The sequence below is a fragment of the Prosopis cineraria genome, unplaced genomic scaffold (assembly GCF_029017545.1).
Source record: "Prosopis cineraria cultivar Desert tree isolate PC_DT_omini unplaced genomic scaffold, ASM2901754v1 PC7, whole genome shotgun sequence".
Classification (NCBI taxonomy): Eukaryota; Viridiplantae; Streptophyta; class Magnoliopsida; order Fabales; family Fabaceae; genus Prosopis; species Prosopis cineraria.
This window is the reverse complement of record NW_026555338.1, coordinates 24314361-24458539: the sequence shown is the minus strand read 5'-3', so window position 1 is coordinate 24458539 and position 144179 is coordinate 24314361. Positions and strand designations below refer to the sequence as shown.

The window sequence follows — 144179 nt, the reverse complement described above, 5'->3', positions numbered from 1 at the left end:
AAGTAATCAAAGATTTTTACTAAAGTACTAGTGCATTATGTGGTTGCTATAAAGACAGAATCTAAAACATCAAGAAGAAAGTTGACGCACCTGTGTGGGTAATGTAGAATGGAAGCCAGTAGAGAAACGTATATGCAACCAACTTGGCAAAGAAAAGACAAAGAGCAAAAGGAGCAACCCCAGGAATTTTCCATGCCTCTATGAATCCTACAGCTTTCTCCTCCTCAACAACCGTCTCAGGCCTTAACAGTGGCTCTTCAATTTCTTCATCTCCATTTTTCTTGGGTGAATTGCATTCATCTTCCTCTCCATCAGCTCCGACGGACTCAGGTGATACAGGCAATAAAAGAAAAACAACCAAACCAAGGAAACCAATGATAAGTCCTGGTACAACAAAGGACCACCCCCATCCATAGCTTAAAAGAGCAGAAGCAATCAAAGAACCAGAAATGTTCCCAACAGAAGTGTGAGCATTCCATATACCCATAATCAACCCTCTCTTCTTCTTTCCAAACCAGTTACCAACAACCGCAACTACTGACGGCCATCCCGTGGATTGAAACAATCCAGCAAACATTTGAATTACTAAGTAATAATAGAAGCTATGGATGTTTCCCCAGTATCCTACACCAAAAAGCGAAGTAAACAAACAAGTTCCCAACATTCCCACGGTTAGAAAAATCCTCAGATTTAACCTATCTCCTAAGTGGCCAGAAAAATACATCCCAAAAGCATATACTGCAAGGAAAGCAACATCCAATTCACCAAGAAGTGCTGTCCCATCTGGTCCATTAAATGGAGCCCAACCACTTCCAAGAATCCAGGAAAATTTTCTGTTTCCGATCAACTGATTGGTACCATTTGATCTCAATCGATAGAAATTTAAGCCAAAATCTGTTGATTCGGGATCAAGGACACTCTTTACAATACTTGTTGTTTTCCGGGTAGCATGATAGCTTGCATAAGCAAAAAATGTTACTACCAAAACGATGGCTTGGTAGGTCTTGAAAGAAACAGGGCTTCTCTTAATAGACTCTAGGATCCTAATCCCAGGGGGCTTACTGCAACGTCTCTCGGATAACAATTCTGATGCTGGACCCATGTATTAGTCCTTAATTCAGACGCCAGAAAAGGGAAGAAGTTAATGCTTCCCCTTACAGGAAATTTCTGCAAAGATGAGAAGACCAAAAAGAATCATTGTTAAGGAATGTATCACTGAAGAATGAATAGATATGCTCGAGTAAGCTAGTGCCAGTTGTGTAAGCTAAACGAAAAAAAAAATCATTAATTAACACGTATTACATAGTAAACATCAATTTCAACAGTCATCTTAAATGCTCAGAGCAGACACGGCCATTATTGCAACTGTTATTTTCTTTTCCTTTTTGTTTCTGGGGTGCGTGTGGAGAGAGGGGGTTAGGGGAGAGACTAAAATATAATTCATATCACCGTATAAGTCATAATTAATTAATTCGCTGTTTACAAACAGCGTAATAGTTAACTAATTCACTGTTTACTAATAGTGTTATAATTAACTAATTCACTGTTTATGAATAGTATTATAAGAGTTTTTATGATAGTAATTAAAATTACAATTCATGATTTTTGTCAAAAAGAAAAAAAATCCAATGTGTTATACCAAACAAGGATGCATAGGACGAAGTAAATTCCAAGTTCCAAAATCTAACAGGATGTAAGCGAAACAGTATAATCAGCAGAATCTGAGAGCTTGTTGATCCAGCGAAATCATAATTGTCAAGGATTCATGGTCAGAAAATTAGTCCGTTTCCCTAAAAGAAGAGATGGAATTCAACTCCAGATAAGGAAAACAACTTTGGAGAAACCGCACCGAAAAAAGTTGTATGATAAACCTCGGAAGGTAATTTTAAAAACAAAAACTCCTTCAAGGATCGGAACAGTGATTGCCGATATCAGCGTTACAACAAAGCTACCAAGGAAACAACTATTGGAAACCAATTTTCCACAACCAAACTGCAGTGGAAACCATTTATGAGCTATAAAACACACCGAATCAAAATTAAACAGAACCCAGAAGCAAATTCTTGCGAGAAGAAGAATCTCGAAATGCAATGAGAACAGAAAAATGAGTAAGGAACCATACCTCAAGCTATTAGAAGCTCTCACTGTGTCGCTTTTGCTTGCTTCTCCCTCGCAAACTCTATGCTTTCAGTTTTCTGCCAGTTGCTTCCCTTTAGTCTTCGTTCCTTAAAGACACGGAGACGCGACGTGCGACGAAAGCACTTAAAGATAAAGGATAATATTATTTTAATAAGTCAAATGTCAGTCATGCCCCTGACTCCAAAAGAGCCTGCTTCTTCGAATACACGGTTCATCTGATTTACGAGAGTGCCACTAATCCACATGAATTGACGAAAATGTGCTCTTCGGTTCCAAGGAATGAAAATGACTAATTAAGATATAAAAAATATATGAATGTTAATAATAAAACAAAGGAAAAAAATTACTCTGTCTATCCTTATGATTTTTCTTGATTGAAAATTAAGTATTTGTAATTCATTTTATTTCAATTAAGCCTTTATAATTTGATCACTTAGATTTTTTTGTAGTAAAAGTATAGGTAAATTGGGTCATAAAAACTTATTATGATCGAAACATATCTCTAAATTTAAAGAGTATTTATAAATTGCTTACAAAATATTAATAAGATTTTTACATTAATAATAAAATTTAAACTTACAATCTTATAAATTATAGATTAAATCCTTATTGACTAAAACAGTCTTTATTAGTTTTGATCAGTTAAATTTGTTAATCTTTGGAAATTAAAATCCCTAATTTTACCTTTAAAAAATAAAATGTAAGTACTTTTATTTTTTATATTAAATAATTATCTAATTTTATAGTTAATTACATAATTTTTATAACTTAAAATTAATTTATACATAAATAAAAATGCTTGAAAGTAGGGCTTTTATTCTTAAAATTTACAATAATATCCTTTAAAAAATTTCATAAAAATACTAAAATGTAAAACTAAAAATTTTGATTTAACTCCAGATTTTTTCCTGTGACAAGCTCTAGCACTTGGTATTTTTACTTTCTAAGTTTTTTATATTGAAATTTGCTGCTTTTAAGTGGTTTTGTTTTAATTCTTGGTAAACGCGGACTCCACCACATGCATCTCTTCTTGAGTAATTAGCCTGTCTAACTATAAGACGAATGGATAAGAATTTTATAAGTTTTATCAGGAAAAATAAAAAGAATTTATACGAATACATAAATTTTGATTGAATTAATATATCATGAGAAAAATGCACATTAAATTCTCTATCTTTATATAATATTTTAATTTAGTCCTTTAACTTTGTGAAACATGTTTTCAATTTTCTAATACTAATGTCATTTGTCTCAAATAATATTTTTTTGTCAGTTATTATTTCTAAAAAATAAATTTAAAATGTCTACATTTAATAATATTTTCTTAATATTTAAAATATTAATTTTAATATTTTTATCAAAAATCTAATTTTTTAGTATTATAAAATTAAAAAGTCACTTTATAAAATTAAAAGATTAAAATCAAATTTTATTAAATTAATTCATCAAATGCGCACTTTTATCAATATCATATTATATTGTAGGGTCAAATTCTATTTTTGCAAATAAACTATTTTTATAGAAGCATTTAGTGTCCTAAATTTTTTATTGTCACAATATCACCCTTGAAGTAGCAATATCATAGCAATGTTTCTCCTAACATTAAAGGGCAAACGTTGACTGTTAACTTAGTTTACTTGAAAATATGTTTGACTTAAATCATAACAATATTACTCTTAAAGTTATTAAATTGTAACAATATTGTCTCCAGTGTTAAATCCAAGTCAACAAAGCTAACAGTCAATATTTACCCATTTAACAGGGAAGCAACATTAAATTACTACAATTTATTTGAAAAATTGCTGTGATAAAAAATTTAAAATATTAAATATTCTTTATGAGAATAATTTGAGGACAAAAATAGACCTTAACCATATAATATATAACATTATTAAATGGGATGTTGCATCATTTATACTGTAACTCATCTTAAATTATTTACGAAACATGAGAGTCAACTTCAATTGAATAATAGTGATTGTGGGACAATAATGTCTGTGAATAATTGTATATACAATGAGATGATGAGAAGATTGAGATAAGAAAAGGAAGGCAGAAGAAAGGAACAGAACACGGAAGAAGCTTCAAGCCAAGATTGAGACATGAGTTTGGGTGTTTTATTTTTGTTTTTAAAAAATACATATGAAATGTGTATGGAAGTTATTAGATATTTCAATATGTCAAAAATTTAATATGTTGGGTTGTCAAGTGTGAGTACATGAGGCTTGATATGAAAAGAGGCCTCATATCAAATAGTGTTGGGTTAAAAAATGGATGTATAAGTAAAAAAAAGATCTATTAATTTAATATCTCCATGTTTTGGGTTAAGATATAGTGACATGTCCACTTGTAAGTGTGAGTAGATTTGGTTTGATGTAAAAAAAAGTCTCACATCACATAAAGTTATATCAAAAAAGAGATATACAAGTGAAAAAGATGCATGAAATCAATATCTTAAGATTTTAAGTTAAAATGTGATATTATAATCATTTATATGTAAATTTAAGGAGGAATTGTATAATTTAACAAAAGGCAATATTATATTTTTGATAATAGATTTTATTCTGTATAATTATAATTAAAGTGATTATAAATATTTTATTTATTATTATTATTTTATTTTTGATAGATCTTTATTTTATTTTTTGATATATCTTGATAGATTTTTTTATATAAATATATTTCCTATTAAAATTAATAAGATAAGTCACTATTTTTATAAAATGTATTATAATTTATTTTATGTTTGAAATTCTTGAATAATACTTCTTGCATAAATGAATTCCGCATTATATATATATATATATATATATATATATTAAAAATTAAGAGGATAAAAGGAAGAGATCCAAATGTATTGAAGCAAGTCGTCTGTTCAGGTGGAATAATGTTATTGACTTTGGGGTTCATGCTCTATCATCAACAAACGTTCTTGCCCAATCTTCAACTACGTGACATAAATAATTAATGTCAGCATGGAAAGCATTCTCTGTCATCAATTATGAATACTCATCTTATTTATAAATTATTTTTAATATATTTTATTAAAATTAAAAAATTTTAAATTTCATTAACTTTATCATAAAATTTAATAAATTTTCACCTTTATTCTTAATAAATATTCTTAAATCTTATAACTGATATTTTTATTCAAAACATTTAATAAGGGTGAAAATGTAAAGAGAAGCATTGAAAATTGATAAGTTCCCTATAAATAAAATTAATTTTTTCTTCTCTCTCTACCCTATGAATAGAACCAAAGGAATATAAATTAAAAACAAAAAATCTCTTGAAGGGCCAAATAATACTATACTTCCTCCATCCTATTTTACAAGAACTAAAAAAAATAATTTTAATTAATTCTGTCTAAAATTTTAATAATTTTTTAATTTTATGTCTATTAAATATACATGTTTTAAAATAAAATATAATATTAATAACTTTTTAGCATTTAATAGAAGTAAAAAGACAAAGATAGATATAAAAATCATATAAATGCCTTGTAAATAGCACTAGAAGAGTGTGTGTGTGTGTGTGTTAAGGCCAATTTGTTTACAATTAAAAAAATAATTTTAGTTAAGCTTAATTTTCAAGTTTTTGGAAGAATATTAAGCTAATCATAAAAGTTTCATTAAAAAAAATCTATTTTTTAACTTTTTTTATATACTATTCCGAATAAAATAGCTTACTAAAATAATCTTTTTTCCCAACACATCCTTGATATGTTTAGCTTAAACTCCCCTTCATTCCTATCAAACTTCTCATCTTTAGCTTAACTAGAATAATTTATTTTTTAAAAAATTAAACAAAACATTGTAAATGTGAAAAGTGGTTGCTTATTTTGTAAGTCTTCTAATTGATTTGCAACCTTTTTCACTTAATTTTTAAGTATTTTTGACATCTTGTGAATTGCACCCATCAAAATAAATATAATCATCAGACATTTGGATCAATTAGTGAGGAAGTTAATCTTTCTTAATTCAAAATCTCAAATTCAAGTCTTGAATATATGTTAGCAATTAAATTTTCAACTGGACACAAGCTCTTTCAGAAAGTGCTCGTAAGCTGTGCCAATCAGGTTACTATATGAGACTAAAGTATATACTTAATTATTTAATTTTACATAATGTTTCATTTTAATTCTTTAACTTTATTGAGTGTTTTTTAAGTGCTTTAATTCTAACAATATTAGTTTTATCTTAGAAAATTTTTACATTTAACTTTTAAATATTAATAAAATATTATCAAATGTTAATATATTAAGTTTAATTTTTTTAAAATAACAATGATTGATATAAAAAATAATCATTTAAAACTAACAATATTATAGTTAAAGGACAAAAAAGATATTTTATAAAATTAAAAAATTAAATTGAAATGTTACATAAATTAAAGGACAAAAAGTATTCTTTAATCATATATGCATAAAAAATACTGAATGCCAAAGCTCAAACATAAACAAACAAAAAAAAAATTTATATGAATGTAATTGCCAAGGATAGATAAGGGGAGCAAACGAGAGCATTGCTGATACCCAAAATGTAAATCAATAAAAATTATTTCGATTGCTAAAGATTTGGCTGATAGCCTATAAATAAAATATTTTAGAAACATGAGAATTTTAAATATAAAATTTTAAATCTAAAATTCAAATTTCATGAATCCAAATGCTATCTTATTGTTTTTCAATTTAATCATCCCTTCATCCTCACTTAATTAGAAGGCTAAAATGCAAGAGAAAATACAGATGGAAATGGGAGATCGAGCTGAGTGGAAGAACGAACGTAATCACTTTAAATAATCAACAATAATAATTTGTAACAATAATGGTTTATATATGTAAAACCATGTTCATATCTCTTATCTTTCTTATTTTTCTATTGTACTTTCCTGTTCAAATTTTTAATTGAATTATATATAGGTCCTATATATTATACATGAAATTCAAGATGCATCGCATTATTCATTTAATATATTATAGTTTCGTATCAAATTTTTTTTATACACATACACACATGTGTGTAAGTAAGATCATGTGATCCATATACATAGAAAGATATAACTAAGTTAAGCAGACAGTGACAATATTTTTGTCATGGCCAATTTAATAATTTCAGATTATTAATTTATTTTTATTATTATTAGTGCTCTTATGATTGGTGAGCTTAAACATACATTATATAGCATAAAAAAAAAAAAATACAAACCATGTTTTCATCGTTTTAAATTTTCAATGACCGCATGCAACTATTGGCAAATTTTATAAGTCAAAACTCCAAAAGTCCTACAAGTTTTGACTTTTTTTTTAAATTTATAATTGATAATTTTTTTTAATAAAATACTCCATCCAATCAAAAATATAAATATTTTCAGTTAATCGTAGTTCAAATTATAAATGAAGTCACTTAGTTTGCGTAATTTTTTTTATTTTAACCCTTATATTTATTAATTTAGATATTTATGTAAATATATCTCTCACTCATCATAGAGTGTATGAACAATTAAAATTAAAGATAAAAAAATAATATGTATTTTTATAGAAATGAAGAATTTATTGATATGCTGATTTTTTTCAAAAATTATTTATATTTTGGACTAGGGAGAGTAATCAATTTGATATTTACAACTCACTCCACGCACCCCTCATGTCAATGGAGGATTCAAATCATGAATTTCACTCTCACAAGGTTGTGTCATTGTTGTTAGCGTAACTTGTCATTTATAATTTATAGTTAATTTATAGCTGATATGATGTGCATTTGATTTAACTATAACTTGCACATTATTTATAAAAATACATGCATAAATCAATTTATACATTTAACCTTATATAATCAAGGTACGTATTTCTAACTAAATTAATATATACATATCTTTTATATATTATTTTAAATTATAGTTTTTAATATTATTAATATATTAAAATTCAATTGTTTTTATTTAATTAGAAAAAATGTTTTTTTTATAAACCCAACATTACACCTTGAAAGGCTTACCATTGAGATTAAATGTGCCGGTAACTAAATTTTTTTTTTTGAAAAAAGAATAAAATATGTTCTCACATTGTTCACGTAAAAAATGTTTAACAAAATTTTCAATAAAATAAACCGAACTTCAACTTTGTCTCTTAAAGCGGTCAATTATTAAACTATTTGTATCTGGCAAAAAAAAAAAAAAGAAAAGGAAAATTTCAGTGAGGGACCTTAATCAAAGACAATGAAAAAAAAAAAAACCTTTTAAATTTCTAAAATTTTATTGAAGGACCTGTACGGAGTTTCGCTTGAATTTACGATGGAAATGATAAAATTGTCTTTATTTAAATAAATAATATAAATGACTTGTTCGTTCTTATCCTGTATGTTGTTCATTTACTTAAAGAATATTATTCATTTTCTTACTTCACTTGTTTGTAGTGCTATTTTTACTTAATTTCATTCTAAATGTTGGTTTTATGATAAAACGACTCGTTCATTCTCATGTTTTGTTTACTTATGAAATGTCGTTTATTTTTTTACTTCACTTCTTTGTGATCCTGGAATAAAATCAAGTGAAAATATGATTATAAACAAGTAAAATAAAGAAATGAATGACATTCAATATGTGAATAAACAAGTTGTTTATATTGTTCATTTAAATGAGGGTAATTTTTTTATTTCTATCATAAATTCAAATGAAAATCCTTGTAAGTTTTACAGTAAAATTTCAAAAATTTACAGATCATTTTTTTTTTATTATCTCTGATCAATGGTCCGTCGGTAAAGTTTTTCCCCAAAAAAACTTTTTGCAAGGAAAGCAAGACTAAAAAAGGGTGGCCCCCGCGCTCCAACTTGCAGTCGGAGAAGGGCCTTTTGGTCATCCTACTCAGAAATCAAGCAAGGTTTTAGAGGTGGGCTCTGTGTAGTTCCATTGATTAGCAGGGGCAGAATGGTCATTATGTCGGTAGCCTCCATCAAATTGTTCGGATGCCGCGGGCGGAACCATCAGAAAAGAATATTCGAATATTCGAATGGAATTATGCTTTGTGCCTTGAGGGATGCGGATATCCGCTTACCGTACCAGGGCCTACACTCATGGATTTTGTGACCCGCGGATTGTGACGTGGCAGAACTAGTGGGTTGTGTTTGCCGTGTCCCACAAAATGAAACCATGCCTAGACGCCACGTGGATTCGTCATTCCGAAACGAAACTTCCTAAATTTTGATTTGTTTCTTTTAATTAAATAGACGTCGGCCCCATATCGAACAAAGTTTAAATTAAAAAAGGCATTTTTTACTAATTAGTATTTACAGACCCGTGCCACCCCCTCCACTATAAACACTTTTTTTTTTTTTTCGGTTGACAAAATTCCATGTATCAAGTAAGTTCGTTAAATATATTTTTATTATTTTATTTTTTAATATAAAAATATAAATTTTTTAAAAATATGTTTTATTTAATAATTAAATAGTAAAATAATATTAAATAAATAATATTTGGGAATGTAGATATTGAAAAATTATGATTGATAAAATATTATTTTTGTTAAAATATCTTGTATTTTAAGACGTCAAATCTTTTTTTAAAATATCTTATAATTTAGGAAGTATGTCATAATATTTTTTTGGCCAACACAGTATTAGCCTTTTCATTAGAAGTTTTACATTTTATATTAATATTACTCTTCATATAAATTTTATTTTTCATTAAGATGTCATGTTTGCATACTAAAATTACAGTTTATAAAATATGATATTATATGAAGTAAAATCATATTCATATGTTGTGAAATTATCTTTTTCGGTAAAAATATAATATTAACTAAAAATATGTTATAAAATTATCAATATATGGAGGATTGTTTCGATAGCAGATATAAAGCTTATACTGGACGATACTATTTATAAATTATAAGAAGATACATACAATCAAAACTAGAAAATTTACAAAAGGGGCAAAAAGATCATTTAATATAAACATAAATGTTATTGATAATGTAAAATTTTGAAGCATGAAAAATGATAGAGAAACAATTTTAAGGGATCGGATTTAATATACTTCATTTAGTCCTTAATACAAGAAAATAAACTTTAAATAAGACAAAGTTAGAATAATTAATATTTATTTTGATTTTAATTCTTGTTTATTTATTACTGTTTAAATTCCTAAACCTAAATTTACTATGATAGTATGATTATTGATTGCAAAGAAGAAAAATATAAAAGTTGCATTTTTCTAACAATCTCAAGGATATAATTCCTTCATTTAAAAATATAAGATATTTTTTAAAATTAAATTTTTAAAAATATAAGTTATTTTTAGTTTTTCAATGTGTAATTGATAAATATTATTTTTTAAATGTTCTTAATAAATTACCTATCATTTTCCCTTTAAATGAAACATTATATTAAATAAGGAAAAATATAAAAAAATAGTGTTAGTTTAAATATATTCAACTAATTTTTAGGCCGTGTAATTTGGATAAAAATATCTTATATATTTTAATAGAGAGAGTAACTACTATTTTTTAATCAAGGAAAAATTGATTACATTTATCTTAAGTTAAAAACCAGAGAAAATACATAAACTACTAACCTAAATTTGAACTAATTCACATGTACTAAGAAAAGTAGTTAAAAATTACTTAAATAATTAAATTTTTCATAAAATTAAATTAATTTTCTATATTATTCTTATTAACTTTATACTAAAACCATGGTTATTATATTAATCTCTACCATTTTTTTTAACTATCCCTACATCACGCAATTTCCAATATAGGCATATAATTAAAAAAAAAAACCAAAATAACATCTTTTGAAAAAATGTTTTATATATAAAATTGGAGGGAGTATAAATGAGAAGACTTTTAGTTAAGGACCTTGAACTTAAAATTTTCCTGTCCACAACTAAAACGATTTTTTTTAAGACCTGTTTGATATATATGAGGAAATAAGTTTTGCATATAACAAAATTAGTCTTCATTAAAAGAAAAAAAAACAAAGAAATAAAACCGCAACAAGTCATGCATGACGTATCATTTACAATTAATTAACTGGGTTACTTATTTATTAATTATAATAATGTTGGGTAATGTATGGACATAAAAAAAGGGAGAATAACAGCAACGTTCCAAAACATTGAATTAATATCAGTTTAGTCCTTCACAGATGTTTTTTTAAAAATAAGTTAAAAATATCAATTCAAATTATGATAAATTAAAAAATTTCAATTACAAATTAGTGTTTAAATATAAAATATAATTTTTAAATTGTAACAAAAATTTTTATTTATAACCATTTAAACTAATATTATAATTTATTTTATAAAAACTTTTATTGAGAACTTAATTATCATTAATTATTTTTTTAGATCTAACTGCCATTTTTTCTATAAAAAATGTCTTATGTTATAAAAAAAGACGGTGCACATATGTACTAGTGGTCTAGTGGAAGCATGAGGTGTGCTAGTAACAAAGTGGAAATTAGTTTGGGAAGATTTATTAAATATTAAATAATATAGTTCATAATAAAAAATTTTCAGGATTCGTCTCAAGGCCATAGCAGAGCCACACAATATAGAATTAGTGGCCATAATAATATTATCAAATCAGTAAAGACAACAAGAAGAAACCACGTGGGAAAAGCAATTGAGTCTGACTTCTATTAGTTAATTTGTTAGTGCAAATTAATTATAATTTGATTAGTGTAACTGAAGCTACAGACTCTGATTGATAAATCTTTAAGTTAATATAAGTGGTAGAGTTTTTATACATTAAGTAGTTCGATATTGGGAGAATTACTACAAAGTCCCTCATGTTGATTTCAGTCACTCCAAAATCTGATTAAATCCATATATTGCCACTATAAATTCCAAATCCCTTGGATGTAAGTAATTTTTTTGTGAAATTATACAAAAAGTTGATATACAATTTGAATTCTAAACTATAAATTTAGAGGCGATTTAAATTTTAAAATTTTAAAAGATATATTCTGAACTCTAAATAATTAAAATTGAAGCAATTTCGCTTCCACAATTAAATTTCAACAAACATCCATTAATTTTTAAAAAATTGAGACTTAATGTGTGATTTTCATCAAATTATATATTTTAAAAGTTTAGGTTCAAATCGCTTTTGAACCTATAATTCATAGTCCAAATTATATGTTACTCTCTTCGTTTAAAAATATAAAGTATTTTTAATAGAATATCACCTTCAATAAAGTAGTTATCTACTTTTAAATTAACTCTATCTTTTCATATTTATCCATATTAAATACCTTACAATAAATATAAAGTCATTCATCAATAAGGGCATTTTTTAAAAAAAAGCAATAATTACACATCAAAAGATTAAAAATATCTTATATTTTTAAACATCTAATTTCTTAAAAAATATTTTATATTTATGAATGAAGAGAGTAACTCTTATAAAAATATATTTGTTTTGTGTTGTTTTATTTTTAAATATAACTCATCCACTACTAGCAGGTGCTTTGGTGATTGGTGGCAGTGGCTAGGTGCTTTCCATTGGTGGAGGTTGATCCAAACTTGGACAACTATGGATGAGTTATGGCCTTGTTTGGTTATTAAAATGAAGGAAAATGAAAGTGATTAAAAAAATAAATAAAAAAGAGCTAAATTACCTTCCCTTTGTAATAAGCATAATAAATCCCAACACCACATATTATAGATGTGAGAATCACCATATCTTTTAAAAACCTCATAAATCATAGCTTCTAATTAGCATGTTCTCTCATGAACAAGCTTAAACACAATTTCATTGCTCTCAATATTTTAGAAAAAATATTCTTTATTGTCAAAAGAGCTTACTCTTTACACTTAAAAAAAAAAAAACAGGAGGAACTTAACAGTAATTCTTCCTTGGACTTCAAATTGGGAATAAAGTGCAGTTAGAACGGAGTGTACTCTTTGTAAATAGTATATTGAAAAATATAATATTCTCTACAATAATATTAGCAATCGTGGTAATGACATGAAAGCCTTGAAAAACTAGGCAGATGATGAGATGATGGCTAGTCAAAAAACATAAAAAATAGTTGATGATGAATTAGGACTAAAGAATCTCAAACAAATTAAAGATGAGCAGGCTAATAAAATTGCAGATACATGGCATACGTTGTGGACTCTTTTTCCCATAAGCTTTAGTTAGCTTTGCTCGAATTTGATGTTGCTTGTCGTATCAGTCATTCTTTCCTTCAAAAACAGATAAAAAAACAGAAATAATTTAGGTTTTGGTTCCTTCATTTATGTGGATTTGGTTTTGGTACTTATCCTTAGATAGGCACCATGGTGTTTAGTTATTATTTTTTATTTTTTTAAACCACAAATTTATTATAATAATAATAAATAAATATTATAAAATTATTATTATTATATTTAATACAAAATTAAATATTAATATGTTAAATTAAACCTAAATAGCTTAAATAAAAATTTTGGTTTAAATATTGAGAACTGTACTAAAAAATAAAAATGATTTGAATAGTTTACAATAGAATTTGAGTCTAACAAAATGAACTAATTTCTTATACTGTAACAAATCAATGTTTGAATTTTTATTAAGAGAAGTACCTATATTTAATTCTTGATCATGTTTTGAATAATATTACCTCTCATAGATAAATAACTGTACAAAATTAATAAAATAAAAAAATATTTTTAGTTACAATTCTAATTTTTTTTAGAACAATTTTAAACCGTTCATACCAAAATTTATATATGAACTGTTCAAGTCAAACTTTAATGAGTTAAACTATTTAAGTTCAATTTTAACATCTTAATATTTATTTATTTATTAATATTAAAATAATAATTTTATAATATTTACTTATTATTATTATAATGAATTTGTGGTTAAAAAAAAAAACAAACACACTACCAAACGGTAGTGTTTTGGTGCTGAGCACTTGAGTTTGATTTATGTCAACTTTGATAAAAGTTTCATTTTATATTTTTTAGCAAAAGGGTTAGAATTGATATACAGACAGGAGTTATTAGATCGCTTGTTTAAGCTTATTCTTTTGGAGGTGAGAATTTAAAAATTGAGGTATTTTTATGTAAAAGAGTTTTTAAACTCAAGTCATTTAAGTCCTGAAAAAAAAAAGCTTGGCTATCTATTTAAACCTGGTATTTATTTTTTACACCTAACAATGTTTAAATTTAGACTTTATAATAAGTATTTGTACTTTAAAATTAGAATTTACATTATTTATTTTTAATTTTTTAATATTATAGTTTATATTTTGCAGAATTAATATCTAACATTTTATAATGTAAAAATTAATTTTTTTAAAGTAAAAAATTTATAAATAAAATCCTAGTTAATAAAGTCATACTTAATAAATAACTAATTTTAAGGTAACAGGAGCTTTAGGCCTGGGCTCACATGGGCTAAGGACTAAGCCCACTTGTTTACTAGCTTTATAAAAGATTTTATTTCATCAACTTTGATAGAGGTTATTGTAGAGATTTTTTTTTTTAACATAACATTTACTTCCTTTTGTCTCATTTTTTAAGAATTATTATATATGTTATCTTTTAATTTTTATTCCAAATTTCTAATTATATCATTTTTAAAAATAGAGAGGAAATGATAGGTTGCTAAGTTATTTGTTTAATGCTTTCTCAAGTAAGAGCAAAATGAGAAGATTATTCTAACTTTGTATTTCACACCTTATAATAAGGAACACATTTTATAATTTATAAATTTGATAATATGAGTTGAGATATATGAGTTGGTTTAAATAACTTGTTAGTATAGTCAGTTGGGTTAAAAAAATGACCTAAATGAAAATGTATTTTTTTCTTGCCCAGGCCAAATAACTCATGACTTAAACGAATTTATCCCAATGGATTAAGGTTAACTCATTTAACCCATACTAATTTTTAAAAATTAAAAAATTAAAGAATAAGAAATGGAAGGAATTTGGTCACCACAACCCCTCAAGTTAAGTGGATCTAGAATGAATCACAATGGAATGTATTAATCTCATACATTTATGATGTGAGTTTTTGTTTCATATGAAATATTGAATTGTAACTTATCATTGAGGTATATTTTTAAATTGATGAAAAAAATTAAATGAATTAGCAAGCCAATCTATTTAATCCACCAATTCATAAGAATTAAGTTGGGTTGAGTTGTGTTGAACTTTTATAATCCATATAAAATAATTCCAATTCAATACATGTTTTCCTAACTCAAATGGACCAATCCATAGATTCATGTTGATTCATATTTCTAATTCTAATTATTCACGCCTACAAACAATTTACAAATAAAACCATAGGGAATAACTCTGAAATGGTCAAATTTGGTCAACTATATTTTTTCAGGAATTATCACAAGCATCAATCAACACTAATATTCTATATAATATACATGTATAATCTAAAGTATACTATTTATAAGTCATGTATTGTTAATATTAAAAAAAGTTAATAAGTAGCCATAAACAGCTTCCATTTATTAAAGGGTAAAATTGTCTGAAAAATAATTAATGTTTTCTTAAAAAATCTAAAATGAGAGTTATTTTGAATATTATTATCGGTGTATAATAAAAAGGAGGTTGGAGCATATTATAATAAAATCAAATAAAATGAAACGAGGAGAGAAAAAGGATGGGCACCTTTTTAAAGATTATATGGCTAATGAAGTGTGACACAACCCACAATGTGAATTCAATTTAGTGCCATCCACATCATTAACTAGGCTGACAAAGACACCACGCGCTTTCCATGTGAGGGCAAAAGGTTAAATCATCCATATTAATCTTCATATATAATTATCAATATTAATATATTATTATCATTTCATTTAATAAAATCTACAATAATTTTTAGTATAAATAAATAAATTACCTTTTAAATTTTAGGTCGAATAACACTATAAATCCCGAACTCATTTGTTATAATAGCACTATAAATTCCGAACTCATTTGTTATATAAATTATTCCTCAACTTTTAAAAATAGTATAATCTGACCCACTACTATTAATAAAAGTTAACTTTAATTATTAATTAATAAAAAAATGACATAAAAAGTTACATGCACAATTATAGTATATAAAACTCACATCTAGTTTAATATATATACATTTTGTAAAAGTTTATTAAATTTGTAGTTTTATAGATATGTAAGATTTTGTTTAGAAAACTAAAATGTTACCATATATTGCAATTAGTTTTAATTTCTTTGAACTTTTTTTTAATCAACATGAGTATATATTTTTAAACTAAAAAATTAAATTGGACCTAAAATTTAATATATACAGAAATTTTTGACTCTGTAATTTTTTAATCCTTATTTTTGCATCATTTATTATAATTTTTGAATTATTTTATAATTGTTTATATTATTTTTTATCACCTAACAATTAAAATTAACTTTTGTTAATAACAGTAGTCAAATTATACCATTATGAAAAGTTGATGAAATAATTTATCCAATAAATGAGTTTAAAGTTTGTGATGTTATAAGACCTAAAATTTAAGAGATAATTTAAACCATTTATCTTATTTTTTAAATGAATCAATTTTTATATTTATAACTCACGCGCACATATTAATACTGTTTTTTTTTTGGTGTGGTCAGAGAAACACTACTTGAATTAAAAAAAAAAAAAGACTACAATCCACGGTACACAAAGGGCCAAGCCCAAACGCACAAAGCCCTAATAGAGAGAGAGAGAGTTCGAACCTTGACCTCAAACCAGTGGGAAAATGGCTTTATTATTGAGACAATTAAGCATTAACATGAATATTTTTCTATTGAAGCTACCTTAAAATTGCATACACAATTATACTATTTAAAAATTATATCTAGTTTAATATACACATACTCCCTCCATTAAAAAATATAAGATATTTTTTGATGAGTTGGATGTTAAAAAATATAAGGCATTTTTAGTCTTTCAGATGTAATTAGTTTTTTTTTAAAGTGCCCCTACTGATAATAATTTTATATTTATTGTATGATGTTTAATAGGAGTAAACATGAAAAGATAGGATTAGTTTGAAAGTAGGTAATTATTTTATTAGGGGTAGTTAAAAATGCCTTATATTTTTGGAGGGAGTATATAAATTTTCTAAAATTTTATTAAATTTGTAGTTTTATAGATATGTAAGATTTTTTCGAAAAATAAAATGATACTATATATTGTAATAGTATTAATTTTTTAAAACTATTTTTTATCAACATTAATATATATTTTTAAACCAAAAAATAACTAGCACATTTTCATAGGAGTATTTGATAAAGAAAGATATGGTACAAAACATATTTGGCTCCAAAAAAAATATTTTTCTTTATACTTAAAATAAAATGTGCAATTTAATAATATTTAAAAGATTTAAGGGTTCACACAATATTAAAAAAAAAAAACAAAGAAAGAAAGGATTGGAACCGATTGATTAGTTCCTCTCAGTCTCTAGCTCTTGGCCCCTCACACCATACTATCTTGGTAAGCCCACATTTCGACAATTTTTAGTCCCTCAAGGCAAATTTGTTTATCTTCCAAAAATAAACCAAAAATTGTATTTATGATTTTATAATTCTCTTCTATCCTTGTTATAAGACATATCTAACCATCTTGCCAAAAATCATGATTAAGTCATTAATTTTATTTAAAAATAAAATAAATTTTTAATTTTACTCCTATTGAAATGAATTTTTTTTGAATTTGTATTATAGTTCCTCCCATATTAATAAATAATGAGTTTAAAACAAAAATAATATTAAAAAAACATAGTTAATATTCTATTAAGAAGAACTATCAACCTTTTCTAAAAAGTTTCTTGCAATCAAAATCGGAAGGGGTACATTATACATTTCCATGCCTGTATACATATATCCATTTAACTATCTTCCTTTTTTGGTCAAAGGATAACTATCTAATTACTATCAATAAAGGTTGGGGTTTAGTAAAAGAGCTAATCTCTCATAAAGCAATGAACCAAAATTTAAATTTTTGTTAGGAGAGATATTCACATTTAGCATCCACAATAATAGAAGTGTTTTTTTTTTTTGTAAATTTTGACTACTTATATTTGTAATAATATGTGATCTTTTATTTGCAAATATGTGTGTGTGCGTGTGTGTGATAGTGATGACCCTTGAAGGGGAAAATAGCAGTGAAGGCAGATGAACTTTCAGTTGTCATGGGTTCTCACTACTTTTTCCCCCTTATTTGGGGCTCTCTTTATTGTTCTCCCAATATACATAGGGTAAATGTATAAATTTAATTATGTACTATTTTTTTGAAAGCATCTAGTAGCTTAAATTATTAGGTGGTATGAAATAAATTATGAATTTTAAAAAATGAAACATTTAGTAGCCATCATTAATTTTAGTTGACAAATGTTATGTGGGGTCCATAATGACATGTGGCACTCTATAGGCACTCAATGTTAGCATATGTAAAAGTGTAAATTTAGTTTTGAACTATTTTTTGAGGAGTACTGTGTAAACTCTACTATAAAAATAAATCATCAAACACTTTCCTCTCAATTTTAACTAAATACCGTTTATTTTCATACTTATGAGGCTCATAATGTATCAATCTTTTTAATCTTTTGCCTTCATTCTCAATATCAACTCAAAAAAAAAGGGTCAAAGAGTTCTTATCTGAAGATATTTATGAAAATGATGCCAATGAAGTAGAATCTTGATTTTACTACACGTGAGAAAAGCTTGATTCTAGCTTAATTTAGTTATGAATTATTTTTTCTACTTCATTGACATCATTTCATAAATGTCTTCAGATAAGAATTTTTTGAACCTCTTTTTCTTAAGTTGATATTGAGAATGAATGCAAGAAGATTGAAGAGATTGATGCATTGTGAGTCTCATAAGTTTAAAAATAAATAGTGTTTGGTTAAATTGATATGATGGTGTTAGATGGTCTGATTTTTATAATAGAGACTGCCTAATGCTCATCAAAAAATAACTTACTACTAAATTTGTACTTTTACACATGCTCGTGGAGTATCATGTATCATTGTAAGTCTCACATAATGTTCGTCAATTAAAGTTAACAGCGGGCTATTAAATGCTTCATTTTTAAAAGTTCATAATTATTTCACACTATTTAATAGTTTAGGCTACCAAATGCTTATAGAAAAAATAACACATGGCCAAATTTACACTTTTACCCTCTCTCTCTATATATATTTTATCAAGTTGGGTCGAACTTTAATTGGGAATTCGCTCAGTATGATCATTTTGTTATCTATTCACAAAATTTAAATAAGACTATGTTTAAGAGAGAGGTTGAGCATATATACTACTTAATTCCTATGATCGAGTTGATATATAACAACTCTTTAAATTCTTATGCAACCATTTGATTAAGAATCGGTTATTTGTAGATTCCTTTTTTTAATTTTTAAAAATTGGTGAGTCTTGGATCGAGGCCTTCAGTTTCACCACATGAGAATAGGCATATATATATATATATATATAATAAATTATTTATTCTATTAAGATATTGATATATGTTTTAATTTCTCAAACACATTTTATTATAATTTCTCATATTCCAAAAATTTTCTTATTTTACTCAAGTAGGGAGAATTGATGATTATATATGGAATCTGACTTCTTGTTGTTTTGTTAGGAAAAAAAAAAAAAAACTCTACATATGATATGTTAAAAGAACACTTTATTTTAAAACATACTCCCTCTATTAAAAAATATAAAATATTTTTAATCAAATTTTACCTCCCAATTAAGTAGTTACCTACTTTTAAACTAATCATATCTTTTCATATTTATCTCTATTAAACACCCTATAATAAATATAAAGTCATTATTAATAGGGGCACTTTTTAAAAAAAGGCAATGATTACACCTCGAAAGACTAAAATGCTTTACATTTTTAAACATATAACCTCTTAAAAAATATTTTATATTTTTGAACATATGGAGTATTTGATTTGATTTTCTAAGGAAAAAATTGTTTTTGTGAGGAAAATTTTGTGCTTTTTCCATAGATGAATAGCAATTACATGACACCAATTATAGATAACTAGCACAGTCATTATCAATGTGAAAAGAATATAAGATCATTGACGAAGTTAAAATTATATGTTATTCCTGTAATTTTACTTAATTTTAAATTTAACGTGTTCTGTTTTCGGGTAATATAAATTACGTGCTTGATTTTCTTGTATTATTTAATCTCATTTGTGAAAAATTAATTCACAATTCCACATGTTCAAGTTTTCTGCAGGGAATAAGACAAAATTTTCCATATACAAACCACTCATATATGTATCGATCTCATTAAGAAATCAATAATGAAAATGAAACAAAACAAATCTGCGTTCGGCATGTACTCCCATCATTAAAAAATATAAAATTTTTAATCAAATCTCACTCTTAATAAAGTAGTTACCTAATTTCAAACTAGCACTATTTTTTTATATTTATCTCTATTAAATACCCTATAATAAATATAAAGTTATTTATCAATAAGGGTATTTTTGAAAAAAAGACAATTATTACACCTCAAAAGACTAAAAATACCTTACATTTTTAAATATTCAATTCTTCAAAAAATGCCTTACATTTTTGAACGGAGGGAATAAGTCTTATCATTTTAATTATTTTATTATATTCTTAAATTAATAGTATATTAATTAAAAAGTTTAAACTAAAAAAGTTAGGAGTATATATAAATGATCAATTTAAAACCATATGTAGAGATTTCATTTAAGTAAAAAAAAAGGAAAGAAAGAAAAAATCTCTGAGATTTCATATTTGACTTGAGGAAAATATTAGCCAAGTATCATTAAAAAAATTTATATCAGTCAATGAATTCACCTCTAGACCTCTAGTGGCAATTTGGTAGTTGGTGCCAATGATAGTGGGAGGTGGATTTTTTATTTTAAACTTTAGAGACAATTTGGTTATTTTACATAAAAAATTAATATCAGTTAAAAACTTAAAGGATTACAATACAATTTTAAAATTCATTGATTCTTAATTGATATAAATTTTTTTCAATAATTATTAGTTGATATTTTCCCTTTGACTTATTTATTTGAAATTTGAGATGTTTTACGTACCTGTAACAATTAAGTTCGTCATAAGCCATAATACTTGTGAAAAAGAGCTGTGTAACTATTATTGAGTTAGGCTCAATGATACTTAAATCTGACCGAGATAGATAGCAAAAAAAAAAAAAAAAAGACAATTAAGTTCATCATAGCCAAACTTTGAAATCCCTGAGAATCCCTAATAATTCATCCAAAGCCAAAACCAACCACGAAATTCATAATATGAACTACATATATAAAATTTAATTAGCAATATTTTTCTCATCAATAGTAATAATAATAACAATAAAGTTTAAGCAAAAGAATATATATACTTACACTAATGAGAGTTGATTCAGGTTGTTTAACACGTATTCCTTCAACAAGTTTTTATATTCAGGTCATAAGAATGAACAAAATTGTTCTCCAAAAGAGTGTTATATGTTTGTGTATGCATATACGTATGTGTGTAAGTATGTATGTATGTAAATTCTTACCTTTCACAGATCTCGATACATCTTTTGCTTTCTCATGCTTGCTCTCTGATTGAATCAACCTGAAAACTCAAGCTCTTGTGAACAACATAGAGGACTTTAAATAAGAGGCAAGGTTTTGACCTTTGAATCAGTCTGTCTCTCAAGTAATAATAACCAAAAAAGCAAAAATAAACATGAAATTACCAATTTGTCAAGAGAAATATATGCAAATAATGTAAATTAGAAGAGTTATAAAAGTTGTGTATAAAGTATGTATACTATTTTCTTCATGGTTATTAATGATTTGTTTATATAAAAAGGAATGTTTACGTAGGTGTGCATAATTATGTGTATTATCTTGATTCATGATATGTAATTTTATAAGTAAAATTAACTGTTATGCAATAAATATAAATGTTTTATGATTGAGTTGGTAAACCTAAAATAAAACCGAAGGTAGGAAATTAATAAGTGAATTTGATGGGTATAGTAGTCAATTAATGGATAATATAGATTATCGATGACCATAAAGTCCAAGGCCAAGGGGAATTTTGGAATATCCATTAAGAATTATTCTTTGCGTACAGAAGGAGTAAATGCTTGCTAAAACAAATTACCATGCAGACATAAATTACAATGATATTTTAATCAATGACTAAATTTTTGATCCGTGCGATGTATGGAAACATTAATCCATATTGTTTAAGAGAAATAAATAGGAGCAGAGTGAAAGTTAAATTTTATTTATTTTTTAAAATAGGACAAATAAAAATAACTATATATTTTAATTTATTTAGCAACTGATATTAACTATATTTGTTTTATTCCTAGTACAACATAAGAAATTTTTTAGTTATTAGATTATACACAAATACAAATAATAATTTATTTTATTGTCACACAATTTACTTTAGAATATATGAAAAATATGATTAACACTTTATTTTTAAAAATGTAAGGTATTTTTAACCATATTTAATAATATTTTAATAAATAATACATTGAATGAATAGGTGTCATATCTTTGATAAATACTCTCCCTGTCCCAACTGAAGACATTTATATATCAATAAATTTTATTAAATATATTTAATAATTTTTTTTAAAAGAAAAATATAAATTTCCAAGTACATTTTTTATTTAATATATTGAAAAGAAAAATGAATGAAAATTAAATAAAGAGAAAAAAATAATATTAAAATAAACATATTTAATAAAACTTTAATCTTATGAAAGCATTTTATATTTGGAATGCTGAATTTCTTTAAAAAATATCTTATAAATTTGTGCGGAAAGAATACATTATATATAAATACCTTCTCCACCTTTTGGTTAAGATGAGGTGTAATCAATATAATATATCAAACACCAAGAGGGGGTGGCATGATGTGGATGATAATTATATGGGCCCTTTAAATATTATTTTAAAATTTGATTTTTGAAAACGTATATAAAAAATATCATTTGAAAGAGAATAATTTTTTAAATAATGCTCATATTTTTTAAAAAATTAGTCCCATGACTGTCAGTCATGTGAATAAACCTATAGGGGAAAAACAATACTCCCTCCAATTTGTGTCTAGTGATCGATGTTGAGGAATGCGATTTTTAATGGAGTGGAATAGTTTTTTTTTTTATAACCAAAATGACGTGGAATTTAACCAGTTATTGAATTTTTTACATCTTTTATTGGTACACGTAATTTTTTTTTTTGTTGAAACATGACTTATTATTTCGACTACTAGAGGAAGTATCATCGATATATCTATATATGCATATAAAAAATTTATGGCAAGTTATACTGTTTAATTATAAGCCATCAATGATATAAATTTTTTAATGGAAAAATTAATTTTTTATATTTTTAACTTTTAACTCACTTATAATTTGATCTCTCAATTATAATTCGCCACGACTCAGTGTTTCAATTATAACTCACTATGACCCAATCCCTTAATTTTTAATTTACTTATAACTCGATTCTTATTTTTCAATTTTTTAAACAAAGTATCCTTGTGAAATAAGAGGAAAAAAGATACTCATATCTTGCTTTAAAATACTTTCATCTTGCCCTTTAATGTGAGATTTAAACTAACATGAAAAAAGAGAGCTAATAAAAGTTGAAGGATTGAGTCATAGAAGAGTCAAACATTGAGGAATTGAGTTATAAGTGAGTCAAAAGTTGAAGGACTGAGTTACAGTAAGTTATAGTTGAGGGATTGAGTTACAGGTGAGTTAAAAGTTAAAGGATTAAAATATTAATTTTTTTTCTTTTTTAATCTTTTTGGTTTTTCAAATTTTAACCTAATCATAACTTTATCTCTTAATTATAATTTATGATGACTCAGTTTTTAAATTTTTAACTCAATAATGTCCTAATCTTTCTTTCAATTAAAAAAATTGGTCCTTGTCACTCATAACTCATCATAAGTCATCACCCCATCATCCCATGCGGCAAAAAACGTCGCCAATACTGTTAAAAATTGCTGTTGTAGCTTCCACGTTTACAAGCTCAAAATTTATGTCCGGCTACTATCCTCTTCCGTGACCCTTTTGGATAATCAATTAATCATCTCACCAAACTCGTTTCGCAACGTTTACTTTTCTCATTTCGCTTGTGGACCTAACAAACCTAAATTGGATCATGTTTGGAATGTATGATCAAGATGGCCGTGGGGGCACTGCACCTCCGGCCACTTTATGGAGTTCAAGTGGACTATACTTATTTAAATTAGGCTTGTTTGAATCGAATTTAAAATAATTTAATATATAAAAATGTTTATATAGTCGAGTTTGATTTTAACCCATTGAGCTTTTGAGTTTATTTGATATGGCCTGACCACCCAAATTGTTAAATTATATTATATTATGTTTTTTATTATTTATGTAATTTCAATTTTTATTTTAAAGTTTAATATGTTCAATTTTTATCTTATTTTATAAATAATAAAAAAAGAAATTCAGGTATTCATACCAAGCTTGAATTTTTTCAAGTTTATTTGGGTGGCTCGAATAAGCTTGGAATAAAAAAAATTTTAAACTTTCAAGTTCGGCCATAAAATTTATCGAGCTTATTTGAACCAGTTTGTCGGGCTTAACTCAAATTACCGCTTCTGTGTAGTAACAATGCTGGAGGGTACAAAAGCATGCACTACAACATTTTTGTTATCTAGGAATAATTCAAAAATATTATTATAGGCTTGAAAAATGTTGCTTAAAGTTATAGACAACAGTTTTCAAATGTTTTCAACTTGAGTGTTGCCTATTATTTTAGGCAACAGTTTTCTTACCTTTGGCCATAGCGTTTGTAAAACTGTTGTCTAAAACTATGAGAATAGACAACAGTTTTTGGGAGACCTATTACAACACTTTTCAAATGTTGCTTATCACATAAAATAGGCAATATTTAAAAATTGTTGCGAAATAGTTAAATAGTCAAATGTAATATTTCCTTTATGCGAACCCAAAACCTATTGAAAGGAATAGGTGTCTCAAACCATTTTTCTAACTTGACTTTTTGATATTATAATACAAAATATAATATATATATATATACACATGTTAAATTAATTTTTTTTAATTTATTCAAATAATGAATTGAAAAATTAAGAGAATAAATAAATAAATTATAAAAATAAATTAAAAATAATTTTTTATGTTTAGAAAAATAACAAGCAACAGTTTTTAAATGTTGCCTTAAAGAGAAACTATAGGCAACATTTACATTTTTGTTGCCTATTTTGAATAGGAAACATTTTTAAAATATTGTCATAAAAAATCCTTTATAGGCAATAATTTTTGTGTTGCCTATTCAAAAAAATGATTGCAACACTTAAAAACTATTGCTTATTCTATTTTAAGAAACATTCTTTAAACGTTGCCAAAACTATGTTGCTTAAAGCATGAGAACAATAGCAACATATAAAAAATATTGTTAATGCCCATATTAGGCAATATTTTTAAAATTATTGTCAATAAAACTGTTATTTAAAGTAAAAATTGTTGTAGTGGCAGGGGAACCACAGTGGTGGTGGTTGCAGTGTGGTGAGAAAATTTGCGCTGACTGTTAAAGTAGAATTGTTGGCCAATGGAATCAAATGTGACAAGTGATATATGGTGAGTGGACTAACACGTCGAAAAAAAGATGGATGACGTGGATCAACGTTGCCTCCCATTAAGAGGCCAACCAACTACACCAGCTCTCGACCTGTACTCAGTTGAAAGCTTCAAAAAGGATCGAAGCTTCATTGAAATGTTGGTCGAGTTTATTGAAGGCATGGTTGAGTCAACATCCTTTCGGGTGATGGGATTTAAGTAGGAGGATGCTCGCAATGCTAAAGCCATGTTGTGAGGTTTAGTATCTGAAGGTCCAGCAAGGTACTGTCATTGTGGTCAAGTGGTTCCACGATGGATCTTATGGAGTTAGGAGAATTTTGAGAGAAGGTTTTATGGTTGTCCTAATTATTAACCTTTAAATCCAAAACACTTGCCCAAACAATTTTTTTATGCTTTTAAATATAATATATTTGCTTATTTAAATGAATGCTCTCTTCGGTCTATATTATAAAGAGGAGAGATTGATGATTTTTAATATAAGGTACTTGTTGATGTATTAATTATATTTTTTTCAATATTATCTCTATTTAAATGTATTAATTATGAGAGAGAATGGAACGTAAATTTTAAAAAAATTCATTTAAAAATGGATAAAATAAAAAGTTTATTCTTTTTTATGCAAAGTTAATAATTTAATACCTCTTCTTAATTTTGATGAATTAGTTAGAGATATCTTATAATAAAAACATGAGAAAGGCTACTTTAGTAGATAATTTAAATTAAAATTAAATTTAATAGTTAATGACCAAGTAGGTGTGACACATATGATAGTAGTTTGAGCCATTTAAACATTATTTTATGAATTGATGCTTGGGAAAGTATATGAAAAAATATCACTTGAGAGAGAACAATCTCTCAAATTTTTTGAGGAATTAAACTCATTTTTGTCGGTCGCGAGGATAACTTTGTGCAACCCAAAAAGAATATAGTAGCCAATGTCTGACCAAATCTACATGGCATGCATGGCCAAATAAGACCCGTCATGATTTTGATGAACCATAAATGAGAGCGTTAGCAATCCTACACCTCTCAACTAAATAAAACGGCATTTAAATGAGTAATATAGCTTTTGCATGTGCACATTTGACATGGCATTAGCTGTAAACTAAGATCATTACTATGATATAGATAGACCACTTGTGTGTCTATAGGAGAGTTTGCTTTGCTTTTTTCAGTATAAAATCTGTTCACTTGCATCATTATACAACACCAAGTTCTCATCATGGCTTCTTATTCCTTCTTCCTTCTCGTCTTGCTGTTTGCATTTCTCACCCCTCCTGGGTTTGCCAATTTCTTCTATCATAAGCCTCCATTATATAAGCCTCCTATCTACAAACCTCCAATATACAAGCCTCCGATTTATAAATCACCGATTTATAAGCCTCCTGCTTATAAGCCACCGATCTACAAGCCTCCTGTTCATAAGCCTCCAGTCTACAAGCCTCCCACAAAGAAGCTGCCAATCTACAAGCCTCCTATTTACAAGCCACCTGTTTACAAGTCGCCAGTCTACAAGCCCCCTGTTTACAAGCCGCCAGTTTACAAACCGCCTGTTTACAAGCCACCCGTTTACAAGTCGCCAGTCTACAAACCCCCAATTTACAAGCCTCCCGTTAACAAGCCTCCCATAAAGAAGCCGCCAGTTTACAAGCCTCCCATTTATAAGCCGCCAGTCTACAAACCCCCAATTTACAAGCCTCTAGTCTATAAGCCACCAATTTACAAGCCACCAATCTACAAACCTCCAATTTCCAAGCCTCCCATAGAGAATCCGCCAATCTATAAGCCTCCCATAGAGAAGCCACCGGTCTACAAGCCTCCTATTTATAAAATCCCAATTGAAAAACCTCCAATTTACAAGCCACCTTTTTACAAGCCTCCGATAGAGAAACCGCCCATCTATAAGCCTCTTGTTTAAAAGCCTCCCATTTACAAGCCGCTACCCATTTAGTAACCCCAAATTTGGCAGGTCACGCATGCATAAGTTTCTACATCATGCTATTTACAAACCTCTGTTGCCTCATCGGCCATCAATTTACAATCATCCATGTAAAATAATAATATTTGGTCTTCACGATCTCAAGTACAACACAACAATGTCTCAATTATATACTATCTACGTGTATGGTTGGCACCTCGCTGTATCTTTATGCTGCCTACAAAAGTATTGGACGAGTTTATGAACACGAGCATCTCACTATTGCAATATGAGTAAATCAGCAGGAGTACTGAGCGTGAGAGTCACTGTGCTGTACTTTGATTTCTTTTTATATAAAGTATGCTTTCTGCAGATTGAATCTAGCTTTTATCTTTTTTTAAGTTCCATTCTATTGGTATGCTCAAGTTAACTATAACAATCCATCACTAATACTCCCTCTAATCCTTAAATATAAGGCAAATTTTAAGTGCGCGTTTGAGAGAGCTTAGAATTTAATGAAAGAAATGATCATTAATAGAATGGAATGGAATAGAGTGGAACAGAATGATATGAAATTTTTTATTATTTGAGAGTTTTTATGATGTAAAGGAACGAGCTTACTATATAACTATTGTTTAGGAGTTATTATAAAATGAATAGAGTGTAAATAAATTTTTATTATGCTATCTTTCTCATAAATTTTATTATTGATTGAAATGAAAAAGGAGCAAAAAGATCATGTAAATTGAACAGACGTAGAGGCATAACTTGAATAATATATATATATATATATATATATATGAAATATTGCAGTACAACACCATGTCGAATGAAAGCAAACATGCTTGATACAAAAGAAAAACACAGGAGAGTGGAAACGCAATGAGGGATATAGTGAGAGAATCAACACCATGTCGAATGAAAGCAAACATGCTTGATACAAAAGAAAAACACAGGAGAGTGGAAACGCAATGAGGGATATAGTGAGAGAATGAAAATAACATGATATTTTTAACAGGATTAGAGATTAGGGGTAATTTTATAAATAAAATATTTTCTTACAGCCATTCCATCCTTGATCCCCCAGTTTGGAGGATAGAAAAAAAAATTGAATTTTTGGATGGAAAATGATGCCTCTAGATGCTACTCCTTGTCATTGCATTCATCTTTAAAATGAACTCCCGACACAAATCTTACAGCCACTCATTTTATTCTGCCTTAAAGAAACTCCCAAACATAATATAAAAGTTTTGTTTGTCCTTAATATAAGACAAAGTTAGAGTAATTAATATTTTCCTCAAGTTCACCCTTTATTTATTATCATTTAAATTTTTAGACAACAATTTATTATGATATTAATTACAAAGGAGGGCAAAAATTAGAAAATTATATATTTTTAAACAATTTAGTAATGCTACTATTTTTTTGAAGGAAAATTAATTTGTAAATCCTTATAGTTTTGCTTTATTTTGAATTAGGTCCCTATAATTTTTCTGTTTTCAATTAAACTTTTACAATTTGATCAAGGGTTAAAGGGTAAATCTCTCCCTGAAAATATTTCTTGAGGTTAGATATTTATGGCTTTCTATTATCAAATCGAGTCTTATCTTAGGTTTTTTTTTAATAATATGTGGAGCTGGTGCTCTTTAAACCTCACTGCTACAGTAGGGCAGAATGCTGATAATTGAGAAGAACGGTTTGCTGTTATTTGCTGGCTCGTATGGAAATGTCAAATGAGAGAATTTATGAAAAAATCATTGTTGGAAGTCAACGACTTTATATGAAGGCTAAGGCTACTATCTCTAGTTATAGTGATAGTACGGCTATGCTTGAGACAAGTCAATCTTCATGGGGTCTTGAAGAATGAAGGGAAACCCCTTGTACTGCAGGAAGGTTGGATTATGGTTCATGTTGATGGGGCTTATTCTCACATTAGTGATGTGAAGATATTATTAGAGAGATAATCATAAATTTCCATTTGAAACTTTTTTGCTCAAATTCTAGAAGGAGATTCATTAGTTACTAAACTTTGAACTTGTCTTATTAGGCTTTGACAAGCCTAGGATGGGAGACATTAAAAAGTTTTTCTATGAAATAACTTTTTAAAAGCTATTAATCCAATTAAGGATAGAGGCAATTATACTCATGAAAATTAGAACTTAATCCTTGAATGCTATAATATATTATCTCAACATTAGATTGTCGAGCTTGACTATATTAGAAGTGAGAAAATTGTAAAATTTTTTAATGTTTGAGAGTTTTATGATGTAAAAGAACAATATTCTTACTATATAACTATTGTTTAGGAGTATTATAAAATAGATAGAATAAAATGGATTAAAAGATTTTTCTTTCAATCCTTGTGAGTAAATTTAAAGAAAAAGTGTAAATAAATTTTTATTATGCTATCTTTCTCATAAATTTTATTATTGATTGAAATGAAAAAGAAGCAAAAAGATCATGTAAATAGAAGAGATGTGAAAGGATAACTTGAATAGTATCATACATACGTATGTATGCAATAAAGAGACACAAAGGTGAAGGGTTGATATCATAGCATTAAACATTGTTCTGGTTCTAGCAGCTAATAAAAGAGATAAATGAATAAAGAGACGATAGCAACAATCAATGCGAGCAAGCTGGGGTAGAAAAAAGCCAAAAAAACAAAAAAAAAAAACAAAAAGAGCAAGGAAGGGAGCTTCAACGCTATGAATTGAAGTATATTACAGTACAACACCATGCATGTTGAATGAAGGCAAACATGCTTGATCCAAAAGAAAAACACAGGAGAGTGGCAACGCAGTGAGGGCTAAGAGGAAGGGGGATATGGTGAAAGAATGAAAATAATATGATATTTTTAAAATGAGAATAAAATATTTTCTTATAGCCATTCCATCCTTGATTCCCCAATTTGGAGGGATAGAAAAAATTGAATTTTCGGATGGAAAATGATGCCTTTAGATGCTACTCCTTGTGATGCCATTTGTCTTTAAAATGAACTCCTGGCACAAACCTTTTAACCACTCCATTCCATTTCGCCTTAAAAAAACTCTCAAACATAATATAAAAGTTTTATTTGTGTTTAATATATGACAAAGTTAGAGTAACTAATTTTTTTTTTCCAAAGCTTACCCTTTATTTATTATCATTTAAAGTTTTAGACAACAATTTATTATGATATTAATCACAAAGAAGGGCAAAAATTGAAAAATTATATATTTTTTAAACAATCTTGGTGATACTAATATTTTTTAAGGGAAAATTAATTTATGAGTTCTTATAGTTTTGCTCTATTTTGAATCAGGTCCCCATGGTTTATTTATTTTTAATTGAACTCTTACAATTTACTATGCGGTTAAAAGGTAAATTGAGTCTTATCTCTCTCTCTCTTGTAATATGTGGAACCGGTACTCTTTAAACCTCACTGCTAGAGTGGGCAGAATGCTGATAATTGAGAAGAATCGTTTGTTGTTATTTGCTGGCTTATATGGAAATGTCAAATGAGAGAATTTATGAAAACATCGTTATTGGAAGTCAACGACTTTATATGAAGGCTAAGGCTATTGGCTCTAGTTATAGTGATGCACGCTTATGCTTGAGACAAGCCAATCTTCCTCACTCTCACATTAGTGATGTGAGGGTCTTATTAGAGATAATCATAAATTTTTATTTAAAGCTTTTTTGCTAAAATTTTAAAAGGAAATTCATTAGTTACTAAACTTTGAACTTGTCTTATTAGATTTTGATGAGCCTGAAATGGGAGACATTGAAATTTTTTTCTGCGAAGTAACTCTTTGAGAGCTATTAACCCGATTAAGGATAGGGACAATTATACTCATGAAAATTGAAACTTAATCCTTGAATGTCATAATATACTATCTTGGGATTAAATTGTCGAGCTTGGCTATATTAGAAGAGAGAAAAATGTGAAAACTAAGGGTATGTTTGTTTTTTATTTTTAAAAACTGTTTTTTGGTTTTGAAAACAAAAAAAAATTTAAAAACTTGTTTGGATAACTGTTTTTTATTTAATTGTTTTCAAAACTATTTTCATTTTTTATTTTTAAATACAAAAAAAAAGAAACAACTCTAAGTTATTTTTATTTTATTTTTCTTGTTTTAAAAATATACTGCATTTGATTATTAAAAGTTATAGTTATCTTAATTAATTTCTATAATTAATTACAATTATTAATTGCTTATAATAATCACCATTAGTCTATTTTTCAATTGTAAAATTATTTTTTAATTAATATAATCCAATAGATTTTCATTTTATTTTGTTTTGAAGAATAATTTAAAAAACTGTATTACAAAACAGTTTTTGAAAAGAAAAAATGAGAACAAAAACCAAACAGCCTCTAAGAGCCTGTTTGTTTTTTATTTTTAAAAAATATTTTTTGTTTTTAAAAACAGAAAAACTTTAAAACTTATTTGAATACATATTTTTTGTTTAATTGTTTTTAAAATTAATTTTTTTGTTTTTAAAAACATAAAAACGAAAATAACTTCAAGTCGTTTTCATTTCATTTTTTTAAAATATATTATAACTAGTTATTCAAAAATTATAGTTATCTTAATTAATTTTTATTATTAGTCATCACCAATAATTGTTTATAACTATCATTGTCAATTTATTTTTTAATTTTAAAATAGCTTTTTAATTGATACAGCCAAACAGATTTTTATTTTGTTTTGCTTTAAAAAATAATTTTAAAAACTATATTACAAAATAATTTTTAAAAATAAAAAATGATAATAAAAACTAAAAAAGCCCTAAATCACCTTATAAAATGAGCGCTAGCGCTACCTCATGGTCTTGCCGAGGAGCCTAGTTTTCATTTCTTCCTTCCTGTGCTATAAAGTAGCCGTCTTTTGTTTTCTTTGTTTATCCAAAAAAATAAATAAAGAAAGAAAGACTGATGTTATATATGACTTGTAAATAACTTAACATTTCATATATTTAATTATATATTGAAATATTAAATGAATGAATGAATGATTTAATCGATTTTTCCTTTTAGTTAAAAATATCTTTTCTTATTTGTCCAAAAAACTCTTTTTTTCCTTAACAAAAATTGAGGTGGGCCCAACACTATCTCATTGTTATTTATTAAATAGTTAGGCTGCTCCTTTTGCTTCAGTTTTGCATTGATAATGGTTTCCAATAGACTGAGAGTGAAAATAAGTAGGCCCCAATAATAACCTACGGAGTGACTTATTTCAGACTCAACTTAACTTATGTTTTAAATAAATTTAGGTTAAATTTAAATTTTTAATTAGGCCTACTTAATTAAATAAGTTAGGCTTATTTTTTTAAAGCCTAACTCACTTGCCTAACAGGTTAGCCTATTTACACACATATATGATGTAATATATTACAAACATATCAATTTCATCATTTGATTTTTAATCAATCTAGTCTTTTTTTATTTCTAGTTATGTTTTCAATCATAATAGATTTATATATTAATTTTAACATCATTACTTTATTGTTATATTGTATTGTAGTTGGTAAGTCTTTTCAATTATATTATAATTGATAAATCAAGTTATATATATTGTATATTATAATAATTCTAAAGTATATTTAAAATGTTTAAAACTAAAATGCAAGCTTATTTAAAATGTTTACTTTTAAGTAAGGTTTTAAATAAGCTTTCAGTTTATGTTAAGTTTTAAGTAGGCTTAAACTTGAGTTATAAAAAAAACTTTATATAAATTTTAAGTCAGGTTCAGGCTTATTTGATCAAAACTTAATTCGACTTAATTTATTTTCACCTTTAGAGTCAACCCATTTATCTTAGTAAAGAAGGAAACGGAGCGTTTCATTTCTTCAAATTTTCAGATAAAGACCCCTAAAAACGACTATTTTGTACTCGAGTCCCTTCTTTCTCTTGGCTTGAATATCAAAGCTTAAATCAGAGTGGGAGACTAGTCTTCATGGATCTACCAATCTGAACACAGAGTAGACTTGTTCCTCATCCGATAGCATCATGATGCTCGATTTGGGTCCGTTCTCGAATGAGAACTTCGACCCGAAGAAGTGGATCAACTCGGCATGTCAGACTCGGCACCCCCAGGACTCGCTGGATAAGCACATGGTGGATCTGGAGATGAAGCTCCAGATGCTGTCCGAGGAAATTGCTGCATCACTCGAGGAGCAGAGCGCTGCCTCTCTCCTTCGAGTGCCACGCGCCTCCCGCGATGTCGTTCGCCTCAGGGACGATGCCATTTCGCTCCGTTTAGCCGTCTCTGGGATTCTTCAGAAGATCAAGAAGGTATGCATTCCTTCTATTAGCAAAATGATGTCGAGTTGCTGCTTGCTGCTTGATTCATTGGGTTTCTTTTTGAAAGAGTGCTAGGAATTGGAAATCTGAATGTTGTTATTGGAATTCACATTTTTCTTGTTTTCTCTCCACACTTGGCTGAAGAATGGATCATTATGATCTCGGTATTTTCCCCGTGCAAACAAATATTTGATTATACGCTGGGGATACAAGGAGGATACTTGTAGAATTTGAGTTGTTTACGTTGTAATGTTTTAAAGGATGTCTTTTTCTAAGGCTGTGGGCTTTTCCCTCTGGATAGTTCATCGGGATCGGGAAATTATATGTTCACTTCGGTTTTTCTTTCTTATGTAGGCAGAAGGATCATCAGCTGAATCAATAGCTGCCCTTGCTAAAGTGGACATTGTCAAGCAGAGGATGGAAGCAGCTTATGAGACATTGCAGGTAGATATTCATCAATTCTTATGTTTATAAGTGGTAAGTTCGAAGACGTAGCTCAGTGAGATTTTTATGACGAGGGCAACTCTTGCTTTTGCATTTCAATGTCAGGATGCTGCTGGGTTAACTCAATTAAGTTCAACAGTGGAGGATGTATTTGCTAGTGGTGATCTGCCTCGGGCTGCAGAAACCCTGGCTAACATGAGGCATTGCTTGTCTGCTGTTGGGGAGGTACTGACTTTCCCCTTGGGTCTTTGTGATATTCTTTAGGTTTGGTTTGCATTAGATGCCATAGTCTTGTTTTTCACCCTCACGCCTGTATTAGGTTGCTGAATTTGCTAACATACGGAAACAACTTGAAGTCTTGGAAGATAGGCTAGACACCATGGTGAAGCCTCGCCTTACAGATGCTTTAACCAATCGCAAGGTGGTATTTTCTCTACAAATCCTCACTCTTTGTTTCTTTCATCTGCAGTTCATTTTCTCTTAGCTCTTGTTGCTGCTTTTCAGGTTAATGTTGCTCAAGATTTGCGGGCAATTCTCATTCGGATTGGAAGGTTTAAGTCTCTAGAATCACAATACACAAAGGTTCACCTTAAACCAATAACCAAACTTTGGGAAGACTTTGACTCAAGACAACGGGCTAACAAGTCTGCAAATGAGAAGAATGAAAATGAGAGGCTAGCAAGTGGTGGTGAAGTTCATTCAGTTGCACCTTTGATATCATTTTCCAGTTGGTTGCCAAGCTTCTATGATGAGCTATTACTTTATCTTGAACAAGAATGGAAATGGTATTGTTTATATTAGCTTTGAATTTTTGGTTACTGTTACCTACTATGTTTGTTTGCATTTTTAGTTTCATATGCGTGCATAAATTTTCTGTCCTTGACAACTTTTGATATTTTTTTGCTGCACTTGAAAAATGTTCTGCACGTGTATACAATAAAACAAGTGAAATTTTATTAATCAAGGAGAAAAAAAAGTTTTAGGATAGAAAATCTTCCTAGAACAACCTGAATGCAATACCAAGAAAAACAAAGAGATGTATTAGCTCTGGAGATCTGTTCAATTCATTCACATATTTGACAAATTAAGATCTCCTGTAACACCATGCGGTTTGTCGCAAAGGGAGTCTATAAAAGATGTCTATCCCATGAAAACGGGGGATATCTTTTTAAAAACTGTGTCATCATGCTCCTTCTAAATATTTAGAAAAAAATAATGTGCCTTGCTTAGAATGGATAGCATTACTGGTAAATCTTCAATGGATGCTTTATTCCAAAAGCTTAAGTTTTTTGGAGAAGGCTCAATATTGATACTAATGAAATTTCCCTACTTGAGATGTTGAAAAAGAGCTTTTGTTTGAACTGTTGCTTGCAGGTGTACGCTTGCTTTTCCAGAAGATTATAAAAGTCTTGTTCCAAAGTTGCTATGTGAGACGATGACAGCTATAGGTTCCAGTTTCATATCTCATATCAACCTTGCCATTGGTGATGCTGTTCCAGAAACAAAGGCATTGGCTAAAGGTTGTTTTGATCTCTATATTTTATCTATCAGAAAAAAATATGGTAGCTGAGTTTTCACATGTGCTTAAATACTCATATATATATATATATATTGTTTTGATCTGGTGGAAGGATTTTCCTGATGAAAATGCATTCTACATTTTTTATATGACTTTGAGAGGGTTAACTGATGTACATACTCCTTGAGGACGAGAGTCCTTCAAGAAGGAGAGTACTGTTAGGCATGTTAGTATGTTAAAGGATTAGTTAGATCTTGTTATCTCCAAGCGGCTTTTCCAATCTTATTTACAGTACAGTATTCTTGAAGAAGGCTTTTTAAGTTTAGATATCTTGTAATTCATATATATATATATATATTTGATTCTTAGAAAAGATAGCCTCTATCCCTGTTTTTTTTTTTTTTTTGCTTCGGGTCATAACTTCCAGTGTTAATTGTATTGCTTTGTGTTGACTAATGTTTTTGGTATTTTGCCTCATGACTTGTAATAATCTTTGTATCTCTTTGTGATTTAGGTTTATTAGATATTTTATCTGGAGATATGCAAAAGGGTATCAAAATTCAGACAAAGCATCTGGAGGCCTTGATTGAATTACACAATACAACAGGAACCTTTGCAAGGAATATTCAACACTTATTTTCCGATTCTGATCTTCAGGTTTTGATGGATGTATTGAAAGCTGTCTACCTGCCATATGAATCATTCAAACACAGGTAAGAAATTGCAAGTCTGGTTAAATGGTAAATTAGAAATTTTCCTATTAAGGCAACTAGTGGCTTAGCTTATGTATAATGGACCGCCTGGGTTGGAGAGTCTTGACTTCATGTCTCACAATTTCCCTTTCCAATCAGAACTGAATATCTTTAGCCAAGTTCTCTAAAACCTCAAGTAAATCCTTCAATTCTTTCACTGGAATTGTGTCAAAAGATCCCCTCCCTTTCTAATTTCTAATAACCTCTCTCAGACTTCTCTCATATTTCTCTATGATTTTTCCATCAACTCTAGAGAGAACATCCAACCTCTATTTACATAGGAAATATGATAAGACACTCAGGATTGTGGTAAGAAAAAAAAAAAATCTTCTCTTTATCCTAGTAAAGAGGTTCATCCTGCTATCTTTTAGAAAAAAGTATGACTTATAGAGTGAAATTAATCTAAGAATATCTGCTATGTCATCACAAGGTGATTCTTCTTTTATGTTTATTAGAGGACTACTCATTTCTCTAAGAAAGTGTGGTTTCATTATATTTGAGGGGGGAAATTCTCTATTGAAACGGAAAGATTTGTTTTTCTTATGACAAAATTCTTTTATCTTCAAGTCCTATTATTTGGACCTTACTACACTTTGGGTCCATAGATCCAGTTTCTCCAAGTAATGGCCAGCATTTTTTTTCATGGAGTTGCATGATCATTCATTCCCAGTAGACAAGGTAGGTCCCAACATTAGGCCAATCGCCCAGGTTGTTCAAACATTCCATATAGCTGTGTTGAATTGTTAAAACTTGTTGCCAGCATAGTCAATAAAATCATCATTTGGTTAAACGGGTTTCTGTAGGCTTTTTCTACCTGAGTAAATGCCACCATAGTCAATAGAATCATCATCTGGTTAAACAGGTTTCTGTAGGCTTTTTCTACCCGAGTAAAACTTGGATGGCTCACTTTGTAATAGAAACTAGGTGAGGTTAAAGTTACTTTCTTGAATATTGAAGATGAGCTGTGTGAAAATCCCAGGGAGGAACTGTCAGACATCATTTCTAATAAGTCCACTAAACGGAGTCAGGAGTGCAAAATGATGATGCAAATTAAGAATATACCACACAGTCAAGAATTTTGACATTTTTTGCCTTTTCTTTCTCTCTCAATATTTTACAAAGATGGATCCTTTTTCTAATGATGAAAGCTTGATTCTTCATTGTTTTTGATATTTGGATTAATGACTTCCTTGGGAGAAGTCTTGAAACATTTCTAAAAGAGAAAGGAAAAACTAAATGGTTCTTTGTAATCCTTTTAGACTGAACAATGCTTATGTGACCATTAAACAACTAGCACTAAATTAAACTACTTTTTGAATTCAAAATGTGTCATTTGCATTTACCATGAACTATATTACAGTATTATCTAGTGTCAAAGACTGCAAATAATCACATTTTTCAGTTGTTGGACACAAAAAAAAAAAAAAATCAGGTAAAGTTCCTGCACTGGTTTTCCCCTTCCCATTTCCTTTGCTTTCCAGTGTCATGTAAATGTTGGGGGAAATAGAGGAATGAAATGAAAATACATCGATTTTCTCCCATGCAATCATCCCAATGGGAAGCGTAAATAAATTAGTTTCTTACTTTAAGCTGGACCAAGCTACAAAAGGCCTTGATGTTTGTTGTTGTTATAGAACTGAACAGGCAATGATGGTTGCTTCAATGGATTTCCGTTTGACCACCTTCATTTTATCATTTTGTCTGTCTTTGTGATTTGTCTCTTTTTTAACCTTTTATCAATTTTGAGAATTATCCTATAATCTTTCATTACCTCATTGGCATCTTTTACAGGTATGGACAAATGGAGCGTGCCATCCTTTCTTCTGAGACTGCAGGAGTAGATTTAAGAGGAGCTGTTATTCGAGGCGTGGGAGCACAGGGAGTTGAACTCAGTGAAACAGTGCGAAGGATGGAGGAGTCAATTGCCCAAGTTATTGTACTTCTTGAAGCAGCTGTTGAGAGATGCATCAACTTCACTGGGGGTTCTGAGGCAGATGAACTAATTCTTGCTCTTGATGATGTAATGTTACAGTACATCTCTACTCTGCAAGAAACCCTCAGATCACTGAGAACTGTTTGTGGTGTGGATAATATTGGTGATGGTCCTTCTAAGCGGGAGATGGATAAGAAAGATGGAAATCAAAGCACTCGGAGAGTTGATTTGATCTCAAATGAAGAGGAGTGGTCAATTGTCCAAGGGGCCTTGCAAATCCTCACAGTTGCAGATATTTTGACAAGCAGAGCTTCTGTCTTTGAAGCATCTTTGAGAGCTACTCTTGCTAGACTGAGCACAAGTCTTTCACTATCAGTATTTGGTTCAAGTTTAGACCAAAACCAGGTTACAAGTGGCACTGAAGATGGTTTAGGTGGAAGGGCTGCCTTGGATGTGGCATCTCTTCGGCTGGTTGATGTGCCCGAAAAGGCTAAGAAACTCTTTAACCTTTTGAATCAGGTATATGTTAGGTTAGGTTTAGTGTCAGCCTCTGTTTTCTTATTGTTAGAAGTTCTAGTAAGTTGAGAAATAGCAACAAGCAGTAGGGATATATTTTAAATATCGGAAATTGGGAGACATTAAAAACATAATTGTGCTGATTTTCACTTCCATTCTTTTAAGCATCATTCACTCTCTTCTCCCTTCCTCCTGGGTTGTGGTTGAATTTGAGACACAGTCAGGGTTTAACTTCTTGATAGATCTTTACCTTCTTTCTCCCCCAAAAATGGATTACATTTAAGAAAATCAAATTAGCTAGCTTTCCATCTCAGTATTGTTGTGTTAAATGGAAGTGATAAGAAACAACTATTTCCTTCTAACTAGGAATTAAAGAGACAGCTCTTACACACAGACACCCCAACTGGAGATATTCTTTCTGCCATAGGAGTGGAAGGAAAGATATGCAATTGAATTTTTAGTGATAAATTTATAGTGATATATTTTTTAACTGCAAGTTATAGACTGTATTTTATGGGAATAATGTTCAAACTGAATTAACCCTAGTCCTAAAAACGGAATAAAATGCAATTTTACTTTCATTTCTAAATGTGTTGCTATTGAAGACTTTCTCATTCTAAAACATTAATGTTTTAGACAGTATTTCAAAGCATGCCAGGAGTTTTTTACTTTGACAACTGTTTCTCATTCTAAAACATTGTTGTTTCTTTTATGACACTCCCTTAATGTTGACATGATTTCCTGCAGTCTAAAGATCCCCGATTTCATGCACTTCCCCTGGCTTCTCAGAGAGTTGCAGCATTTGCAGATACGGTAAATGAACTTGTATATGATGTCCTCATATCTAAAGTTCGGCAACGGCTTAGTGACGTGTCACGTTTGCCAATATGGTCATCAGTGGAGGAACAAAGTGCTTTTCCTCTTCCTACCTTCAGTGCATATCCACAATCCTATGTGACCAGTGTTGGTGAATATCTCCTTACGTTACCCCAACAGTTGGAGCCACTTGCTGAGGGCATCTCTAACAGTGACACAAGTGAGGAAGCTCAGTTTTTTGCAACTGAATGGATGTTCAAGGTAACTAACTTATTTTTAACCAAAGAAGGGTGATTGACTTATCTGATTAGGGAAGTTTATATCTAAGCCGAATAATTTTTCCATTTTATTATTATCCTTTTTATTTGCTATTGCCTGACTTGAGTGTCATCTCCTTTCTTTTTGTTTTGAATGCTTTGACATGAAGCTATTATATTGAACCCAGCTTCTAATCATAATTCCTGCCAAAATCCACAAGTTTGAACTTGAGCAATGCGGCACTCTCAGCTAATTGAGATTTAGACGACACAAGGAGATGGCGTATTGAAGATTAAATTATTAAAAAAAAGGAATATCGTTGATGTGTAGGAGAAGAGATATAGAAAAGATAGAGGGAAAGAGAAGAAAGAGAGACGAGAGGAATAGAAGTTCGTGAATAATACTTTTCTGAATTAATTCTCAAAACCTAGCCTTAGCTAGATACATTGAGCCCTTTTATATGTAGTTGTAGTACCTACCTATCCCTGCTTATCAACTAACTGTCCCTTGCTTCCTAACTAACTAACTTTATTTAATTACAAATTACACATCAGTTACGTTCTTTACTCAAATTTTTTGTGCTGTATGCATACATGATGTAATAACGATATCCTCTCTAATTTTTTTATGTTGATGTATTTTAGGTTGCAGAGGGTGCAACGGCTCTTTACATAGAGCAGTTGCGTGGGATTCAGTACATTTCTGATCGTGGAGCCCAGCAGCTATCAGTTGACATTGAGTATCTCAGTAATGTGCTTTCTGCTCTATCAATGCCAATACCTCCAGTTCTTGCCACGTTCCAAACCTGTCTTTCTACATCAAGAGATCAGCTAAAAGATCTTTTGAAGACAGATTCAGGCATCCAACTTGATTTGCCAACCGCCAATCTTATATCTAAGATGCGGCGTGTGAATTTAGATTCTTGAATGTTTCTCGTGTGATATGGAGCATCCTCTGCAATACACCTGGGAGAGAGATTAAAACAGGAACAGAAATGAATGGATGTAAAGAGAAAAAGTGACTTCCATACACAAGTACTCTCTCTCTCTCTCTCTCTCTCTCTCTCTCAATTCATGATTTTATTACTGTTGGCAAGCCAGTTTGGCTTGATTTCTCTCATCACACTCCATGCAATTTTGTCCTTCCGCCCTTTTGTCCTGCCCTACCTGCTATTGATTTTGCAGAGAACATTCTTGTACTTCGTCATCACCTATTTGCATTTTCATTTGCAACCAGTGGGCAAAAAGCATAAAATATGACAGAGTAGCCGCAGTATATAAATGTATAGTAGTCAATTTGGGTTTATTACAATGCACCTTATCAGGATTCAGTTGCTCTTCAAAGTGAATTTTATTCCTTCCAGAGAATATATTCGTTTATTCATAAATATTGGATGGCATCATTATGGATGTTAATCTTATTTTGCTTCATGCACCTTAACTGTAGTTCTTGCTGATGAAATTATGTCAGGTGTCTTGAGTAATTGTTTGTGTAGATATGGTGCATTTGGGGATTGGTAGGAAAGAGAAATGTAGTTATATTCTATGTACGCTCCTTATGGATGTATGATGAACACACGATCTCACGAACGTGGTAGATTTTTTTTTTTTTTTTTTTTTTTGATAATTCGCATGCATTAACTTAAATTTGCGAAAAGAGTAGAACTATTCACGACTATAGGAGTTATGCTGTTATATTTTGTATCTATACGTTGATATAAGATGGTTGAAATTTAAAATTTTGAACTTCATCTTTTTTTTTTAAAAAAAAAGTGATAGTCGAATAATTATTTGTAGTCTAGATTTCATGATATAATGTTAAAATATTTTGGATTGTTTGAATTAAATTTGGACAGTTAAGATTTATGATGAGTATCTCATGCCCATTATTTAAAATGGTGAGTATTGAATGCAAACGTTTGAAGGACATGTCAAAGAATTTCAACAAATGATTCCTGTAGGGGTTACATTTTAAATCACTGATAAAAATTTGAAAAAACACTGCAGGGTTAAGAAACTTAATTAAAAATAAATTTTGGTGGAAAATATTCAAAGGGCCCTTTTTTTTTAAAGGGAAACTTAATCTATAAAATTTTTTTAATATTTTTCAATTTTAAATTAGGTCTCCGTAATTTATTATATTTTAATTAGGTCTTATACTTTGATTGGTTAAATGTATTAGTTCCAAAAGTTAAAATTATTAATGAATGATTGATTTGTTTTAAAATAAAAACACTTTTAAATTTTATAGAAAATTCAATACTTTTTAGAAATTTTTTTTTGATTTAATACAATGCTAACATTTTTATTATTTTTTGGTCAAAATTCTATATATTTAAAAATTATTTAGAAAACATAAATTAATTATATAAATTTTGAATTATAAAATTTTGAAATTAATTCTAAAATTATAAAATCTTTTAATAAACATAAGAAGCCCTTAATGTCATTTTTTAAAGGAGAAAATTAAAGGATTTTAACAGCAAGGGACTAACATATTTAATCTATCAAATTATAAGGGTGTGGTTAAAATAAAAATAAATAAGCAAATTATTCTTAAACTTTAAAAGGTTTTAGGATTTATGGCGTTACTTAACTTAAAGTTTAAAACAATTTATTCATTTACCCTTAAAACAAACTAAAGTACAAATACCTAATTTAAAATCATGTAAAACTACAAAGACCAATAGATTAACTTTCCTATTTTAAAAGATGGATTTATTAAAATTCTAACTTTTCATTGCACAAATATATGCTTATTAATTCACTAACAAAACTTGTTGATAATACTTTTTATGTTTTTAATCTTGTTGATGAGCTGGACTTGTTAAATCTATAATTTAACTTGTCATTTCACTAATGCATATTTTTAATTTCTTAGCACAACTTATTGACAATACCTTCTACATAAGCAATTGATGATTTTTTATAATATAAAGTGAATTTGTTAACATCATAACGTAACCTGTCATTTCAGTAATGAATAATTATGAATTCACCAGGAAAACTTATTAACTATATCTTTTATATATCAAATCTTATTGACTTATTAAAATATGAAATGTACTTATTAACGCCTTAACTTGTTAAGTTAAAAAAAAAATATAAGGGCATTTTAATCATTTTCTATCAAAATATATTTTCAATTCTTTGGTCTTGCATTGTATTTTTAAATTCTATGGGTCATAATTTGAAATTAAATCCCTACCTAGATCCTTTACTAAAATTACCCCCACATCAAATGTAGTTGAATAAATTTTGAAAGCAGTCAAACTTTATGAGAATGTGACTTTTTTTTTGTAATGAGACTTGTTATTAATCTTTATCTATAAATAATTTGCTTGAATGTCTTTGAATATGATTCTCTCTTTATTTATATTTATGAAAAAATCACATCCGAAGACCACTCAAAAACAATTATTTATAAATAAGGATCAACATGAAATATTGTTATTAAAATGAAAATGTAACTTTTTTTCTAGAATGGGACTCATTATTCTTTTATCTGTGAATAATTTGCTTGAGTGATTCGTGAATGTAATTCTTCTTTTATTTATTTGTAGTAACATGTCACTTATTTATTTGTTAAGTGTAAAAAAAAATTATGATATTCTAATCTTATTGGGTACAGGTCTAAAAATGAAACTTCACCAATTTGTCTAATTAACCCTTTTTTGTTAAAAAAAAAAAAGAAGAAGATAATGCTTGTTTAGAATAATTAAACGAAACATTCTGATCAACCTTACCAACACTTTTTTGCCTAATCTATCCAACCCTTCTCCATAGAAAAAAGGATTCTACACATACATTATTCACTTGCCCAACACACAGAACATAACACCCTAACCTACAACCAACCCAACACGCACATCTATCTAACCTAGTGTTGTTGAAACCAGATCGGGTCGGATGGTTTGATTGTCACCCGTTGAACAAAATGGTTTGGTTCAACCAGTTAAATCAATCTGGCATTTGACTTGGGTTGACCTGGATTGAACCAGTCAGTTTTGAGAGAATTAGCTTTGACCCAGAAACTGGAGTTAGGTTAACCCGATTCAAAGCCAAAAAAAATTTAAAAAAAAAAGAAATTCAAGTTAAGTTGCTTAGATTCACAATTTCTCTTCTCTAATTACTAATTCTCTCTTTTCTTCTATTCTTTAATCTCTCCTTCATGGCCAAGCTCAATTTCTAACTTCTCCTCCAACCTCTACTTCCAGCTCTAGAGATCCAACCTTTGGTATCGAGATCGAAAGCTTGTGAGTTATGACGTGATGGCATGCCTCCAACTCCATCATTTTCCTTCGAGATCACAAGCTTTTACTAACATGCCTCTACCTCTAGCTCCAACGATCTAAACATCTAGCTTTTGGAGTTGAGATCCCAGCACCATTGACAAATTAATGTTTTATTTATATAATTGCATATAAATATTATTTTTTATTTAATTTTTGTCATCAGTTCGACCACCGGTCTAACCGATTAGACTATGAAAACCATGACCCGTTGCTTTTTTTATTTGATGTCCAATCCGAGTTTCAAAACACTGATTTAACCTAACCCTTACCCATTTTTGGATCGGATAGAATCCATATCTTACGTAAAAGCTCATGTCATTCAACCAAATGGTTCTTGGCAACACTTTTCTTGTTTGACGGGTTAGAGGTGCCAAGAAAAAAAAAAAAAAGACTAACTATTTCTCTAATTACTGTAATTGATATCTTTGCATCCTTATTTTGGGTGTTTCTAAAAAAGATTGTTCACAAGCGAAGCCCTATTTAAGTAACCCTCAAAAACACATTCAAATTATATTTAGAACACACTTTACCAAATCCAACAAATAGTTAAATCCCCAGAATAAATTTTCACTAAATCCTCCAAATAGTTGGAGACATCTGTACACGTTAAATTAAGGCGCGTGGAGGAGAAAGGATCCTTGTGGGCTCTGCCCAAAAATAAGAAGTGCTTGGCGAAGATAACTTGTACAATGTTGCTTTCCAGTGTCCCCCGATGGAGTCGTTCATTTTGCCACATATTGGCCACTAGTGTTCCTAATCTGAATCCTTATCCTTAACCTCATATAATAAATTGAACCTTTATATTCGTATTTGCATTTTTGATGATTCAGAAAGATGAATCATTTCAATTCATTTTAATGTCTGAAATAATTTCTGCAAGCTTTAATTTGCACAATCCAAGGACCCTGTGCTTAAAACAAAAAAAGTATATAAACATGATAAGCAACCTAAATTCTTCCACTTTGCTCTTGGCTGCTGTTTATTTCATTAAGCTTATAAAAAAATTTCCAGTATGAGCTCATCCTTGTAACATTATCAGGCACCGCGTGTCATAAAAAGACATTAGCAAACAATTCGTGGATAGTAATTCTCTGAACTTCTATCAGCATATAATTATCTGCTCCTTTCTATTGCTATTGCAATTTGTGTATCATTTATTGCAACTAATGGAAGTTAACCCCTGTAAAAACGGAATTGCTATTCCAGGGTAAAAAAATTATCATATCTCTCTTTAAAAATTAACATAAAAATAAAAAAAATAAAAAAGTAAAAGTAAAGAAACTCCAGTCAAACAAAGACAGTCACTGCTTCCAAAACTGCTCTATTAAGTTTAATCAATATTTACAATCCAAGAAAAGAGCAAAATAAGCATGTTTATAAAGTATCTAGGACTCTGCCAGTTTCAAAAGAGTACACATTATTTTATCCCAAAATTAAAGAACGAGATTAATTTTCCTTTTACCTTGTTTCTTCCAAAAAGCAGAATGTTCTAAGTTAATTTTCCTGCGCATGTCACCTAGCAGAAACAATCTAATCATCAATAGCGTTTCTGTCAACGAAATTAGACACTATCATCCAGATATAAAACCAGTTACCTCCAGGCACCCAAACATTTACACGTTTGATGTTTGTTCACAAAACTCTGCATCTCAGTACACTGAAATTTTCATGCATATGACAACTTTTCTGCTAGAGTCACCCAGCAAAAACAGTCAGATACCTATAATTGCGCCCCTTTTCATCCTTAACTCAAGGCATTCAGTAGATCAATTCATCAATTTAGATGAGACATTATAGTTATCGTTCAGATTTTGAACAAACAGATCAAAACAATGGCTTATTCATATATTACTTGCATGGTTTTCTGACTTAGGAAGTCAACTGACAATAGATGCAGAAAATTTACCTGTAACAGCTAACGGGTACCTATGGAATGTATATCAATTTCAAATGCAGCCAGAATAGGCAGCATTTATGAACTTCTATGTAATCTATATCACCTTAAAAAGTAAAAACAAGGGCACGGAAGAAAAAGGGAAAAGAAAACAAAAATTTCTATCCTCTATGGTAAAAAGTTCACTTGTTACCTCAGAAAAAGAGAAAACCATCCCTCTCAGCAGCAATGGCAATCATGCATGTAATTCAGCTGACATCTTAAATTTGCCAGATATGATATTAAATTGAAGCATCTCCAGAAAATGCGAGAGCAACAGAGATTACGCAATGTTTCAGAGATATGATAAAAATTTAAATTAAAGCGCAAAACAGATTGTAAGAGTACAACAGTGATTTACCTACCTCAACCCTTTTCTCCATATATAATTTCGATGAAAGGGAGATTGTATTGTCTCAACATAGCTCTGAGATGGGAAAAAAATTCACCCCTGATTATGAGATAACTAGACTCCAAAACCACATATTTATAGAAGTCTTGGGATATTAAGATCTACCTCATTTCAAATTCAAATTCAGATATCTATCAAGAAATTCCATTAATTTGAACTGGACTTCAAGAGCGTTTGTAGCTATGCCTAGCAGGAGAGCGTGACCTGCTCCGATCACGGTACCTGTCTCTGCTTCCATCTCTTCCATTCCTCAACCTAGAATCTGCCTCTCTTCCTCCATCTCGATGAACTCTACCATTCCATTCACGTGACCTTTCACGATCTGAATCTCTTCCTCTATATCTATCTCGCTCCCTATCTCGACCCTGCTCCCTGTCCCTATCTTTATCACGATGCCTATCCGTATCTCTTGAATCTGCATGCCGCCTCCTCTCATACTCCTTCTCCTTCTGCTTCTTCCGATCTTCTAATTCCTTCTCCCGAGCTAATCTTTCTTCCTCCCTTGCCTTCTCCTTAGCATCCTGAAAAATGTTCTCAATCTTGAATCAACATTAAGGGTTTACATCAGTTTTACTGTTTGAATCAATCTGACACAAAAGCTCACCTTATACTCATTTATAAAGTCACGAACCATTCCATAACCAACATGTTGCTTCCCTGTGATATGAGACTGGGTCCTCTCTGCAGCATCATTTGCCACAAGAAAAGAACCACATATCTCACAAAGTGCCATCTTCTTCTCCTGGGCAAGCATCATCACCTTGTCATTTTGAGGTTGTTGAGTTAAGGCTGTCTTCTCAGCATTAAGTGTTTCCACCTGCAGAAAAAACCCAAACAATTTTTTAAAAAAAAAAAAATCATGCCAATCTCTGACCGAAATTTGTTCATATCAGCAAACAAGGCTTCAAAAACTTCGGTGTGATGGGTCGGGGAGAATCAATATACGGATTGCTAAGAAATAAAATATAGAATTTGCATAAACTTCAGCACCTTTCTCATCAGAGCTTCTGCTTCATCAACCTTCCCAGATTCTCCAAGAGACTCAACTTGTTCCAGAAGGTTCTTTATTTTCTCCTCCAGGACAGATAGCTGCTCAGACTTTTCAATTGTCAGTGGAGGCGGTGGTGCAGGTTCCACCTCCTGAGCAAGACGTTCTCGCCCGCGTCTTACTCTTCTATCCAAGTCCATTACCTGAAATTAATACCAGAACTGAGCAAGATTCTTCTGATGTAGGAACTGTTGAGGTAATGCATTTGACCTACCAATTTTTCACAGAACTGAGCAAGTTCAGCTTCAAACTTGGGCACAAATGCATCATGTCTTGGGGATTTCTCAAAGCTGAGGACAACACAATATAAATAAAAATTTAAAATAAATAATATAATCACTAAATCTAAAAGGAACATGCCAATGAATGTGCATTCCTTTGTTGATGAATATTTCAGCGAACACGGGCAAAAAAGATGAGAATAAAATCTCAGGGCGGCAAAATCCAAATATTTTCTATAATGAAACCACCAATGCTCTAGTATGGTACATTTATATTAATAATGGGAACACTTCACAACTTTGCAATGCATAATTTGACAACAGGTTAAGTCAGTGCTAATTCAGTATGTTGTTCATTACAGCACATGAATAAGAGTAAGAACCTCTATGCCAAAAAAGTCTATGTACATCCACAAATACAGCCTAAAATAATTTAAAATGTTACCAGCCAATTCAAGTGACAACAAAAACAACTTATCCATCGATCATAATATAATTTAATTGACCATTTTCATAATACAATGATGCAGTCACAGTATCAAGATTAGCTATGTTCCCAATTATACTTTAAGCAATAACAATAACTCAAGAAATGACAGCAATTGTAGATCAAAATAACATCAATAACTGGCATGTACAATGTGATTACTTTTATCAAAAAATTTAGTAGCATTTTTTTGTGCATGGGAAAAACTCATTCCTTCTAAGATTTCACATCCATTTAAAATAATGTCTTGAGCAACCTAAATTGCACCAAGAACATACAAAGAATAAAACAGAAGACAGACTACATTCAGAGCATGCCACACATGCCACACACAACCTAGCTATCAGAAATGATGTAAGATATACTACACATTAAAAGCACAAAGCACGTACTATCTACAATATTAATGATGAACTCTGGTCAGCCCTGAGGCGGAGTGTATGATGCCATGCTATAAAGATTGCTTCAATACAAATCACAAATTCTATTGTATATCCCATGGTTTTTCTTAAAAAGTCATTAAAAGATGAGTTTAGTACAAAACACATGCTTTAAGTTCAATAATTTCCACTTTCATTGTCAAGGATGATATCCACAACCTGTAAATGCGTTGGGAAACAAGCAGTAAACCGTCACAACTTTTGAAAAACTGACAAGTAACTAAGCATATTCCCAATCAAATACTTCAATTGACAATTCCAAATCACAAACTAGATATGCAGCCCCAAAGATATCAAAGTTCCCAATTCCTCACATTGCAAAAGATAAATAAATGAATGGAGTCCAGGTAAAAAGCCCATCAAATAAGCTAGTTGATTTTAGACCAAAAAAAATTGTAGGCCTTTGTTAGATACATCGTACTTCAAGATCAATTCTATACCATCCCATTTACTAACACCAAGCCGGTATTGTCACCTAACATCTGATCTTATGATTTCAAAAAGGAAAACCCTTCATGAAATATATTAACAAGGTTGTTTAGTCTATTTGAAGAAATGTGGATTGCAAAGACTGATGACCTTTGCATGGGATTGTTCTGACTTGAGAGGAAAGGGAAATAAGGGATGTTCCACTTTTTCATTGCTATGGAGAGGGTTGGAAGGAATGCCAGAATTCCCAAGGTCCAAAAGTAGCCTCTTCGGTTATGATCAGGCTGTACTATTTCAATGGATTGGATGTGCTGTGCTGTTGGTTTTTCTAAGGGTGATATATTGCAAATGCCCTAAGACACGAGACAAATATTCAATACTGCCATTTCTGTTTGTGCTGGGGTCTAATGCAAAAGGAAATATGTTTTATCCTCCTTATTCTTGATCTCTTCCAACCCTTACTTTCCAAGTGTAAGTTATACTATCACCAAACAATATTGGGAAGAGGGAGACATTAAGCTCAAAACATATTAAAAAGATAATAACAAGCAAACAGGATGCGTGAAGTTCCATGATATAACCACATAGAGAAGCTCAATCCAAGACCCAAAAAAGAAAATTGCAAGTAAATAGGATCAAATTTAAACAAGGGAAAAAAATGTACATGAGTAACTGCAGTAAGACTCAAGCAGCTTAACAATTTAAAAATTCGATACTATTCATCCACAAAACACTATATTACATATGAATATAATGAAAATGATTGCACACCTTTCTTTCAATTTTGGGTCATGTATTCTAGGACAAGGACCTGAAGAAAATTAACCAAAAAGAGAGGTTATCAGAACTTGGAAAACCCAAATTATGGCAATCATCATAAAGAAAAATCCTTGCAGCTGCTCAGAAATTCAACAGATAGATGAGGAACCTCCCTCTAAACAATGTTTTTAACTTTGAATTTTAAATAAAACAATCAACCTAAAGTAAGGAAAAGCCTAGCTCCCAAAAGTAAAATTAGAAAAAGAATAATCAATGTTGGACTCATTATTTGTTTCCAAGTCAATTTATTTTGTTTGTAACTGAGCGGAGGACAACAGTAGTAAGGTACAACACACTAGACCTTTCACATTCGGTATAAATTGACCAATCGAACCGGGTCTCCCAAGCAATCAGCCAGAAGAGAATTTAGACACTGAAAGGAAAACAAATCAAACTGAAACGCACCCAGATCACTTCGGGTATTGACGAAAAGATCGTGAGGGCAAAATCGAACCATGTAGAATCCACAGACTTCCTTATCGTCCCAAGAAACTTCCTTGTACCCCTTTTTCTGTTCCTCCGTCAAGTTACGAGCTGAATTCGACAACAAGAACGCGTAAAGAAAAAAAAAAACCCATCAAGTTATAATTAAAAATGATGAATAAAAGGCCAGCTCAAGATCGGGAGTAAATAATGGTTCAGAATAAGGAAGAGATTCAGCATACCGGCGCCCATGAGTTCGTCAAGCAAAGCTCGCTGAGCATCCATGGCTAACCGGGATTTCTCGCGAAGTTGACGGAACAACAATCAGATAGGGCTCCGAGTAGGGTTTTGGATGAGTGAAGAAGGATCACGATTTTTGTGCCTAGGGTTTGGTCACCACCAGATGAAGACAATTAGAACAGGCATGGATCGAACCTGAACAGAAGGAAATAATGAATGGAATAATGTAATAAAAAGAACACAAATAATTTTTACTTAATATCATTTTTATTTCTTTTATTTTATGATAATCTTTATATTCATATTTAAATTATTAATCTTAATAACATTGTGAAAAAATGACAGAAAAATCACCAAATGATAATAAGTTCCCATATAATAATTCTTTTGAAGTTTTTTGAGACCTTGTTGGCAATAATATTTTTTTATGAAGTTAAAGATTTAAGTAATAATTATTTTTTTAATAATAATTACATCGAGATAGCAAATAATAATTTCTACTCTACACATTTTTAATTATTTCAATTTAAGTATTATAAATATTACTAATTATTTTAAATGAAGTAATGATTATTTTTCTTTAATAATAACTAAAACAGAATAAATAATTATAACTTTTTCTTTTTAAATTTTTTATTTAAAAATATTGTAAATATTATTAACTACTTTCATATTTTGTATTTGAACCGGATTTTAAAAAAGATTTTGATAGAATGACATGTGTAACAAAAAAGTAGAGAAATATTCTATATGAATTAAAAAAATATAAGAATCCTTTTTTTTTAATCACAAAATGTAACAATCCTTTAACCCTTATTATTGTGTTATTTCATTTTGAATATATCATTAAAATAAAAAGTGACCACTTTTCCTTTTGCATTTAAAGGGTTATTTCTTTCTTTTTTTGGCCTGAATTTAAAGTGTTATTTCAACATAAACAAGCCATTGAAATCTAGTAATATCTTTTGCAGCATCTATAAATTGCATTGAAAAACTCAAGAATAGGGATTGGGGAGTGAGAGAAAAGGCTTGTGTCAAAAACTCGTTTTATGAGAAGAAAAGAGAGTTGCTAATCCAATCTAAAGGAGACATGTTTCATTCCAATGGTGATAGGAAGAAGGATGTGCCTGGAAAAACAAGCAAGCATAATGCTGTACTTGGTAGCATGAAATTGGGATTAGAGAAATAGAAATTAGATTGAAAAAAATAAACTATTTGGTATAATAAATTTCACTTTTTTAAAAAATCTGATTTTAGTAGAATTGATAAAACTCAATTTCACCTTCATACTCATAAAACTTACTTCCTCCCTCAATTCCTTTGCAAGATATAACCCATACTTTTATATGGACATATCAAACATATTTTGAAATTCAATTTTCACATCACTCCCTCTTCCTCTTTCATTTATACCTTCATGAAAAATTATTGCATGATATCAACGGGGCATAAAATAACTTCTGTAACAATCACCCAATGAAGTTAGAACACATAACACATGTCTATTGATTAAAAAAAAATTAACAAAAAGAAATATGCTAGAAAACCCAAAAAGGGCAATAAAAATGAAAAGATGTCTTGCTTTCACAAGACATATATGAATATCCTAGAAATTAATTTACTAGTCCATTTTGTCATGGAGTGTTAATTTATTAGGAGAATCACATTTAAGAACCACTCAATGAAAATATTCACAAACAATTATCAATACGCGTTGCTAATGGCAAGCGCACGAGTCGTAGCAAATAATATAAGATGAGTAAAGTATCGTTTTTTTTAAAAATTTATTTAAAAACAATAATCAAGTAAAAGACTAAGCAAATTCGATCAAATTGAGCTAAACACAATTAGGAAAAATTTGATCTTGCAAATTAAATTAACACTAGTAAATAAAGAAAAGTAATTGATTCACACACTTCAAACACAAATTAGGACCTAAGATTATTTATCCCCCTTGCATTTCATAACACTAAAATCATCTCCTTTCATAAATGCTTTTAATGAAAATAAGTGTTAATATAAGGTTCTAAAAATATTTGGACAAGCTCTCTCAAGTCATGAACAAGTGTTTAGTTAAATTAATTGCTCAATCTCTTGTTACAATTAATTAAATTCAATTTTAAACACCAGCCCTAATGTAGTTATGTAACGCTAGCAAGTATATCTCTATCTTACGAGCAAAACCATCCATTCAACATGCAAAAATCAAGTTCTTACACAATTTTACCCAAGTTATACACTTAACTTAGCCCTCTCAAGCATTAATTAAGTTAACTCAACATCTAAATGGTGGCTAATCACTTAGAAGCATTAAGGAAAGAGTAAAATAAATACATATATATCATTAATCATAAAAAGAGAGGAGGAACATAGTGTTAATCCATACAAGGGTTTCAAATAATTGTAGAACAAAGGATTTAGCTACTCATAATCATTCACAAGCTACAAATATACAAAATAGGGAAAATCATTCTAAGGTCCCGTGGAAGCAATCAAAATACACTAAAGTCCCATGAATTCATTAAATAGCTACCAGATCCCAAGGAACTTAAGGGTGAATAAGTCTGAAAATGAAATTACTAATTTTTCCTCTACCATTAAAAAGGAAATCTTGCTTGAATGCAGATATCACAAAACACATGGTCAGTGAAATTAAAGATTGATGCATATCCATGATTGTTGATCACGGTAGGGTAATTTTCACTTCCCCATATCTATGATTACTGTCGTTGTCTTCATCTAAGCGAGGTGGGAGTGTTCATCCATGATTGCAATATTTCATTGCACGATAGAAAACAATACAGTGATTGTTGAGCAAGTAAACGATTTCTCATTCGTTAATGATTTCATTATTGTTTAAGGGTAGCATAATGCTTTCTGGGTATGCCTACGATCATTTAATTTGCATAGCTAATGGGTATGGATTCATCTGGTGCGACATTAATACGCTAAAAAATATCTAATACGAACAATTCTACATGTTGTCAATAGTGTATTCTTGTGTTGTCAATATGCTATCGATAGTTGTCGATGCACTGTATTGTGCAGGATGACTTGTAAGAATGCTTATACCACTGAAAAACATGTATTATGTTATGTTTTTTTTTTTCATATAGGGGATATTTTATATATTATTCTCAAGCATGTGATGCAAGCTTCTTTTGTTACAAAATCTCTGTTATACCTCATAAGAATGACTTGTGGTACAGGATGACCTTTATAAGAAGAAGATAGAATTCTTATAGTGGCTATTGAGTCATTGTAACAACGTGAAGGAGCATAAAGCCATGCCCTTATTGGAAAGATCCTAGGAAAGGAAGAAGAGAAAATAGAAGATTATTGATAAAACTTTAGGATATAACTTTATTGATAATCATGTCTTTTTATATAGTTAGCCTATTTCGTATAGTTAACTTAAACAATGTTATTATGAATGGTGATTACAAATTTATAAATGGGGCAAATAGTTTGTTTTATTAATTAAATGTTGACAAGTGGCCAATTGTGATTGACAAGTGGTTTTCACTTTATTGATAAACTATGCATTCGCTATTGACTAGTGCTGACACATTAGGTGCTGTTATTCCCTTTAAAAATCAACAAACTACAAGAACTTGTTGATTACTTGCCGTTGACAATTGACAAGTGGTTATCACTATATTGACAAGCTATGCATTCACTATTGACAAGTGCTGATACTTTAATTGCTGTTATTCCCTTTAAAAATCAACAAGTTACAAGTTGATTATTTGCTGTTGGCAATTGAGAAGTGGTTATCACTATATTAACAAACTATGCATTCACCATTGACAAGTGTTGATACATTAAGTACTATTATTTTCTTTAAAAATCAACTAGTTGTAAGAACCTGTTGACCACTTGCTATTGGCTATTGATTGCAAGTTATCACTATATTGACAAATTATGCATTCGCTATTGGCAAGTGTTAATACATTAAGTGCTGTTATTTCCTTTAAAAATCAACCAGTTACAAGAACCCGTTGACTACTTGCCGTTGGCCATTGATTACAAGTTATTATTATATTGACAAGCTTTGCATTTTTCATTGACAAGTGCTGATACATTAAGTGTAATAATTCCCTTTAAAAATTAACCAATTACAAGAACCGATTGACTACTTGCCATTGGCCATTAATTATAACTTATCACTTCATTGCCAAGCTATGCATTCTTTGTTGACAAGTGCAGATACATTAGGTGCAATAAACAAAAAAATAAATTTCAAATACATAAACAAAAAAGTACACTTGTCTCTGATATTTTCTAGCATGGATTAAGATTTTTGCAAGTCTTGGAGGGATGACCAGTCTCATGGCATCTTGCACAATGATAAATCCTTTTGTTTTGGATTTAAGATTCCCTTCTTTTACGCTTTGGCCTACCCAAAGGTCTTATAGTCATTGGTAGCTTCAATCAGGTTTGGGTTAATAAATTTGTCACCGTCAATGCTTATGGACATGGATAGTCATATATGACTACCGACCTTATGTTGTTGGCATATATCTTTTGTTGAGTGGTAAACTTGTAACATTCATCTACAAAATTATACACATTACCATAAACTAGCTTGATTGCTGCACATGCATGCACACAAGGTATTCCACTCATTTGCCATGCTAAACAAGAGCATGTATGTGCTACTCATTTGATGATATCATTCTTGTCAACTCTTCATACGTTGTCCATTCCTTTATTGTTCTTGTTCTAACACTCCCCCCAACATATTGCATACTTCCTTGGTCATAATTTTAAAAATATTCCTTATATGAAAAAAAATATAATATATGTTCTCCAGAAGAACTTGCCATCTTACAAGTCAACCAACATCACACACAGTGTATTGACAACTATAAACAGCATAATATCAACGCATTTATCCATTATTGACAAGAAGCAATGTTATTTCATAATAGAGATTTTTTAACAAAAGAAGCTTGCATCATATGCTTAAGAATAATATATAAAATGTCCCCTATATGAAAAAAACATAACATAATACATGTTTTTTCGGTGGTATAAGGATTCTTACAAGTCATCCTGCACAATACAGTGCATCGACAACTATCGATAGCATATTGACAATACAAGAATATACTATTGACAACATGTAAAGTTGTTCGTATCAGATATTTTTCAACGTATCAATGTCACACCAGATGAATCCATACCCATTAGCTATGCAAATTAAATGATCGTAGGCATACCCAGAAAGCATTATCCTACCCTTAAACAATAATGAAATCATTAACGCATGAGAAATCGTTTACTCGCTCAATAATCACGGTGTTGTTTTTTGTCGCGTGATGAAATACTGCAGTCGTGGATGAACACTCCCACCTCGCTTAGATGAAGATAACGACAGTAATCATAGATATGGGGAAGTAAAAATTACCCTATCGTGATCAACAATCATGGATATGCATCAATCTTCAGTCTCGCTAATCATGGGTTTTGTGAGATCTGCATTCAAGTAAGATTTCCTTTTTAATGGTAGAAGACAAATTAGTAATTTCATTTTCAAACTTATTCACCCTTAAGTCTCTTGAGATCTGGTAGCTATTTGATGAATTCATGGGACTTTAGTGTATTTTGATTGCTTCCACGTGACCTTAGAATGATTTTCCCTACAAAATAAGTGGACCCATTTCAGAATACAAGATAGGAAAAGAAAGAGGAATAAAAAAATAAAAAAAATAGAACTCCAAATGTCTTCAAAGCTTTAATCTCTTGATTCCAACTCTTCCAATGCCCAAACCCTAGCATAAGCAAGTTCTAAATGTGTCTAAAAGTTTAAATAATGCTTTTTGAGTTGAGCTCTCAGCATATATATATATATATATATATATCCTAGCCAACCAATTTTTGATAAATGAAACGCAGCGTTTTTTTGAAAGCGACAAAAGTCGTGAACGAAAGTCACGACTTTGGGACAACTTTGGCAGTTTTGCATTTTTTTTTGCAACTAATAAAAATTATTCATTTTGTGCTTGATTTCTTCATTCAAAAGCTTTCCAAAACATTCACAAAGCTTCAGAAATGTTTCTAATCAAAACTTCAACCAAAATAACACGAAATTAGGCCAAAAATATCAAATCAAAGTCAAGAATATAAATCTAAAATAAAGTGCAGATTTTTTCTAATTTAGGCAATAAAAACATATACAATTGAGCCAAAATGGATTAGAATATAAGAAAAATGTGATAAAATAACATGAAATTCTAGAGGTTAACAATACGAAATGAATTGTTAAAATGTAAATGTGAATTTTTTTCTCAAAGAAGACTTATTGTTAGTTCTTATTTGTGGATACTTTACTTGAATGGTCGTTAAATGTGATTCTCCCTAATTTATTTACTTATTGATATAACTCCATAATTTATCCTGGCCAACTTGTTAGAAGAAGATTTTTGTTTACTCCTTTGATAAAAACTCATTTGGGAACATTCTTTATTCTCCAATCCCAGCATATGTATTTTGCAGATGCAAGAATACGATCATCCTCTCATTCTTTAATTCTTATGTTACAAAATTAATTTTAAGCAACATAGGACGTGAATCATGTGATACGCTCATCCAGAAGATTCTTATGTTGTAAGGTTATTTCCAACAATTATCAATGATAAATATTAATAATAAAAGTTGTGCATTAATATATTTATTCCAAACAAATTGCCCCTCACAAATTTTATTGTGGCTCTGTTTGTGTAGAAGATTATACTATGCATTTCTTTTTAAGTGAAGGCTGAAAGCTAAGGACCCCTTTAGTTTTTGAAAATGGGCTTGATGGAGAGTAACAGAATAAAACAGAAACAAATAGAAAAAATTGTGACCGGTAATTATTTATGGCATGATATAAAAATATTTTGTTTATATAGTTAGAGATATTCCAGAAGGGATAAAAACACGCACACAAGTAAATGATATGTTAATATATAGAAATGATTGTCATAAAAAAATTATAGAAATGATTTTCTCGAGTGAAGTCGTTGCTGAAGAGATATATTAAAAAAATGTTAAGGCACAAAAATAGTTAGTAACTTTTCCCCCCAAAACTCTGGTCCTTAAATCAGTAATGTATAGATACTCACTAACTTTACAAAAAATGTCAACTTTCTTTCATCTATTAATAGTCTGACATTAAATATAAAGTTCTAATTAAAGATAGAATTTAATGAATTGGAGAAGGTTAGTTTTTTTTTTTAATAAAATCAACAGATGAATACACATGTCATTATTGACTTAAAGAAATTAGTTAGTCTTAAAGAAAAAATTTCTAGACATTTTTATGCCTTTGCTTTAAAAAAAGAAAGGGCAACTAGCTGTGCGGGTTAGCCGATGACAGATTTAAGTTAGACAATGTGAACCGAAAAAGATTCACTTCCAAATGAGTTTCCATTTAACTAGCCAAACTCATTATAGTTTAGCAAGTCCAACCTATTATGGAGAATTTGGATATGGGAGTGATGTAAATCTACTCAATCAATCAATAAGTATATTAATTATAACTATTAGATTTCACTAATATTTAAAAATTATTAATATATATTTCACTTATAAAATCCAAAACAATCATCACAATCAAAACACTTCATGTCCCCTTCTAAAAATTTGAGGCTTGGTGTTTTTTGAATAGCATATAATAAAATTTTAGACAATCATTTCAATTAAACTATAATTGTATCATGTGAATTACTCATTAAGAGAACCAAATTAGATTACCCGGGCTAAGTTAATTTTTAGTGCTCATCACCATTAATGAGATTTAGACCGTCGAGATTAAATATGGAGAATTCAGATTTAAAAATAAATATAATTTCTTAATATTAAAGTCTAGATTTAAAGCTTCTTTTTATTTTTTATTTTTATTTAAATTTATTAAAATAAAAATTGATAAAAATTAGAAAAAATAAATAAATTTGCTTTATAATTGTTTATTACCAATTTGAAAAGTTTAAATTTAATTCGGATAGTCCAAAATTAATATTATATTTTTTTATTATTTTTATAAATTAATTATCCATATTTACACTAAATGATTTATATTTAAAATTTTTAATTTGTAATTTTTTTTGGGAAAAAGAATTGTTTTAGAAAGTAGCAATAAGGAAATCATCTTTATTTTTAACATTTTAATTATCAAAATAAAATAAAAATTTTAAATTATGACCATAAATTAAATGTAGACTGCGGTGATCATCACATGAGATGCTTAACTTTTATAATCCAAGTTGGAGCTACACAAAGGATAGGTCAACATTTGACTTCAACCTAATCCGAAGTTCGGTTTCTTTCATGAAAAGGATTGAGTTAGGCAACCCGTAGTTTGATCTTGTCCAGTGATAATCCAAAGTTTAACAGGATCAAATTTAATTTATAAGATTGGGAGACTAGTCATGTTAGTCCAGCATTCACTTAGTTCTTTTTTCCTTATTTTCTATAAGAGGCAATAATTCATTTCAACCTAATAAACTTAATTAAGATAATAGAAACACCTATAATCATAATAAATTCATAATAATTTTCAACAAGAAGAAAAAAATATTTCAATTACAGTCCAAATAATTTAAATTTATAACTTCAACAAAAAAAACACTCAACAAACTTCAATAACACTACATTACAACAATTTAAAAATAAACTCAACAAATCTTCATGCAATCATCTCCTTAGTATCAATTACATTTAAAGCATTTCTCAAAAATAAATAAATTATAATTATATTAAATAAATTAATAGGATTGAATTGGATTAAGTGGTTCAGATATTCAATCTCTTGTCTAGTCCAACTCGAAAAAATAGTCTGATCTTTTCTGTCTTTTTGATGTTAAAGAACTGGTGTTTATATGAATCGAATTGAACTAGACCATCTTAGATTAAATGAAATTAAATAATATTGGAGAACTTTTGCGCAACCTTAGTTCAAGTTACCGGTTTCAGTATGATTTTCTTTCAGAAAATATTCTTTTCTTCAAGCCTCTCCCAATGTTATTACTTAATTACCCTTTAGCTTTTCTTCCCCGTAATTTCACCAAAAACTTAACCTGAATCGTTTGGATTTATTCCTAAACGACAAAACAGAGAAACGCATAATCGCCAAGTGTCTCATATGCAGACGAATTTCTAATACGTACAAAATTTTAATGACGCAAAAAAAAAAAAAAAACGAATGGTCATATATACAGGAAGTAAGCCAAAGGGTAATAACCACATATTTCTCTTGCTAGCTTCTCTTATCCAAAATCCACAAGTTTGTGACTCTGCTTCAGTTTTTTCTCCTTCTATAGTCATCTTCTTCCTTACAACACACATCATCTTCATCATCATTCCAGGAACCACCATAACGGTATTCCTCTCTCTCTCGTACCCTCTTTTTCTCTCTCCCTTCTGCAAGTGAAAGTACAGATAAAGAATGAATGACACAGTGGATAAGCTTGTGATCTTTCTAGCGAAGAGAGATGGCATAGACAAGCTCGTGAAGACGTTCCAGTATGTCTCCAAGCTTGCAAACTGGCGCATGGAAGCGACGCACCCGGACATGGCCAAGAAGTTCAAGAACTGGGAAGTCTCATCAGGTCTCAGCCGGAAGGCGTTTCGAACCGGCCGGTTTCTCACCGGATTAAACCTTCTCCGGCGAAACCCGGGGTCTAACCTTACTCTCCGGCTGCTAGCCATACCGGCCAATGCCGGTGAGATGATTTACTTCTTCTTCGACCACTTCACATGGCTCGCAAGAATTGGGACGATAAACCCAGACTTGGCCAGAAAGATGAGCTTCATATCAGCGTTTGGAGAAGCAGTAGGGTATGTGTTCTTCATCATAGCTGATTTCTTGCTGATAAAGGAAGGGATTAAGAAAGAGCGAAAGATCAGAAGAATCTTTGAAGAAGAAGAAGATGAAGAGAAAGAAGAGAAAGAGAAGAAAGCAAATGATGAGGTTAAGAAGATTAGGGTTGATAGGGTGATGAGGTTAATGGCGGTGGCTGCAAATATTGCAGATTTCATCATAGCTTTGGCTGATATTGAACCAAATCCATTCTGTAATCATGCTGTGACTCTAGGAATTAGTGGGTTGGTTTCTGCTTGGTCTGGTTGGTATAGAAATTGGCCATCATAGAAACATGCTAGCGATTATTCATATTACCAATCAAAGAGCAATCATTGAATTAATCTGTGATATTCAGTTTCTACTTTTCTCAAAAAGATATACAATATATTATTATGTTGCATATCTTTATTCCATAAACTTGTTTTGTATATTCTAATCTTTAATCTTTATTATAGAGCACCTTTTAAAAAAAATTTTAATCTTTAATACATGTCAGGTTATTTATTATCATTTTTCAATTTTATCCTATTGTAGTTTAATTTTATGGCTTATCATATGCTATATAGATCCCTCTCTCTTCTTATTTCAATAGGAGCAAGGTATGTTTAATGAGTTAACTGTTACTATTTAATTTTAATGAAAATGTGGTATGATTTTTTAATTTTGACCTTCGTTTAATTTACTCTTTTCTTTATCCAATAATTCATCTCATTAATTTCTTTCAGATTATAACTAGATTAGATGAACATGAGAAATGATTTGCACCATTCATGATTTACAATTTGCTGTAAATTTTATGTTTGATAATACATCTAGGACCCTATACATTGCATAATTCCTAAACCACACATTGTTCAGTGAACGGCGTTTAAACAAAAATTAAATATTGCTGGATCGAGAGACATTTTCTTGGTCATGGGGCTTTAAATTCTAAATCTCTTCGCACACTTCATGTGGATAGAAATGGCAATACAAGCCAGCTCGCGAAATGGTGGTACGGGTTAGGATCAACCTTGCTTCTTGGCAAGTTAAGACAATGCCAAGATATGGATCACGTGCAATGGTATATGGATGCAGTAGTGGGGGAGTGAGAAATCCTCATCGTTTATTTAATGAGTGGGAAGAAAGAGGCACATGAAAAAGTTCTCATTTACAAAGTACATAATCACGTTTTATCTTGGCTCTTTCGAACCCCATGATTCCACCATATTGCAATTTTTTATTTTATTTTTATGAAAATAAAAATTATAAAAATAATTTTTTTAGTAAAACTCCTTTGTCATTAATTTTGATTGTTGATATTTAATTTGAACGGTTCAAATTTAATAATAAAATTTTTATAATTTTTTGGTAAGTTAACTATTTAGAATTACTTCTAACGGTTCAGATTTTAAACTTTTAACTTATAATTTTTTTTCAAAAAATATTTTCTTAAAAGTTCTAAGATATTATCTTTATTTTTAATATTTTATTTATTAAAATAATGGTGTGCTTTGCAGATGAGAAGTTTTTTTTATGCACCTCTTTGTTCTTAATCATTGGTTAAAAACTCACAATGAGGATTTCTCACTTTCCAAACATTGCGCCCATACCTCTTCACAGGATACAAATCCCCATAGGAGGGTTGGTTGGGAGGCCAACCCACCAACCCATTTATCCCCTTTCTTTTAATTATTTTTTATGAAATTTTTAAAACTCAATTACAATTTTTATAAATTAAATTTAAATTATTTTCATATTTAAAAAACATATGATTAAGCTAACCTCATAATTTGCCAATATAAGCAGGTAAACAATTATTTTATCAATATACAAATGGTAAATCTATAATAAAATGGGAACACAAATATGAAGTTATGTTTCAAATTTTTTTAATCCTTTTCTGAAATTTTGTGGGTCCTTATCTATAAATTTTAGATCCTTCATTGTAATTTTTGGTGCTTTTATATAATTTTTTTATCAACTAATGGTCAAATTAACTTTTATTAATGACAGAGGTTAGATTATACCTTTCTCAAAAGTTAAGAGAATAATTTGCACAATAAACAAGTTTATAGTAAGTAATTTACTTATTTACCCAAAATACTATTGTGGATTGATCTGAACATGAGTGTTTCCCAATTTAATTGGTTGAGGAGATGGTCCAATCCATTTCTCATAACCTTAGATTAAACTTAATGATGTGTTCGTGTTGATGAGAATTTTGATTTGAACTAAATCCCTCATTTGAATATACAAGAATTTATGAAATCCATTTCTTATTATAATTCTTTTGTAATTTCATATTTCTTTTACACTGGCCATGGCTATTTAAAATTTCAAACATCTTACTTTCTTTGTGCTTTTATTATTGATGCATATATAACTCTCATATTTATTTTTGTTATATCTCATTCTCATCTTTCATCGATTGAAAAATAAAGGTAAACTCACTACTTCTAATTTTTATTTCTATTCAAATCTCAACTCATTTGTTTCTTCATTTTAAAATTTTTATAAAATTACTAGAAAACAAAGGATTTTTATTAATACATGAATTTTAAATATGAGATTTTAAATTTAGAATTCAAATCCAAATCCATCAATCTAAACAGTACCTAAAACTCTTGTATTTAGATTTAAACTTGAAACTAAAACATTACACTCTCATTCTCTCTCCACTAAAAAAGAGAGGTACAAATATAGTTCTGTAAATCATAACCTGTTCGTATGTAGAGAAGCCAAACACATCTCATTCACAGATCTAGATCCTCTCAGAAGCCATCCTCTCAGCGTCCCCTAGCGGCTGAAAATCTTGGCCCTTCAATCCCATATCTAATGTCCCATATCTTGTCATAGTATCTCATGTTAAAATAATTTACTTTTTAAAAATAATTATTTCACAATTTATTTTACCACTTCAGATATATTTTTTTTTTGTACTAATGATTCAAAATGATTTTATTATTTTCAAAACTTGTTTTGAAAAATTGCCCTGTAAATTTTTTTAAATAGGTATTTGTTAAATAAGTCAGGCCAGAATTTAAATAAGTCAGACAGCAGCTAAATCCGTACAAACAATTTGAATAATCCCAAAAGCTTGCGAGGACTTAGAGTTTGGCTTGTTCAAACTTTGGCCTACCTTATTTAACAAATATTTGTTTTACAAAAAATCCGCAGAATAATTTTGGAGAACAAGTTTTTAAAATAAAAAAAATCATTTTGAATCATTAGTATAAAAAATATATCTATGGTGAAATAAATTGTGAAATAATTATTTTTTAAAATTAAATTATAACATGAGATGATATGGCAAGATATGATACATCAGATATAGATTGAAAGGCTAGGATTTTCTACCATTGAGGGACTCTGAGAGGGTGGCTTCTGAGAGGATCCGGATCCCCTCAATCACAGTTTGGTTTAGCATTAAAGTTACTTAGGCAGATGGCAAAGGCTTGAAATGCTGAGAGTGGATAACAGTAATCCAAAATGAACAAATCTTCTCCTATCTCAGCAAATTCCAAGATTACCTTTTCTTTTTCTTTTTCTTGTTCATCAGAAGAAACTGAAACACCATCTGGGACGACGGATCCAAATCGTCATCATCAGCAACAAGCTGGAAATTATCAGATGCCAAAGTACCGTGATGTCTGAAAGGGAGGTACCAGTGTTGGCGTTGTTCATCCCACATGGGATCCTTGCTTTTCAGTTTCAGAGGCTTCATCATCATCATAGAGTTCATCATCATCATCATGATGCAGTTCATTTTTCTTGGACGTTTAATTCTGTGCACTCTGCATTTGTGAACAATGTTGATCTTGTATATGATGGTTCCAACGTTGTATAAGCTGCGTAGAGACAACTTGTTAATATGACAGTGAAGTCAATGGTTGAATTGATGTACTGCTCCAGCTTCATGTTGTGGAGGTTGATTATCATATATTGCGAACTTGTAATACAAGAACTTAGACCTGTCAAAATTTCATCGGGGCAAATTCATTATAAAAAAAAGTCAAAATTATAATGGATATGAATTCAATGAGCGACTAGAGTCCACTCACTTAATGAGTAGTGTCTTAATTATAGCCATAAATTTTATCAATATTTAAAAATTATTAGGACATATTTTCCTCAAAAAATTTAAAACAATCCTTATTATTAAAACACTACTCACATATATCGTCCCTTCCAAAAATTTAATTTGGAATTCTATACTTTCTTAGTATTATGTGATAAAATCTTTTATAATTATTTGATTAAATTGAACAATTGTTTTCATGTGACATAAGAACACTTATTGAATAAGTGTATTTAAGCCACTCATTAGATTCAAACTCAATTATAATAACCCTCTTGAACTCTTCATGTGTAAATAATATGCCCGACATTTAAAAATTACAACTTTACAATGAATCTCCATAAATTATTATGATTATACGAAAAATTTTCTTATTGTTAATTTGTCCATTATTTTAAGGAAAATATAATTTTGGTCCTTGAATTTGTTCTCAATTATTGATTTAGTCTTTAAACTTTTGACTCATAGATAACTCAGTTTTTATTTGACCTGATACAACTCAACTGCTATAATTCATTAACACAATAAACTACAAGTACTAATGAGGGGTGAATTGTAACACCCTCAAATTTACAAACCGATTTTTCACAAATTATTAATTCGATAAATCATTTTTTTTATTAAACCCTTATCATACCCTTATTATGGTAGAAAAATTTCTACCATGGTACATCTAAGATAATATACCACAGGTCTTAAATTATCTCAAAAAGCAATTAGAACCATGAGGGACAGACATGATCCTCATGGCATGATATTTAAATCAGGTCATGAATCAAGAGGGACAAACATAATCCTCTTGGTCATATAAATGCATTTAATAAAAAGGATTAGAATTTACATGTTGTCAAAATAAGGTATGTTCTAGATTGGCACAAGATACATTACATAATATAAAATAAGAGGCAACGTAAAAGATGATGTCTCATACACCAAAGTTACACCTCTGGTGCTTTCTCGGCCGGACTCGCTCCTGTAAAAATATTAACCACGGGGAATGAGACTTAAAAGTCTCAGTAACTAAAAATTAATATGTAATGATGTATGCGAATGTAACTAATCATGCGATTACTAAGTGGGCACACAAAACATTTAACCGAATAATATTTTCAAACAAATCGAACAAATATTTAATTGCATGACTACACCTTATATCCTCCTTTCGCCATGCTCGGACACCAAATCACCTGGCCAAAGGTGAGTTGGACCAAGCGACACACCACTCATTGGGTCCAATGAGGGCTTATTACGTGGTAATAATTAATCGAACAGAAAATTTCATTAACACCATATATTAAAATACCCTGACAAGTCATGCATCATTCAAATATCCAAACAGAAATATATCCGAATAATAATATCTCATCATGATAAACAAAAATAAATTTTTGACCCACTTGGCAATGATTTCAAACAAGTGTGTAACAGTATTTATTTTCAATAATTCATAGTTTTTTCCAAATAACAAAACAACACATAACCATTCACAAACACATCCATCACAACATATTAATAATGATTACCTTGTGTCTTGAATAACAAGTTCCCCTTCACAACTCCTCTTTTACCACTATCTTGTCAACACAATCTACATAGTTATTTCATAATACTATATATTAATTTTACATTAAAATAAATAACTCTAATTTAAAGAGTTAGAAAATCTTAGATCTATAACCGATATTAACACTAATTTAAGATTTATGCCTCATTTAAATTTTTAAATTCTTTTCTAAAATTCTCATACCCTAATAAACTATTTTTAAGCTTCAAATCACTTCTAGTATTACAATTTTATCCTTCTATATTCTAAAAAGTCATCTAAAAATAAATTAAAAATTTAAGAATTATCCTGAAGCCTCAAATTACCTTTTATAATCTCAAAAATATTTATTCATACTTAAATAAATATTTAATAATTAGAGGTTCATCCCTACATCTCAGATTCAACATAAATTCAACCATATAGATCTAGAGTTTAACTCAAAAATTCTTAAACATGAGTTTCAACCTCAAAAAAATATTCTATAATATTTATTATATTTCTAAGAACTTCAACCAATATTTTTAATCCATCATATCATCAGATTAACTATCCTATAGAAAAATCCTAATCAAAATATTTGCTCTATTCTACAAAATAATCATATCACTAGAAAATTAATACTATTTAAAAAATAAATATAAAATTAATTTTATAATTAAATAAATTTTTAAATGCTAATCTAAACAGAAAAGTTGGAGCATACCTGAAGAAAAAAATAATCCCCTCTTGCAAGAAAACGCCGAGCAACATGAGAGGAAGAGAAAAAATAATATAAAAATGGGATTGTGGGTTCCAAAATTATATTAAAAGAACTATAGGTTTGAATTTAATTATTTAGACCTTTGGGTCATTACTTGCAATTTTTACAAATTGCACCTTAGGCCATTAATTGCAATTTTCATAAATTACAAAAATTTTTCTTTTGCTTCTTCCTGCGTCTCCTCGCCTGTGCCTCCTCATTTTATATGTGAGGAGGTGCTTCACCTTCCCACATCTAATCGATGTGGGACTTCTACAGTCCCCCTTTTTTTACTTTCTTTTCTTTTTTTTTAATTCACACACACACATAATTTTTTTTTAATTTTAAATCTTAAAATTACATCTTAACAAATTATTTCTTATATAATTTTAAACCTAAGTTTTTAATTTATAATTAAATGCCTAACCATATTATTATTTTTGAATAACTTCAAATAATATACATTCCTATTATTATCATTTATTTTTATTCTCAATAAAACCTAAATTCCAAAATTTTAATTAATAATTTTTTTAAAAAAATTAGGATGTTACATGAATAGTTCAACTCATGGAAAGAAATAAATTAGCTTATTCTAGGGTTTCAAGTTTAAGTCTTGGGTTATGCCACCATTAGTAATAACTTTCATACTATGATTTTTTGGATTAGTTAATTTGGATGGAATATGGTAATACTCTTAAGTTTTCTAATATATCAAGCAATGCAATTAAGAGAAAGTTTAGGAATCAGCTAATTCAGTTCAAAATATAAGCAATAAAGTACATGTAAAAAAAAGCTCATTTTACCCATTGTATTATTAACCTAGATATTTGTATAAATGTATATCTCTCACCTATCATAGAGCGCATTAATGATTGGGTCTAGGGATACAAAGGGAAAACAATGTACTACTCTGTTTCTGTTTATAAGAAAACTATCACTTTTTTATTTTTTTATATAAACAAAATCACAAATTTTAATAAGCATGTATTATATATTTTTTAAATCACCTCTCATAATTTACATTAAAAAAAAATAATTAATGCATGCTTATGTTGATCAACATAGGGCATTTTAGTTTAATTTTTTTATTTTTAGATATAATTATTATGGTTAGTCAATTTTCTTAAACTGTATGATATAGTTTTTTTCTCTTAAATATAAAAACAGAGGAAGTATATTTTTATGGGATTGAAAACTTTATTAGTATATAGATTTTTCTCAAAAATTGCTTATATTTTGGACTAGAGGGAGTATGTTATATTATTACAAGAATAATATAACATGAAGTTCATTTAATTTGCACATGATGATGCCTTAAAGTTTAAAAGTTATTTACATATAGCTCAAAGTTTGAGGGGATATTTTACACCAAAAAAATAATTATCTTTTTTGTTATTGTATAGTCTACAACATGTATTATGCTTTATAATGAAATAACATAACTCATGGCCGGTAAAAGGTACTATATTTTACAAACTTAAGAATATAGGGGGTTTTCTGAAAATTTAAAAGCCAATGAATTATTTGTAAATTATTGTTCAAAAGTTCAAGAGAAGCTTGCATAATTTAGTTACATTATTATACAAGAAAATGGAAGAAGGCAGGATGAGAATTTAATTTTAAAATGTGAAGGAAAATTTTTGTTTAAATTAGAAGAGAAAACTTGCCTGAGTTTGCCAACATATGTCTTGCTGGTCCAACGAAAGTCATCAGCAACTAAAGATATAACGTAGCTGGTATTTGTTATCCTTTCTTTTCTTTTGGCAGCCAACAACAACTTATCTTTCTTATTCTCTGCTGTGATAATGAGAAAAAAACATAATAAAAAATGAACTCCTAATACTTCATTCAATATAACTTAATAATAAATAAGATGATTCAACACGACTTAATTAGAAGGAGAAAAAAAAAAGATAATTTTGGCTGGGTTTATAAATTTATAACATGCTTGAGACAAAGTATAACTAAGGCTTGCTTATTTTAGAGCCCGTTTGTTTAAAATTAAAAAATAAGTTATTTTTAGATAGTTTAAATATTTTATAAAATGAAATGTATTTTGTATAGATTTTATAAAAAATAGATATTCTTTTATATTTGGTTACAATAATTAAAAAGTAATTATTAGTTAATTGTTTTTAAATTTTATAATGTCTTCTTTGATTTCTGTTTTATAAATATGATTTATTATTATATTATTTTAAAATTTTATGATACATTCCACCTCTTTAAAAAAACTTTCTCTCATCTACCACATAATATTATTTTTTAAAATTACTTCTTAAAGTCACTTTTTAAAATAATTAGAAATATTTTTTTCAGGATTCTATTATTTTCAAAAGGTTGTAATAATTTTAAAAAAATAAATAATTTTTTATAAAACAAGCTAAAACAAATGGGCCTTTAATAATGTAAACAGAAACCTATATTATTGAAAACTAGGTTTATGTTAAGGGTAAGTTTGAAAATATAAAATGAAATATTAGGGACTCAGTTCATTTCCTAGTTATGAGGATGTTGAGCTCTATCAATTATTTCTCCGTAAGCTTAGTTTTTTAGTGAGTTAAGTTATTAAAATTGATTCACTTTATCTGGGAAGTGTTGGGCTTGTTTAATTTTCTATTTTTTAAAAATCATTTTAAAAGAAATAAAAAATTCGTTTAGGTAAGTCTTTTATATTTAGATGTTTTGAAAATTATTCCCATGTTTTTAAAAAACAAAAAAATTAAATCATCTTAAAAGTATTTTTTTAAAAAACATTTAAAACACGATATATTTGAATATTGTAAATTACTTTTAATTATGGCCACCATTTATCATAAATCATTACTATTAATCACTGGCGACAACCGTATCGATTGTTTTTTAATTCTAATGTTATTTTTAAATGAACATAATCAAACATATTTTTATTTTATTTTGTTTTGAAAAAATTTTTTTTGAAAATTGGTTTGCAAAATACTCCCTTCATTTTTATATACTATAAGAGAAACTATTTCTTATTGTTTTGTTTTTATTTATAAGAAAAATTAAATATCTCAATAAACATTTAGTGTATTTTTCTAAATTACCCTCATAAACTCATAATTTTCATTCATGAAAAACAATTAATACATCCTTATTTTGATTAAATATAAGGACATTTTAGTATATATTTTTTATTGCTAAATATAAGTATTATTGTTGACCAATTTTCTTAAACTATGTGTATAATTATTTTCTCTTATATATAAAACCAAAGGAAGTAGTATTTGAAAAGAAAAATTGAGAATGCACACGGAATGGATGTTACTTACAAGGCTGTGGACCCGAGTACAAGAAATAAATAGAAGCTTCTCTGTTCCTTTTGATACAACACTGGATTGGAGAACCTCGAGGCCCTGGCTGGTCACAGGCATAAATAAAGAGATGATCATGAGGATGAAGAATTCAGGCTATGCTTGGAACATAGAAAATGGATTTGAGATAAGAAAAGAGTATCTTTATTGTGTTTGGCGGATGATAATAAGTGATTTCCGTAGAAAGAGATCTTCCCATGTTCATCAGAAATTGTTTTTGCATTTGTCAATCACCTTATAATTTAGTGGTATGAAAGCTTCCTTGTGAGTGCATGGTAGGTCGTGGATTCGATTCCATGTGTAACTTTAGACCACTAGCATCTATCCTTTTATTTTTTTATTTTTTAAAATTAGAGTTCTACCAAAAAGAAAAAGAAAAGTGCTCATTCCCATTCCCATTTCTTATTTCTATTTTGTACTATAGAGTATAATGACATTGTACAATTTATATAATTGATCTTACCTAATAGGATAAATCATTGTTGTTATTATTAAAATATATTAAAGAGTTATATAAGATTAGGACAAGTCCTATCAAATTGGCTTAAGTTATTTTGATAAAAAAACAAGCCTAATATAAATCAAAGTTATTGACATAGGGGGGAAAAAAGAAGAAAAGGAAAAGAAATAAAGGAAGGAGAGGAAAAAACTAAAATAGAAAAAAATGAAGATTTTGGCTTCTAAGAATAAAAAGAAGTACAACCCCCGGTTAAAAGAAGAAGACAAAAATAAATGAATGAAAGATGGAAAAAAAAAGTAGGAGGAGAAATGATAGAACATATTAAAAAGTCTCTCATTCATCAAAGAATGAACTACACACACACATATAAAGGTATATAAGATTATTAAGGCAAATCTTATCAAATTGGCTTAAGCTATTTTAATAGAAAGACAAACCTAATATATAGTTAATTCTAGAAAAAGTTTAGTCATAAGATGAAAAGAGTTAACTTAGAATTACTTGCTTCAGTGAGATAGGAAATGTGAGTCTTCCAGATTGTTCAGGACTCTTTAACAATCTCCTTTGTGATTATTGCTCTCCAAGATCTACCAACCGAAGAACATGACAGAATCACACTTGAAGGCCAACATGTCTCAGTCTCTTCCACTCTCCTAATAAATTAATATGTCCAAAAGCAATTCGTGTGGAAGATTCTCCCATCTTCCTCCTTGTTCATCATCATCAACACCAAATATGCTATTTCTCAATGATATGGTTGCTCAACATAAATTATAATTTATGTTTCACCAACATAACCATATACAAGCCTGCACTACACCAGAAACACAACTGAAACATGATATCTTTCTTAGACTAGCTAAGACGAAATATAAAAACAACCAATCAATAGATATATTGTAACAGGTGGAATATGTTCTACTCATCAGTAGTCACATGAATGTTTTCCGTATGTATGTGGAATTGGAAAAATACTCTAAAAAACGACTTTTCCAAATTAAGCTTCTCTCTAGACTTTTTTAGTATTGATAGCCTAGCCTGTTCAGATGATTACATATGTATAAAGGATGTCTATTTTATATATGTATCTAAAGAGGGTTAAGATTATTTTACCTGGAGAGAACCTTAAATTTTCTGTTTATGTACATAACTTACTCAAAAGTGGACAAAGCAACACATATTTGAGTTTAAGGGACAGCAGCTAGGCTCAATCATATAAGAAAGTGAAAAATAGTTTGTATTTCATTTTCAAACACATTATTGGTTTTGCTTTCTCAGACTTAAATACAAAAACAGCCAATCAATGGATAGTATTCCTTATGTATGTGGAATTGGAAAAATACACTAAAATATGACTTTTCCAAATTAAGCTTCTCTCGAGGCCTTTTTAGTATTAATAGCCTGGCCGATTTGGATAAACATATAAAAGAGATCGATTTTATGTATATATCTAAATAGGGTTAAGATTATTTTACCTGGAGAAACCTTAAATTTGCTATTTGTGTTCATAACTGACTCAAAAGTGGACAAAGCAACATATATAAGAAACTAAGAAAGTGAAGAATAGTTTGTATTTCAGTATTTTCAAACAATACATCATTAGTTGTGCTTTCTTCTCAAGCTGAGGAATGTGAGAATGTGAAAAAGTAACTAGTAATTTGCAGTTTGCAACTAATCTACACACACACACACACACACACACACACACACACACACACACACAGAGGTAGAGAATATATGGTCGATCTCATTGCTCTGAAAACAAAACCAACACCATGATCTCCAAATTATAAGAATTTAATGGAATTGAAATGTAAATTGAATATTTATGTAAGATAATTAAATGAACCGACCTGCAGAACTGAAGCGAATTAAGAGAGATGGATCATACCAAAAACCTAGAAAAAAAGCTGGCCATGGTCAACTTAGAGATCACTATGTACGTGACAAACATTAAAAAATAATGAACAGATCAAATTAATTAATCTTATCTCTTTTTCACAATCTTTGGTTTAGGAAATCTGTCTCGTTGATAGAATCAGAACTGTGAATTTTGCTATCCTAGGGGTTTGTTATTTCTTCATTTTTGTTACCTAGCCTTTAGGAATCATTTCTTCTTGTTAGTTACTATTTTCTGCATTTGAATATATAATTTATCGAGATAATAAAATTTTTTATCCTTCAAATTTATCTCAATAATAATTTGGTCCTTAAAGTTTTTTTTTATCAATAAAATCCTTAAAGTTTTATAATCATATACAAATATGAATTGTCAATGGTTATGAAATTTTAGAGGATTTCATTTATAAATATTAAATTTCAAAAACCAAATTGATAATTAAGATACATTTAAAGGACTAAAAAAATTATTATTTCAATAATTTGAATGCTAAAAGTTTGCTTGGGACAAAATATTTGCCAAATGCTAACAGTTTAATATTTAATTATAATTTCAATACTTTAAATGTTAATTTTTAATAATTTTATGCCATAATTTGTCATATATATTCCGTTTGTGTGGAATTTCAATATCGATCCAAATCAAAGGGCTTTACATATATATATATATATATATATATTTTAATTTTACTTATAAAGATTTATTTTAATGTCAAATATTTTTTGATGAATTTAAATGTCAAATATTAAGTGCCCGTTTATTTTAAATAAAAAATTATTTTGTTTTTAAATAATTTATAAATTTTATAAAAAAAATAAAATTTATTTTAGAGTAAATTAGCCCAATGGCCATGAAAAATATATTAATATAAAATTATGGAAGAAGTTTTTGAAAATTCTAAAATGTGATCCATTTACAATCAACTAGGGTGCAATTTTTCCTTTTTATTTCCAAAATAAATAAGAAAAACTTGTATAACATAATAGCAAAACTTTCATAACTAAATGATTATAATTGTAACCCATTTATAATCACATATCGTTTTAATATTTGAATATTTCATCGTTAGTTTAATGGACATAATATATTTTAACTTTAAAAATGAGAATGAGATTTCAAATTTTAAAAGAAAGGATGTTTTTGACATTTCAATTTAACTTAAATATTAATCCAATTACATTGCAAAATATTTAAAATAATAAGCTGTTATCTTTATTTGGTTCTATTAAATGAGCTATATATGCAAAAGTCTCATTATTTTATAAATATTTTATAAAAAAATACATTATTTTATATTTAGTTATAATAATTAAAAATAATATATTATTTTGTTATTTTACATTTTTTATAATATTAGTATATATTTACATTTTTATGACATCCTCTTCCATCTACTATATAAGATTATGTTAGCCCCGTTAAAATAATCAAAAATCTTTTCATTTGTAAATTTTGATTATTTTCAAAAATTTAAATAAATATCATAAAATTTTACAAAATAGATTTTTTCCCAAAAAAAGTAATTTCTTATGAAGAAAAACTTAAATAAACGGGCTCTGGAAATGTGCTTGGTTAGAGTGTTTCAGAGGGAGGGGAATCACTCATTTCCTTTTGTTAATTTTTATTAATATTTATTTAAGTATAGATAATATTAAAAATATCTAAAAATTAATTTAAAATGAAGAGCATGGATTATTTCATGCTAAAATGAAGGGTTAGGATGAGCTCTCCACGTGATGAGCCGGCTGAACCATTCATCCACACCATCCTCATCAAAATTCAAAACGACAGCAAATGGGCTATCAAACGATTTATATATATCCTCAGAACTAAGGAACTCTTGAAGATGCTTAATAATTCTGCAAATAATCACAAACCACATTATTTTCCCATTCATCTCTAATTCGGTCTGAGACTCTGCATCGATCCAACAACACAACCATCTCCAGAAATGATCCACTTGTGGAACCAGAACTTCACAATGTTCTTCAGTCTTCACAACTCATCCCACAAACCTCCAAGCTTTTCCCATAAGACCGAATCATAGATTTTAACAATGGGCTTATTATTATTAGTTTGTAATTTGCTAGGGCTTTTGCCCCGGTTCTTACCAAAAAAATTAATAAATAAATCAAACAAGTGGTTGAATGTTGGAATTATGTACTTAGTTGTAAGGAGTAGTCTGATTTTTATCTTCAGTTATTTTGAATGAGATAATTTTTACTCCTTGTGCTTACCAAAATGGATTCCTTTTTATATTATATAATTATAATGAGGATCATAAAAAAAGGGTCTTATTTTATTAGCATAAGAATTAAAATAATAATGATCAGATTGAAAGAGGGGCATTGGGAAATTGGGTCAAAGTTTAATCTAAGAATTCTCCACCTCTTATTGACTTTTACTTTTTTTTTTGTCAAACTAAATCACCTATATACTAACCATGAACATTTTTGGTGATTATGAAATCAGATCTTTCTCTGTTCTTAATAGAAATAGTTGCGGGCAGAACTACTTTCAATTAAATCTAACAATATTCAAATTTAATTAAGTTAGATAATCATGTATGAAAAATACTTGTGAACCAAATGCAAGAGATAATGTTATGCTTTTTTTCTCCTCGTAAAAGGTAAATGTTTTAAGAAGAAAATAGAATTACAACACAATAAGACATACTCCTAAGACAAACTAGCTAAAAACTCATTGCCCCCAAGAAGATAGTCTAAAAGTATGAAAATACTTAGTTATATGAGTTTTTTTTTTTTTCAATGTTTGGGTGTTTTAACCCTAACTCAAATAAGGCTGATTCAAATTGATGCCAACCCATATGAATTTCTGACTTTAGTTAACAGCAACATCAACAAATGCATTTGAACATATTTTAAAGGATAAATACATAAAAAAAATTAAAAATTAATGAATTAAATTAACATTAAAAAAATAACCAAATTTAAAATAACTGAATGTTCAGAAAAAAAACTAAATGTGAATTCTTTATATTAGATGAGAATTAAAAAAATAGACACTTGTTTTTTTTATTTATAAACTATCAATTTTTTTTTGGCCGAATCAAAGTTTACATTATGCATTCAAAGCATTTAAACAAATCAGAATATTGTCCCTTCGGGTACATCCCATAACAAATCAGAATATGACATAGTATAAAACAGAAAAAAAAATCAGAATATCACATCACAATCACAATATCTAATAATAGTAAATCATAATCATAATATATATAAGGCCGATAAAGTGAATCATATTCTTTTGACTAAGATCAAGTGAATCATTTATTTAATCACCTACTCCCACCTTTTTTAAAATATAAGCAAGACTTTCATGTGTTTTTTATTCCTTTTTGAGAAAATCTTTTATAAGTAGGGTGCAGCATGTTATCTATATTTTATTTAATAAAAACATGATATTTAAATAGTATTAAATATAAATTAATTTTAACATTAATCAGTGATAATAGAGAAAAGAAAGACATGCAATTAAATAAGCATTCTATTATAAAAATAAAATCATTAAAATAATAATACATAAAATTTTATTTAATTGAATCGGTATAATTTTATTAGATTGGGTATGGATGACATGGGGCACCAGGTCCATATAAGAATTTTTCTTTTTTATAAGCTAGAGAAAAATTGTTTTAAAAAAAATTCATGACATATTTCTTTAATTATCTATATCTATTATTAAATGATATGATCATTAATTAGCAGAGCATTTTAGTTCAAATTTTAAAATTTTAAACATAATTATTAAAATTAAATAAATTTTTTAAATTGTATGAAGTATTTAAAATTTTCTTATGTATGAAAACAAAGAGAGTACTCTCTTCGTTCAAAAATATAAGGTATTTTTAACCAAATCTCACCTTTAGTAAAGTAGTTACTTACTTTCAAACTAACCCTATCTTTTCATATTTACTCCTACTAAACACTCTATAATAAATATAAAGTCACTATTGATAGGGATACTTTTGAAAAAAAGCAAAGCAATGATTATATCTCAAAAGATTAAAAATGTCTTACATTTTTTAACATCTAACTCCTAAAAAGATACCTTGCATTTTTGAACAGAAGGAGTATATATCAAGTTGACTAACATACCAAAAATATTACTTTCTTTGGTTTTTATCATAAATCAGTATGACTAATCTAAAAGAACTTAAAAAAATTTAGTTATACTACTAAAATTGTTTAAAGGTTTCTTTGATTTCTTTTTTCATCGCAAATTAATCTCATAAATTTCAAAAAAACATTATTTATCATCTTATTAAAAATTGAGAATAGGATATATTTAAAATAAAATAATTAATAATACACACTCCTTCTGTTAAAAAATATAAGGTATTTTTGTGTTTCGAGATGCATTCATTGCTTTTTTTTTTTTTCCTTAAAAGTGTCTCTATTGATAAATAATTTTATATTTATTGTAGGGTGTTTAATAGATGTAAATATAAAAATATAAAGTTAGTTTAAAAATAAGTAATTATTTTATTAAAAGATAAAATTTAATTAAAAATATCTTATATTTTTTTAAGGATGGTGTATAAGGAAATAAAACAATTAATAATATATAAATTCTTATAAAATGACTTATACTTAGGACGATCAAATTCTTCTAGAAAGCCACTTGATCGCTTATGAAGACCCAGAGCGCTCGTTAGGCCGGACGCAATTAAAAATTGTTCAATACGAAAAAATTGTTCGTAATATCATCCAATGTATGTTTAGTCGGTTCGAGTGTTTGACCCGCAGTAGCAGCTAGTCATTTTCCTTCCTTATTTTTCTTTCGCTATTCCGTTTTTGTTCCTTTTATTCGAAGAATCCGCTGAACTTCACCCCCCCAGTCTTCTATCGTTTCCATAAATCTAGACTGATTAGCGGCAGACACATACGAAGATAATTAGTAATTCTCGTGATCTTGTAGTGTTTAAGATTTGGCTTCTTCTGTATTTTTCTTTGCCGTTTCTTAGCATCAAACAGACGCGTATTGTGTGGTTCTTAGTTGGTTTTTTTTTTTTGCAGTTTTTTTTTATTGTGGTGTTTTTGTGAGATCGGATGGACGAAAGGAAGCAATCGCGTTACGTGAAGCTCTCTAAAGATCAGGCGCCTCTTCAGGATATCCAGCCCGGCGAACTTAATCAGCCAATTGAGGTTCCTCAGGTTTGACTTATTTTGACTTGGTTTGAACTCAATTGCTGTGGAAATCTGCCCTAGATCCGTTTTGTTTTTGGTACCTTATGATGGTGCTATAGGTTTTGATTTGGGTATTAATATTGAAGAATTCGATTTCACGCCTTTCTGCGAATTGAATCAGTTGTCATTTAAATGAATTTTAGGATTATATCTGATGCCCATTTGTGTGTATTTTTTATGAGAACTCGTTGAAGAGTTTCTGGGTGCATTCTGAGGCTAATTTTTTAAGGAAGAAAAGCATCACAGAGTGATTGTACGGTGTAGTTAACAATTCTAGAGTTGTGGGTGGTATGGAAACAGCAATGTGGGTAATGAATTTAAGCTACCGTGTATGGAATATTTTGCATTCCTCTCATATGCAGAAGCCACTTGATCCTGCGGCCCGGATCAAGCAATGACTAACCAATCCCCACTACCTTCTGATGAAGTTTATTTTGTTAATAATATCAAGATTTAAGGGTAGCATTTACCGCATTGGACACTGCTTGTTCTAAGGCTATATTAAGGTGGAGAAATGAAGTTACAAGAAAGTTGACAATGCTTCTGCGTTATTGTAATTGACTTGGCCATATTTGTATGTGTTTAGAACCGCAAGTTTTCGGATATCGTTGTTTTTTAACTTTATAATGGGAAACCTTGCATATTATAGAATTGTCAAGACAACCCTGGAAATCTTTTTACACACCGTTAAAACTATTAGCTCTAATAGTTGGAAATGGTAATGCCTTTCTTGTCTAAGAAGGACGCTTCTTCAAACCATTGCTGCTGTAAAAGACAAATGAAGAAAAGTCAGACTGAAAAAGAAAGCTTGGATATGATAATGTGTCTTTACTATGTAATTCTGTTTTTGTGTATAACATTCTTAGGTTTATGGTATCATGACTCTTCCATCAGTGATCTCCAACCTGAATTTATCTCATTGGCACTAGGAGAAAGGCAGAAATCAACGCATTAAGTTAATTTCTATGAGATTGTTTGAAAGTTTGGTGTTGCAAAGATCTGGGAATGTAGAGTGATACAAATTTTGCTCTTATTTTCTGCCTTCAGTTGGTATTGATTAATGATTGGGATATAACCTTTTCCACTGGTTTAGTCCCTCGGCCTAGGGGTTTGAAACAGATGGCTATTATCTTGAAACATGATGCATTGATGGTGGTTACAGCGTACAAGATACAATTAACAATAGGAAAATAACAATGATTGTTCATATTATACGTGCTCACACAAATAAGATATTTTATACTCGTTCAAAATAAAGTTCAAGGGATAGTTTCATATGTGAGACAATGTAATATTAAACCTTCAGATAAATGGTGCATGTTCTTAATGTGAGCTGGGTAACAAATATATGATAATTTTTTCTTTCTCCCAACTTTTCAGTTGGCTGTTCGCAAATGCAGTGAATGTGGACAGGAGCTACCTGAAAGCTACTCACCTCCTGCAGATGAACCTTGGACAACTGGGATCTTTGGATGTGCTGAAGATAGGGGAAGTTGTAAGTTACTTAATTGTTGATCAATCTCTCATGACATCAATCGGTAGTTGAGACTAATGGTCATTGTCTCAATTATATAACATTTAAGACTGGTTAGGCCTTTAGGGCGAGCCCTTTCAACACTAAAAAATAAATAGGGCTGGGCTAGTAAAATGATATGTCGTTTGAACGTACCTTTTTGGGTCTCATGGCTTACTAGGGTTGTGTTAGGCTAGGTCCATAGGTCCAAACTTTTTCCTTTTTTTTTTTTTTCAAATTACAAGAAAGGTGCTCTAACGGGACAACAAGAGCATAAAGTTGGAGTAGCAGAGATGAGAATGTTACGATGGATGTGCGGACATACACGTAAAGATAAAATTCGAAATGAGCACGTACGCGAAAAAGTGAGGGTGGCACCTATTGAGTAAAAAATGGTAGAAAATCGGTTGAGAGGGTTTGGGCATGTACAAAGAAGACCAAGGGAGGCACCGGTGAGAAGAGTGGAACATATAACTTTGTGTCCGATTAAGAGAGGTAGAGGAAGGCCTAAGAGAACACTTTTGGAAGTTATTGAACGCGATCTGTTAATTAATAATATTCTTAAAAGCTTGATAAATGATAGAGCACAATGGCGTCTTGCAATCCATGTAGCCGACCCCACCTAGTGGGATAAAGGCTAGTTGTTGTTTGTTTTGTTTGTTTGTTTACAAGAAAGGTGTTGAACAGTGTTGTAAAAGGTGCTCGCCTTAGCGCCTAAGGCGCCTGGGCGAGGCGCTGAACTTGGCCATCGCCTCTCAAGTGAAGAGAGGCGATGGGTTTCATTAGGCGCTCGCCTTTGAGCGCCTTGTGTGCCTCGCATATCCTAAAGGTGCGCGACTGATAGTGCTTGGAAGCAGTGAAGATGAGAAGATTAGAAGAGAAGACAAAGACGGAAGATTTCAGAAGAGAAGACGATAAAGGAAGATGAAGGAGTGAAGAATGTTGACTGGGTGTGAAAGAACCGAAAAGAAGAGTAGAAGTTGGTTCTTGTTCGGCTGTCGGTGTCGACTGGGTATGCAAGAATTAGAGACGAGAACTCGTTTGCACTCCACCGACTGGGTACGACCGTATCGTGCGAGTATGCTAGCTGGCCATAAGTTCAGCATCGTGGACTGAATATCATCCATTAAAATATGATTTTTTTTTGACCAAAATCCATTAAAATATGATAAAAAAATATAGTAAATAATTATAAAAAATTTAACAAATCCTATCCTATCTTGTGAGAGAAACGTATAACATATAATAAATTCGGGAAGATTTGAATTTTAAATAAAAGATAATGAAAAATATTATATATAGAAAAAGATTTTAATTAATTATAAGAAATTATCTTGGATTTAAATTTTAAATATGATTGAGACAATTATAAAAGATTTAACAAATCCTATCCTATCTTGTGGGAGAAACGTATAACATATAATAAATTAGGGAAGATTTGAATTTTAAATAAAAGATAATGAAAAATATTATATATAGAAAAATATTTTAATTAATTATAAGAAATTATCTTTGATTTAAATTTTAAATATGATTGAGAAAATTTTGCTATCTGAAGGAAAATTTTTAGGAAAGTTTAAGACTTTAAAATCCCTCCCAATGTATAGTTTTTAAGATATAAAAAGAAAACCTATTACTGTTATTTGGTATTGGCATCAGTGTGTCTCGAGGCTTAGAGCAAGTGAGCAATATCTCCAAGGATCACGTCTTGCACGTCTTGCACATCTTGCACTCTAACAATCAGGTTCTAAGTTTCAAACATCATATTATTTTCTGTTTTTCTTATTTGATTTGTTTGATTTTAGGCCTTTAGCACTACAACACACAGAACAATTATTCAAAAAACAAACCTTTAATTTTTCATTCTCTTTTTTGGTTTTTCCTGGTATTTTCCCCAGTTTTTAGTGCTTCCATGGCTGAAAGTAGTGGTCAAGGTCAAAACAAGCAACAAGAACAGAATAAGAGAAAAGACCCTGGATGGAAATATAATTTCTTGAGTGACCCAAATGACACCAATACTGTAACTTGTTCCTTTTGTAACAAATCTACAAAAGGAGGGATTCATAGAGCTAAGTTGCATCAAGTTGGAGGTAATAGGAATGCTGCTAAATGTTTGAAGTGTCCTGATAATGTGAGGAAGGAGTTGCAAGATTACATGGACAAAAAAAAGGTAGAAAAAGAGACATATGATAATCCAATTATAAATGTTGTGGATATAAGTATGCATGGTGAAGAGGAGGAGGAGGAGGAGGAGTTGTATGGAAAGAAAGGAAAAAATGTTATGCTTACATCAAAGAAGCCTAGACAAAAAGGTCCCATGGATTCTTTTATGAGGAAACCAGAGCAAGTTATTCAATTACGAAAATAAGGAAAGTTGCGAGATGGAAATATAATTGATAAATTTGATAAGGAGAGAAGAGCTATGGTTTGTCAATACATTGGTCGATTTTTCTACCAAGCTGGCATTCCATTTAATGTTGCTAACATGGATTCCTTTAAAATTATGATTGAAGCTATTGGACAATATAGTCCAAATCTAAAACCCCCAAGTTACTATGAGTTGAGGGTGCCCATTTTGAAGAAAGAAGTTGAACTTACAAATGATATGGTGAAAAATCATAGAGATATGTGGAAAAGAAAAGGCTGTTCCATTATCCTTGATGGGTGGACTAGCCGAACAAATAGAAGCTTGATAAATTTTTTAGTGAATTGCCCAGCTGGCACAATGTTTATAAAATCTGTTGATGCATCCTTATATGTTAAAACAGTAAAAAGATTGTTCAATTTGATTGATGATTTTGTTGACCATGTTGGGGAAGAGAATATTGTTCAAATAGTGACGGATAATGGGTCTAACTTTAAAGCTGCTGGTAAATTATTAGAAATGAAAAGGTTGAATCTTTTTTGGACACCATGTGCAGCACATTGTGTAGATCTTATATTAGAAGACATTGGAAAAATTTTTAGGGTATCAAAGACTTTGGCAAGAGCAATCAATTTGATAGGGTATATATATAACCACGTAGGACTTCTAAATATGATGAGAGAGTTCACTAAGCAAAAGGAGTTGGTGAGGCTTGGCAAAACTAGATTCTGCACTTCATATCTTACTCTTAAAAGCATTCATCAACAGAAAACTGCATTGAGGACTATGTTTACTTCAGAGAAGTGGGAATCAAGTAAGTGGTCAAGAGAACTTAAAGGAAAGCGTGTGGTTGAAAGTGTGCTTATGCCTTCTTTTTGGAATACCGTTTCTTATATATTAAAAGTTATGGGACCTCTTGTTCGAGTGCTAAGACTTGTAGATAATGAAAAAAAACCAGCCATGGGTTATATATATGAAGCAATGGATAGAGCCAAGGAGGCAATTCAAAAGGCATTTGATAATAATGAAGATAAGTATAGAGAGATTTTTCATATTATTGATGAAAGGTGGAATTGCCAATTTCATCAACCTCTACATGCTGCAGCTCATCTCCTAAATCCAGAATATTATTATGACAATCCAGAAATAGAGTTTGATGAAGAAATCACTAGGGGCCTAATATCTTGCATAGGGAGACTTGTGAAAGACCCAACCGCCCAAGAGAAGATCATGAATGAATTGACAATATATAAAAGAGCAGAGGGACTTTTTGGGGTTGATTTGGCCATTAGAACAAGGAAAACAAGAGCTCTAGGTAGATTATAATCACACATTAGTTATTTAATAGTCCTAGTTTTACTAATTTAGTTAAATAATTATGTATTATTTTTATGACTGTAGCGGAATGGTGGGCTTCTTATGGAAGCTCTAGCCCTAATTTACAACATTTGGCAATCAGAATACTAAGCCTTACTTGTAGTGCATCAGGCTGTGAACGTAATTGGAGTGTGTTTGAGCAGGTTAAATTTAAATATTTCAATTTTTTAAAATAGGTCAATGCTATGTTTTATCATATCTTCACTTCATATTAAGATAATTAATTATTATATATGATTTTTCCACTTAGATTCATACAAAAAAGTGGAACAAGCTTGCTCAAGATAGACTCAATGATTTGGTCTTTGTGAAATACAATCAAGCACTGAAAAATAGATATGATAGGCAAGATGTAGATCCCATTTCCTTGGCGGATATTGATGAAAGTAATGAATGGCTACTTGGTAGTATGATGGGTGTCGATGAGGACGCAGCAGATGAGCGTGTTTTTGGTGATGATGAGAATGAAGAGTTAACATGGGGGCTGTTGCATCAGCAGCAGGTGTTGGAGAACCAATTAAACAAACAAGAAGCCAAAGCCAAGCTAAAGGAAAAAAAGCTAGCTCATCTAGAGCTAAAGGAAAACAACCGATTACCAACATTGAGGAACTTGCAAATTTTGATTCAGATGAGTTAGAGGAAGACGATGAATGATATAAATCCAACAATGAAGAAGGAGAAAGTCCTGAGCTTGCCGCATCTGAATCTGATTCAGATTTCTAGTTTGATTTTTTTATAGGCCTCAATATTGTTTTTTCATATTTTAAAGACATTTTATGCACTTGATTGATTATTGGAATAGTTTATATTATTTTGTTGTAGTTTTGTAGAAGTTTTTGATTGAAGTAGATTTATATTTATCACTTTATCTATGGTTTGTTGTCTATAATCTATGTATTATGCATTTTATCTGTAGTGGCGCCTTGCTTCACTCAGGCGTGTGCCTTTGTAGCGCTTTGCGCCTAAGGCGTTTTACCAGCTTTGCGCCTTGAGTGCTTCTTTCGCCTTTAACAACACTGGTGTTGAAGTTGGAGAACAAAATTTGGGCAAGAATTGAATTTTTTGTTGTGAAAAACTCAGCCTCATATGTGTCTACGTGTGTGTGTGTGTGTGTCAAATTTCTCAAATAACAAGTTGACATAATAATATTTATCAAATGATAGGCTATTGATTCTTCTCTCATTTTGCGATGAAAGAAAATCACTACACTGGATTTGTCCACATACACCCACACTTAGGGCCAGTTAGAGTTGGGCCTATGTGGCCTGGGCTAGCTGACAGCTGTAATCAATAACTTGAAGCATGCCAGTATTATTAATATTATGGTTTGTTTTGTTAGTGAGATTAAGCATTTAGGAAGAATTGAACATGTTTTAGACTTTAGGTAGTTGCATGTTATCAACTAGATGTCTAGATCACATTGACCAGGCACTGAAATCTGTGTTGCTTAAAATAATATATGAAATATGTCTTGAGATTTGACCATTTTATTGCGATTCTCTTCAATATACTTCATTTACTAAATGTTGTTAAGATTTTTGCTTCAGTTATGCGTGGCTCTAGTACTGTGATAGAAGATGGGATTTATTGTTTCTGGACATTGTGATCCTTCATTTCAGGCTTAACAGGACTGTTTTGTCCTTGTGTATTATTTGGGCGAAATGTAGAAAGCTTGAGGGAAGACACTCCTTGGAACAAGCCATGCATTTGTCATGCTATATTTGTTGAAGGTGGCATGGCTCTAGCAGCAGCGACTGCAATTTTTCATGGTATTGAACCTGGGACAGCATTTCTGATTGGTGAGGGTTTACTTTTTACTTGGTGGATGTGTGGAATTTACACCGGTCTAGTTCGGCAATCCCTACAGAAGAAGTATCACCTAAAGGTACATGTTTAATTTCTCTTTCACATTCACTTTGTTTTGTTATCATTTAAAAAATGGGGTGCAAAATACCAAATGTCACCATCTACTAGAGGGATGCATCAGCATGTAACGTAGAAATTTTGCATACTAAAAAGCATGCCCTTCTGTCGGTGTCTGTTCTGTTCTGTTAGCCTTCCTTCTTAATTGAGGTAACTGTTGCGATGAAAAGCCGAAGTCCATAAGACTGGGAGTGGTAAATGCATATCTTAGAAAGAGAATAAACGCAAGCTTCAAAGCATTAAAAAAAAAAAAAGAGGGGGAAGAAAAACAGAATATTGATTAATGACAAGTCTGTTGGTGTGCTAAACATTAAACAAAAGAAATGCATTTGTTACATGGTTGATGATTCTACCATTAGTGTTAATCTTACATTACATGGTTGCATACTTGCTGGGGACTTGTAATGCTGCATGACAAAGTCTTGCTTCAGCCATTTTTAAATAAATCATGCAATTTTTATTTCAAAGTGATGAAATTTCTGTGAAAGTTCAAGTATGTATTCGTAGTGATGGGCAAATAACAAATTTTGATGGTAGGGGTTATCACTCCCTGTAATTTTCCTAGCACAATGATATCCCTCATAGTTGATTTTTTTTGTTTTGAAAATAAGCTTGGATATACTATTAATTTGATAATCCCTGGAAGACGTGGTTAGAGAGAATCAATTATTGGGAACAGTCAGTTAGGTAAGATAGCAATGGGAATCCTCAATCCTATCTTTTATGGTGAAGTTTTTGTCATGTGAATGGTTTCATTATTCATTTTTTATGCATAAGTCTGTAAATCCAAGATGATTTAGATAATATTCTTTTGGAATTTGTCAATTTGCCAATCTTCAAATATTCAGTGTTTCCTCTTTCTTTTAGTACAAACATACAGAGGAATCATAGGGTTGGTTTGGTATTTTTGACTGAAAAAGATTCAGTTTTGGGAGAAAGACAATAAAGTTCCAAAACATGAAATCTATGACAGTTAAGTACTCAACAAATATTTTAAAAGCAAGTTACAAATATTAATTCAAACAGTTGTAAATGGGAATTTTAACTGTAAACTCAGAGTTATATTTAAAATTTAAATGTTTTATTATTGCAACTAATTTTTCATAAAATTTTTTCTGAGACTTAACTATTATAAATTTTGAGTTTTGGGATTTTAATGTCATTCTCCCTTTTTTTTTTACTCCATGAAAAATGATATTTATCATATCATTGTAATCATTATTTAATTTAGAGGTACAAATATCATTTTTTATTTATTTTCTTATCCATTTTATTTCATCTTGTTTGCCCACATATATGCTGTCATGGTTACAGAACTCGCCATGCGACCCATGTTGTGTACACTGCTGCTTGCATTGGTGTGCCTTGTGTCAGGAGCACAGGGAGATGAGGGGACGGCTTGCCGACAGTGTTGCCATGCCGATGACGGTCGTGAATCCGCCTCCGGTTCAACAGATGAGCTCCACAGATGATGGCAAGGAAAATTCAGAATCAACTTCTGCTAACAAAAACAATGAGCATACTCATTTGGAAATGCAGCCTCTTTAGTTTAGGACATACCATTGTTTATACTCTAAAGAATAGCATGCTTGTTTGAAATTTTACACTGTAGAGAGAAACCCCCTCGCCCAGTTTTACTTGTTGCTCTGGACGTGTTGATTACTTGCACAAAAATCTTCTTCTGACAGGTAATGTTTCCTTCTTATCTGCCCGATTGAGCTGTTGATCCAGACTTTTCTATATTTATTTATTGGTGAATTTTTTTGAGTGCCATCAAGGCATTGATGTATTTTTTAGTCTGCACCATTAGGTTGAAATGGTGAGAGTTGAATGCAAAATTTAATTAAAAAAAAGCTTTGTAGGACCTATTATGTTTATTATTTATGAATGATTATATTTCATTACTAATTTTCATTCAGTACTTAAATAACATTTTTTTTATGGGTTAAAGATCATTTTTTCCTCTAACTTTTTTTTTGGAGTGCTGGCCATTTTATATTGAAGGGTGAGGCAATCTCATTCTCTCTCTTAAACAATTTTTTTCAAGACCAAAATTGCTTTTTCATTAAAGAGTTGTTATTTTCTTCTTTATTTTATTGATGTGGAATACTTGTGGAGTTTGCAAATGATGATAGTAAAGCGTTTTAACTCATTTTATCATCATTTTGTTGTTAAAATTCGGTTCGATTCTTGCTATTATTACTTTCAGTTCTTTAGGCCTTTAGATGGTCAAAACGGGTAAGAGTATTTTGTTGTTATTATTTGTATGTCTTACAACTATTTTATATTGGTGATAATGAAAAAGATAATGGGTTTATGGTGGAAATATGATTTTTCTTTTGCTAAAATTGTTAGGAGCTCTTAACAAATGTTAGGGTAAAGAACGGTTTTTAATCCTTTTTTTTTTTTTGTTTAATTTATAAGACATGGCTAGTCTCCCCCCCCCCCCCAAAGTTATAATTTATAAGTTTAAAAGTCACAATTTTTTCTTTGTAATGTCGTGAGAGATCTTTTTTTTGTGGATACATCGTGGGAGATATTTTAACAAGTGTAATGTATCCTTATTTGATCCTACCAAGATCCATAACATTTCAAACTTTTTCTATCGAAAATAACATTTAAAACTTTCATTAATACAATACTAGTAGCATTTATTGTGTGATGGTATTAAAGTTAAACATCTAATTAAAATTAAATATAACATCATTTTTTTCAGTGTTAAATGTATTTTAATAAAATATAAAGCATTTATACAATCTTTAACTTTTAATAATAAATTTTAGGAAATTTATGATTTTTTTTTTTAAAATATCTGACCGAACGCCAAGTCGTTTCCTTCACCTTTCAGTATTACAATAGTGCTCCCCCGGAGACTCACTGGAACAGAACTAGTGTGGATGAGGAATGGAAAACTAAAACCTCTCTGCTATGGCGCTTAAAACCCTCTTCACTGTCCTACCTTCTCTCTCTGTCTCTATCGCACACCACTTCTTACCCTTCAACTCTAAATTGTCCCAATTGGATGCGAAGCCTTCCCTTATGATCTGCGAATTCTCCAAGTTACAAACACAGGCTTCTCGGAAACCGCCATTATCAGATGTGCATTTCACAGAATATGAACAGGTGGAACCTGAAGGTACCGGCGCAGCCGCTCCCACACCCGGTGAGAGGCACCTTGAACAGCAGAAGTCCGTTGAGGCTCTGAAGCTAGTCCTCAAAGAGAACAAGAAGGAGAGGAAGAAGCAAAAGAAAGAGAAGCTTGTGATGAAAGCTTCTTTGGCCGTTGCTTGTTGTTATGGGTGTGGAGCTCCGTTGCAAACTTCGGAGATTGATGCCCCTGGTTATGTGGATTTGAAGACTTATGAATTGGTATTTTAATCTATTATTATAATTATTTTATTGTTTCAGCGAGTGTATTAAACGTAGCTCTCGAAATTGAATTCTGGTTAGGTTGGGTTGGGATAGTTTCAGCCTTTCGGGACATACGCCCTCCCGTTTTCGGATGTGACTTCTTTTTGGATGTAATTTCAGATTTTCACTTGGACCTAAATCACGTTCTTGAAATGCCTGCCTTTTTCAATGCGTTCTGAAGTAGATAAAGTTAATATTATATTTTGACGGGTGTTTAATTGTAGTTTTACTTTACAGCAGATTAATGAATCTTAAATTCTTCTATGGTAAAACCCAGATTTAGTCCATTTTGGAGCTGAACTTAAAAAATCAATTTGAATGTTGAAGTCTGTCTTTATTGGTTCGATGCGGTGACTGAAGTTGAACTTGTCAATTTCCCGTTTGATGGATGTTTGTGTGGCTGATTGATAGTGGTCGGGCTTGAATTCTATAGGATTTAATATATATTTGAAACGAGTAATTATTAATCGGATCATGATTGACATTTTTTAGGTTTTGGCACAAAAGCACATCGAAGTGGGAATGAGGCAGAGAAAGAAAAGAAATGCAATGAAGTATTTATTCAACAGTAGTTTCTTGAAAATAATGATATAATACTTGTTTGGTTGCTTTTGCTAAACTGGGTTTTCTTTCCCAAGCCTCGGTTTTTCTCAACGCAAGTAGAAGTTTGGTTTGGCAAAACTGGATTCTCTAAATGGGGCTTTCCCTACATCATTTTCTTTAACAGAGAGCCAAACATGCACACAGTCTTTGAAGTTGTTGCATTCACTTTTCTCATTCATTTCAGTCATAACCTTTTGGTTTGCGGTGCACTTTTGCGTGGCCACTGTATAAGTGGTAAGAGATGCAAAATGAATTGTAACTTGGAATGATTTTCATAATCCGAAGTTTTGCATTTATACTTTTGATGTACGTGCAAAAGAAAGATGTCTAGAATGAAGTTGACTTGTAGTTGTAGGGCCTGCATAAAGTTTATTACTTGCCAAGTGCTTGTTAATTATGCAGAAGAAGAAACATCACCAGCTTAAAACCATTCTATGTGGGCGATGCCGACTTTTGTCTCATGGGAAGATGGTAACTGCTGTTGGTGGACATGGAGGATACTCTGGTGGTAAACAATTTATTACAGCTGAAGAGCTTCGAGAAAAATTGTCTCATTTACGCCATGAGAAAGCTTTAATTGTGAAATTGGTAAATCTAACTTTTTCTTTTTGTGGATTAAAATAATTTTCTTTAGAGATGCTTAGTATATGTAAAATATAATAACATGGTTCTTGTATTGAGTACTATTATGTAGTTCTGCAGTCAGTTTGTCAATATAATTGTTACTTCATAATTTAATCTTTTTGCTAAGATTATAAAATTTTCAATTGATTTAGGGATTGATTCATGTTACGTAACTGATGATTAAGTTCTATGGTGTTGTTCTCGTGCTAGATAGTTTACTTGGAAAATTTTGTATCATACGACATCAATTGTTTTGCAAAATCTGAGATATTTTTTTCTATCCAATTAATGATGATGGCTGAAAGTGATGAAGCTTCATGATCTAATTTGTTGAAGTAATTACTTCTAGGTTGATATTGTTGACTTCAATGGCAGCTTTTTGTCTCGTGTACGTGATCTTGCTGGTGCCAATCCAATAATACTGGTGGTGACTAAGGTAACTATATCATGTGCATGTAGCTGATTTTGTTTATACAAACATATAGATCTTTAAATGTAACCATATATCTTTTTTGTAGATCGATCTCCTTCCAAGAGATACTGATCTTAATTGTGTTGGGGATTGGGTTGTAGAAGCTGTTACTAAAAAAAGGCTAAAGTAAGTTTCATTTGATGATTAATATTCTCCATAATAAATTATAAACTTAGAATTAATTCATTTGTGTTCCTTTTTTTGATTGTAATATCATTACATGAATTCAATTGAAAATGTTATTATGTATTATTACTTTAAATAAATCCCACTTTCATAATACGAGGAGCTAATTGGAAGACTTTAACTTCTCATGCCTCACACTGATATTCTTTGCAGTGTTCTTAGTGTTCATCTCACCAGTTCTAAATCATTAGTTGGGATAACTGGAGTGGTGTCCGAAATCCAGAAAGAAAAGAAGGTACTTTTCACCTGGTCTTTTTCAATTGTAGCTTAGTCTTTTCCAACTAATCACATTTCTTAGACAAATTGAGAGGTTCTTTCAGAAAATCTGATGAGATGCATCCATTCAATTTTATATTGAAGACGGCATGGCTTATGTGTTTTGAAAAATGTTAGGTCTTTATTCTGTAATATGAATTGCCAAATGTTATGTTATTTGTGGTAACTGTGTCACAATTTTCATTGTAATTTGAAATGCTTTTATTTATTGGTCATTTCATGTGTCATGTAAGGCATGATGCCTCCTTTTAGTTACTTTGGATAGCCTGAAGTGTAAAATTGATATGCTGGCTCTTGAAATTTTCTTGCTTGATGAAGAAACGGGGGTGTATTTTTTTTGGTTAAAATCTCATTATTGATGGATGAATGTTTTGAATTCCTTATTACCATGAATTTCCAATCCATACAGAAGTGATATATTCCAAAATCCCAACGTTCATATATGGTATTATTCTTATCCAATATCCCATCATTTATATTCTTCTTAAAGATGGGAACTGTTAACTTTGACTTTTTCTTATTTTTTCCTCTAATAAAGTTCCATTTATTTAATTTGTTCAGGGACGAGATGTGTACATTCTGGTAAGCCTCTGAATTGGAAGCTTCGCATGCTTAAGAAGATTGTGATTGAAGCATGACACGATGTTCCTATGTCTATCCTCTTGTTGAACTTTCAATGGAATTTGTTTTTCCTCTGAAAATACAAAATCATGTATATGTGATTCAAAAATAGATCTTATGACTCATCTGGTCGAACCTTTTTTCCTCCCCTATAGATTTAACTAATAATTATTTGGGGTTAGTAATATTAAAGTGTTCCTTTACTGGTTTCTGATCAATATGTATATTTGAAACTTCTTATAAAGTTAGTTTGATCACGCCTTAAGATTTTGATAACAACCTTTCCTGCACACTGATAACATTTGCATAACTGTATGAGTTCATAGTTTTTAGTTTGCATTCAGTATATTATCCGTACTATGTGCTTGCATATCTGTATAAACTTGTGCTTGTTGGATTGTGGACTCCACTGTGCAAAATATGCAGCAATTGAACCTTACCTTAAAATGCTGAATTTAAGGAGATAAGCTTAGCAGAAATATTTGAAAGCGCCACACTAGCATGATTATGTTTAACTGTGATTTATCATAAAAACATTATATTATCCTGGGATAATATTTTGAGGTCCTTTTTTGGCATATTGAACTGACTTCACTGAAGCTTTTATTTATTTATTTCTTTATCTTTTCACACTTCCTTATAGGGGTCAGCTAATGTTGGGAAATCTGCATTCATTAATGCTTTACTGAGTAAGTCAGTTATACTTCTACGCATCATAAGCACTAGCATTAAACTTATTCATTATCTAATAATTTGGTTTAGTATAGTATGATTTAAAATTTTCTCTGAACAAAATGATGTTTGATCATGCTGATTTTTTCCCAGTTGTTTTATCCTTGTAAATTTAGATGCTTGTTTTGTTGCATAAGCCCATCTTATTGAATAAGTAATTTCTCGTCATTTGCATTGTGGTCAAACATTCACATTCCTCTGGAATACTGAGCCAATCAGCCGTAGTCTTGTCCAAGTGGTTACCTATAGGTCACGAACCTTGTATATCAGATAAACATTGTATATCACGAACCTATAGGTTATAAACCTTGTATATTAGATAAACAAGTGTAGGATTGTGTTATAAGTACAGTAGGCTTTCATCAATACATCATTTTGTGCGGTTCAAGTGAGTTTTGGTTGAATTTAGTGCCGAGACATATCAATGTTATATGTACATGTATAGTTTAATAATTCTACCTCAAATTATTTTTATTTACCACATCATTTTTAGAATTTCAAATTCTCATGTATCTCCATTGTGACATGTTATTTCTGATGTCAGAAATAATGGCAATAAAAGATCCAGTTGCTGCAGCTGCTCAGAAGTACAAACCAATACAATCTGCTGTTCCTGGAACTACCTTGGGCCCAATTAAAATTAATGCCTTTCTGGGAGAGGGGGTACGCCATTCATTTTAATTTTGTATTTTGTATGTTACATGATTGTTTAATATTTTAATTTTTCAATGCATGCAGAACCTATATGACACTCCAGGAGTTCATCTCCACCATAGGCAAACTGCAGTTGTTCATTCTGAAGATCTTTCCTGTCTTGCTCCTCAAAGTCGATTGAGGGGTCTATCTTTCCCTGTATCAGTATGTTTGTGTCACAATTGTTCAAGACATAGACATTATGTCAATAGCATTTTCCATTGCCAACTTTGCTCCTCATTGTTATTGCCAGAATACTCAGGTATTTGAAGATAACGTAGCAGCAGATCATTCCAAATCGAATGGCTTAAATGGATTCTCAATATTTTGGGGAGGGCTGGTCAGAATTGATGTCTTGAAGGTTTTTTACTATGCACTTCTATTTGTTTTGGGGTGTCATAGGGAATCTTATTAATGATTTACTGGGTTTTTTCTTGTTAATTTCCTCCGTCTTGTTATTTTCAGGTTCTGCCAGAAACACGTTTGACATTTTATGGGCCCAAGGGCCTACAGATTCATATTGTACCCTCAGAGAATGCAGATGATTTTTACCAGGTATTGTCACATGTACTTGTTGAAAAGTAATTGTTGCTTAAATCTGCCCTTCTGGTCTAGTTTACCAAATATTTTTTTTGGTTATACTTTTCTTGAAATTGCAAAATGTGAGTAGTCAAGTTGAGCCTATGTTTACAGTTCTAGCAATCGATGGATAAATCAAGCTTCTTCAGTTTTCTTTTCAAATAACAATTTAGTTAGAACATAGTTCCTGAATAAAAGATGCATATGCATACTACTTGATACTTGTTATCGTAGTTACAATGTTGAAGGTTCTTTTTGGTATTAAATGTGAGGTAGCGATTGCATGTTATTAAACATTATTTTCGCCACATTGTTGCTTATGGTGGAATTTCTATCTGGTTATGTTAATGCAGAGCTGCATGAAAATCTATAGATTCACAAATATCCTCATGCTTTGCTGCATGCTATTCGGCTTTGCTGTGTTACAACTTTTTTGTGCTGCTATTACGTGCAAGATTTCTTTTCCCCTTGTGAACATGAAATTTTGGTTTTGTGCTGCTTTCACATTTTGATGATAGTTCTGAAGTTCCAACCCAAATTTTATGAGGGTTTTGCTTTACCTTCTTAGAAAGAAGTTGGAAATCTGCTGACCCCACCAACCGGGGGAGTAAAGGCCGAGAACTGGGGAGGACTTGAATCAGAACGTAATTTGCAAATAAATTTTGAAGATGTGGAAAGGTATCACCCTATCACTTACTCACCAAGTTAGGCTGTTTGGTTTGTAAAATAGAATGGGCAAGAGAGTAGAATCTTTAAAAAAAAATAAAATAAGAAAGTAATTTTGTAGATAAGAAATATGCCTTTCATGCCCTTGAATAAAAATGTGTGATAAAAAAGATATAGGGAAAATACAACAACAGGTCCCCGTATTTTGATTATGTTTGTGTTTAGTGCTTGTAGCTTAATTTTGTTGTTTCCAGTTTCTTTATTTTGATCAATTTACAACAGTCTCTATAATTTTAAAAATACACATGAAGGCCATGAGTCAGCACTGACGGAGTTGATTTTGTTGTAACCTTGCTAATCTATTTGTTTACATGTTAAAAATATACTCATGACATGGAAATAAATTGGCCAGGTATGGTTAAAAATAGAAGGTAAATGGGGAAAAAAGCTTTCTTTTATGTTTGGCTTAAACAGAATGTGAAAGACGAAGGCGAGCTTAAGTACATGTCAGCAAAAGAGTTAACACTTAAATACATGTTATCAAAATTAATTTTGTCGATGCCTGTTCATGGTCTTTATGTACATTTTTAAAATTGTAGGGAGTAACGTTACAAATGAATCAAACTAAAAGGGTGGGAACTACAAAATAAAATTATAGGAATTATAAACAAAACACATTTGAAGTACAGGGACCAATTGTATTTTTCCAAATATATAATGTCAAAGATATAATAGACTCCCCCCCCCCCGGCCCACTTTTGCGCAGTAGAAAGGCAACTTATTTCGCATGTTCTAACCAACCGGAGTATATTTGGGCAGTAGAATCTCATTTAGCTCAGCCAAAATTGCTGGTGTGTGTGTGTGTGTGTGTGTGAATAAATAGATATAAAAATGTAAAATTTCTAAAATTTCTATTATTCTTTGGGAGCAGGCCAGCTTGTGATATAGCAATATCAGGTCTGGGATGGTTTACTGTTGAACCAGTTGGTAGGTCACACAGAATCTCAGAACCAACATCTGGGGAATTGAATTTGGCAGTTCATGTACCGAAGCCTGTTGAGATTTTTGTGAGAACACCTTTACCAGTTGGCAAATTTGGATCAGAGTGGTATCAGTATCGAGAATTAACAGAAAAGGAAGAGGAAACCAGGCCAAAATGGTACTTTTGAATACGCTGTGTCTGCTGTATTTATAATGCCCGTTTTATCAATTATTATTTAATTTAATTGTAATTAATTTTTTTGTTGTATAATGGTGAGATGATCCCAAATAAAAAATTAATTTACCGTGTGATAATGGTGAGGGGTGCGCGCAGTCTTTTTACCAAGGAAATATCTTTGCAAAAGGATAAAAGGAAGAGGAGGAAAAATTATATTTTATATATGTACACAAATTTTTTTTTTTTAAAATGTAGTTTGGTTTGATTCTTATTTGTAGTTGGCCCTTGATAGTAGCATAAGTTGGTATTTTTTTTTCGGTTTTTTTTGGGGGGGGGATTTTATTTATATCCAGCTGGGAACTTGGCCATGCCTGATTTTTTTATTTTAATTTTATTCCATTTTTATTTTATCTGTTTTTTTTTTCGGTGAAACCCAATAAACCACGCCTGGAAATTGATAAAAGGATAATTACGGCTACACATGAAATGCCACTTTTGATCATTTTTTTTTGTTTTGTGGCAAAAGCCTAAAGGTTGAAAAAGAAACAAGAGGGTAATTAACTCGAGTTCCTAGAATTGAATCTAAGGTCATAACTCATAAAGGATAAATATTTAGGGATGGTTTCGTAACAAGATGTTGTTGGTTATCAAGTATAGAGAAATTACATGCAAGCCAATCCGTGCAAGTGACCATTGAAAAACATCCCGATCTTGCATGAGCAATTTCCTAATATAGTCAGCAACATCAAAAGCCAGGTGAAACCGACTTTGAATGCTTTGAATGTTATCTATGGCTTTCATTGAATTAGAAAACAATGTTCTTGAAGCCAAGAGGAAAGGTTTAGGTCCTGTTTGGTTATTAAAAATAAAAAAAATAAAATAAATTGAAAAAATTAATATAAGAATAAATTAAATTATTTTTTTATGGTAAATATGATAAAATTCATTAATATATATTACAAACGTGAGAATTATCACATCTTTTAAAAATTTTATGAATTATAATTTTTAATTTTATAAACTGAATTACCTCTCTTATTTATGAATGTAATTCATCACATTTTTTGATTATATTATTTTTATTTTTATTTTTTTGATCCATTTTGTTCATTTCTAGTAATTAAATAAAATTTTAATCCTTCCTTGATGCTCATCATTTTTTCATAGTGGAAGGAAAGTAATCCACCTCTGCCATGAATCCACCTCTCCTATTGCCATGGAATGAGCCTGCTACAAGTAATTACCATTTTCATATCGAATGAGTCTGCTGCAAGCTGCTTCACCATCTTAATTAAATGATCCACCGACGTCAAGTTTAACCCAACATATACCTGGAAATCTCCAATTTTTTTTTATCCGTAGTTCTATCAATTCTATCTTTGAAACCTTCAAGGTTGATATCTTCACTCACGACCTAAGTTACCAAGAATGCTATATCTTTTTTTTTTTTTTTTTATGGTGCTTCGTGCCAAAAACTTTGCTACATCTATTCTTCCACAACATCCTGCAAGTTTGTGCAAAAATTCTCTCCCAAGGAAGCCTTCTTGTTGCTCTATTGCCCACTCTTGTTTTCCCCTCCCACATCCAGTCCTGCAAAGACAAAGCAAAACTTAGGAATTATTGATGTTTTACCTAACGTAGACCCTTTTAAACATATTATTTCATGATTGAAACAGAGCAGGGAAGAGTGCTTAAAACTGTAATTAGAAAATTCTTTTAAACATTCCATAGCAAACGACAACAATTTGAGGAGGACACGATCGATTCTTACTTTCTTGCGAAATAGAAGTAATTCTAGAGCACTTAATTTCACTAGTTATTTTTTTTTAATGGAACTGGTTCAGTTTCATGAAGTAAAACATTATCTAAATTTCACCTAAAGCTTATTATCAATGATTTTTTGTTTGTGATTATCTAAATTTTAATTTGTTTGTGATTATCTTATTAGGAGTGAAATTGTTACGAAAAATATTTAGGACACCGGGTGTTCCTTGGAGAGTAGTTTAGGGGCAAAAATACACCTTAATTCTTTTAATTTTAAATATTAAAATTTAATAATTACTAACTTGAAATAACACAAACAAACAGCCTTGACATACTATCCTTTTGATGAAAATTCTTACTAGAAAATCATCATTATCAATAGAAATTTTAATATTTGATAATCTTAAATAAGATTGTCTCTAGTAAAAAGAAATTGTTACATGATTAAAAAAATATAAATTTCAGACAACTCATTATTCTGTTTGAAATACCTATTTTTCATACAGCAACAAGTAAATTAATCCGCACATACAGTTACGTTAACGTCTAATCATTGTTACAGTTACATTACAATTTTGTCTTAAAAAATTCAAAATGAGAAACCAATCCATACTTACTGTGTTAGTTAACGGTAGTTAATTGCACGAAATAGAAACCACCCCTCAGGAAAAAGGACACGTCGCTTGGCAGTTGCGGCTAGTTTTGTTTGAAATTCCAGAATTCAAAACCATATATATGTTGAAAACTGCTTCCTTATTCATCGACTAATCAATTAATGAACAAGTGAATGAACGTTATCATCGTTGTTCCTTCATCACTGTAGTCAAAGAACAAGGCTTTTTCTGAGACTTGAATTGAATTCCAACAATAACAAGAACAACAAAAACCATGGCTTTCTCATCTCGTTTTCAAGAATCTCTTACCAGAACTGCACTTCGAGCCTACCTTGCTGAGTTCATCTCCACTTTCTTCTATGTCTTCACCGTCATTGGCTCCGGCATGTCTTCCAGTGAGTTTTTGTTTCTTTTCTTTCTTGTCTCGTCTTGATTTCACGTGATACTTCAGATTTTGCTCCTGTGTGTGACTCTGTCGTGATATAAGCATCTTACTTAAAGTTATTTTATATAGATGACTGCCACACAAAAAATGCAGATTCCTTAATATGATAGAAAAAATTCTCTGGAAAACCAGCCGTGAAGAGTATATTCTTGCATTATTATATATGGTGTCATTTTTGGTGTTTTGACTTTAGAATTTTAAATCATCCAAAGAATATATAAATCTCTTAGTTTCTTTCTTTCTGGTGAATAATAATAAATCTCTTGTTCCTATTAGCTAGATCTTGTATACATAGTAATATAAATGTTGCATTATATGTTGAAGAAAAGTAGCGCAGAAGAGTTTGTGTGGGATATTTAGTTCTTTTTTTGGTCTTTTCAACTACTTTCTGTTTTAATTTATTCTCATATGTTTCTAGATTAAAACTGTATATTATTTACCATTATTTATTAACTAACTGTGGCATATCATGATCCGTGCATTTATGTTCCTAATAAGAAAAAAATTAAGTAAAATGATAGATGAAGTAATTATTCTTTCTTTGAGGCTATTTATCATTTAAAACGTTCAGATTACTTTAAATATTGCATGCTATGATCATCTTCTTCAAGTGATAGGTGAAATAATTGGTTGGACCGATCCCACCAATTTACATAGTCAAGTAATTAAGAGTGAGAAAAATTAATCAAGAGAACTCAAAAATCAAGTTGATGACTTTTGACTAATGACAAACTCATCAAATCTTATAGTGATTTGGTCATCAACATATATATGAATCACTCACTGACCTGATAATATATATAAGTGTGTGTGTGTGTGTGTTATATATTTATTGTATGTCTAATGATGATGCATTCAGGGAAGTTGAAGGGTGAAGCAACAATGGAGGCAGCGAGTCTGGTGGTTGCAGCCATAGCCAATAGCTTGGCTTTATCTTCAGTACTGTTTATGGCTTGGGACGTTTCAGGAGGACATGTGAACCCTGCAGTGACCTTTGCAAGGGTTGTTGGAGGCCATATGAACGTATCAACAGCTCTCTTCTATTGGATTTCTCAGATGATTGCTTCTGTCATGGCCTGCCTTCTCCTCAAGATCACTCTTGTTGGAATGGTATTGTATTGTATTGATACACAGAAAAGTATTTTCTAAAAAAATCCTTTATTAATTTTTTTTTATCAAACAAACATTGTTGTATTGGTCTTGCTTTTATTCTCTTCCCAGTTGAGAATGTTACTTATATGTGCATAGAGTATATAACACTGGTTTTCTCTCTCTTGATTTTGCTTGAATCATGCACATAAGTTTTCTTTTTATTTAAAATTTAGACAAGATTTTCCAAAAAAGTAATTTTTCCAGTTTTTACTTTCCTTTTAAATTGCACATTTTTTTTAGGGTAGGTTTGTATTATATTAGTAAAATTCAATGAGACCTTGTATAAATCATCTTATAATTTAGGGCTGGCGTATGTGATTTTTTAAAATAAAAGGGCATGTCTGTGTGTGTTTAGAAATTCATTGAAAACAAAATGAAGGTTGGTATGAATCAGAATAAAATTCCGGGACAATTTATATATATATATATATATATATCATTTGAAAAGCAGATAATGTTTAAGTTTAATTTCAATAAATGTAAGGGTGATTTACCTAATTTAATATTGTTTGAGGAAAAAGATTCGTGCAATCTCTAGGAATAGAGAAGTTCATGTAATTTCAGTTAAGAATTTAAGATTGAGGAAAAGTCTCTGTAATTTATTTTTTATTTTAGTTTAATTATACATTAAGTTCATGTAAATTCAGTTAAGAATTTAAGATTGAGGAAAAGTCTCTGTAATTTATTTTTTATTTTAATTATATATAACTTTCCTTTATTTTTACAACATGTCTGGTTTAATTTGTACAGCACGTCCCAACATACGCAATAGCACCACAAATGACAGGTTTTGGGGCATCCATAGTGGAAGGAGTTCTTACATTTGCATTAGTCTACACTGTGTATGCTGCTAGGGACCCTAGGCGTAGTGGTCAACTGGGGTCAACAGGTGCCCTAGCCATCGGCATGATGGCCGGAGCTGATGTCCTAGCTGCCGGTCCCTTCTCCGGTGGGTCGATGAATCCAGCTTGCGCCTTTGGGTCGGCCGTCATAGCCGGCACCTTCAAGAACCAAGCAGTGTATTGGGTTGGACCATTAATTGGTGCTGCTGTTGCTGCTCTTGTTTATGACAGTGTAGGGTATCCTTCTCAGAATGCTGATTCATTTGTAGAAGCAGATAGGGTGTGAATTAAGCTGTTAAAGTAATGAAGTTTAATGTAGAAGACATATTTATATTATTTGTAGTGATATTATTATTAATTAGTTGCTAGAGTTTATATTTGCAAGTGTGCATGGGTGGTTGATGAACACTGTTGTTTAAGACTTGTATGAGTTCTTATATATTTGGTTAGTACAAAGTTTCACAATTTTCATGAAGCTGATAGCCATAAATAATTATCACTTCAATCTTGTATGAAAATTAAAGATTCAGAACAAAATAGTTGAAAAGCTTCATTCTCAGTCAACAACTCAGGCGTGCGTGTAAGAAGTAGCATCAGCCTTTCAATCTTTTCAAGGATTTGATGACTTGCTGTTATTATGTTGCATCAAGGTTGCAAAGTTTTTACTACATTCATGTTTTGATCTGACTTGAGTTATTTGAGAATATATATTCTAGATAATATTAAGACTCAATTATTTTTTTGTTCTTTTCAATAAGAATTCTATTGCGAATTTAGTATTAGACATGCGAATTTTCCTCGGGTGAAGATAGATAACAACCTCATTTTTGTGTTGAAGAAAATCAACGAGCTACCACTAGCATGAACCATTTCATATCAAGCAGAGTTGAATTCTCAATTTGAGACTAATGTGAAACTATATATCATTAATTAAGCAAATATGCTGGCATATATAATTTAAGAAGTCGCAATAATACAGTTCAACCTTCAATCTTTCCCTTCAGGCTATGGTGATCAGATTGGAAAATCAGGGATAACTGATAAGTGACAACCATATCATTCCCAAATGTACCAAATACACAGAGCTCCAATCTCAGGATTCATGACTTGAGCTTTATGCATAATTGACCTCACAAATACATATCAAGTAAATTAGACAGCAACGAACAAACTCACCACAATTTTTTTGTTAAAACATACAAAAGAAAATACAGAATGCTCTCTAAGAATGGATTAGACCAAATGCTAAGCAGTTTCACTTCTGTCAAGCTCTTCAAAGGAGAAAAATTCAAGCAATGTGCAAATTCTGAACAGCCAGCTAGATTTAGAATTTCCAATGAGTATAGAGCAAATAAGCGATTGGGAATACTAATAAGATTGATGCAATTCTCAAATTCAAGAACTTGAGCTTTGAAAGTTCGGCAATAGATGGATCCAATTCCAATAATCCAGTACAACCTTCAAGGTCAAGTCTCTCAAGATTTGGAACTCCTCCAAAATCTGGCGTCTTGATCAAAGTTTTGGAGCCACAAAGATTCATTTTTCTTAACTTAAGGCATCTGTCATTGAGCAAAATTTTGATAGTGGAAATAATTAGTTATGAATATATAGGTGATGGTATATGATCTATATCAAGCATGCATGATTTGAATATTGAAGAAATAAAAGAACTTTAACATCACCATTTTGCCCTTCCACACTTCTGTGACGTTGCTATCAGGCATAATCAATTGAACAAGTGTATCAGACTGAAAACTCGATGGCAAAGAAGTGAATGGATATTGATGCCATGAAACATGTTGTAACTTGCTCGAAAGATTATCGAGGGTTCCAGAAAAATGCACATTACGAAATATGAGCAATCTGAGGTTGATCATCTGTGATAAAGCTTCGATCCTCAATGTAACCCCTTTTGGCTCTTCCAAATCCAAGACTATAGCTTCAACATTTTTTATCACCTATAGGATTAAATGCATTTATGAACGGAAAAAAATGAAATGTTAGATTATTCTCTAACTTTTCAAATTGTAACATGCTTTACTAAAAAGGGGTAACAAAAAACTTACCATGTTTCTTTCTTTCTCCATAACATATTTGATATCATTGAAAAGGTACAACCGACGGCGTTTTTCTGGCTGATTTGGACATTCTTGTCTAACAATTTCTCGCCCATTGCTTGTGACATTCCATGCATTTGTATTCCTTGATTTGCAATTGTAATAAGTGATTTTTGAATAAGAAGTTTGATTCCTATATCGGCAGGAAACCAGAATCATGTAAAATTTCCTTCACACAATTAACATTCTTTCCTGCAAAAAAACATGCTATGTCCAAAAAGATTTCCTTACTCCTATGATCAAGTTCATCAAAACTTTTTCTAAGGACTATTATGATCTCATGGGGAGGAATAATTTCTTCTCTATCCAAGAAACTTCTCCATTCTGCCACGCTTTTTCCAAAAAAGAATGAACCCAATATTTCAATTGCTAGTGGAAGCCCATTAGCATATTTCAATACCTTGTCTATCATCTCTTGAAAATCATTAACAGGATAATCCTTTGGAAAAGCTATAGAACGGAATATTATAGAACCTTCCTTCTTAGACAACAATTTAGGTCTATAAATTTTCTCAACTCCAGACATTTCAAGGACTTGTACATCTCTTGTTGTTATTATGATTCTACTCCCTCTGCCAAAACAAATAGATTTTGCAATCAAGTTCAATTCCTCAATATCTTGCACATGATCTACACCATCAAGAACTATGAGAACCTTGTGTTTTCTTAATCTTTTCAAGAACTCTTCGCCTTGAGGATACATAAGACAAAAATCTGCTGTCTCCAAGTTTCTATGAATGAGTTCTTGCAAAGATAAGTCACCATGCTTCAAACGTCTACTCACATTAGGAAGGAAACAAAAAGAATCAAAAAAGTGAAGGATCTTAAGATATAGAACTAAAGCAATGGATGACTTCCCTGATCCGCCCATACCACAAATGCCTATACCTTGAACTTCATCGTCTGAGCTCAAATCCAAAATCTGTTCTACTTCTTCCACTCGAGATTTCATCCCAACAATCTGAAAAAGCCATAAAATAGTTTATCTATTTTTGACTTGACTTCTTTGACAATCTTCGGAATAACTTGTGATCTTGATCTGCAAAAAAGATGAACCAAAAACACCCAATCATCAAATTTTTTCCCTCCTAGGCATGATAAAAAAAAAATTATCTTTGTTAACATTGGTTGTAGTTGTATTACAGTAATATATCTTGAACATCGATCTAAACTCAACTTACAATCCAGTGTGTGTGTGTGTGTGTGTGTGTGTACACACAGAAAAATAAATTATTTGTCATAAAAGAGAAGGATATACATCACACATATGTCATTGTTTGCGTGAAATGAAAGTGGCACCTCAACATGTATGGGGCATGCTAGAGAAGTGAGTCCTTAATCTAAGTAATGCGGATCTCAAGATCCTTTACCTCAATTATTGGATTATTGAGACCAAGTTCTTCACCGGGAAACCAAATTGTATTAGAGAAACTAGGGTGAGTAAAAAGCCATGTTAACAGAAAAATTATGTGATCTGATGGCTAGAGCTAAACCTTGGTTAGGCTAAGGAATCTATGTTATAGTAGTACAGGTATTTTGGATGCCCCTTTCTACCCATCTTCCCCCATTTTATAAGAGGGAGATTAGCTATGCCCATTTTGAATTTGTAATCGTTTATGCCATCGCATGAGGAGGTTATTCCCTTTTACTAGTTTGCATGATGCTTTGCTAAAATTGAGAACGTGGGCTCGTGACTTCTCTTTTAAGTTAACGGAGGCAGCACATTGTTTTACTTAAGCTTCGCTGCTCCATGCTACCCATTCGGCTTTAGCATTCTGGACTCATGTACTTGCTCCACCTTGCAAGGCTAATATCCGTATCAGGTCCAATCATAATTTTAGACCAAACAATTTCTCGAGTGTGTGGTAACTCTTCATTGACTAAGGGTTGCATGTAAAGCTGGTAATTCGAGCTAGCTCGAATTACTCAAAAAAAGTTAGAGTCAAGCTTGGTTATATGAACCTTTTAAAGAGGATAGGATGCTTTAAGCCTGATTCGAATAATACGGCCCAAATTGAGCTTAACAGTTGATTTTTTTTGACTCTATAAGTATGTTAAGTTTGTAATTTTGGCTAAGCTCGACAGGCCAGCCTGGATCCTTCCAAAAAAAGTTAAGGTCGGGCTTGGTTATATGAGCTTTTTTAAGAGGGTAAGATATTTAAGTCCCATCCAAATAAGTGGTCCGAATTGAGCCCGACTCAAAATAAGCTTGGTCTACCTGAATTATCAACTCTAGTTGCATGCTCTAAACCTCTTTCATTGAATGCCATCCGGTCGTTCTTAGCTCATCAATGGTTAAAAACGTGTGCACATTTTTAGAGAATTACACCACATTCAAATATCTGTACAGGTCTGACTCTTCGCTTACTTCCTCTTTGGTCTAAATTTGGTCCATTCACTCATGATTATTTCACTGTTTCCTCTTACTTTGAAGATTTATTGAACTTCTATCATCAAACTAAAACTTGTAATGGCATCCTAAAGTCTTGCAGCTTTTAAGGTAAGGTTTCTCGACTTCATCTTGATGGCTGTAGGTCAATCATATAGAACTGGTCATGAAACTTGTTCTCCATTTTAATCCAACTCATGATGGAGTTCTTAAGAAGTCTTGCATGCTAAATGAATGCTCTTCCCATTAGTGAGTTGGGAAAGACTCTTAACTTCATATTGTCCATGCGGCCTAGCTTCCACATTGGAATGTGAACCTGGGCTATGTGCTCTAAGGTAGATAAACCTTCACCTTTAGAGAACAATGTAAACTCTGGGACACAAAAACCATAGGGAACAAATATTCTCAATTGATGTACTCTAAATAGGGACGGCTACAATCAGGTCCATAAAACTCTTGAACCACTTCTCTAATGGGATCGACATGTATGGATAGTGATTTTATGAGTGGGAATACTTCCTCCCTCTCATCTCTTGATCGTGATGGAGTCGACTCATGTTTACGCCTGCTACACTATATTCAAGACTCTAAGATCCAGCATCATGCTTCTCGTTATTAGTATTTGATTGAGTTTGTTGCATGGTTTTGACAATAGGGTCTCACCAAGTAGCCAGAAAAGATTTTTAGCATGAATTGGGAGAGCAGCACCTTTATGCAATGGACATACCAGAGGAGTGAGTCATCAATCAAGATGTTATGGATCCTAATATCCTTTACCTCAATTCTCTCGGATTATCAAGACTAAACCAACGAGTGAGGCTTAATTGACTGAGAAATTGAGTTGCATTAAAAGAACTAAGGCGAGAGAATAAAGCTATATTAACCTAAAGTGTAAAAAATATAATGGCTAGGGGCTAAACCTAGGTCAGGCTAAGGAATCTATGTTAGAATAATGCAGGTATTTTAGGAGTAAGTTAGTTGTCTTGAGTTTTTAGTTTGGTTGGTTGCTCCTTTTTACTATTTCACAATTTCACAATATGCCCTGCTAAATTGGAATGTGGGCTTGTAGTTTCCTTGAAAGTTACAGAGGCAACACATCATTTTACTTAAGCGTCGTTGATCCATGCTGCCTATCAGGCCTTAGCATTTTGGACTCATGTATCTACTCTAACTTGTAAGTCCAATATCTGTCTCAGGCCCAATCATAATTTTAGGCCGAACAATCATATACAAGAAGAAGCTTTATCCAGTAGGTGAGATCAATTATATAAATTGTATGATACCATTGTACTTTATCATCAACCAAGCTTTTAGAAATACTTTTAACTAAGAGGTCTCGTTCAACAATTTTCTTAAGTGTTTTTTTGAGTCTTCTTCTACCATTTTTTATAAGACTTAAGGATATCCATTCCACTTTCCTTACCAATGCTCTCATGGCCTTCTTATGCATGTCCAAATCATTGAAATGATTTTCTTTTCTCCTCAATAGATGCTGCATCTCTTTTTCTTGCATATACTTATTCAAATTTTTCCTTTTTATGTATGCCACATATTTATCTGAGCATTTTCATTTCTGCTATTCTAACTTTATACTTTTATTATCATTTTAAAGTCTAACATTCATTACTATGATTTTATAGCAATTTAATAAAACTTCTCTTTCAGTTATTAGGTACATTTTAATTACAAATAACTCATTTAGCCTCTCTCTAAATAATCCATCAAATTTGTATCCCATGTGCAATATTTCTTCAATTTTTCTATCATGTTGAATAATATATTTTAAATATCTAAACTTTTCATATAAAAGACAAATTCTAATTATAAACTAAAAACAGTGATAGAATTACAAATAATAAAGAGATATAAAATCTACTCTACCTAACCATGAGTGTTCAAATTTCCCAACGGAGGACAGTAATACTACGCTCTATTTGGAGCAAAGGCTAGAAACCAAACGCAGGCGTGAATAAGAATTAAAATTAAAAATACTTTTTCTCGTTAAGAGTGAATACATAGTTCCACACACACACACAACATATGCATAAAATAAGTCAAATGGATCCCTCTTAAAATTTTGTTTATCCAAGTTTCTTTATTCTCTAGCTTCACAACTAATACAAGTCTCGCCTGAATTTACTAAAATTATATGTACCTTCCCTTTAAAACCAGATGTAAAATAAAATATTAAATAATATATAGGAACCTCTATAAAATGTTATTTAAAAATATATGTTTCTGCCTCTCTATAATTTTCAAAGCATAGAACTTGCATCGAAAATAAAAGGAATGTATGTGTAATTTTAGATAAAACTAGGGTAGATCTGTGTAATTTACTTTTATTTTAAATGAAAAATTTCTGCAAATTTTGAAATGGAATTTGTATAATAATTAAATAAAATTATGGGAACTCAATATATTCACATTTTTTTCTTAATGACAACTATGCCGCGACAAGCGGCAAAGGAGAGAGCCTTATGAAAAATTCAATGGGCTTATCATAGCTTTACTATTAGAGATATAGTTTGTACTGGGGATCATTTTTTCTTTTAAAAAAGGAAACGTCTCATATTTGGGAGCAATAATTCTTGAATTCAAATTATCTAAAAGTAAGAGATAAGGTATTGTAATTCAAAATAATCATATAATTCAATAAAAATCAAAGTAGGCGTGATTTCCAGTACGTGGTACTAATTAATCAAACTGATGCTTTTTAATTCAGAAGGATATCAATGGCTGCTGAAACAAAAATATGTGCAGTAGTTTCCCCCATTGAAAACATGTATAAGTGAAAAAAATCAAGAGTAAAGTAAGATTAAGTTCAAATCTTTCTTACCTTAATTATGTAAAATATTATAAAGCAAAAAATTTAAAAAATAGAATTACTTACTCATCCTGTAGATCCCAGCCGGAAAGATTGGTCACTTTTTGCATAGCTTCCTCGAATAAATTTCCCGGGAAGCTCTCTTGCATGTGTTGAGCAAAGGATTTTGAATCTACATCGTAAAAAACTGGAATTATCCTATCTGCATTATTGCTGCGTCCACAGAGATCGGCCGGTTGTTTCATATGTTGCCACCATCTTTTTATCAGCTTGTCCAGGTCTTCATCGTACCTTTCTACTCGGTCAGGCATGAATCCAGATCCATTCAAATATGTCCATTTTGGCTTCCTTAAGAAAGAGTGGACCAACAACCTGCGACAGCTCCTCTAAACACCAAGATGAAGAAAAACATAGCTTTGGAGAGGACCAAGATCAAAATCCAGGATTCTCTCATTTGCTCGGAGAAGCTTGTCCGGAAAAGCCATATCTGGTATTTCATGACTCTTGTCATCTCCCTTGATTCTCAAACCTTGTGCTCTAAGAGCATCAGAAAGGCTTGGATGAATCTACGTGTATCGTCGCCGCCTCGATAGCTGATATACACATGGATCGGTTTTAGAAATGATCTGCTCTCGAAATCCTCCATGGCAGGAATTGAATTGAAATTGATAAATGGAATCACAGTTGCTTAATATTGATGGGGCTTTGGTTCCACTGTGGTATTCCTCTTATATAATGATATGCGGCGTCTCCAGTCATCTCAATTATTTTTAACTGTTCCTTTTTTAAATGGCCAAGTCTTTCTGTGGAATCTGCCCAGAGTTTTTGTTTTTTTTTTTTTTTTTTTTAAATATTGGATCACTGAAGCTCCCCACAGCGTTCTCAAGTAAAAAAGTTGCGACTTTTGTATGTTTATGTATAGTTGGGAATCATCTTCAGTCGCCATCACGGTGTGGTGGTGCTCCTTATCATCTGAACCAGATAATTTAATCTAGATATTTTCAAATTTTAAATTTTAAATTTATTTTATAGTTATTAATTACAATAAAATGTTTTAATAAATTTATTTATTACCGACTAAAAATTTTAGATTTAACTTAACTTATTCAAATTAAATCTAAACTTGTAAAAACCTGTGATGAGCGCCTTGTGAAATCTTTTTATTTTTATTAAAATAAAAATTTCTAAAATTTTATAAATCTGTTTATTACTGATCTAGGCAGTACCTATTTCACTATGTAGATTTAAACTTCTAACTTATAATTTTTTAAAAAAATTGAGAAGTGCTAATAAGGATATTATATTTATTTTTAGTATTTTATTTACCAAAATAAAAATTTAAAAAATATAAAAATTTGATATTAAATCTGAATCATTCAGAGTAAATCTAGCAATCTGAATACCTCAAATTGATAATGAGCAGATTTATTAAAGCTTTCTGAATTTTTTTTATTTTATAAATATAAAATAAAAGATAAAATAAAAAAAATTAAATCCAAACAGTTCATATTTGATAAAAACTTGATAATCATAGCCATGATTAGCACGTAATGTGTTCATCGCTATTATTTGTTTTTTATGATGAGCATCCAGATGTGATGATGAGAACAAGGCATCACCATCCTTTAACACTTACCATGCGAGAATTTCTCAAATGTTTGATGTTTCTAATTAAGAAAAATGATGATAATTTTTTTAAAATATATAAATAATAATTTGATTTTTTAAAATGTTATAATTCCCTCGAAATTTTTAGAAACTTTTGTCATTAATTATTTTATATAAATTATCAAATTATCCTCATTAAAAATAAATGATTCACAACTTTTCTTTTTATATCTATAACTTTTTTCTTAAATTCGCAACAATGCAACAGTAAATCACAATTACGTTATTAAATTCTTTATTTGTTGTTGCATTATTGCGAATATAAAAAAAATTAATAATATAAAAAAAGTTGTGAATCATTTATTTTCAACAAGGATATTTGATGATTTATATAAATTCGTTAATAATAGAAAAGTCTCTAGAAACTTCAAGAAAATTATGACATTTTAAAGGATTAAATTATTATTTATATATTTCAGAGGGATTTTATTTTCATGTTTCCTTTTAACTAAATCATGCATTTTAAGGAAAAGTCCATTATTAAATATATTAAATTTGTATTAAAATAGTCTACAATTCCACTTTACCCATATCCTTTTTTTTGACCAAAACTTTACCCATATCAATTTAATGATATAAACATAATAAAACTTTCACTCTTTTTTTAGCAAGTGATTTACGATATCATTCATAGAATGTCTTATAGATAAAAATTGGAAACCATTATTTAATAGATTTTTTTACAGATATAGTTCATATTATTAGATCAAGCCAATCAAATGGTTCAACATTTATTATATTTTATATTATAATTAATTTATTATAATTATTAATGATATATATCCCTTAAAGTTTTAATATATTAATAATAATTTTTTTTATATCAATGTGAATTTATTATATTTTTAAATTTTAAAAAAATTTGACCCATATGTTTTTGGCAGAAGATTTGTTCGGACAAGTGATCCAATTTATCCTATATAATATCACATGAAACCTTGTACCATGACATGAGTGCTGTAGCAACACGTGATGGTGTTGGATGGTGTGTTTTTGTTTATCTTTAATTTGACGGCTCTTTTATTTTTTTTGCATTTGCCTTTTTATTTTTAGCGTTTTCGCACACACACACACGAAATGACCCCTTTGGCTCGACTTTTTTTTTTTTTTTTAAATATAAGATTACGGTAAAAATATTGTGTAAAAAGAGCAAGGTGAGATTATGTTGGAAGACATAATGCTTTACTTGGCTCGACTTTTTCGAGCGCCGCTCCCCCTCGTGTTCTGTGCATGGTATGTTTAAAAAATATAAAATTTTTAAATTAAATTTTATTTTTCAATAAAATAATTACTTACTTTTAAACTAATCCCATCCTTTCATATTTATTTTATTAGACATTTTATAATAAATATAAAGTCATTCATTAATAGAAATATTTTTTAAAAAAATAGTAATTACATCTTAAAAGAATAAAAATGTTTTATATTTTTAAACATCTAATTTCTTAATTTATATTTTTAAATGAAGGTAGTATCTTTTAGTGAATCTGGAAATGGAGGAAGGAGATCAATATAATAAAACTTGAACTTTGAAATGAAAAGACGACAAGTTCCTTGGGATGGAAATTTCTTTGAGCTTTCCCTGAAAGAGAAATGAAGAAGGGCATCTAATTTCTATACAAGTGCGTGCGCCTTGAATATTAACAGTTTTGTTGATTTGTTACTTCATCCATTTAAAAACATAAAATATTTTTTAAGAGGTTAGATGTTAAAAAATATAAAATATTTTTAATTTTTTAAAATATAATTGTTATTTTTTAAAATTTTTATTAAATAAATTACTTTATATTTATTTTAGAGTGAAACACCTTATTAAATAAAAATAAAAATAAAAATATATATTAATTTAAAAATAAATAATTATTTTAATAAAATATAAGATTTAAATAAAAATATTTTATATTTTTAAATGAGAGAAATAGATATATATATATATATATATATATTTGCCTGTTAGGCTATTTTAACAAGAACATTGACATGAAAAGATTGTCATAAGGTGGAAATATTTAGGAGCTTTTCCTGCAAATGATATAAACAAGGGTTTCTAATTTTCACGCAACTTTTGATAATTTTTTTTTTTCGGCCACGCCTTTGATTAGAATTAAATTAGAAGTTCTGTTCATTTCCTAATTATACTTTTTCATCCTCCCTCTCTTTCTTTTGTTTTTTTTTTTTGGGACAATTACATTGAACTTCCACATAAAAAAATTAATTACTGTAAGGTCTATTAACAATCGAACTAAACTACTCCTTTTAGTCTTATTTATAAGGTAGAGAGAGAAGAATTTTTTTAGTCCTATAAAGTTACGTCACTAAATTTTTATCATAAATTTTTTTTTCTACCCTTCACTGAATGATAAAGAGAGAAAATATGTTATTAAAGTGTGTATATTTAATAGGCGCAAAGTTGAGAACTTTTTAAATTTTAAAACAGAGTTAATGATGTTTAAAGTTTTCTTTAATACTAGTAAATATGTTGGAAGTGACTTATAAATAAGACCAGAGTAGTACATTGATAATACAACCAGTTGTTAATACAATTTAATTTGATTATTAATAGACCTTACAATAATTAGTTTCTCTATATGGCCTGATTGTAATTCTTACTTCTTTTTTTAACCACTTCATCTTGTGACTATTAGGTTACTTTTTTTTAAAAAAAAAAAAACTGTTAGGAACTTCAATTTAATAAGCTGCGATTGTGAAGCAGGTAAAAAGTTGACACAGAAAAAGGACCCAGAAACTATGCCCCTTTGATAGTAATTCTTGACGATTTTTTTTTAATAATATAATTCTTTACAATAATTCGGAGAAGCATTAGTGCGGTAAATGAAGATACCATTATACACAAGCAGTTGCCGGTGGTTTTGGTGCATATTTTTATGATTTACCCCGTTTTAGAATCCGAAAAACGTTTGAGCGAAGAGAAAATTAGAGAAAACTAAAGTAATTAAAAATTACTCCTAAAACTTTGAAAGTTGCCTTAGTAACCAATGGTTTTGGTTATTTTTATTTTGATTTTTCTATTTCATTTCATTTTTATTTTTTCTAATAATCAAACGAGAGATATTGTATATCATCATAGATTTACCTCCCATAGTTAATAAGATTTGTACTTGCTAAAGTTAAGATTTGGATTCCCTTCAATGTCCCCACCTTAAAGTATCCCAAGGAGGATTGTTTTAAATCCTCTTCCATAAAATATTAGGAGTAATATGTAGAAAAAAACATAATTATTACTCCTTATAATTTTAACATTTTTTGATATAGGTTTTTATAATTTTTTTTGTTGATCCATGTCTCTTTAGTTTATCTCGTGCGCAACATTGATCCTTCCACTGTTTAATGTCTAAAAAAATAATAATAAAGTGATGCCAACATTGTTAAATACGCTTAGAGTCATTAATTAAGGCCGAGCTTATAATATCAGCCCTTTTAAGTCTGAAAAAATTGAGGGCAGAACCGCTATTTTAATATTTAAAAAGATAAATCGGGCTTAAAAGGACTGACCCTTTTAAACCCAAAAATAAAAAGGCTGGCTCTTTAGAGGTAGGGCCGACCCTATTATGCCCTAATATTTTTTTTAAAAAACATAAATTAATAAACAAAAAGAGGATACCACATCACTCAAGCTTAGCACTCGCTCTCTAATCTAAATAGTAGAAACGCACATTATTATTTGCTTACTTTAAATATTTTTGTATTCTTTAAATACCTTAAAATTATAATTTTGGTTTATTATTTATTGCAAATAATGAGGATGAAGAAGGAAGATATAAAAGCCTAATATATTTGTCATTGATGAGGATCCACAAGGAGAAGGATCAATTCATATTGATATTGATGATGATGAAAATCATCAAAATTTAGCTGATGATGCTACCAATATGTAATTGATGTCGAAGTTGATTTTGGGATGTTATTTTTTTATCAAACTTAAAATTTTTGTTGAAAATTTTAAATTTTTAAATTGAAAAATTTTAAAAATAATTAGGGCCGGCCCTTCAGCCCTGAAAGCCAGGGTCGGACTGTTAAAAATGAAATTTTGAGGTATAATCGAGCTTAAAAGAGTCAACTTGTTTAGGCCTTAGCCATTGAAGGGCTGGCGCTTTAGAGTCGGGCTGCCCTAATTGACACCTCTAAATATCCTGATATATGACTAACATTGTTAATCTTTGTGTTAAGGTGAAATTACCTTTAAACATATTCGAACCTAAAATATGAAATAGAATGGAGAGAGGACAACGCTACTATTATGCCAAATCATAATTACACTCAACACATATTAACCGTGTTAGTTACAGGGCAACATATTAAATACTATTATTAATGTCATCTCATCGTGTTTTTGAGTATATTTTATAATAGAGGGACAAATGATGCATGTGGAATAAATTAGAGAGATTTGAAGCAATTAAAAAATGGTTGTTTTCTTAATATGTAATTTCCTCCCTCGGTATTGTTACAACAACAAAAGATATGAAGAGTTATAAATGGTTAAACACGAAATCTTGTATTTGGATCTATTTAAATGCAGTAAATATTTTTAAGAGAAGTTATCTCAAATTGGATTAGAGTCAATGTCATACATAAATACATACATACATATATATATATATATATATATATATTTGTAACACGCCATAATGATACTCTTAGATATAAAATACTAAAACTAGAATTCTGATCGGAACGGTTCAATGAACATAAAAGAAAGAACAAGAAAAAAATTAATTGCTTATTTCAACACCTTGTTTCATGAATTGATGGGGAAAACCATGATTAAATAAGTTATTCACTTGTATGGTATGTACCAACTAGGGCGATGGACAACTCGTTTCATTGCCAATAACTTCCAGCTTGTACATAACTAAATTTGCTGTGAATCTTCGTTCATGTTAAGCAAAAGCTTTTTCAAAAGAATTACTCTGATTTTGTATATGAGATGGATCTACGTCTTAGAAAATTGGAAAAACATTATATCGCGGTTCATGGATACGTGTAGCAATCTCAATGAATTCTTGAAGGCACCATATAGGAGAAGCATAGTTTTTGGAGAAGACAACAATGGAAATGTTTGATTGCCGAATAGCTTTGAGAAAGTGAGGTGGAAGAAATATGGAATCACGTGGGTCAAGCTTCTTGTTATCCCAAAGGTATTTAAATCATCAATTTCAAGAGCAACCCGAAGCCTCCGAAACTTAGATAGACATTTTTTGGCCTTGATGATGATGATGATGATGATCCACCAATGAAACTCTCCATATCAATAGCCTTTCAAATTTCAATGGATAGAATGGAGCCGCAATTACTCATTGAGCTTTTAAAGATCTTTTAATGGCTCTTCTAATGAAGGAGAACTATAAAAACTAGAACTTGTAATGAAAAGAAGAGACGCTTGTTGTGGCGGAAATTTCTGAGAGCTTGCCCTGAAAGAGACTAATTTCTGCGCAAGTCTGTGTGCGACTTCGATAAGAATTAAATTAAAAATTTTGTTCGTTTCTCATACTTTTTCTTCTTTTGACTGTTAGGTTACTTTTTTTCTTCACCAATATTCTTGATTTGATGACTGTTTGATTACTCTATAATAATTAAGCTGTGATTGCGAAGCAGGTAAAAAGTTGACACAGTAAAAAGACCCAGCAATCATGCCCCTTTGATAATAGTTCTTGACTATTTTTTTTTTCTTTTGAGAATTATTATTAACGTGTCCGATGGTGAATGCTGTCTTTTCCTCTTCAATGTCGGTGTAGACTTGCAGTAGTGAGAAACGAAGAAAATCCATAACTTTTGTTTACTACTTTTTCTTCACAAAGTATAAAAGTAAGAATATTAATAATACATCAAATTGTGGAAAAAGTTGCCAGGAAAAGATTTTCCATATGTTATTATGACAGAAGAGACGCTAAGCTTTATAAATGATTCAAAATTACCTCCCACATGTTTTCATCAAGAATTTACTCATTAGGAGTTGACAAATTCTTCCCGATGCATCATCACGTTTGATTTTCAGCCAGCAGGACGAAGCATCTTCATATGGAAATTAATGATAATGATGAAGAAACTCCATGAGACCATGACTTTTGTTTACTTTCCATTGATTAAGGAAGAAGTTGGCGAAGACAGTAACGGCTTCCCACACGTTAATGACCTTTCTATCAATTTGTTAGCTAGTGCTTGTTGGTTGAAAGATGCTTCTCAGAATGCACTAGCTAGTTTGGCCAATAATGCAACATTTACTTGAAAATATATTATATCAATTTATAATATAATTTTGTGTTAGGACATTGAAGTATGGGTGGACTTGAGATAATATGTCAAGTTTACATCGGATATAGTGGAGCTTAATAAGTAATGTAGAGTTAAGGAGTAAATTTATCCAGCCATAAAGAATTATGCGTGGAGTTACATACTGGTATCCTTAACTTAAGCATGGTACAATTTTACTCATGAACTCTAAAAAACAGTGCAAAAATTTCCAATGTATAATAGAAGCTAAATGTCTCTTAAGTAAGAGATGTGTGTTTCATCTATTGTGTCATGTGTAAATTCCCATTAACATTGTTAATCTTTGGTGTTAAGGTGACATTATGCTACATGAAATAGAACAGAGTGAACAACACTACTAACATGCCAAATCATGATTCCACTCAGCACATATTAACGACGTTAGTCACGTGTCAACATATTTAATATTGTTATTAGTGTCATCTTCTCATCCTTTTGAGCATATTCTAAAATAGAGGAACAAATGATGCATATGGAATAAATTAGGAGAAACTAAAAAAATGGTTATGTTTTCCTAATGATATGTAATTTTCCTCCCTCAGTGTTGTTATAACAACAAAAGATATAGAGTTATAAATACTTAAACACAAAATCTTAACCTTGAGTCTATTTAAATGTAGTAAATATTTTTAAGAGAAGTTATCTCAAATTGGATTAGAGACAATGTTATGTGTTTGTGTGTGTATATATATATTTGTAACACACCATAATGATACTCTTAGATATAAAATACTAAAACTAGAATTCTGATCGGTACGGTTCAATGAACATAAACGAGGAAAAGGGTGAGGAGATAGTGGAGAAAAAATTGGAATATGAGATCGCCTATTATTATTAATATTTTTTTATAGACAATGCTTGACTCCATACTTCAACGACGTTCGATGACTACAAAACTCATTGATTCAGATACATATCGTTTCAACTTTTATTCAACCGCGTGCGTGGCCAATAATTTGGTCTCTCTGTTGATTTATATTCCACGCGTTTCGTGTAATAATGAAGACCAAAGGCATTAAACGCACTAATTACACCGACTTGGCAGTGACATCATTCACATTATGGCTCATTTCACCAATGCAAGCTATCATTATATATATAAAAATAGGGTTAAAGGCTACGAGTAAATATTACATATCTATTTTTAAATTTGTTATAATTCTATATTTTGAGATATCTTTCTAATAATTTCGTGCTTCAGAGTTAGGTTTGGGACTAGATTTGGTTAATTATTATTTTTTAATATATATATAAAGTATGTTATTCAAGTTTGAAGTTAGATGTAGGATGACTTATTAATTTTTAGATATATATAAAAATTATTTTTTACTTATTTGAAATTTAAATCTCATCATATTTGAATTCAAATTAATATCTATATATTAAAATTTCTATCCACTCTAAAAATATGCTGAAATCTAGATTCATATGATCGGGTTTATATATGCAAATATAGTGAAATTCAAATTTAATGAATAAATGTGAATGGATATGGAAATTATAAAATATATAAATCTATTTATTTTAATCAATGTAAATGGATACGGAAATTATATAAATTTGAATTTTTTATAAAATACAAAATATATTATATAATTCTCATCAATTTAAATATAAATATTAATTCTAATCAATTAATATTTTACAAAAATTTTAAATTTTTTATTTATATTATTTATATTTTTTTAGATATTACAATGTAGTATTTTTAAATTTAATTATTTTTAACCAGATTTTCAAAAGTATTTTCAATTTAATTTTTTTGTTTTATTTTTAAACAAGAATTTTTATTTTAAATTATATTTTTTTAAAAAAATTATTTTATTAAGATATATTTTTCATAATTGAATTTATTTATTTTTATTATATATATAAATAGCTTTTTTTTCGTTTATATACTTTTATTTTATGTATGCAATATTATATGATTTTTTTAAAGTCACCAATAATTTTTGGATGTAATTCTATGATTCATATCAAGATAAAAAATATTTTCAGTTAAATTTTAAATATATGTTAAATTATAACTAATTAATTTCACATCATATTAACAGTTTTAGTTATAAACACATTTCTATCAAAATATTTTAATATTATATTTACATTTTGGATGATGGAGAGTGAGGACTTATATAGCTTATATTATATTTTAGGGTTTGTATTATTTTGATTACACTTCAAAGTTTATTATTGCCTTTTAGATATTCAATTAAGGTATTTTATTTTATATATATATATATATATATTAGTATGATTATTTTTTTAATTATTTAAAACATAAAAATTATACGAGCCTTTGAGCTTAGCCCTAAATCCTATCAATAAAGGCCAAACTTAAAAAAATGCTTATTTCAAGAAAAGTTAGTTTATAAGCTTGAGTCCTTAAAAACCAAGCTTATAAGAATTGGACCAACTCATATTAATAGCTTTATGTGCATTTCTTACATGATTTTTTACTTAATAAGTAAGGATTTGTTGTTAGTTTGTAAATAGGTTCGAGCTAAATTTTTAAATATTTATAAATAAACTAGAAGGGTGGTTGCAATATATATCTAAATTTACTTTAAAATATAATTTTAAATATTTACGTTGATGGATTAATATCTTATATTTTGTAATCAAATTTTATCTTATTTAATTTGAAGATGTATTGACTTGAATTTTAAAGATGGATTCAATTGAAAATTTTGAAATTTAAAGTTGCTCATAATAATTATTTATACTAAATATAATTCAAATTTTGAAAGTTATTTCAATTATTTAAATTGATCTCATCTATACAATATTTTAGTGAGACATTGTGAGAAAGTTATTAAATTAAGTAAGCAATAATTATTTTAATATGCAGTCATTTAAATGCCACATGTCATTTTGTGTATATTTTAAATTGTGACACGTGTCCCTTTTCGAGTACTCTAAATTAATGTATTTTTTTTTAGATCTATCTAAGTTCAAAAAAAATATATGGTTGACAATATTTAATATAATTTTAAAGATTTCAAAAAATTCTACCTGAATTTCAAAACTTCAACAAATATAGTTATGAAGATCTATAATCTAGATAAAATTATCAAATTAAAATCAAATTTTTCTACCATTTAAATATTATACTAATTAAAAATAAGTGATGTTGCCTACTATTTTCTTTTTATACTTACGGATTTGATTAAGGATTAAAGAGCAATGTCACTTTTAATGTTAATAAAAATTAACTTTGAATATTAGCTGAACAAGAAATTATTGTAAAAGAGTCAAAAATATAGATAATGACTAAAAAATACACAAAAGGACTAAGAAAATTTTCTTGGTCTCTTTTATATAATTTTGAGGTAATTTTCAGTCAACTAGCAATCAAAGTTATTATTAATTAACTGTAGGGGCAATACTACACTGTTTTTAAAGATTGAAGGAGCACATTGCATAAAAAATAAATTTAAAGTATCATATGCTTTGGGCCTATAGTTCAAGGATAAATTTGTCATTTAACCTTTTAATTAATTTTGTAAAATTCTTGAGTCTTTTTTTGCATGACTGATTTATATAAATGTAAGATTTTATTTTGATATTCTTTCAATAATTTTGTGTTTTGAAAATCAAGTTTGATTGTTAATTTATGAATAAGTTTGAACTCAATTTTGAAGTATTTATATATACAAAACAAAAGGATGATTGTTATTGTAAATCATCTAAAAATGTATTTTTTTATTCATCTTTATCTATATTTAAATCTTTAAAATTAAAATTATTGAGAAATATTGGAATTTGATGAATTTTCATAAAATTCAATATTCTCATAAGGTTAAGATATTGATTTTTTTTCTGATGTAAAGTTTGAAATCTAAAAATACTCATATTTTTCAATTAAATAATGTTATATATATTTGCTTATTAAAAATGGTATTAATTAATTTAATGATATTTTTAATTAACTAATGATTTTATTTAATTAGTAAATATTGAGATTTGAAATTCAAACATGTTATCAAAAGTGCAAAACATATCAACCAATTGAATGTACAAAAAATTATCTCTAAACATATCTTTGGTAAAATAATTCTCCCAAATTAATCTTAAAGTTTGAGGAGTATTTAAAATTTTGGCAATGCTATCATTTGAGTATGATAAGTTAATAATATTGGTCAATATATTCAACCTTTTGGATTGCCAATATAATGTAGTTAATAATAAAAAGACTTTAAGTTCTCAATAGAAAAAGTCTTTAAGTTTACATTTTAAATTTTAAGCTAGATAAATTAAAATTTCAATATATGATGATTAGAAAAGATTATCAATATTATATATTATAATAATTAAAATAATTAAAAAAGTTAGGATACACTGACTTCTCTTTTGATATACTTTAATTAAATATACATTCTTTTTATTTTTTAAACATATGAACCTTTTCTAGAATTAATAGTTTTAAAACAAAAACCTCATTTCTATTTTAAATTTTTATTTTCATTTACCTAATTATTAATTGACTGTTAAGTTGTATATTAGATCAAAATAGTCTATTTAAATATAAATGTTATCTAGCAACCATTAAATATATCTAAAAAAAGTTTAATGCATATATTTTTTTAAACATTTTAATCACATTTTAAACTTTTTAGTTTTGAAAACTTATATATTTAATTATTTTTTTCAAATGTAAATACACAAGTTGTCTAAAATAATATTTTAAACATGTATATACAAAAAGCTTAATGAAATAGGGAAGTAATGCATGATGAGATTAAATTAGTTAGTATAACTTATGCTTATTTTCTTTAAATTTTATTAGTTTGATCACAAAATTTTTAAATTACTTATTTTAAAATTTTCACATTTAATTATTAAAGTTCCCTAACTTGAGGAGGGGAGAGAATATACAAATACATTACAAGGAAAAATTAATACTTTTAGGCTTTTTAATATAATTAAAATTAAAAAATTAACGTATTTTAAAATATTTAATTGAATATTCCTAATGGGTCTAAAAATCAAACTACAGTGTAGGTTTTAAAATCAAAAGGGAGGTTTGTGTAATTTTAGCAAAAATGGAGATTTTACTCTAATTAAAATAAATGGTATTGGCTACTATTTTGTTCTGGCTATATATTATACTAATTAAATAAGGAAGATTGCTTTAATTAGGTGTTGGAACAAAATGATAAAGATTGGAAGAGGAAGGATTGAATAATTAAATAATAAAAAATTATAAGCGGGTTAGCTTGTAGGTTGGCGGGCTCTAGTTAAATGGTGCGAGCCAAAACTAACCAACATCTAATTAAGCTTTAGATTATACAACCCAACCTACTACTCTTTAGCAAGGTTCAACGCATAGGCTTGACTAATATTACTAGCTCTAATGAAATTGAGAAAATACTACAATCTAATGGGAAAAGTCTTAGAGATTACAAACTTATACTTTTACTTGATATATCAAATTTGGATGCAAGTTGAAACAAATTAATAAGAAATAAACTAAATTATGATAGGGTTGTATTGTATGATGAATTGATAAGATTGCTTTAAAGCCTAACTGTTACACTAACTTTTGAGAAAAAAGAAGATTTATGATGATGATCAAGGAGATTTTTTTTTTCTTTTTTCATGTATGGATATGGTGGTGTTGGGAAGACGTATGTTTGGAGGACACTTTTTGCTTCATTAAGATCTAGAGGTAAAATAGTTCTCAATATAGCATTAAGCAGGATAGCCTACTAGGTGGACATACAACTTACTCAAATTTTGTATTCTCTTTCTATAACTAAAGACACTATACGTAGTATGAAATATGGAAGCAGTTTGGCTAAATTATTAGTTCACATATCATTGATCATATGAGATGAGGCTCTAATAGCACACAAGTTTTGTTTTAAAGCTCTTGATAGATACTTAAAGGGTATTTTAAAGTTAAGTAGCCTATTAACTGGTGATCTTTGTTTTGAAGGAAAAGTTGCTATGTTTGGTGGAGGCTTTAGGCCCTCATGTTATTTTAGGTAGGTCAAGAGAAGACATTGTTTTGTAACCATTAACCTTTTATTTTGGGACAATTGTCAACATTTGACACTAATAATAGACATGAGACTTCTAGAAACAAATAATAGAGTATCTATTAGTGCTCTTTAGAATTTTGTTGATTAGATTATGTCAATTGGTAATGAAATTGCTACTGGAGCTAATGAATATTACAAAACACCTAGAAGTATACATTTACTTTGGTTTTCTTCTAGCTACTTATCCATTTGGTCTTGAATTCCCCACAGTATTTCTGCCACAGGTCTGTTGGATATGATCAGTAGGTTGGGTTGGCTACTTCCTAACTTGGAGCCAGCACTCATGTTGCTGCTACCTGTTGTCACTGGCATTACGTGCTCACGATGATCAGCTGCTCCAGTATTAGGTGATAAGTGTTCTGATCCTGCATGTATAGAGATCCCTTCTGGTTCATGAGAACCAATACCTGTTTCATCAGTCCTTTTGTCTTTTCACGTCCTTGCCATCTTTGTTACACAAGTCTCACCGGGCATGTCATAAATTGTTCGTGGTTGAACAACAAATACTAAGCGTGCTAGAGACATTGGGTCTTAATAGATAACGAAAGGGTCCTAAGTTCCCTTACCACAGTTTGCTTAGATATAAAAAGGTAGTAGGCTTTGGTAGAAAAAGTATGTAATTTTATTGAAGTGTTTGAAAAATACAGACTAAAAACTAAGAACTGAAAAGAGCTAGTAAATGTAAATTATGCAAGTCTTGATCAAGTGTTGGCTGAATTTCTCTGTTTTTCTTCTTTCTATTTATAGTGTTTGATAACAGAAGGCTTTTCTGGGAGACTTGGCACGTTCTACTGAAGAATCAGGAATCCCACAAAACTCATGGCACAGTCTCTCCATTTTGAAAAAAAGCTCGTTTCATCGAACTACTCAGGCGTAGATTTTGGCATTACTTAAGATCGTGTCTTCGTGCCAACGGTTTGATATTTGAAGCTGACAGAATTTTGGCATGTTTATGTGTTGTGACTTTTATTGAGCTTTGGGGCTGGCCTCTTTTGTTTATATTGGGCTTGACGTTTCGATTACTTAGCCCAATTAGCCTCGTGACCTATTTAAGTGACGTTTCATATTTAGCCCAAATACTAACATTTCATTTTCCTTTCCTTTTAAATGCAATTAATGCTAGGTGATAAAAAATATTGAAGATATAGTCTTGGATTTGGAAGAACTGAAAGGGATTACATTAAGGATTAGAGCTTTATCATTTATGATCAACCTTAGATTACTCATATTTTGTAATGTGCATTTTTCTGGAACCTTGGATAATCTTTCAAGCAAGTTACAATATGTTTCATGGCATCAATATCCATTCACTTCTTTGCCATCGAGTTTTCGATCCGATACACTCGTTCAATTGATTATGCCCAATAGCAATGTCACATAATTGTGGAAGGTCAAATGGGTGATGTTAATGTTCTTTTATATCTTTAATATTCAAATCATGCATGATTGTTATAGATATATACCTTCACCTATTGATCATATCTAATTATTTCTACTATCGATTTTTCTTTTTCTCAATGGCACAGATGCTCCCTACATTGAGAAAAATGAATCTCTATGGCTCCAAAAATTTGATCAAGTCGCTAGATTTTGAAGAAGTTCAAAATCTCGAAAGACTTGACCTTGAAGGTTGCACTGGACTATTGGAATTGGATCCATCTATTGTCGAACTTTTAAAGCTGAAGTTCTTGAATTTGAGAAATTGCGTCCATCTCATTTGTATTCCCAATCATTTATTTGCTCTAAACTCATTGCAAATTCTAAATGTGGCTTGCTACTCAAAACTTGCACATTGCTTGAATTTTTCTCCTTTGAAGAGCTCAATACAAGTGAAACTGCTTAGCATTTAGTCTAATCCTTTCTCAGAGAACTTTCTGTATTTTCTTTTGTTTGTTTTAGCAGAACAAAAAACTTATCGTGAGCTTGTTCATTGCTGTCTAATTTACTTATGTGCACTTATGAGGTCATTTATGCATAAAGCATAAGTCATGAATCCTGGGAGATTTATATTGAAAGTCTGTGTAAATGCATTTGGTACATTTGGGAATGATATGATTGCTTTTTATCAATTGTCTTTGATTTTCCTATATGATCACCCTAGCCTGAAGGGTTATAAGATTGAAGGTTAAACTGTATTAATGCAACTTCTTAAATTATATATGCCTGCATATTTTCTTAATTAATGATAATTACACATTTATAGGGTGTCTCAAATATAATTAAGAATTCAACTCTACTTGATATGAAATGACTCGTGCTGGTAGCTCATAGATTTTTCTTTTAAAAAAATTAAATTCACACATCGAAGACTTTAGAGTTGCATGTAAATGAGTAATTTGGGACCGCTTGACATTATACATAATAATAAAATCTAAGAAGACATTTATTAATTTGGTTATTACTCTTGACATTATACATTATAATAAAATCTAAGAACCATATGGTTCCAAAGTAGTTTGGGACCGCTTGGGGGAAACCTAAAATGGAGACAGTCAGTAGAAAAAGAAGAAAAATGACAAACGACCCTCAGGATAAGATGTTGGCCTAGGGGAATTAGTGATGACAGAATTAGATGGATCCAAGGTGTGGTCTGGGACCACTTAGGGAAACTATCTGGAAAATTTGACTCTTCGTAAAGTACTCAGCACCCCCTAGATCAGGCAACCCATTCATGAGGACACCAATGTGTTGGGATGTAGGCCCTGATAACCTACCGTTACCACTGTCAACGCTATTAGAAAATAGCCCAGAGCTTCCTTCAAAACCAAAAGCCGCTTAAGGCTTAGGCAGGTTCGTTACACTATCGGGCAATGTGCCGCTTTTGAAATAGAGAGTTGTGAGGCATAAAAAATTCCCAGCTGCCTTAACAAGAACCCAGAAGCGATGTCTTCAACAAAAACGAGCTATACAGAGGTACCTTAAATAGTAAAAAATCAAGGTACAGGATAGCCCGGACATTCAACAGGAGGCTAGCAAGTTTATAAGAAAGTCCACTAAGGATCAGGATAAAGGAAGCGAGGCTAAAAATCAGAAAAAAGGGACCATTCATGTTAGAGAAATACCACTCAACCTTTGCTGCGTGGTCTCGTTAACACTACCCTCTTAATTCCGGTCCACCACTGGCAATACCCAAGACCAACGAGAGCAGAACTCCTTGAGGCCGACACAGACGAGCCTGTATTAATATTGCCCAATAGAGCCAAGAGGAGAGGAAGAGTACAAACCTATAAGCACACATGCACAGAAAGAAAAGATGCGGAGCCTGTCTGCCAAATTACTTTGCAAGCAATGGAAGGAAAACCAAAGTGGGCTGTCTTGGAGAAACCTAGCATGAAGATGACTAGGGTCCTCATTGACAATAGCTCAATGGTGAACATTCTGCCAGCCCACATAATGATCAAGATAGGGCGAGAGGAGCACAACTTAATGTTGACTGAAGTATCAATGGTTTACTGGGATTGCATCTAAGGTCCTAGGTGTACTACCGTTACAGGTTGATGTCAGGACCAAGTTGTCACTAGCAACCTTTTTCGTGATCAGCACTATAACTCAATACCAGGCTCTCCTAGGATGGGATTGGATTCATGCCAATGAATGTGTACCCTCTTCACTACACCAGATGCTCCTTATATGGAAAGGAGAAGAGGTAGAAGTGGTCTGGGCTGAAGACAAGCCATTCACAGTAGCTACTGACTTCGTGGATATGAGGTATTATGATGCTAACGTGGGTTCATTCACATTCCAAAAGGCTCAAGGAATCTTTTCATGTAGGACAACAACAGACGCTATAGTGCCTCTAACCTTACAGAGGCACGAGCCCATAATAGAACTAGTCGATGACTAAAGTAATTGAAGGAAAGGCTATAGCAGCCGCGACCATCTAAAAGTTATGGTTGCATAATCTATAGGAGAAACTTGAAAATTACGAACCTGAGGTCTATAGGACTGAAGTTGTATATGAAAATGAGACTCAAAAGATAGCACAACTACACAAGCTAGTGAAATTTGAAGACATAGCCCTAGAGGTCCAAGATCCACTAGAAGAAGTAAACCTCAGATCCCTAGAGGAGTTGAGGATCACATTCATTAGCTTACTACTAGATAAAGAACAGCAGGATGCCATCAAGCTAACACTGTTGGAATTTAAGGACTACTTTGCGTGGGACTATGATGAAATGCTAGGGTTGGCTAGGCAGTTGGTCAAATATAGGCTTCCTATAAAGCCAAACTATCGACCGCACCAACAGCCCACCCGGAGAATGTCGGTAGAGGTGGAGCTCCGAGTAAAGAAGGAGATCAAATGCCTCCTATAGGTCAGATTCATATGGCCTTGCAGGTATACTCAGTGGCTTTCAAACATAGTCCTAGTAATCAAGAAGAATGAGAAACTGTGAGTTTGTGTAGATTTTTGAAACATAAATATGGCTACACCCAAAGAAGTGTATGCAATGCCTATTGCAGACAGGTTAATAGATTCTGGGGTCGGAAACACTTTATTGTCATTTATGGATTGCTTCTCTAGATACAATCAAATATTTATCACAAAAGAAGACATTTACAAGACTGCTTTCAGGTGTTCAGGCTCCATTGGAACTTTTGAATGGGTAGTTATGCCTTTCGGACTAAAGAATGCCAGTATAACATCCCAAAAATTTTAAGACTCGAATTTATTTAAAATAAAATAAAATAAAATATCTATAATTAAATTAAAATTTAGAATAATTTGATAGAGGTCCATATTTTAAATTTTACTAAGCAAAATTTGGGTTTTATTTTATTTTTAACTATGGAAAAATTACCAAAGTTGACCCCGGCTTTTGTGCTATAATAAAAAATGTTGGGCCTTTTCTTGTAATTTTTTCCAAAGTCTTATATTAGCTTTTTTAAGAGGAAACTAAACACAAGAAATGCAGAAAAAAGAACAAAGAGCACGAGAGAGTGAGAGGAAGAAGAGAGGAGAAAGAGAGGGAGTTAGGCTTGGATCTAGGAGGCTTTACGACCGTTGCGAGCTCGGCTACACAATAGGTAAACTCCCTACTTCAATCCTCTTCCTTCCCTCTTAATTTTTTTAAATTTTTGGAAGAGAAAATTTTTAAATTTTGATCTCAAAGGCTTTATTCTTGTAAGCTTTTATTTCTTTAGATCCTTGGGAGGTTGTTTTCAGTTTCTACATGATGCTCTAATATTTTGAGCGGGTAATTGGATGAAAAATGGAGTTTTTGGGCAAAAGTCAAACCCCAAGAGGTTGGGTTTTGCTCCTCAGTAGTTTAAGTCTATTGATTTAGTTATAATCATGCTATTTGAGCCTAATAAGATTTAAATTAAGGTTTGGTTTTCATTATAAGGGCTAATGGTAAAAGTTGGTGATACTAAGTGAAGGTTTTAATTGATTAAAAATTATATGAATTGAAAATTAGTCTAGTGATGGCTAATAAATGGTTTTGGTGGTTAAGTGATACTATGTGAATGGTTGGTTTAATATATGGACCGTTAGGATGGATTATGACTCATTAACTCAAGTTGTGTGGCATGAGTTATAGTCTTCATTAATGCTATTTGTGATGATAAGTGATGTGAATCACTTATATGTTGTAGAGAATTGTTGGTGGAACTTATTGAGAAGTTAAAGAACAAGCCAAGTCCTATTTTGTATAAGAGGAACCCTTTTGGTCCTTAAGGGTTGAGGTAATAGGAGAATTTATATTTCTTATTACTTTGTTTTAGCTATTTTTGAATAAATATTACTAGCTATCATGTAATATATGTTTTAAAAGATTAAATATGCTTTATAAAGGGTTATGGGGTACTACTTTGATTATAGTGCAAATATGTTTTCTAATTATTTAACAACAATAATTTTATAGAGACGAAATTTGTCTACATGTATTGTAATCATAAGGAATAGAAGTTGCACTTAAGGAAGTGTAACTAAGTAAGGTACCTTAAATAGGCTAAGGAACTGTTTAAAGGAGATTTATAAATGTTATACTACCTTAGAGTGTTGAAGTGGTCAATACTCGGGAAAGGTAGACATGAATAAAAGGCATGATCTTGATGGGAGTTCATCAATAAGAAGGTGTGGACTTTTGATATTCTATGGTACACTGTCAGTACTTAGTGTTGCCTTACGTATTGTGGACTCAGTGCACTAAAGTGGTTAGTGTATTGAGTATTCGACACCTCTCAGTGGGGGAGGGAATCCGACATATGAAGTATGAGGTTGAGTGCCTAGGCCAAGGTAACCCTCACATGGAAAGTAAGTCGAGTTGGCTTTGGGAGGGAGTTAGCTTTGACTGCTCAGGATTCACGTCAAAGGGGCATAGGCAGTTTGGTAGATTAGATCATACCTTAGATTATGTTTTGTGCCTGTGGAGGTACAAGTGGGTATAAGGTTTACCTGTGAGTTAAAGAGTGCCAGGGGGCATTCTGTTGGTCATGAAAGGCCATACCGGCCTATGTCATGCATTCATGCATTTTAAATGGCTAAATTATATACTATGTTGAATTTATTATTCATTTTTTTGATTATGGCTTACTTTGTAATAATCAATGTAGATTTCTCTATTACTGAGACTGTGGTTGTCTCACCCCTTTCTTTTTAATATTTTTAGGTCCAAGCGAAAGAACTAGTGGAGGATGGGGAAAGGAGCAGAGTTAGGGGTTGTTTGTGAATTGTAAAGTACTGCAACCCCTTTCTTTTGAGCAAATCTATTATAATGTATTTAGGATTAGGGTGCCAGTAGGATATGGTTATGTATATGTGTGTGAGTATGTGTGGATTGTATGGCTTGTGTATGAATTTTTGTTTGCTTGTAGACTTGTGGATAGGAAACTTGGCTATGGTGTGATTTTGATGGATTTATTTAGTAGACCAAGTTTTCACTACAAGAAAATATTTATTTTGATATATATGTGATTCCACAAGCAAATGCAAAGTGGTTGCATTGCAAATGGTGTGCTATAGGCAAACATACACCTTAGATAGAAAGAGTGGGTGCGTAGGCCCCACAGAGATCTTTGAGCCAAGTAAAAATGTTTAGCGTGTGTATTCATATGTATATATGATATTTAAAATAGTTTTTGGCCACTCTTGTGTGATTTGTGCATTTTGGGGAGTTTATGGTCCATTTTGGGAAATAGCAATCGGGTGGTCAAATTTTGGTATAAAGGTTTTTTCTATCATTTAAATGTTCTATCAGGTGTTTTTAGTCCTATTTGATGTGTTCAAAGTATTTTCACAAGTTTGTGACCATTAGGATGAGATTTGGACAATTTTGAAAATGACTTTTACCAAAAAAATGTACTTTTGCATCCGGATGTCTAAATCTTAATCCGACCGTTAGATTTCTCTAAAATTTAGGTCACAAGTAAAACCTTTTATAAGCTTCATGTAGACTTTAGAATCACATCAATCAGATATCGAATGGAGAAACGGTGTACTCCGGAATTTGGTCCGGAGAAGCTGTCATGACAACAACATTAATGATGTTGCAACTTACACGAAATTCAATCCGTTTGTTGGATTTTTCCAAAATTTAGTATGCTAATAGTACTATTTAAAAGTGACATGTGAGATTTGGAATCGCTCCAATTAAAGGTCAGATGATGAAATGGTGCACCTCGAAAGTTAGTCCGGAAGTGCTATCATGACAGCTAAAATGCTGTCATGACAGCAAAAATGACTAAACTTTCAACATATCTAATTTTTAATTCGAATGTTGAATCTTTTTGAAATTTTGTACACTTATAGTATCCTTTGAATGTTACGTGTGAGTTTTAAAATTTCTTCGATCGGGGATTGGATGACAGAACAACGCCTCCCGAAAGTTGGCCCGGGAGGGCTATCATGACAGCAATTTAATACTGTCATGATAGCATCTTTTTACCTTGCTTTCGCCTAGCTTGCTTCCTGCGCTGTAGGCAAAACCTATAAATTTTTTTATTTAAAAAAAGGGTTTCAAATGTTTACTTTGCAATCGTATATCTGCTTTGTGATTTAAATGGTTTTTTTCCTAAGTTGGTTTTAAGATTAACTCCTTAACTGCACTTAGTTTATTTGAATTGTGTGATTTTTGGATAACACTGGGGGCAAGTGTTACAGCCGGGGCCACTTATTAGCGGGCTATGAATGCAGTCTTTCACGATATGATAGGAAAACACCTAAAAGTATACATAGATGACATAATGATAAAATCTAAGAAGGCACATGATCATATTAAACATTTACTTTAGACATTACCTCTAAATATGTTATGAAAAATAATGGAAACAAAGTATGTTTTGTATACCTTTTTTATTTCTTCAATTAGTAAGGCATGATATGGCAGTCAAAATTGAAGCAAACAATTATCAACGATTTCATTTCTTATATTGATGTGTATAAATGCATTTTTGATTAGGCTATGAAAAGAGTTAAAGCTTTAGTCTTGGATTTGGAAGAGCCTAAAGACACTATACTGAGGATCGATGCTTTATCACAAATGAGCAATCTTAGATGGCTCATACTTTGTAATGTGAATATTTCTGGAACTCTCAACAATCTTTCAAGAAAGTTATGATATATTTCATGATATCAATATCCTTTCCCTTGTTTTTGCATTCAAGTTTTCAATCTGATACCCTTGTTCAGTTAATTATGCCGGACAGCATCATTGGAGAAGTAATTTGCATGGGAAAATTGGTAATGCTTTTGTTCTTTTTTATTAAAAAAATTTAGGTGAGTTGTTTCAAGATCTCACTAAAAGTAGGTTATGCCTCTAAGGTCAAAAAACACTCGCAGAGATACTTATATATCATCCAACAACAAAATTATCATATTGGTAGCATAATTTGAATCCAAGACCCTGTGGATTATGGGTCAAAACTTTACTAATTGGTCTAACTTTTGTTGGTTTTAATTTGTTCTTTTTTATTATTGTTTCATATTAATAAACCTAGGAATTGAATTAATTAGTCAATTAAATCAATGATTTATATACATTCCTTTAACCTGTTGTTAAATATTTCTAGTTTCACCATTTTATGTAAAATCAAAGCTACATCTTTACTACCACTCTCTTTCTTATAGATGCTTCTTCAGTTGAGAAACATGGATCTCTGTGGCTCCAAAGCTTTGATCAAGATGCCTGATTTTGAAGGAGATCCAAATCTTGAAAGACTCGACCATGAAGGATGTACTGGATTATTGCAGCTTCATTCATCTATTTCTAAGCTTTGAAAGCTCAAATTCTTAAATCTCAGAAATTGCATTAATCTTGTCAGCATTCCCAATCGCTTATTTGATCACAACACTCTGGAAATATTTATTGAATCTGGCCTGCTGTTCAAAACTTACTTCTTGTTTGAATTTTTCTCCTTTGAGGAGTTCCGTGGAAGTCAAAATATTCAGTGTTCAACGTTGTTCTTTTCGATGAAAAAAAAAATAGATATAGTCATTCACAGTAATGATTTGTATTTTATTTATTTATTTATTTATTTATTTTCATTAGAGCATAGAAACTATCTTGAATCTGTCTTTAATTTGTTCTATTATCTATTGGATATGTTTGCATTGTCTGACATTCATAGCCTTTTGGTAATTAATGAACGGTATGATTAGAGGTCTTTTTGTTAGTGTATTCGGAATTCATGGATGATATATATTTTCACAGTTCTCTCTGTTTAACCAGTATTAAATTTTTTTTTAAGACTTATTTGTAATTTTAATACTAATCATAGTAATAGCAGAATTGTTAGTATGAATAAATAAGCGTTTCTTTTAAATCTTTTCCTTTTCGTGACACTTGAGATTTGAAATAATAAATATCCATTGTCGGTGTAACCTAATAGGAAATTTTTGTACTGCACATATAACTTAAATTGGAGCTAGCTCGCCCCTCTAATGCCCTATTCTCTAATGTTTCTTTTAATGCCCTAATTTTTTAATAGTTTTTCAATTTTTTTTCTTTTGATGATTAAATTATACATACAATGAGAAACATTTTGATATCTTACAGTAATAAAACAGTGCAACTTTGCATTTTTATTATTTTCAAAGAATTAATTTAGACTTAGATAAATACAGATAACTTAATTATGAATAATTTAGAATTTATGGTGACTTAGTTTGAATCATAGTTTAATGGTTTGTTTAACATCTCAATATGATTAGTGAGACCTAATTCAATATTAGATAAACATACTCTAATATATTGAGAGGTAATTAGGATATATAACTAAGGAACAACTGTCACTATAAATAAAAGGGAGAATAATTAACTAAATTAGAATAAACCATTGCAATAGGTGAATTTTAATCTCTGGCGCTTATCTAATAGATTTGGTTCATCGTTTTTATCATTGTTATTTATTTGCATTATAATTTGTGAATTATTAGATTCCTTTTTACACTATTGATTTTTATAAAATAACAAGGTTAACGCTTCCTCTTGGGTTGGACTCTGAGAACACTCCAAAAATTATTACTATTTTGATCCCCACACTTGCGAGGCAGGATGATCAACTATTCAGCAATCATTTTCCCAGAAGAGACACAGAAACTATGTAGAAACAAATCTATTTAACTGTACTATTTGATACATAGAAATATTGTATATCAGTAATTAATAAGTTGGTGAAGGAGAACAAAATTTGTCATTCTATCGAATGATACGTGATAAGGAAGTAAAGGAAGCTCTTAAGAAAATGACAAATGGTAGAGCCAACGGACCTGATTGTATATCTATCGAAGCGTGGAAATGTTTAAGTGAAGAAGGGGTGAGATGGTTAACTAAGTTATTTAATGTGATCTTATGGTCCAAGAAAATGTCTGATGAGTGGAGGAGAAGTACATTAATTCCTATTTATAAAAATAAAGGAGATATTCAGAATTGTACTAACTATAGAGGGATTAAACTCATGAGCCACACAATAAAATTGTGGGAGAAAGTAATTGAGCACAGGTTGAGATTGGAGACAAGTATTTTTGAGAATCAGTTTGGTTTTATGCCAGGTAGATCAACTACAGAAGCGATTTATCTACTAAGAGGATTAATGGAAAAGTATTGTTATAAAGATAAAGATTTACACATGGTTTTTATTGATTTGAAAAAAGCTTATGACCGTATACCAAGAGAAGTGCTTTGGAAAGCGTTGGAAAAAAAGGGAGTACGGATTGCTTATATTAAAGCCATACAAGATATGTATGAGGGGGTAAAAACTAGTATAAGAATGCCTAGTGGTCAAACAAAGGATTTTTCTATAAAGATTGGACTACATCAGGGATCATCTCTGAGTCCTTATCTGTTCAACTTGATCCTAAATGTTTTGACGAAACATATTCAAGGAAAAATTCCCAAATGTATGCTCTTCGCGGATGATATAGTTCTTATAGTAGAGACAAGAGAAGAGATTAATTGCAAACTTGAGTTATGGAGGAGGACATTGGAGTCGAAAGGTTTCCGTCTGAGTAGGAGTAAGACGGAATATTTATATTGTAAATTTGGTAAGAGACTATTCGACAATAATTTGGAAGTAAAATTGGGAGATCAAATTATACCTCAAGTGGAATATTTATATTGTAAATTTGGTAAGAGACTATTCAACAATAATTTGGAAGTGAAATTAGGAGATCAAATTATACCTCAAGTGGAAAAGTTTAGATATTTGAGAGCCATTATTCAAAATGATGGCAAAATCAGTGGAGATATTTCACATAGGATTCAAGCTGGGTGGTTTAATTGGAGAAAAGCTAAAGGAGTTATTTGCGACCGTAAGGTGCCTAATAAACTTAAAGGAAAGTTTTATCGCACTGCTATCAGACCGGCAATGTTATATAGTAGTGAATGTTGGGCTCTAACAGGACAGCAAGAGCATAAAGTTGGAGTAGCAGAGATGAGAATGTTACGATGGATGTGTGGACATACACGTAAAGATAAAATTCGAAATGAGCACGTACGCGAAAAAGTGAGGGTAGCACCTATTGAGGAAAAAATGATAGAAAATCGATTAAGATGGTTTGGGCATGTACAAAGAAGACTAAGGGAGGCACCAGTGAGAAAAGTGGAACATATAACTCTGAGTCCGATTAAGAGGGGTAGAGGAAGGCCTAAGAGAACACTCTTGGAAGTTGTTGAACACGATCTCTTAATTAATAATATTCCTAATAGCTTGATAAATGATAGAACACAATGGCGTCTTGTAATCCATGTAGCCAACCAGACCTAGTGGGATAAAAGCTTATTCTTGTTGTTGTTGTTGTTGTTGTTTTTCATACCTCTCATCAATCCTTTCTTTCTCAACTCTCCTTCCATATTTATTGTTATATTAATACCCTATATAATCAACTATGTTATTGTTCAATGTTATAATTAATGAGCATCCTCTCTGTGGGTGCCTATGCAGAAGGCTAATCATAGAGTGTTGCTAGTCAAAAAATAGAAAACAAAAAATTAAAGTTTACTAACATTAACAACTAATAATTCAAAAATGAGATGGAGCCATGGAGGAGTGCTTAAAAAGTTTGAGAAGCATCATATTTACAGGGTTAAACTATTAACCAATGACAAAGCTCTTCAATTATTTTGTAGAAAAGCTTTCAAGTGTGATTTTCTGATGAGAGGTTTATGAGGGGCCAATAAATAGTATCTGTCCGTTTTCAAATATGTTAATGGCCTTCATTAACAATTGTAGAATTGGGGCAAACTTACTCCAATGCTACAAAAAAAAAATACCTAAATACTATACTTTCAAAAATATTTTCTTTCATATTATAAATTTAGAACTTGATTTATTTCAAACTGAATTCCAATTTTTTTTCAAATATTGGACTATAGAACACGGTCTCTAACTCGATATTTACCAAACTGAGCTTATACTTGTGTGTGTATGTGTGTAATATTAAGACTAAATATAGCCTGACAAGCTATATACCTGACACTAGTTTTGGGAGAGGGGTCTCTCCAATTTTTCCCCTCCATTTTTCCTATCCCTACCATTTAAATTATTTTATTAAATAATTTTTTAAATGATAAAATTAATGAATGGTGGGAATGGAGGAAATGGAGGGAAATGGAGGAAAAAATAGTGGAAAGACCCCAAATCCCACTAGTCTCTCATTCTAAGGAATTCTCTTGCCCACTTTTCATCTGCCTTTCTCCCTCTACCCTTCCTTGATCCCCCTCCTCCCATGATATATACATGGGTTTATAATTATAAAACAACATAAATATAAATTTTATAATTATAATTATTTTAATTGCAAATTAATTATGTTATATTATAAAATAAGTAACAAAATAAAATTAAATTATTTTATACCATAATATATAATTTTGTCAATTATAAATGAATATGAATTTATATTTATTATTTTGTATTATTTAAATTATCAATATTTACATGAAAATTAATTTGTATGTTGGTTAATTTTAACTACTTTGTTATCAAGTGTAAATTAGATTAAAAAAATTTATAATTAGAAACCGGTTAAGTATTATTTATATAGACTATGAGCTGGCTTCCCTCCTTCCACTTGTTTGTTTTAGCATTTTTTTCCTTAAATGAAAGAATCACTTATTTTTGGGGGAAAATCTATTTTATGAGTTTTTATTAGGTTTGTTTAAATTTTAAAAATAATCAAAATATAAAAAAAGAAAAAATGTAATTATTTTAAGAAGTTACTTTGACTTTCAAAAAATAATTTGATACAATAGATGAAGCTATTTGTGGATATATTTTTAGTCAAAACTTTTTGTTAACAGTCAAAGTTAACATCAATTAGAAATTCATTATCTTCTCTGTTATATGCTAATATGAAATAGTTGTTAGACCCACACACAGCGACAAAATTCTTTTCTATGTCAGCAAATAATGAAGATGACATGTTTTTGGGAAAAAAAAAATAACATTAAAAAATTGTTTAGGGATGACATTGTCCCACTCCATAGGGTGCCCAACACTGTTAAAAAATGTTCGGAGGGAGAAATAATCTTTAACAGTATAACTCTAAAAGTATATATTAGGATTTAAATTTATGCAATTTTATGTAGTTATTTTATAATTTGTATAATTTTTTAAAGTATATAATTATTATAATTATAATTAATAAAAAAATCTATTATTATGGGATGGCACGACATACCTTGTCAAACTACACCTAGACTTTAATTTTATAGAACTTGGTTTAGTAGAAACCGAATTTTGTATTTCAATATGAAAAAGAAAATTAGAACTCGGTTTGATAAAACCGAGTTTTAAATTTATAGTACATAGAGAAATATTTTAATGACACATTTTCACCACAGTTTGTCAAAAAGCTATGGCAACATATGAGTAAGCAATTTATTCATAATTAAATGCTTAAAGTACTTCATTTATAGCCATAGTTCTAAGACTAACTATCGCCATAAATTATTATGAGAAATATTTTAAAAAATTAAATAATTAATATAATTAATTAGTTAAAGTAAATTATTACTTAATTTTTTATTATGTAAATGTAAATAATTTGAAAAATAACTATAATAAATTCAAATTTGAATTATAATCTTAATTATTTTTTATTAAAAAAGTAATATTTAAGACAAATTAATTTATTTAAAATAAGAAATGCTAAATGAACATAATTTATTAGAATTAGATTACTAATTACTAAATTTTATTTTAATTTATTAAAATTAAATTTTTAATAAATAATTTACTTATTTATGTCTAAATTAAGATACTTTGAATTCAAATTTCAAACAATTTGGATAGTCTTATTAAAGCTAAATGTCTAAATTTCAGACATTTTGAAATGTCCAAAAATGTTTGAAATTTGAACGCATTTAATTTATCTAATCAGAACACCTTCGGCGACAAGCCCCCTCGTGCCTGTCATCAAAGATGTATGAATTTTAGACATACTAATTTGTCTAAAATTTAGAAAAGATTTGACTATAAGCCCCCTTGCGCCTGTCGCCGAAGGTTTGTCTGAATTTCAAGCATATTAAATTTGCCTGAAATTCAGACACACTTTATTCTTTATGCATTTTCCTTCCAGCTCTTTGTCTTCTCTAACGCACTATCAATTGCTTTCATCCCATAGCTCTGCCTCTTCTCCTACACTGCTATTACTTACTATCGTCCCTTAGCTCATTTTTTCTTAGCTCTGCCTCTTCTCTAGTGCTGCCCATGGGTCTCCAGCTGCCACCGCCCCAGTTGCTGTCTTTTCCAAATCATTTCTCCTAGCTCATCTCCAGCTACATTTTCCACAGCTCACCTCTTCGCTACACCAAGGTTTTTTTTAGCAATTTTTTCACTTAATTATTTTTAGCTTTTAATTTTTTTGTTATTTTTTATGTCCTTTTCTTACTATTTTTTCTTTTTAAGTTTATTTGCTGGGATAAATTTTGATTGTTAATAATTATTAATTATCACTTAATTAGCTTTTTTGTTAATTATAGCTCATCTCTTCTTACTTTTTAAGTTTTTCCTTTTTTATTTTTTTCTTCAAAGAATTATACTATTAATTGTTGATTATAGTTGATAACTATTAAAATATCAATTAAAATTTACTTAAATTGATCAAATTGAGGGTTTGATACTTGAGAAATCTCAATTTATAAGTTATTATGCTGTCAATTTTTTTTTAAATTTTTAGGATATTAATTTCTTTATGTTTAGTATAATTAATTTCTTTTTAAGTTTGTTTGTTGAGATAAATTGTGAACCCCATTATCATAAATTATATTATTGATTGTTGATTAGAGTTGATAATTATCAAAACACCAATCATGATTTACTTAAATTGATCAAATTGAGGGTTTAGTGCTTGAAAAATCTCAATTTATAAGTTGTTATGCTGTCAATTTTTTTAAATTTTTATGATATTAATTTCTTTTTAAGTTTGTTTGTTGGGATAAATTTTGAATCCGATTATCATAAATTATACTATTAATTGTTGATTAGAGTTTATAATTATTAAAATGCCAATCAAGATTTGCTTAAATTGATCAAATTGAGGGTTTAGTGTTAGAAAAATCTCAATTTATAAGTTGTTATGCTGTCAATTTTTTTTAAAATTTTTATGATATTAATTTCTTTATGTTTAGTATAATTAATATGAAATTGAATCATTGATATTTGTTAAAATTTGTTGAAATTGGCATTTTAGTAATGTTAAATTGATAGAATTGAAGGATTTAGTGCCTTAAAGATCTGGCTTTTTTAGAATAGGTAATAATGAACTGCATTTGGATAGATGTTTTGCGATCAAGTGATGAATATGAGAGGGGGTAGATCAATTGTTGGAATTTGCAAAGAATAATGTTCTTAATAATAAAGGATTGTTCTATTGTCCTTATATTAAGTGCTTATATGGGTTGCGATAAAGTCCTATGAAGATAAAGATCACCTAATTTGTTTTGGTCTAGTTTTTTTTAGAATTAACAGGATTAGAGTAGAAACTTTCTAGATATTTTGTATTGAAAATGTAAATTTAGTTCATATATGTTCACTAGATATATTTGTGTTGGTATCTGGAGCTGTTGTTTCTTAATTAATTCAGGTTTTGTAAGTAAGTGATGTATATAGATATAAGTGTATGAGTAAAAATATATATATATAGTAATACCTGTGGTAAAAAGTCATTTATGGTGATAGTTATAACTAAAAATGTGGCCATAAATGATCTCTAAACTAATTTTTCACCACAGGTGGGCTCGGACCTATGGCGAAAAAGGAGATCTTTTGCCATAGGTCTGAACCCACTTGTGGCGAAAAATGATACTTTTCTCCTAATTTTGCCACAGGTAATCTCAGACCTATGGCAAAAGATGTGATTTGTCGCCATAGGTTCAAACCCACCTGTGGCGAAAAATAATATTTTTTCATGACTATGTTTTTGCCACAGGTTAGATGGGACCTGTGGCAAAAAATAGTATCTTTCACCACTGTTTCTTTTGACCTGTGGTGAAAAATATCTATTTACTATCACAGAATCTTCTACTACACAACATCTTCCGTTGTCAAAAATGCATTTTAACTGTAGCGAAAAATGATTTTTACACTAGTGTTAGGTAAATATTTCTTTTTTGTAGTACTAGATTAGAGTCAATTTGCCTATAATTGGGCTCATATATATATATATATATATATACATATGTATGTATGTATAATAGGAGAATAACAAGCATACTTCTAAGCTTGACATGATGCATTTTTTTAAAATACTACAATTTTATGTTATCCACATCACTATTAACTTCTAAAAATATTTTTTAGAGAACTAATATCAATACTAACTCTATATTGCTCTTTGCAAGTGCACAGGTCTTAGCAAGTAATATAGAGTGAGTAGAGTATCGTTTCCATAGAGATTTGTATTAAAAATATGGTCAAGCAAAAGACTAGGCAATTCCAATCAAGTTGAGCAAGACATAATAGGATGGATAAAATTGATTTTGATAGTAAGATTCAAACTTGAAAATAAAGAAAAGAAAATGATTCTTAAACTTCAAGCACAAAATGGAACTAAGGATTATTCATTTCCCTTACATCTCATAACACTAAACTTACTTCCTCTTATAAATGCTTTTAATAAAAATAAGTGCTAACCTAGAGTTCTAAAAATACTTGGATAAACTCTCTCAAATCATGAACAAGCATTTAGTTAAATTAATTGTCCAATCTCTTATTACAATTAATAAAATCCAATTTCAAGCTTTAACCCTAATGTGGCTATGCAAGGCTAGCAAGTATATCCTATCTTACTCATAAAACCATCCATTCAACATGAAAATATTAAGTTCTGGTACTATTTTATCTAAGTTCTACACTCAACTTAACCCTTTCAAGTATCAATCAAGTGAATCCAACATTCAAATCATAACCAAATACTTAGAAGCATAAAGAGAAGAGTAAAATAAACACATATATATCATTAATCACAAAAAGAGAGGAGAAAATTAGTGTTAATCCATACAAGGGTTCTAATAATCCTAGAGAAAAGTGTTTAGCTACTCCTAATCATCCAAAAGATACAAATACACAAAATATTTGAACTCATATCAAAATCTAAGAGAGGAATAGAAAAAAAAAAAAAAAGCTCCAAATATCTTCAAAACTCTAATCTCTTGCTCTAAGCTCTTCCAATACCTAAACTCTAGCACATGAATCTCCAAATGGTGGCTCTAAGTTTGAAGAATAGGTCATATATACTCCAAAGCCCTAACTTTGCCATATAAATAAAACGCTTCATTTTTCTATCGAGTCAAAATTTATCCCCTTTGCAGTTGATTTTTTTATCCAAAAGCATCACCAAGGGTCCACTAATGTTTTCCACCAAACTTTAAACCAAAATAATACAAATTAAGCTCAAAAACATCAAATTAAAGCCAAGTATACAAATCCAAAGCAAGATGCACATTTTTTAAATTTAGACAATTTTAAACGTATGCAATTGTGTCAAAATATATTAAAAACCCAGGAAAATGTGCTCAAATGACATGAAATTTTAAAGGTTATCACTCTAAAACTAACAAAAATTGCTTTCTCTTATTTTGGAATATTCTCTTCCATGATCTCAACCATAACTTCCCAAATAATTCACAATTTATAAATTTCAATTTTAAAAACTTTAAAAACCTTAAAAATTTTCAATTATCATAACTTTCTCAATTTATCTAATTAGTGTGATAGATTTTATCATTCTAATAACTACCTCTTAATTCCTATTAGTTTAAATATTTTAAATTTATAGAATTTAGATTTAAATGTAAAATTTTTGAATTATGAATAAGTTCTGTATCCCATATCCCATGATCTCTCTTTTTTAATATCATAACCCTTTTATTTTTTAGTTTCAAAATTTGTGATGTATCATATTTTAAATTTATTTAATTAGTATAACAGATTTTCTCATTCTAATAACTACCCCTTAATTCTTATTAATTTAAATATTTTAAATTTTAAATTTTAAATTTAAATGAAAATTTTTTGAATTAGGAATAACTTTCATATCCCATGATCTTTGTTATTTAATATCATATTCTCTTTATTTTTAGATTTCAAAATTTGTGATGTATTATATTTTACAATTGTTTATGGTAAATTAAATTAATTAATTAGTATAACATATTTTTTATTCTAATAACTACAACTTAAATTTAACTTTCCCATAATTTTTAGGTCCATGTTTTTGCACATTGCTTCCCATGTTAACCTCCATATGTTATTTTAACTTTTCCAACCCTTGATCTCTCAATTTGCAAGATGTGCCCCCTTAATACCTCCCTGAACTATCATGATGATTTCTCCTCCCAACAAAATCCTCCACCTCACTCTACTCCATCCTTGGCCAAGGAAAATACAAGGCATTGTGAGAGCAACTACATGAAGGCAATTGTATGAATGTGAGAGGATTATACACCAACCCTTTAGCTCCTTCACAATACAAGCGACCCCACTAGAAGGTAAACTTATATATGGGATTTGTTATCTTATTGTGAGCTCATTGTTAGAGATATAATCTACACATTATCAACTTGTGAAGGACATAATAAAATTTCTTGATGAAATCATGCATATGTGCAATGAATGATCCTTTTTCTATTTTATAGTGTTCTTTTAAATTTTTTTATATTATTCATTCTATTTGTACATCTCTTCTTTTTCAGTGCGTTGATAAAGAGTACTAAAAATTTATTTGCCTTCATATTTATATATTGTAGGGAGAAGTTCCTCTTATGGTAGAAAGAGGCCTTGGTGCCTATAGATTTCATTTCTTGATCAATAATGCAAGTCTTTTACTATCTCATGTGCATTATGTTGAAAATCATTCTATTGATTTTTGACATCCCTTTGCCATACCTTTCACTTATTCTTTTTCTTCAATTTATATATTCATTATCTATTGAGTCTTCTTTGTCATTTTCTATCTACATGTTTTAACCTGTAATCGTCATCATATTTGGTAGGCCTAAAAATTTCCTTGCAAATTTTCTTTGATCGAAGAGGTTAAACTGTATAACTTCACTTTCTACACCTTATCATATGGAGTTGAGGCTGTCTTATTAATTCTTAAAAATTATTAAACTATGTTTTATCATTTACCACATTAATAATAATTAATTACATATGATTTATACTAAAAATTACTTTCATACATCCCGTGCAATGCACGTGATACTTCCCAGTTTTTACCAATAATGCCTTGGTTGAATTCAAAAAGGTTGCTAACTCTATAATAATAAAGGGGCTCCAAAATTTTTGACGAACTGGACGTAAATTGCATGTAAGGAAACCTTCTTAGACATTGCATGTTTTTTTACCAGGAAGGAGATTAAACAAGTAGAAGGGATTGTAGATACTTGTAAATTTTCTTATAGGATGAGATTCTATCGATTAGTGAAGCACGATACACAATGTCAATTTTGATGGACAAATCACTCATTACCATCATAGCTGAAAAAAATACATGAAATGTTTACCCAAAATAAAAATTACATGAAATGCATGGTCTAATGCATGAGATGGAAGAAAATTTTTTTGGCATAATTTCCCTTCAAAAATTTTATTCAACACGCAATAACTTATAGCGTTGTGTTATAAAAAACATTATAGAGAGTTGATGTTTTTGTTATTCAACTATTTAGTACAATATGAATGTAATGTTACATAGGGCAAACTTAAAACTGCATGATATACCATAGTCTTTTTTTTCAATAGTATACTAATTATTTTGTACTTTTACATTTGAAACATTTTTATTACAGTTCAATATACCATTCTTATTCTTATTGTTAACACGTAGTTTACGAATATTGGTACACATTTCTGGCATTTTCTATTGGGTAGTGCTGATAAGGTTACATCCATGGTGAAAAATGAAATTTTATTTAAGCTTTGCATTTGCTTAATTGTTAATAGATCAAGCATGAAGCAAGCTTACAAGATAAGTTAGCTAGTTTTATTTTAATCTCCTGTGGAACAAAAGAGAAAGTTTATGATCATTTTTTTAAAAATATTCATATCTATTAAATAGACAATTAAGCTCAATTAGTAAACAAGTTTTCTATTTTTTTTTTACCATACAGACATCTAAACCAAAAATGAAGCTTTGTGCTAGTATGTGAGTTGAGTGATTTCAGGGGAAAAAATTTAAAAATATATAAAACATCTTATTGAACTTTTACACAATCAATATAATAATGCAAGGTATGGACAAAAATGTAAGGTCAAGAAGGTGAGGACGGGACGGCCACAAGAGTGTTGGTAGATCCATTGGTTTCATCTTGGGGTAGGGTGCTGATCGATAAATCCACAGACTTGGAAGGTGAGACAAAACGACCAGTCGTTCTCTCTACTTAGTATGTATCACAGGGGTGGGTAACGTTACTCTTGGTTTTCTCATCATCAAAACTTTCAAGGCTCATCAAAAGACAAATTATAGATATTTTAAAGTGAAAACCTTCCTCAGATCTCTTTCAGGGCAAGCTCCCAGAAATTTCCACCTCAACAAGCATCACTTCTTTCCATTTCAAGGTTCTAGTTTTATTGCTCTCCTTTAGTCACTGAGTCACTAAAAGATCTTTATAAGCTTAGTGAGCTACTAGTAAAGCTCCATTCTATACATTGAAAAGCTGTTGACACATGGAGAGTTTCATTAGTGGATCATCATCGTCTTTGTCATCAAGGCCAAACCGTGTTTATCTAAGTTTCAGAGGAGATGACACAACTTGCCGATTCACAGATAGGCTTTGGGCTGCTCTCGAAAGTGATGATTTGAACACCTTTTGGGATGACAAGAAGCTTGACCCATGTGACTCCATCTTTCTATTTCCACCTCACTTTCTCAAAGCTATTCAGCAATCAAACATTTCCATTGTTGTCTTCTCCAAAAATTATGCTTCTTCTATATGGTGCCTTGAAGAACTCTCTATGAGATAGCTGCACGTATCCATGAACCGCAACATACTCTTTTCCCAATTTTCTATGATGTAGATCCGTCTGACGTACAGAATCAGAATAATTCTTTTGAAAAAGCATTTGCTGAACATGAACAAAGATTCACAACAAATTTAAGCGATGTACACAGTTGGAGGTTAGCAATGAAACGAGTTGCCCATCTCCCTGGTTGGTACACGCCATGCGAGTGAGTAATGTATTTAGTCATGAATTTTTCTATCAGTTTGTAAAATAGGGTGTTGAAATTAAGCAATTAATTTCGTTTTTTTTTTCCTTCAGCCCATGGCCACAAACTACTGATGACATTGTTATAGAAGTGAAGAAAAAATTGCGAGCATTAGTTCATGTTGATGTTACTGACCTAGTGGGGATGCAATCTCGAGCCAAAGAAGTAGTAAAGCTTCTAGAATTGGGTGTGAATGATGCAGTTCGAGACAACTCTTGCCAGAGTTGTGTATGATAGGATCTCTACCAATTTTGATGCTTCTCATTTCGCATACAAAGGAAATGAATTTTGCATGAGCACTAGGCTACTACAAGGCGAGAATATTCTCCTAGTTCTTGATGATATTGAAATTTACAATCTAGAACGACTAATTCAGACTATAGATGATAACTTGCTAGGCAAAGGGAGTAGAATCATCATAACAACGAGAGATGAAGGAGTCCTGCAAGGTTTTAAGATGCATGATATTTATAGGGTTAAATAATTGACTAAGGATGAATCTTTTCAATTACTCAATAGAAAAACTTTCAGAAGTGATTTCCCTGTAAGGGGTTATGAAGAGAAAATAAATAGCGTACTTGAATATGCTAATGGCCTTCCATTAGCAATTGAAGAATT

At 30.3% G+C, this 144179-nt stretch overlaps 11 protein-coding genes and 1 pseudogene across 17 annotated transcripts in view; 7 read left to right on the top strand and 5 right to left on the bottom strand.

Moving 5' to 3' along the window:
• Positions 1-2236, bottom strand: part of LOC129316358 (putative glycerol-3-phosphate transporter 1) — a 3162-nt gene extending 926 nt beyond the window's left edge. Inside the window, exons 1-2 of the mRNA XM_054960736.1 lie at positions 2123-2236; positions 91-1167 (exon numbers count right to left, since the gene is read on the bottom strand). Of these exons, the coding sequence (XP_054816711.1) occupies positions 91-1102 (1012 nt within the window). The 5' untranslated portion in view covers positions 1103-1167; positions 2123-2236. The remainder of the gene's footprint in view (positions 1-90; positions 1168-2122) is intronic.
• Positions 2237-26972: 24736 nt separating this feature from the next.
• LOC129316285 (repetitive proline-rich cell wall protein 1-like) lies at positions 26973-28060 on the top strand. The gene has a single exon (XM_054960627.1). It carries the CDS (start codon positions 26993-26995, stop codon positions 27686-27688), a length of 696 nt encoding a protein of 231 aa, XP_054816602.1. The 5' UTR covers positions 26973-26992; the 3' UTR covers positions 27689-28060.
• Positions 28061-33604: 5544 nt separating this feature from the next.
• LOC129315992 (conserved oligomeric Golgi complex subunit 7) lies at positions 33605-41825 on the top strand. The gene is made up of 10 exons (XM_054960205.1): positions 33605-33968; positions 34332-34421; positions 34527-34646; positions 34741-34842; positions 34926-35206; positions 35796-35941; positions 36455-36653; positions 38484-39144; positions 39889-40218; positions 40860-41825. Exons 1-10 carry the CDS (start codon positions 33684-33686, stop codon positions 41139-41141), a joined length of 2496 nt encoding a protein of 831 aa, XP_054816180.1. The 5' UTR covers positions 33605-33683; the 3' UTR covers positions 41142-41825.
• A 3971-nt stretch (positions 41826-45796) lies between these two features.
• LOC129315809 (uncharacterized) lies at positions 45797-51164 on the bottom strand. 4 transcript variants are annotated; one of them, XR_008594607.1, is made up of 9 exons: positions 50964-51164; positions 50704-50832; positions 50251-50290; positions 48117-48192; positions 47845-48045; positions 47459-47671; positions 46960-47375; positions 46808-46869; positions 45797-46058 (listed from the first exon to the last, which is right to left on the bottom strand). XR_008594607.1 is itself a non-coding variant. In XM_054959876.1 (7 exons), exons 1-7 carry the CDS (start codon positions 51004-51006, stop codon positions 47019-47021), a joined length of 1059 nt encoding a protein of 352 aa, XP_054815851.1. In that variant the 5' UTR covers positions 51007-51164; the 3' UTR covers positions 46623-47018. The 4 variants fall into 4 exon arrangements, 1 of the variants encoding a protein (XP_054815851.1); XR_008594606.1 differs by having other exon boundaries at positions 46808-47375; XR_008594605.1 differs by lacking the exon at positions 45797-46058 and having other exon boundaries at positions 46623-46869.
• A 9040-nt stretch (positions 51165-60204) lies between these two features.
• On the top strand, positions 60205-61162 carry LOC129316463 (peroxisomal membrane protein 11-4). The gene has a single exon (XM_054960890.1). The coding sequence runs from the start codon at positions 60392-60394 to the stop codon at positions 61094-61096; it is 705 nt and encodes a 234-aa protein (XP_054816865.1). The 5' UTR covers positions 60205-60391; the 3' UTR covers positions 61097-61162.
• A 3154-nt stretch (positions 61163-64316) lies between these two features.
• On the bottom strand, positions 64317-74748 carry LOC129316619 (tubby-like F-box protein 2; annotated as a pseudogene).
• Positions 74749-77519: 2771 nt separating this feature from the next.
• On the top strand, positions 77520-87147 carry LOC129316197 (cell number regulator 6-like). Of its 2 annotated transcripts, none has more exons than XM_054960497.1 (5): positions 77520-77586; positions 77891-78028; positions 79442-79556; positions 84936-85201; positions 86554-87147. In XM_054960497.1, exons 2-5 carry the CDS (start codon positions 77924-77926, stop codon positions 86785-86787), a joined length of 720 nt encoding a protein of 239 aa, XP_054816472.1. In that variant the 5' UTR covers positions 77520-77586; positions 77891-77923; the 3' UTR covers positions 86788-87147. The 2 variants fall into 2 exon arrangements, with proteins under 2 accessions (XP_054816472.1, XP_054816473.1); XM_054960498.1 differs by lacking the exon at positions 77520-77586 and adding an exon at positions 77593-77771 and having other exon boundaries at positions 77892-78028.
• Positions 81013-84929, top strand: LOC129316196 (uncharacterized). Of its 2 annotated transcripts, none has more exons than XM_054960496.1 (2): positions 81013-83459; positions 83567-84929. In XM_054960496.1, the coding sequence occupies exons 1-2, from the start codon at positions 83331-83333 to the stop codon at positions 83951-83953; spliced, it is 516 nt and encodes a 171-aa protein (XP_054816471.1). In that variant the 5' UTR covers positions 81013-83330; the 3' UTR covers positions 83954-84929. Both variants share the same exon structure in this region; 1 of them encodes a protein (XP_054816471.1).
• Positions 87148-88114: 967 nt separating the features above from the next.
• On the top strand, positions 88115-95398 carry LOC129316367 (putative nitric oxide synthase). 2 transcript variants are annotated; one of them, XM_054960753.1, is made up of 13 exons: positions 88115-88608; positions 89656-89841; positions 90227-90313; positions 90396-90475; positions 90689-90770; positions 91373-91393; positions 92076-92121; positions 92709-92827; positions 92903-93022; positions 93111-93218; positions 93323-93412; positions 94005-94114; positions 95034-95398. In XM_054960753.1, the coding sequence occupies exons 1-13, from the start codon at positions 88168-88170 to the stop codon at positions 95269-95271; spliced, it is 1728 nt and encodes a 575-aa protein (XP_054816728.1). In that variant the 5' UTR covers positions 88115-88167; the 3' UTR covers positions 95272-95398. The 2 variants fall into 2 exon arrangements, with proteins under 2 accessions (XP_054816728.1, XP_054816729.1); XM_054960754.1 differs by lacking the exon at positions 95034-95398 and having other exon boundaries at positions 93955-94090.
• Positions 95399-97808: 2410 nt separating this feature from the next.
• On the top strand, positions 97809-100467 carry LOC129315209 (probable aquaporin TIP5-1). The gene is made up of 3 exons (XM_054958778.1): positions 97809-98034; positions 98944-99194; positions 99987-100467. Exons 1-3 carry the CDS (start codon positions 97914-97916, stop codon positions 100362-100364), a joined length of 750 nt encoding a protein of 249 aa, XP_054814753.1. The 5' UTR covers positions 97809-97913; the 3' UTR covers positions 100365-100467.
• Positions 100468-101639: 1172 nt separating this feature from the next.
• On the bottom strand, positions 101640-103169 carry LOC129316316 (probable WRKY transcription factor 19). The gene is made up of 2 exons (XM_054960672.1): positions 102145-103169; positions 101640-102036 (listed from the first exon to the last, which is right to left on the bottom strand). Exons 1-2 carry the CDS (start codon positions 102352-102354, stop codon positions 101710-101712), a joined length of 537 nt encoding a protein of 178 aa, XP_054816647.1. The 5' UTR covers positions 102355-103169; the 3' UTR covers positions 101640-101709.
• Positions 102367-103147, bottom strand: LOC129316618 (disease resistance protein Roq1-like). Its single transcript, XM_054961029.1, has 2 exons — positions 102596-103147; positions 102367-102387 (listed from the first exon to the last, which is right to left on the bottom strand). Exons 1-2 carry the CDS (start codon positions 103145-103147, stop codon positions 102367-102369), a joined length of 573 nt encoding a protein of 190 aa, XP_054817004.1.
• Positions 103170-144179: the final 41010 nt, after the last annotated feature.

What these genes read in the sequence shown, in the direction of transcription:
- LOC129316285 (XM_054960627.1), top strand. Translation starts at nt 26,993, where the DNA reads ATGGCTTCTTATTCCTTCTTCCTTCTCGTCTTGCTGTTTGCATTTCTC.
- LOC129315992 (XM_054960205.1), top strand. Translation starts at nt 33,684, where the DNA reads ATGATGCTCGATTTGGGTCCGTTCTCGAATGAGAACTTCGACCCGAAG. An exon ending in CTTGAACAAGAATGGAAATG is followed by an intron (nt 35,207 to 35,795) that starts GTATTGTTTATA and finishes TGTTGCTTGCAG; the next exon opens with GTGTACGCTTGCTTTTCCAG. An exon ending in TCTTTAACCTTTTGAATCAG is followed by an intron (nt 39,145 to 39,888) that starts GTATATGTTAGG and finishes GATTTCCTGCAG; the next exon opens with TCTAAAGATCCCCGATTTCA.
- LOC129315809 (XM_054959876.1), bottom strand. Translation starts at nt 51,006, where the DNA reads ATGGATGCTCAGCGAGCTTTGCTTGACGAACTCATGGGCGCCG. An exon ending in TGACGAACTCATGGGCGCCG is followed by an intron (nt 50,833 to 50,963) that starts GTATGCTGAATC and finishes TGTCGAATTCAG; the next exon opens with CTCGTAACTTGACGGAGGAA. An exon ending in CAGAAGCTCTGATGAGAAAG is followed by an intron (nt 47,672 to 47,844) that starts GTGCTGAAGTTT and finishes TTTTTTCTGCAG; the next exon opens with GTGGAAACACTTAATGCTGA.
- LOC129316463 (XM_054960890.1), top strand. Translation starts at nt 60,392, where the DNA reads ATGAATGACACAGTGGATAAGCTTGTGATCTTTCTAGCGAAGAGAGAT.
- LOC129316197 (XM_054960497.1), top strand. Translation starts at nt 77,924, where the DNA reads ATGGACGAAAGGAAGCAATCGCGTTACGTGAAGCTCTCTAAAGATCAG. An exon ending in AGCCAATTGAGGTTCCTCAG is followed by an intron (nt 78,029 to 79,441) that starts GTTTGACTTATT and finishes CCAACTTTTCAG; the next exon opens with TTGGCTGTTCGCAAATGCAG. An exon ending in AGAAGAAGTATCACCTAAAG is followed by an intron (nt 85,202 to 86,553) that starts GTACATGTTTAA and finishes TCATGGTTACAG; the next exon opens with AACTCGCCATGCGACCCATG.
- LOC129316196 (XM_054960496.1), top strand. Translation starts at nt 83,331, where the DNA reads ATGACTGTAGCGGAATGGTGGGCTTCTTATGGAAGCTCTAGCCCTAAT. An exon ending in ATTGGAGTGTGTTTGAGCAG is followed by an intron (nt 83,460 to 83,566) that starts GTTAAATTTAAA and finishes TTTTCCACTTAG; the next exon opens with ATTCATACAAAAAAGTGGAA.
- LOC129316367 (XM_054960753.1), top strand. Translation starts at nt 88,168, where the DNA reads ATGGCGCTTAAAACCCTCTTCACTGTCCTACCTTCTCTCTCTGTCTCT. An exon ending in ATTTGAAGACTTATGAATTG is followed by an intron (nt 88,609 to 89,655) that starts GTATTTTAATCT and finishes TTAATTATGCAG; the next exon opens with AAGAAGAAACATCACCAGCT. An exon ending in TAATACTGGTGGTGACTAAG is followed by an intron (nt 90,314 to 90,395) that starts GTAACTATATCA and finishes TCTTTTTTGTAG; the next exon opens with ATCGATCTCCTTCCAAGAGA.
- LOC129315209 (XM_054958778.1), top strand. Translation starts at nt 97,914, where the DNA reads ATGGCTTTCTCATCTCGTTTTCAAGAATCTCTTACCAGAACTGCACTT. An exon ending in TGGCTCCGGCATGTCTTCCA is followed by an intron (nt 98,035 to 98,943) that starts GTGAGTTTTTGT and finishes TGATGCATTCAG; the next exon opens with GGAAGTTGAAGGGTGAAGCA. An exon ending in AGATCACTCTTGTTGGAATG is followed by an intron (nt 99,195 to 99,986) that starts GTATTGTATTGT and finishes TAATTTGTACAG; the next exon opens with CACGTCCCAACATACGCAAT.
- LOC129316316 (XM_054960672.1), bottom strand. Translation starts at nt 102,354, where the DNA reads ATGATTCTGGTTTCCTGCCGATATAGGAATCAAACTTCTTATTCAAAA. An exon ending in TGGAGAAAGAAAGAAACATG is followed by an intron (nt 102,037 to 102,144) that starts GTAAGTTTTTTG and finishes TTAATCCTATAG; the next exon opens with GTGATAAAAAATGTTGAAGC.
- LOC129316618 (XM_054961029.1), bottom strand. Translation starts at nt 103,147, where the DNA reads ATGAAATCTCGAGTGGAAGAAGTAGAACAGATTTTGGATTTGAGCTCA. An exon ending in TTCAAGAGATGATAGACAAG is followed by an intron (nt 102,388 to 102,595) that starts GTATTGAAATAT and finishes GTTTTTTTGCAG; the next exon opens with GAAAGAATGTTAATTGTGTG.